At 41.0% G+C, this 144,179-nt stretch overlaps 5 protein-coding genes across 13 annotated transcripts; 2 read left to right on the plus strand and 3 right to left on the minus strand.

The window, feature by feature from the left end:
- Positions 1 to 26,930: 26,930 nt before the first annotated feature.
- Positions 26,931 to 39,432, minus strand: pierce1 (piercer of microtubule wall 1). 2 transcript variants are annotated; one of them, XR_004208059.1, is made up of 4 exons: positions 39,219 to 39,432; positions 35,933 to 37,836; positions 28,344 to 28,422; positions 26,931 to 28,232 (listed from the first exon to the last, which is right to left on the minus strand). XR_004208059.1 is itself a non-coding variant. In XM_020462286.2 (3 exons), the coding sequence occupies exons 1-3, from the start codon at positions 36,061 to 36,063 to the stop codon at positions 28,047 to 28,049; spliced, it is 396 nt and encodes a 131-aa protein (XP_020317875.1). In that variant the 5' UTR covers positions 36,064 to 36,372; the 3' UTR covers positions 26,931 to 28,046. The 2 variants fall into 2 exon arrangements, 1 of the variants encoding a protein (XP_020317875.1); XM_020462286.2 differs by lacking the exon at positions 39,219 to 39,432 and having other exon boundaries at positions 35,933 to 36,372.
- A 9,269-nt stretch (positions 39,433 to 48,701) lies between these two features.
- On the minus strand, positions 48,702 to 71,453 carry LOC109875987 (formin-binding protein 1). Of its 6 annotated transcripts, XM_020468457.2 has the most exons (17): positions 71,184 to 71,453; positions 69,627 to 69,742; positions 66,655 to 66,711; positions 65,613 to 65,760; positions 64,321 to 64,383; positions 64,140 to 64,244; positions 61,452 to 61,466; positions 57,550 to 57,678; positions 57,057 to 57,203; positions 56,064 to 56,252; positions 55,209 to 55,391; positions 54,578 to 54,592; positions 53,705 to 53,814; positions 53,472 to 53,604; positions 52,982 to 53,109; positions 52,460 to 52,596; positions 48,705 to 52,088 (listed from the first exon to the last, which is right to left on the minus strand). In XM_020468457.2, the coding sequence occupies exons 1-17, from the start codon at positions 71,211 to 71,213 to the stop codon at positions 51,910 to 51,912; spliced, it is 1,884 nt and encodes a 627-aa protein (XP_020324046.1). In that variant the 5' UTR covers positions 71,214 to 71,453; the 3' UTR covers positions 48,705 to 51,909. The 6 variants fall into 6 exon arrangements, with proteins under 6 accessions (XP_031673659.1, XP_031673664.1, XP_020324046.1 ...); XM_031817799.1 differs by lacking the exons at positions 54,578 to 54,592; positions 55,209 to 55,391 and having other exon boundaries at positions 48,702 to 50,494; positions 51,930 to 52,088; positions 71,184 to 71,451; XM_020468464.2 differs by lacking the exon at positions 55,209 to 55,391 and having other exon boundaries at positions 71,184 to 71,452.
- Positions 71,454 to 73,712: 2,259 nt separating this feature from the next.
- LOC109871425 (serine/threonine kinase-like domain-containing protein STKLD1) lies at positions 73,713 to 82,381 on the minus strand. 2 transcript variants are annotated; one of them, XM_031817812.1, is made up of 19 exons: positions 82,010 to 82,381; positions 81,730 to 81,816; positions 81,582 to 81,626; positions 81,294 to 81,368; positions 80,948 to 81,052; positions 80,765 to 80,835; positions 80,526 to 80,641; positions 80,313 to 80,428; positions 79,553 to 79,686; positions 78,582 to 78,712; positions 78,318 to 78,395; positions 76,628 to 76,744; positions 76,371 to 76,511; positions 75,928 to 76,056; positions 75,680 to 75,808; positions 75,057 to 75,185; positions 74,842 to 74,982; positions 74,677 to 74,756; positions 73,713 to 73,953 (listed from the first exon to the last, which is right to left on the minus strand). In XM_031817812.1, the coding sequence occupies exons 1-19, from the start codon at positions 82,022 to 82,024 to the stop codon at positions 73,876 to 73,878; spliced, it is 1,917 nt and encodes a 638-aa protein (XP_031673672.1). In that variant the 5' UTR covers positions 82,025 to 82,381; the 3' UTR covers positions 73,713 to 73,875. The 2 variants fall into 2 exon arrangements, with proteins under 2 accessions (XP_031673672.1, XP_031673681.1); XM_031817821.1 differs by lacking the exon at positions 81,294 to 81,368 and having other exon boundaries at positions 82,010 to 82,329.
- Positions 82,382 to 91,194: 8,813 nt separating this feature from the next.
- slc2a6 (solute carrier family 2 member 6) lies at positions 91,195 to 108,397 on the plus strand. Its single transcript, XM_020468484.2, has 11 exons — positions 91,195 to 91,346; positions 91,469 to 91,622; positions 91,927 to 92,036; positions 103,964 to 104,060; positions 104,828 to 104,927; positions 105,041 to 105,252; positions 105,343 to 105,492; positions 106,211 to 106,319; positions 106,555 to 106,731; positions 106,862 to 107,007; positions 107,895 to 108,397. Exons 1-11 carry the CDS (start codon positions 91,300 to 91,302, stop codon positions 108,054 to 108,056), a joined length of 1,464 nt encoding a protein of 487 aa, XP_020324073.1. The 5' UTR covers positions 91,195 to 91,299; the 3' UTR covers positions 108,057 to 108,397.
- A 7,811-nt stretch (positions 108,398 to 116,208) lies between these two features.
- On the plus strand, positions 116,209 to 122,850 carry LOC109871438 (uncharacterized). 2 transcript variants are annotated; one of them, XM_020462340.2, is made up of 6 exons: positions 116,209 to 116,507; positions 117,174 to 117,320; positions 118,104 to 118,169; positions 118,626 to 118,835; positions 118,997 to 119,143; positions 119,475 to 122,850. In XM_020462340.2, exons 1-6 carry the CDS (start codon positions 116,391 to 116,393, stop codon positions 119,625 to 119,627), a joined length of 840 nt encoding a protein of 279 aa, XP_020317929.1. In that variant the 5' UTR covers positions 116,209 to 116,390; the 3' UTR covers positions 119,628 to 122,850. The 2 variants fall into 2 exon arrangements, with proteins under 2 accessions (XP_020317929.1, XP_031673711.1); XM_031817851.1 differs by lacking the exon at positions 118,104 to 118,169 and having other exon boundaries at positions 116,253 to 116,507; positions 119,475 to 120,245.
- Positions 122,851 to 144,179: the final 21,329 nt, after the last annotated feature.

Here is a 144,179-nt window from a genome sequence, read left to right on the forward strand (position 1 = left end):
CGCTCCTGCTGTCCCTAGAGAGTTGAAAACAGCAGGTCTGGGACAGGTAGCACATCTGGTGAACAGGTCAGGGTTCCATAGCCGCAGGCAGAACAGTTGAAACTGGAGCAGCAGCACGACCAGGTGGACTGGGGACAGCAGGGAGTCATCAGGCCAGGTAGTCCTGAGGCATGGTCCTAGGGCTCAGGTCCTCCGAGAGAAAGAAAGAAAATTAGTTAGAGCATACTTAAATTCACACAAGACACTGGATAAGACAGGAGAAATACTCCAGATATAACAGACTGACCCTAGCCCCCGGACACAAACTATTGCAGTATAAATACTGGAGGCGGAGACAGGAGGGGTCAGGAGACACTGTAGCTCTGTCCGATGATACCCCCGGACAGGGCCAAACAGGCAGGATATAACCCCACCCACTTTGCCAAAGCACATCCCCCACACCACTAGAGGGATATCTTCAACCACCAAATTACCATCCTGAGACAAGGCCGTGTATAGCCCACGAAGATCTCCCCCACGGCACAACTCAAGGGGGGAGCCAACCCGCACAGGAAGATCACGTTAGTGACTCAACCCACTCAAGTGACGCACCCCTCCTAGGGACTTGGTAATCCACTTGAATTTGACGCCTCCCCACACGACAACATGCTCCTCCATCGATTTTTGCCTGATTGCCTTCCCTTTCATGCCTGTTACTGTGTTGTACACACGGTTTATTGCAATGAACCCATATTTAAGATGGAAACAAATCATCAATAAATAGTTATTTTAAAATATTTATTTAGGAGTATGGTACTCCACATCCCATACCACCCATGTGGATAGGCATATCCTTACACCTTGTTGGTGTCCTACTAACAATGTTCTAGTCATTCAGGTCTGAGTAATTACTGTACATCAGCACAGATGGTGTGTTTGTATTATGGATCCCCCATTAGCTTGCTGGGGTCCGGCAAACATTTTTTTTTACCTTTATTTAACTAGGCAAGTCACTTAAGAACGAATTCTTATTTACAATGACAGCCTACTGGGGAACAGTGGGTTAACTGCCTTGTTCTGGGGCATAACGACAGATGTTTACCTTGTCAGCGCAGGGATTTGATCCAGCAACCTTTCAGTAACTGGCCCAATGTGATAACAACTAGGCTACCTGTCTCGGCACAATTTCAAAAACATTACAATACATTCATTGATTTCACAACACTCTGTATGCCCTCAGGCCCGTACTCCATCACTACCACATATCTACAGTACAAAATCCATGTGTACGTGTGTGTATAGTGCGTATGTTATCGTGTGTGTGTATGCATGTGTCTCTGCCTATGTTTGTGTTGCTTCACAGTCCCCGCTGTTCCATAAGGTGTATTTCTGTTTTTTTAATCAAATTGTACTGCTGGCATCAGTTACTTGATGTGGAATAGAGTTCCATGTAGTCATGGCTCTATGTAGTACCGTACTAGTACTAGTCTGTCCTGGTCTTGGGGACTGTGAAGAGACCTCTTATGGCATGTCTTGTGGGGTATGCATGTGGGTATACTTGTGGGTGGGGTATGCTTGTGGGTATGCAAATAGACAGCTCGGTGTATTCAACATGTCAATACCTCTCATAAATACAAGTAGTGATGAAGTCAATCTCTCCTCCATTTTGAGCCAGGAGAGATTGACATGCATGTTATTCAAATTAGCTCTCTGTGTACATACAGTACAAGGACCAGCCGTGCTGCCCTGTTCTGAGCCAATTGCAATTTTCTTTTTGTGGCACCTGACCACACGACTGAACAGTATTCCAGGTGCGACAAAACTAGGGCCTCTAGGACCCTGCCTTGTTGATAGCGCTATTAAGAAGGTAGAGCAGCTCTTTATTGTGGACAGACTTCTCCCCATCTTAGCTACTGTTATATCAACATGTTTTGACCATGACAGGTTACAATCCAGGGTTACTCCAAGCTGTTTAGTCACCTCCACAAGCTCAATTTAAATTTTTTTAACAAAATGTAGTCGAGGTTTAGGGTTTAGTGAATGATTTGTCCCAAATACAATGCTTTTAGTTTTAGAAACATGTAGGACTAACTTATTCCTTGCCAACCACTCTGAAACTAACTGCAGCTCTTTGTTAAGTGTTGAAGTAATTTCAGTCACTGTACTAGCTGACATGTATAGTGTTGAGTCTTCTGCATACATACACACACTAGCTTTACTCAAAGGTATGTCATTAGTAAAGATTGAAAAAAGTAAGGGGCCTAGACAGCTGCCCTGGGGAATTCCTGATTCTACCTGGATAACGTTGGAGAGGCTTCCATTAAAGAACACCCTCTATGTTCTGTGAGACAGATAACTTTTTATTCACAATATAGCATTGGGGTGTAAAGCCATAACACATACGGTAAATGTTAAAAGCTGCACTGAAGTCTAACAAAAACACCCCCACAATCTTTTCATCATAAATTTCTCTCAGCCAATCATCAGTCATTTGTGTAAGTGCTGTGCTTGTTAAATGTCCTTCCCTATAAGCATGCTGAAAGTTTGCTGTCAATTTGTTTGCTGTAAAGCACTGTATCTTATCAAACACAATATTTTCCAAACGTTTACTAAGGGTTGGTAACAGGCTGATTGGTCGGCTATCTGAGCCAACCTCTTAGGGCGCGCAAACCGCTAGCAGGACACCTGTCGACAACATCCAGTGAAATTGGAGTGCGCCAAATTCAAATGACAAAATCGTATGAACATACAAGTGTCTTTTTTTAATTTGTAATTTTTATTTCACCTTTATTTAACCAGGTAGGCTAGTTGAGAACAAGTTCTCATTTGCAACTGCGACCTGGCCAAGATAAAGCATAGCAGTGTGAACAGACAACACAGAGTTACACATGGAGTAAACAATTAACAAGTCAATAACACAGTAGAAAAAAAAGGGGGAGTCTATATACATTGTGTGCAAAAGGCATGAGGAGGTAGGCGAATAATTACAATTTTGCAGATTAACACTGGAGTGATAAATTATCAGATGGTTATGTACAGGTAGAGATATTGGTGTGCAAAAGAGCAGAAAAGTAAATAAATAAAAACAGTATGGGGATGAGGTAGGTAAAAATGGGTGGGCTATTTACCGATAGACTATATACAGCTGCAGCGATCGGTTAGCTGCTCAGATAGCAGATGTTTGAAGTTGGTGAGGGAGATAAGTCTCCAACTTCAGCGATTTTTGCAATTCGTTCCAGTCACAGGCAGCAGAGAACTGGAACGAAAGGCGGCCAAATGAGGTGTTGGCTTTAGGGATGATCAGTGAGATACACCTGCTGGAGCTCGTGCTACGGATTGGTGTTGCCATCGTGACCAGTGAACTGAGATAAGGCGGAGCTTTACCTAGCATGGACTTGTAGATGACCTGGAGCCAGTGGGTCTGGCGACGAATATGTAGCGAGGGCCAGCCGACTAGAGCATACAAGTCGCAGTGGTGGGTGGTATAAGGTGCTTTAGTGACAAAACGGATGGCACTGTGATAAACTGCATCCAGTTTGCTGAGTAGAGTGTTGGAAGCAATTTTGTAGATGACATCGCCAAAGTCAAGGATAGAATAGTCAGTTTTACTAGGGTAAGTTTGGCGGCGTGAGTGAAGGAGGCTTTGTTGCGGAATAGAAAGCCTACTCTTGATTTGATTTTCGATTGGAGATGTTTGATATGAGTCTGGAAGGAGAGTTTACAGTCTAGCCAGACACCTAGGTACTTATATAGATGTCCACATATTCAAGGTTGGAACCATCCAGGGTGGTGATGCTGGTCAGGCGTGTGGGTGCAGGCAGCGAACGGTTGAAAAGCATGCATTTGGTTTTACTTTACTATTCTTAGGTAGCGGAATGACTTTTGCTTCTCTCCAAGCCTGGGGGCACACACTTTCTAGTAGGCCTAAATTGAAAATATGGCAAATAGGAATGGCAATATCATCCGGTATTATCCTCAGTATTCACAATAACAATGGCAGGCCTACAAAGGCATTTCCTTTCAGAGCCAGAAAAGTTCAATCCAATTAATTTAAAATATTTATCACCAGGATTGAGTCTTGCATCTGTTGAATTTCCAGATATCAATGTGAAATAGATTATGCTCTGGATATCAGCTTGTCAGAATGTCCACAGTGTACATAAGTACATTAAGCCTTCATAGAATCTGTACAGTTGTTTATGAAAAAAGACGACATCAAATATAAATACGGTATCAATGCCTAATGTATACCCCCTTCAAGTCTTAGTTGTCTGGAAATTATATATTTTATTATTAGAAGCTATGCTACAATATGTTATGTTAGAATGAGTTACAGTGCTTAGAAAAGGAGGTCAGCACTAACACATAAATCTCTGAAATACAGAGTGAATCTCTTCCCTGTGGAAATGCCTTAAATGTGCACTTTGTTTTTCCAATCCTCACAACATCAACTGTACTGAGTTTACATGCTCTTCATCCTCTTATATCCTGGGATGGCAATCACTCATTCATTCTGGATTTTCTACCATTTCAAAGTATCATCTCTAAATGTTCAATCCATAACAGTTTACGTAATTTATAAATGGATATGTACTGTCCGTGGAATGTAAAACATTACATTTTAAGTAATGCACACTAGTTCAGGCAAATGTTTTTTCTGCTTTTTCACCCATATTCAGCCTTAGTACTTTCTCTAACACTTCTGTCATCATCCAGCTATCACCTTGCGCTTTGTCAGTGTGGTAAAGTGTTAAAAGGACATCTCTGTGCCATTCTCCAGAGCCACACCTCAGACTACTGATAATGGCTTGGGGTAAAAAAAATAAAAATGTATTTTCTCTGTCTATTATTACCTCTTTCACACATCTCCCTGTGTTGGTTTTGACTAGGGGGGGGGGATGGAGAGGAGCTCAGAACCTTCAAGACATGCAAAGAAGCTAAAGGAGACACGCAAGGAAAAATAAGTACGTTCTCTTGCCACTAATAAAGAAGCTCCATGCAAATTTTCCCGGAGATTATGGTCAATGTCATGGCTTCCCTGAAAGATCACTGCGTATTACAGGAGGGGGGTTGTGATGCAAAACAGTAGTGTGTGTGTGTGATGCAAAACAGTAGGGTGTGTGTGATGCGAAACAGGAGGGTGTGTGTGATGCAAAACAGTAGGGTGTGTGTGTGATGCAAAACAGTAGTGTGTGTGTGATGCAACACAGGAGGGTGTGATGCAAAACAGGAGGGTGTGATGCGAAACAGGAGGGTGTGATGCAAAACAGGAGGGTGTGATGCAAAACAGGAGATGCAAAACAGGAGGGTGTGTGTGTGATGCAAAACAGGAGGTTGTGATGCAAAACAGGAGGGTGTGATGCAAAACAGGAGGGTGTGTGTGATGCAAAACAGGAGGGTGTGTGTGATGCAAAACAGGAGGGTGTGTGTGATGCAGATTTTTTTTGTGTCACGTTGATGTTAAAATATTATTTCCCACAAGGTGTGAGAAATAAAACTTCTATCCAATTCTCTGTTCAGCCTTATACATGTGAAAGGTCTGTACTTGTATGATATCTCTAAGGGCTTGAGTGAAAATCTAAAATCTAAAGGAATTTCAGATGATGATGTACAGTACAGAGCTGTGATGTTGATGTCTTGGGAGAGTCAAAGCACAGACTACAAAGGCATACCGACAGTCAGGATGCTAAAGATTCTCACAGAAGGAGAAGTACTGTAGGAGCTGCTGCTCTTAATCCTCTTGGAAATGTGTCAGAGAACTGGGCCATGTCTACTTAATAGCTGTGAAAGCTTCTGCAACAACATGTAAACTATTTAATAAGTGACAATAGTGAACATACACCTCTGTGTCAGCCACCAGATCTCTTGTGATTCTAAACATGGGGTTGGCATATTAAGTATGTTTCCCTGTTATGCAATAAGTCACATGGGGACTTCAGACATTGAAGTAACAAATCCTTATGAAATGCAAATGTTGGTATTTCGCTGCACTAAATGTTGGTATGAATCAGTAATTAGCAGTAACATACAAATAATTAATTTCCAAAACTAAGACAACCTAGTATACTGTATGAAATACGTTCTCCCATTCCTCAAGTCCACACTAAGAGAAAAAACAATGCCATGATTGCAGCCTCATTCACTGCCATCCATCAATACTACCTGCTTTTGTCATGCAGGTAAACCACAAAAGCGTGATAAAAGTCAAACATGTACGACAGTGGCTTTACAGTGACAAAGGGAAGCTCAATACAAGTGTTTATTTTATCAACATTTATTTTGACAGGGAAGAGACGTAGGTCTCTTTTCCAAATGTGCCCTAAATAATACAACATAAAAATACACATACTGTACACATTAATAAAAAACAGGCATGGGAAGCACAAATAAAACATCACAAATCACCCAAAACGGTTACATTCCTCCAGAAGTAAGTCTCCAATCAATACTTTAAATTGCTCGAACGGCACCAGAACATCAAGATGAAATGTATTTATAAGTTTGTTCCAGCAATACGATGCATTAAAACTAAAAGCAAATTTAACTAGCTCGTTGGAGACCCTCGGTACCTCAAGAGTTAACCAATCCTGTGAACGGGTTAGGCAATTCAGGTGTCTTTAGGTCAACAGCCAAATTTGATAAGAAGGAAGTTTATGAAGTAGGGCCTTGTAAACAAAACGGAAGTAATGTAGAGATCTATGGGTCTTTAGCGAAGTCCAGCCAACCTTTTGATACAGTGATGAGTATCAAAACTGTCGCCTGTAACAAAACGAAGAGCACTATGGTAGATGGCATCCAAAGATTGAAGAGTAGTAGCAGCTGCAAATAATAAATAATATCACTATAATCAAGAGCAGATAAAAAGGTTGACTGAATAATCTACTTCCTACTGCTTAGAGAAAGGCACGATCTGTTTGTAGAAATAGACAACTATAAACCTTAGCTTCTTAACCAGCTAATCTATATGTTTTTTAAAAGTCAAATCCATATCAAGTATTTATTGCGGGAACACATTCAATTGGATAACCATCTAATGAGTGAACATTTAATTAATCTGAAACATTCTTACGAGAGTTAAAAAACAACGTGAATTTAGTTTTGCCCGTATTAAGCACAAGTTTTAAATCAACAAGGGATTCCTGCATAGCTATACAATCTGACTGTAGTTTTGACACAGCCAGATCAAGTCGGGGCAATAGCATACATAACAGTATCATCCGCATATAGATTATTTTTCATTTTTTACAGATTGACCAATGGTGTTTATATAAATAGTGAAGAGAACAGGTCCCAAAATCAACCCCTGTGGTACACCTTTATGGACTTCAAGAAATTCAGACTTAAACCCATCAATCACAATGGCCGGAGTTCTGTCACTAAGATAATCATAAAACCATGAACAGGCGTTAGAGCTCAGGCCTATCGAGGACAACTTGTTCAATAAAATAGCCTGATCAACAGTATCAAAAGCTTATGACAGGTCCATAAACAAAGCAGCACATTTCATGAAAAATAAATAGTGCTATGTAATAGTAATAGTGTTATTGTCACGTGTGCTCCCTCTCAGGCTGCTCGTTATGGCACACACCTGTCACCATCGTTACACGCACCTGCGCGTCATCACTCACCTGGACTCCTTGATTACCAGCCCTAAATACAGTATGACACTCCCTTTGGATACTTCCCCAGGTGTCATTGTTTCTTGTCTGTGTCCTGTTCAAGTTTCTTGTTTTGTATTTAGTTGCGTTTATTTATTAAAACACTCAATCCCTGAACTTGCTCCCCGACTCTCAGCACACTCATTACAGCTATGCCCAGGTCTAAACCTACAAAGGTGTACATTTACCAAGAATATGAGAATCTTAGCTAGACAAGGAAGCCTTGAAATGGAGCGACAATAATTAAGATCACTACTATCCCCACCATTATGGAGTGGCAGCATCAGAGCTGATTTCCATATTTTTTGAATATTTCCTAATGACAATGTTAAATGAAAAAATGTGGGTTATTGAGCCAACAATGCACACTTAATGTCACGTTTGTGTGGAGAGACGAACCAAGGCGCAGCGGATGTTGAGTTCCACATAATTTATTAATAAAGTGAAACTTCAACGATAATCAGCTGCTTCTAATTGGGAACCATACTCAATCCCAAAACATAGAAACAAAATGACTAGAACACCCCCCTACTCATGCTCTGACCTAAACACCCCCCCACCCCCCACCCCCCAAGGTGCGGTGTCGGTGGCGGCTCCGGTGTCGTAGCCCCTGCCCAGACCCCGGATCCGGCCATGGCACCGGGCTGAACGCCGTGTCTGGACTGGGCATTGGCGCAGAGGAAGGCTCCGGCCTTGGAGGCACAGGACGTACCGGACTGGGGAGGTCCCACACAGGCTCTGGCACTCTCCGCTGCTCGACCTCGAGCTCCGCCGACCACCCCTCGTGCCCTCCCCCCCAAAATATCCTGGGGTTGTCCTTGGGCTTTCTGTGGGTGTGAACCTTGGCGTCGTAGCTGTCCTCCATTTTTCCCGTCCGTCTGCCGCCAAGGAAGGGTTTCACATCCTCTCATGTCCTCCCAAGTCCAAAACTTCCTCACCTCATGTTCACACTTCTTGGTCCTTTGTTGGTGGGATATTCTGTCACGTTCATGTGGAGAGACAGACCAAGGCGCAGCGGATGTTGAGTTCCACATAATTTATTAATAAAGTGAAACTTAGCAAAAAACAATAAATCAATAAACTTGACAACGAAACGTGACTAAGTGGTGCACATGTACAAAACACAAAATAATATCCCACAAAACAGGTGAGAACAGGGAACCCTTAAGTATGATCCCCAATTAGAGACAACTATAATCAACTGCCTCTAATTGAGAACCATACTCAATCCCAAAACATAGAAACAAAATGACTAGAACACCCCCCTAGTCACGCTCTGACCTAAACATCATAGAGAACCAAGGGCTCTCTATGGTTAGGGCGTAAGCAGACCAGGATCCAATTGGTCTGCTCCTGTGGATTTCTTGTTGTCGATTGCTAGCAAAGCATCCAGGACTTCTTTTTCTGTAAATAGCCGAAAAGAAATGCTTTGACTATAATTTCTCTGATCATTCAGCAAGTTTTCCTTATCAGCATCCACCCCAATATCATTGTGAATAGGCTTAGAAGTTATTTCAGAGATAGTCCTCTGAAATAAAATGGTGATTAAATGCATCAATGATGGAATTTTTTCCGTAATGAGGCCAGTGCCTGAATTAATTTGTTGTGGCAGAGAGGAGGAAGTAGAACCCTTCAGGGATTTGACAGTTTTCCAGAATTTTGCCCGGTTCTCATTACAATCTGAAAGAGCGGTTACATAATAATCAGATTTAGCCTTTCAGATTTTTTTTACACAATGATTAATCAGTTCAGTTTTCCAGTCCGGGCCTATGCCTGTGTTCCTGGCCTTAACCCAAGCATAATATATTTCATGAATGACTTCTGATAATTCCGGAGTATACCAGGCATTCGATCTACCTTTAACCCTTAATTTTTGGAAGGGAGAATGTTATCCACAATAGTACTGAAGACATCTGCAATAAGTCTCAAAATCAGGTTCAGGGACGGCTGAAATACAATCAAGGTCACAGAAATAAAGGTTGTGTAAAAAAGCCTGTTCACTGAAGTTTTTTAAGTTCCTCTTTGTGATGACACGAGGCTTAGATTTTTGTATTCTCACATCTCTAACACAAACAACTGGACAAGGATCACTAATGTCTTTTGTGAAGACACCAGTAGAAACATATTTATCTGGTGTATTCATTCAAATAAGATCAATCAGAGTTTAGAGTTGACTTGAAGGGTCTTTAGGGTTGGGCCGTGTAGGCTTAGTCACCATCCGGGTTAGGTTTAGATCATTACACATGTTTTTTTACTGTAGATTGTCTGAAGCCTGCATTTCCCAATCATAATTCAGGTCACCCAGAATAATAACTTCTGATATCGTGAAAGCAAGCAACCAACTAGTTAACCCCTATAACAGTTATAGATATGTTTTTCCCCAGATAAAGGCTTAAAGATAGAAGGTAAAAAAAAATGGGCAAGGGAAATGGATTTCAGTAAAGAGAGAAATTATTTTTTAAATAAAAATGGCCATTCCACCACCTCTACCTTCTACCCTGTAACCTTCAATATTAATATCCAACTCCAGAATGTCCCCAGAGATCCAAGTTTCAGTCAGTACCAGAATGTCCGGATTTGTCTGCATAGCCCAGATCTTAATGTAATCCAGTTTAGGAAGTAAGCTCCTAATGTCCAGATTCATCAAGTCCTTTACAATTTTTTAAGTCACATGCAAGCAAGCTACGTTCAATAGGAAGTTGCGGGCCCTGTCTGTTGATATTGATATACTGTAGTTGGTATGGCTATAAGATTGCATAGAACTACACCATTTGGTCTATCCCTATTAGTATTAGAGGAAGGACAAGACATTTGACTTTTCTAAAGTTAGCACCAAAGGGCCTGAGGCCCCAGCCAATGTCAATATGAGGATCTCTCAGAGTAACCAATGATAGAATGTTATATTTGGTTGCTATCGTGCAACAGCCCACGCCCTCTACGTGATTTGAAAACCGAGGTGGCATTCATGTTTTTGGAATTCACATTTGAACTAAAAGCACTGGGTGAGCAGACCCCAGTTGGCTTCTCTTTTGAGCTAACAATAGCAGATCTAAGAGTGTGGTTCAAAGAAATGGGTACAAGATTACTGCTGACAACACCCCTGGCAGTATAGATAACAGTACGACGATAACGCTTAGAGAGGATTATTGCCTGAGTGGGCTTTGGTCTGTCTCTGAAGTGACAGCTGAAGTTTTCTAACAGAGGTGTACATTCTCTTTGATCTTTAGCATTACAGACCATATCAACAGGGCATTGTGCATAATGCCTTACTATGCCAGGCCACATCTGCTTAGTGACAGCAAACAGCACAGCAGTAACTCATTAGACCTCTCAAGTGATTAGGATATTTAGAAACCCCCAAGAGCGACAGAGAACAAATTATATGATAACATGAATGGAAATTAACTGACTGAACTACTGTCTTTATCAAAGCTTTGTAAAAACTCACATAGGGGTGTTCTTTTCAGATAAATAGCCAGCTTAGCCTATAGCTCAAGGGCAATAATTGTGCTGCACCTTCTAAACATTATATTGTGAAACAAATTAAGGAGAATGAACAGTATTCAGTGAAAGCAATGAGCTTCTCTTGCTCTAAGGGGGGGGTTGAATGCATCACAGACAAAATCAAAGGGGTAATATGGAGATATACTTGGGGGAAATTAGAATGCTCAGATAATGTGAGGATGGTTACACGGAAGAGGATGGAATATAGGAAACTAGAAATGAGCTGTTTAACTCAGGGGCTCAACTCATCATCCACAATTATAGCCTGGACTGACAGTTGGACCACATGCAAAATGTGGTCCCTTCCAATATATAAAAACATGATGAATACCGATTATTATAAATAAATGATACATGTAGTATTTCTGTTTTGGCCGAAGTCTGCTCATAGTTTCTCATTTGGTTGACATTCTGGATGAGCTCCAGTATTTGCCTACTCAACTGAGGAGAGGAGCAGGGCAATGTGCCATAGAAGGGCTAAGGCCCAGATGGTCTCTGAACTTCAAATGCCATATGTCAGAGGCTCAAGTCCTGTGGTATGTGCAGGTTGGCACTCTGAATTTCTGGTGAGTAATAGGATGAAAAAGGAAAAACATTAACGATATAAAGGAATTGTGGAGGAGACCAACAATGTTCTGTCAGGAATCAAACATCACCTGCCGCCTATCTATCAAAGATTGATACAAAAACTGACAGCTGAGAAAACTTATTTTCACATTATTCCATTCAAGTGGGTTTTTGCATATTTTTATTAATAAGGTTTTCCATTCCACCAGGATTGACATTGAGCTAGTTAATCACAAAAATAGCAACAATGCTTCATATTTCCAAATGTAGAAAAGGGGTAGGTAGGCCTACAATATAACGGTCAAATCTGATCAGTCTTTTGGCCCTATGTTCACTCAGAATACATAACCAAAGAGAGGGCAACATTGGCAAACAATGCCTTGTGGAAGGGGACACAGTCATTAATATTTAAAAGGCTTCCAAGAGAAAGGAGACAAGTACTGGGGAGTGCTCTCTCATTTTGCTTTAGCTGAAGCCAAGACAATGAGAGCTAAGGACACTTTAGGCACATAGAGACTACCCTGGCATGGCATAGTCGTATGTGTATTCCACAGCTTCTATTCCTGTGTCAAGAGACTGAGTTCTCCTCAAACAACCTAGTTGACAAGCACAGCACAGTTCTCCGTGGGAGAAAGACTGTTGCGAAAATCTAAATTTGATGTTTGTAATATTCTGTACTACAGCATTTGCTGATGGGTTTTGTTCAAAGCTATGTTGCCTAAGGGTTGAGAACAAGGCATGTATTTTCCTTGGTAGCCTAGTCATTTGCAATCATATTATGCTGCCCAACATTGTAGACATACTCATCCAGCACCAGTACCACCAAACTCATGTTGTCAATACAACAACTAGTGTATCCACAAAGGCAACTGCAAGTGCATTTTTAAGGGTTACATGTAAATGCATTCAATAGGGCTGTGCCAAAAAATCTAATCAAAGGAGAGAAAAACCTGCTTTGAAGAAACTCTCTCTCTATAAATAATAGAAAGATTAATATAAATTAATTGATGTGACTCCAATCCCATTTCCAATTCATTAGGATCAAGATTTAATTGTCTGACTGAGGAAGTTCAGATGTTGTTTTTTTTTTGTCAACGCTACAGGGAGCTATAATACAGGACTAGTAAAGGGTCAGTGCACAACTTTTGTGAGAAAATCATTTTCTTGATTAATATATATATATATATTTTTAAATATGTATGTTTTTACATTCTGATTCTTCGGGCGGCTGGGGGGGGGGAAGCTGCAGCACCCTAAGCACCCCTACTTCCTGCGGCTATGTGACTGACTCACATTCCGCAGCCAAATCAAAGAGGTATTCCATCCACATATTGGCACAATGCAGCCTGCAAAGGGTCAGCTGTTTACTCACCCGCACCTGCCCACAATTGCTAATCACCCATCTGCAAACCCCTGCTATGTGTGATAAAGTGGAAATCTGAGGCCTGCACCCGATCCTAACCCGCTAACATAGAAAATGGGGCGGCAGGGTAGCCTAGTGTTTAGAGCATTGGACTAGTAACTGAGAGGTTGAAAGTTCAAATCCCCGAGCTGACAAGGTACAAAATCTGTCGTTCTGCCCCTGAACAGGCAGTTAACCCACTGTTCCTAGGCCGTCATTGAAAATAAGAATTTGTTCTTAACTGACTTGCCTAGTAAAATAAAAAAAATGCGCTGTAGGCTAGTCAAAGCAATTTAACAATATTTTGACAAGGGGTGCATGATTTTTTGTTGTTGCCTGATTTTTTTATTTCCGACATTTTGGTAGGGTATTTGTTAGTCAACTTGTCTATAATTGGGTACATGCCGCTTATACTGTATGTTGCCCTAGAAGACTAAATAAACCCTTGCTCACCAGATTATCATAAACCGATATAATGAATGCTTCAATCTACACTGAACAAAAATATAAATGCAACATGCAACAATTTCAAAGATTTTACTGAGTTACAGTTCATATAAGGAAATCAATTAATTTAAATATATTTATTTGACCCTAATCTATGGATTTCACATGACTGGGAATACAGATATGCATCTCTTGGTCACAGATACCTTTAAAAAAGTAGGGGCGTGAATCAGAAAACTAGACACATCTCCTTGCATAGAGTTGATCAGGTGCTAGATTGTGGCTGTCCCATTCCTCTTCAATGGCTGTGCGAAGTTGCTGGATATTAGTGCGAACTGGAACATGCTGTCATACACGTAAATACAGAGCATCCCAAACATGCTCAATGGGTGATATTTCTGGTGAGTATGTAGGTCATGGAAGAACTGGGACATTTTCAGCTTCCAGGAATGGTGTACAGATCCTCTTGTTACGGTATCTCTGTGCATTCAAATTACCATCAATAAAATGCAATTGTGTTTATTGTCCGTAGTTTATACCTGCCCATACCATAATCCCACCACCACCATAGGGCACGCTGTTCACAACATTGACATCAGCAAACCGCTCACCCACACGACGCCATAAACGCCATGTCTGCCATCTGCCCGGTACAGTTGAAACTAGGATTCATCCGTCAAAAGCACACTTCTCCAGGGTGCCAGTGGCCATCGAAGGTGAGCATTTGCCCACTGAAGTTACAATTCTAAACTGCAATCAAGTCAACACCCTGGTGAGGACAAAGAGCATGCAGATGAGCTTCCCTGAGACGGTTTCTGACATTTGGACGTACTGCCAAATTTTCTAAAATTACATTGTAGGTAGCTTATAGTAGAGAAATGAACATAAAATTCTCTGGCAACAGCTCTGGTGGATATTCCTGCAGTCAGCAGGTATTTTAGAGTGGCCTTTTATTGTCCCCAGCACAAGGTGTACCTGTGTAATGATCAATCCAAAATTAAATCTAGAATGGGCTTCCTATTTCTCAACAAAGCATCCTTCACTCATGCTGCCAAACATACCCTCGTAAAACTGACCATCCTACCAATCCTAGACTTTGGCGATGTCATTTAGAAAATAGCCTCCAACACTCTACTCAACAAACTGGATGCAGTCTATTACAGTGCCATCCGTTTTGTCACCAAAGCCCCATATACTACCCACCACTGTGACCTGTATGCTCTCGTTGGCTGGCCCTCGATTCATACTCGTCGCCAAACCCACTGGCTCCAGGTCATCTACATTTCTCTGCTAGGTAAAGCCCCGCCTTATCTCAGCTCACTGGTTACCATAGCAGCACCCACCCGTAGCACGCAATCCAGCAGGTATATCTCACTAGTCACCCCCAAAGCCAATTCCTTGTTTGGCGGCCTTTCCTTCCAGTTCTCTGCTGCCAATGACTGGAACGAACTGCAAGAATCACTGAAGCTGGAGACTCATATCTCCCTCACTAGCTTTAAGAAACAGCTGTCAGAGCAGCTCACAGATCACTGCACATAGCCCATCTGTAAATAGCCCACCCAACTACCTCATCCCCATACTGTATATATTTATTTATCTTACTCCTTTGCACCCCAGTATCTCTACTTGCACATTCATCTTCTGCACATCAATCACTCCAGTGTTTAATTGGTATATTGTAATTACTTCGCCACCATGGCCTATTTATTGCCTTACCTCCCTTATCTCACCTCATTTGCACACACTGTATATATACTTTTTCTACTGTATTATTGACTGTATGTTTGTTTATTCCATGTGTAACTCTGTGTTGTTGTATGTGTCGAACTGCTTTGCTTTATTCTTGGCCAGGTTGCGGTTGTAAGAACTTGTTCTCAACAACTAGCCTACCTGGTTAAATAAAGGTGGGGGGAAAAAAGTAAAATAAAAAAATATGGGACTTTTCTGGGATATTTGATTTCAGATCATGAAACATGGAATTAACACTTTACATGTTGCGTTCATATTTTTGTTCAGTATAGTTGACATATAGTTCTCTGTCATCTTCTTTCATAGAGCAAAGATACTTAGGGACCTTGGACAAAATTCTGTAACAAAAACAATATGGAAAGGTTTTCTATGCAAAATGTCCAGATTACATTAGTTTGACCGGTTGTATTGAAATAGAAAACTGTGAAAATGACCCAACATGTTTCTGATAAGATTTCAGTATGGCTTGGATGCATATTTTATGTGGTTGAAATACTATCATGAGTTTGCCCACATTTGATATCTCATTTCACTGCAGGAAATGCTCATTTTGCAGTATTAATATTAAGGCTATGTGAGAGGTTATAGACCTACAGTCAGCGTCCAGATTTTAGTTTCCACTAACCCATCTGAACAGTAGAATACAGTTCCATTAAATTTCATAATTTGAAGTCCCATCTTTTGACTGTCACGACCATCACACATAGGCTTAACATAGCTAGCTAGCACTGCTATCATCCTCTTTTACCACTTCACCAAACATGACTTTTCTGGCCCTCCCATCTCTTTATTTTCAACTCTCCATTTCACAGCTTTTCTCTTACTGAATTAAACCCTAACATTGTCCTTTTTGCCTCCATGGATTGACAACCTTTTCTGCCCGTTCTGAAAAGCATTTGGCGATTTGCATGTAGGCTACTTGGCACACATACAGTTTGTCCCTAAAGCTTAGGCTTATGCACTAATGTCAGATAGCCTCAATGTAGCCTATAAACAGAAATTGCACTAGAATGATTTTTTAAGGTATTGTTTTCTCTTTACTCAAACCGCCCACCATCCACCAGCCCTTCATCCACACAATATTTAATGAACCTAAACCTGTCTGTTGTGCTATGCGGGCTATGAGTCAAACAGTGCATCACTACAGTCTAACACAAAGGTGGCCATTTTGAAAGATACATAAATCCCCTTTGTCTACTTTCTGTAATACATGATTATGGCACTCTCCCAGATACGTTGGTAATAACAATGGGGCGGCAGCGTAGCCTAGTGGTTAGAGCGTTGGACTAGAAACCTAAAGGTTGCGAAATCAAATCCCCAAGCTGACAAGGTACAAATCTGTCATTCTGCCCCTGAACAAGGCAGTTACCTGGCTGTCACTGAAAATAAGAATTTGTTCTTAACTGACTTGACAAGTTAAATAAACAACAAAATGTGTATTTTTTAAGAAAATTTCCAGTGTCCTACCAAGAGTTACAATATCTTTCATCTTCAGTTTGCTCCATTGTTCTTGCATCTGCAGGCAAGCACTTTCTAACCATCCATAATGCTAGCCCACTGGGCACACCACATCATTTCAGCATGGACATTTGGGTAATATTTAGTGGAGGTATTGATCAATGAGATTTCAACCTTTATTCACCCACTCAAAAAGACGTTTGTTAAGTCCTCACTATGCTTTTAACCACCTAAAAGCACAACCAAATTCCAATGGAAAACCCCAATGTCAGATATTTGGCTTAGTTGTCATCTAAATGTGTAATTACTGCGCTTTCAACCATTTAAAAGCACAACAAAGTTTGAATGGAAATACAATGTCAGATATTTTGTATTTACAGTATACAACAACTTAATGTGTTATCACTGTGCTTCATCTAATGATCTGGATTGCATTTGAGATGACATTCAAAATGAAATATTACTGCATGTGATCAATGCTGTTCAAGATTCTGTGCAGATTTTTAAAGCAATTGTGAAGATTTCCACAGACCTGTGACCTGCATGCTATCTTGAACACGTTTGCTTTCTATGGTTACATAAGAAGACATTTATAGTTACAGTAGGCTAATCTCAAAATGTAGCCATGGATGTGTTACTCATTTTAAGGTTGAATAAATACTGTTACATTAGTTTGTAAGCCTTAACTTTAGGCTTTTTAATGTATTACAAAAACATATAATTGAATTTTGTTTAGTTGGCAACTTTTAAAGGATATCTAATGCTTGGATAGTTTAATTTTAGCCACTGGCGTAATCCTATTCTTAATCCTATCCTAACTGTTTCGTTTAGTTGGAGATGTGAATCCAACATATCATTTATTAACTTGTTCATGTGTTACTGTACTGCAAAAGTGTTATTGAATTGTGTTTTGTTGTCAACAAATTCCACTTTGTCTACAAATGTATGATTTACAGTGCCTTGCAAAAGTATTCGGCCCCCTTGAACTTTGCGACCTTTTGCCACATTTCAGGCTTCAAACATAAAGATATAAAACTGTATTTTTTTGTGAAGAATCAACAACAAGTGGGACACAATCATGAAGTGGAACGACATTTATTGGATATTTCAAACTTTTTTAACAAATCAAAAACTGAAAAATTGGGCGTGCAAAATTATTCACCCCCCTTAAGTTAATACTTTGTAGCGCCACCTTTTGCTGCGATTACAGCTGTAAGTCGCTTGGGGTCTCTATCAGTTTTGCACATCGAGAGACTGACATTTTTTCCCATTCCTCCTTGCAAAACAGCTCGAGTTCAGTGATGTTGGATGGAGAGCATTTGTGAACAGCAGTTTTCAGTTCTTCCACAGATACTCGATTGGATTCAGGTCTGGACTTTGACTTGGCCATTCTAACACCTGGATATGTTTATTTTTGAACCATTCCATTGTAGATTTTGCTTTATGTTTTGGATCATTGTCTTGTTGGAAGACAAATCTCCGTCCCAGTCTCAGGTCTTTTGCGGACTCCATCAGGTTTTCTTCCACAATGGTCCTGTATTTGGCTCCATCCATCTTCCCATAAATTTTAACCATCTTCCCTGTCCCTGCTGAAGAAAAGCAGGCCCAAACCATGATGCTGCCACCACCATGTTTGACAGTGGGGATGGTGTGTTCAGGGTGATGGGCTGTGTTGCTTTTACACCAAACATAATGTTTTGCATTGTTGCCAAAAAGTTCAATTTTGGTTTCATCTGACCAGAGCACCTTCTTCCACATGTTTGGTGTGTCTCCCAGGTGGCTTGTGGCAAACTTTAAACAACACTTTTTATGGATATCTTTAAGAAATGGCTTTCTTCTTGCCACTCTTCCATAAAGGCCAGATTTGTGCAATATACGACTGATTGTTGTCCTATGGACAGAGTCTCCCACCTCAGCTGTAGATCTCTGCAGTTCATCCAGAGTGATCATGGGCCTCTTGGCTGCATCTCTGATCAGTCTTCTCCTTGTATGAGCTGAAAGTTTAGAGGGATGGCCAGGTCTTGGTAGATTTGCAGTGGTCTGATACTCCTTCCATTTAAATATTATCGCTTGCACAGTGCTCCTTGGGATGTTTAAAGCTTGGGAAATCTTTTTGTATCCAAATCCGGCCTTAAACTTCTTCACAACAGTATCTCGGACCTGCCTGGTGTGTTCCTTGTTCTTCATGATGCTCTCTGCGCTTTTAACGGACCTCTGAGACTATCACAGTGCAGGTGCATTTATACGGAGACTTGATTACACACAGGTGGATTGTATTTATCATCATTAGTCATTTAGGTCAACATTGGATCATTCAGAGATCCTCACTGAACTTCTGGAGAGAGTTTGCTGCACTGAAAGTAAAGGGGCTGAATAATTTTGCACACACAATTTTTCAGTTTTTGATTTGTTAAAAAAGTTGGAAATATCCAATAAATGTCGTTCCACTTCATGATTGTGTCCCACTTGTTGTTGATTCTTCACAAAAAAATACAGTTTTATATCTTTATGTTTGAAGCCTGAAATGTGGCAAAAGGTCGCAAAGTTCAAGGGGGCCGAATACTTTCGCAAGGCACTGTATATATTGGATTCACATCTCAACCAAGAATCAAAATTGAAGAATAAGACTAAATTAAATCAAACTTTATTTAAAGTGCATTTAAAGTTTGAAATTATTTGATTTAGTCCTATTCTTTAATCCAACATATAAATTATTAATTAATTTGTGCAAACTGGAATTGAAGTCAGACTAAGTCAGTGGCACTGTCCAAGCGAAGATACATCTCCTTCAAATGTTGATATTTGGTTGTGTTAACAACTAAACACAATTCAATACCCAGTTTGTCTGCAAATTAATAATTGATATGTTGGATTCATGTCTCCATCTCAACCAAAATGCTAAGTTAAAGAATAGGACTAAATCTAATCACTTTAAATGCACTTCAAATAAAGTTTGATTTGATTTGTTTTTATTTTATTTTATATTTGGTTAAGATGGAGACGTGAATCCAACATATTAATGATACACTTGCAGATTAAATTTGAAATCAACCAAAGCTTGAAACACTAGGGCCTATATGTATTGTCTATTTTTATTTGTACCCTGGGTTGAATTGAAACTGTCACACCCTGATCTGTTTCACCTGTCTTTGTAATCAACCATCTTCCCTATTATCCCCTGTGTATTTATACCTGTGTTCTCTGTTTGTCTGTTGCCAGTTCATCTTGTTTGTCAAGCCAGAAAGCATTTTTGTGTCAGCTCCTGCTTTTCCCCAGTCTCTCTTTTCTTGTCCTCCTGGTTTTTGACCCTTGCCTGTCCTGACCCAGTACCCACCCACCTGACCACTCTGCCTGGCCCTGACTCTGAGGCTGCCTGCCGTCCTGTACCTTTGCTCCACCTCTGGATTACCGACTTCTGCCTGACCTGACCCTGAGCCTGCCTGCCGTCCTGTACCTTTGCTCCTGTTGCTGTAATAAACATTGTTACTTCGACACGGTCTGCATCTGGGTCATACCTTGATTCCTGATAGAAACAATAGCTGTTGATGACTTTGCTAATGCTATATCAATCTAAGCAGTTTCATTGATGATATATGACTTATAAAGTATGGTTACATTTAATTAGCTCATTTGCCCTTTTGAATGACTTCGATAGCAACAGTCAATATATTTAGATATTAAGAGGTCTCTCAATAATCTCTCTCACGATAGCACATTGGTAGTAGTCAGTGACAAAAATAAAAGTTGGGCTTGGTTAAAACACTGGATAGGAGGCCAAATCAAGAGCTGAAGATCAACTCTCCAGTAGGAGGTGCTGCCAAGGCTATTATTTGTATTTTATTTTATAGTGTATTTAATGTTGAAGATCTGATGTTGTTTCAAAAGGTACAAATTCAGCAAAATTTCAACTGAACTTTTTATGAATCAACAATATTGGATCAATATGCCTCAGCTTACAGAAGGAGACATCCAAAACAAATGTATCCATAATTAATAATAGTGGCCAGCCATACTGTGTTATTAAGTATCCTTATTTTCACAAAATCTGCTGGATTGGATCCAAAGCCTAAAAACATAGTTAGCACTGGTGTAGAGAGCAGCAATTGTGGGAATGGCAGGATTAGTTTTCAGGAGATCAACCGTGCAAGGACAAGCTGACAGCTCCATCTGCTTCCTTATCACACACAGACAAATAGTTGTAGGATATCAGAGGAGTCTCTAGTAAAGTGCATCTGTGTGTAGCCAGTGTGTGTGTAGGTACTCAGACAGATTTGACAGGAGGTCAGTTTAGAGGTTAACAAAATGCAAAAGTATGATCAAACCTGATGTGCTTAGATTCCTTGATGCATTCTTCCAGGGCACATTCTGTGCCTCTTCTTTAGTGTTTCAGTATTTAACTCACCTGTCGTATCTTTGGGAAACGAACCTTGCAAAATGACTTCCACTGATGTGTTTAGATGACGGCATAATCTGTAGTGCAAATGGTATGTCTTATCTATAGTATAATCAAGGTGGAAAGTTACACCAAGTCAAGGGATAACCACCGTTATAACTCCTGGAACCTTGAAGGGTTCTAGTCAGCAACCACAGTCCATTGATGTTGTAGCAGGATACCAAAGAGTATACGCAGCAGTATACGCTGGGAAGGTGACATCTATTTCCACCTCCACTTCCCTGTCCACTTTTTGGATTTTTGACTGAACTTGAAGTTAGCACTGTCATGGCACTGTCCAGGGTTCTGAATGACAAGTGATTTCCGCAGGCTAGTTAGATGTCTTAATTTTACCTGTGGCTTCCACAATGTAAGGGACTGTCTTAGTGGCTTGGCACTAGACCGTAACCAAGATGAACGTAGCTGGGGCTATTTTGGCTGCACAGACCTCCGTTGACCCACTTCATCAGCATTCAGTGTGAGAAGCTAGCAAGCCTCCCATCCAACCGCATCAACTCTTCATTATCAGCGTGGATTGAATCCAAAACCCTTTACAACTCTACACACAGCCTCACAACCAGTGTCGGTTAAAGAAATAATAGGCATTTCATGCAGTCTGACACTGACCAACTGAGATAAATATGGTCATGAATTCAGTAGGCTACTAAATAACATGTCCAGTGGCGTGTATTCATGGATGCCAAGGGAAGCCAGGCTTCCCCAAATATTTGACCAATTAAAAAAATATATAATAATAAAACAAATCTCTTTTGTCTCTCTGTTTTCATAATTTTCCCATCAAATCGTAAGTGTCTGAATCTCACCTGAGAAATCATCCAAGCGAGGGAAACAGCGCCCCTCTGTCTCAGTATGTGTAGCCCATGTACCTGATGCTGTCTGGACCAAAAGAGTGTGACATGTTGTTCTGTAGCATTTGATTGATTGATGCCAGCAAGTGCATGGCCTCCCTTTATAAAACAAATTACATAAGAATTAGCCAATCAGTGTTGAGCTGAGCAAAACCTCATTTTAATTTCTGGTCTGCTTGTGTTGATGTCCTGCAGTAGCTAGCTAAATCTGCAATTTCATAAGCCATGGATGGAGATGGGGATTTGAACTTGTGGTTTTGACTTAATTCCCTGTACAAGCCGATGGTTATGATGGCGATTCTGATTTAACCATAAATTCATATGTTGTGCCACTGTCCTGAGACGATTAAAGGTCAATATGTAGCCTAGATGTAGACTAGTAGTCTCATGTTAACTAGCTAGATAACTTAGCTGGTTCATTGTTGCCCCATGCAAGGAAGTTAGGATAGTAAGCATTTTAGCTAGGTAGTCTAAGACAACAAAAACTAAAAGCTTACTGTATGACAGAGGGTGAGTCAAAGTGTTTTTGTTTTTCTTACCTGCGTGTACCCGCACGCAAGCACGCACGCGCACACAAACACACATACAGAGGCAGAAATCAGTACCATAGACAGCCACATCATATTTAGCAACATTGATTGGACTAAATTGTTTTTGGTATCTTTAAGTTTGTTTTCAGTGTATTAAACTGAGTATATATAGCCTTGTTGTTTTGATGATGTTTAAATGTTTAAGATGAAATGGTGCTGAAATAGCAGCGGCAGTGCTCCGATTGACTTTGTGCTGATTTGCGGTAAGTCTGTACTTCTAAATCAATAGTTTAGTAACTTTCTTGACCGTGTTGCAGGTCAGATAACTGTTTGTTACATGTAATATTTGCTTTGCAGATTTCACCGGACAGATTTTGCTCTCCGGTTTGGGATGAAACAAATCTATGTGCACTTGAATTTATTCCACCACTGTATGACTGTCTTTTTTGCAGTCTCTGTCTTATTGTCGCGGTGGCGTATGAATGAATGGGTTACAGAACAAACAACGCAAATATCACAACATAGGTTGTAAAATGGATTTTTTTACTGGCTTGGCTTAGCTTCCTCAGTGATTTTACCCACGCACCTTTACTGACACTGATGATGAAGATGAAGCCATAGGCTACTACTCACGGTGATGGCTGATGTGCATGTCTTGGCAATAACCTATCTCAAGATGGGCTACTTTGAAAAGCAGTGCTGCTGTTCGCAAAACAAAACAAAATCCATCTATTGGTTCTACAGACAGATTAGTCTTCTCTATTCAGCAGTAGGCATTTGTTTTCCATGCTGTAGGGTTAGTTTCCCCAGCGATTGTATTTCCAAAAGGCAAACGTACAGCCGCAACCAACCATAGAAATATAATCCATAGATGGCAGTTCCCATTGAAGTCAGGACTGGCAGCCATGGCTAGTGTACCCATTAGTTCAATAGTCAAATTGTCAGGGTAAGAGGTTCCAAAACCCTTCTATGGATTATACACTCTTAGAAAAAAGGATTCCAAAAGTGTTCTTTGGTTTTCCCCAAAAGAGCAACCTTTTTGGTTCCAGGCAGAACCCTTTTTGGTTATAGGTACAACCTTTTTTGGGTTACATGAAGAACCCTCTGTGGAAACAGTTCTACCTGGAACCAAAAAGGGTTATTCAAAGGGATCTCCTATGGGGACAGCAGAAGCACCCTTTTAGGTTATGGATAAACATAAACTCTTAGAAAAAAAGGTAACCATACAGACAGCTCAAGAGCTATGACATGCATAACAAAATATATATATATATATATATATATACAGTGGGGCAAAAAAAGTATTTAGTCAGCCTCCAATTGTGCAAGTTCTCCCACTTAAAAAGATGAGAGAGGCCTGTAATTTTCATCATAGGTACACTTCCACTATGACAGACACAATGAGGGAAAAGAATCCAGAAAATCACATTGTAGGATTTTTTATGAATTTATTTGCAAATTATGGTGGAAAATAAGTATTTGGTCACCTACAAACAAGCAAGATTTCTGGCTCTCACAGACCTGTAACTTCTCTGTCCTCCACTCGTTACCAGTATTAATGGCACCGGTTTGAACTTGTGAAAACATTGTGTAGACTTACAGAAAACGTTTGACCTCTGTCATTGCCAACAAAGGGTATATAACAAAGTATTTAGATAACTTTTGTTATTGACCAAATACTTATTTTTCCACCATAATTTGCAAATACATTTATAAAAAAATCCTACAATGTGATTTTCTGGATTTTTTTTTCTCATTTTCTCTGTCATAGTTGAAGTGTACCTATAAATGACAATTACAGGCCTCTCATCTTTTTAAGTGGGAGAACTTGCACAATTGGTGGCTGACTAAATACTTTTTTGCCCCACTGTATGTATATATACACAATTAAGCATAATGACTATGTTTTAGGTATTTGAAAAAGGCTAAATTCTCTAACCACCCCAGAGCCCTCCTCACATTCTTTTTGTCCCCTCAGATTTTGGGGGTGCATGATGTCCCTGATAGCAGTAGCATTGCCAACCCAAGCCTGTCAGATTTCTGACAGTCATTACTGAGCTGAAAATGGGTCTAGTCTCTGTGGAGAGTGGGAGAGCTCTACACTCTAAAACAGAGGAAAATGTGTCTGTGACCGTGCTAGGGCTTTTGGGACAGTTTCCTCTCCGTGCTACACCTAATTATAATCTGTAGCAGACAAAGGAAGCGTTTCATTTGAGATGGTTCAAATGTGCCCAGAAATAAGCTTTTGGAGAACAGGAGTTGTAAGGAGAAATGGCAATTGTAAACTTAATCTTACACTGTAAGGGAAATTACTATTAGAAATTGCAGACAAAGACATGCAGTCTAGTTGTGCAATGTGATATATTGTATTGCATACTGAGTATACCAAACATTAGGAACCCCCCCCCCAAAACAAAAAAAATTGTGTTGGGGGATGGACTCTACAAGGTGTCGAAAGCATTCAACAGGGATGCTGGCCCATGTTGACTCCAATGTTTCCCACATTTGTGTCAAGTTGGCTGGAGGTCCTTTGGATGGTAGACCATTCTTGATACACACAGGAAACTGTTGAGCATGAAAAAACAGGCGTCTTTAATGTTTTCTATACTCGGTGTATATTGATATGTGTCTACAATTAATATTGAGCACACATTCTACTCTTAAATATGTGATCTATGATATAAGGGATCGATCCCCAGATTTACTCAGTGGGCCTCAGAAGGGAAACATTGCTTACATTATGCTAGATAATAATACTAGCATTTAAATCATGCTTAGAAAAAAGCTTTCCAAAAGGGTTCTGTTATCCCCATAGGATAACCCTTTTTTTAATATCAGGGAAAACCCTTTTTGGTTTCAGGTAGAACTATTTTGGGTTCCATGTAGAACCCTCTGTGGAAATGGTTGTGCATGTAACCCAAAACGCTTTTACCTGGAATCAAAAGGGTTCTACCTCCCACTGGGCGCATACTGGTTGGGACATTTTGGCCTTCCGATGTTACAGGAAGGCCATAAAGATCATCAAGGACAACAACCACCCGAGCCACTGCCTGTTCACCCCGCTATCATCCAGAAGGCGAGGTCAGTACAGGTGCATCAAAGCTGGGACCGAGAGACTGAAAAACAGCTTCTATCTCAAGGCCATCAGACTGTTAAACAGCCACCATTAACATTGAGTGGCTGCTGCCAACACACTGACTCAACTCCAGCCACTTTAATAATGGGAATTGATGGGAAATTATGTAAAATGTATCACTAGCCACTTTAAACAATGCTACCTAATATAATGTTTACATACCCTACATTATTCATCTCATATGTACACGTATATACTGTACTCTATATCATCTACTGCATCTTTATGTAATACATGTATCACTAGCCACTTTAACTATGCCACTTTGTTTACATACTCATCTCATATGTATATACTGTACTCGATACCATCTACTGTATCTTGCCTATGCCGCTCTGTACCATCACTCATTCATATATCTTTATTACATATTCTTTAGCCCCCTACACTTGTGTGTATAAGACAGTAGTTTTGGAATTGTTAGTTAGATTACTTGTTGGTTATTACTGCATTGTCGGAACTAGAAGCACAAGCATTTCGCTACACTCGCATTAACATCTGCTAACCATGTGTATGTGACAAATAAAATTTGATTTGAGACTTTGAATTGATGTCTGTGTGGGCTGGAACCAAACGGGGTTATTCTCCTATTGGGACAGCCGAATAACCCTTTCAGGTTCTAGATAGCAATTTGTTTTATAATTGTGTATGGCTTCACAGATACGAGATGGCTTCATTGAGTCAAAGTATAGGGTGTACAAGCATTTTTTGTATTTTGTATATTTTTTTTAGATCAGCTTTAATATTTCAGATTGTGGGTTCCATCAAATGTAATTGTCTACATCATTTCCAATCCCCCATATATATTTTTTGTAAATATATATATAAATATTTGTTATATATTCTCCCCTAACCCTACTACCCCTCCCCTAATTGGCGTAAACTAATAGACCACAAAACTTAGACCTCTATTTCCAGCTTATACAGTGCATACTATGTAGATTTTATGGACACAGCATATTTGACAATAGTTACCTTTTGTTTGTTTTTTAGTTCCATCCTCCAGCTACCCTCAACCACTCCAAGCTTACTTAAAAGGAGATAACGCACAGATATACCTACTCTATGCTGTTGTACACTTCCCTCAAAATAGCCCTGTGAGGAGGGCATTTCACTACTATTCTCTTATTTTAACATTTACACCATGTACATTAGTTAATTCATGTTCATCAAACAAAATGTCTTAATATCGCCTTAGATTATTTGCCAGTGATTTATTTTCCTTCTGATACTGTCTTGGGTTCACTAGTTTCCTAGCAACCACTTTAAGACACTATTTTGTGTTACTTGTGTTACCATGACCCAGTTTTCTGGAATAATTCAAGGTGGTTAAATATAATTTGCAGCATCAATTTAAACTTAGATAGAATATCTATTGAATTCCAAAAACTTGTACAAATCTTGTTTGAAAGGTACCAGGAGTTGGATCAATTCTTATCCTCGACACAATAATAGAGTAATAAAACAGACTAAATGTACAAAACATTATGAACACCTGCTCTTTCCATGGCATAGACTGACCAAGTGAATCCAGAGGAAAGCTATGATCCCTTGTTGATGTACTTGTTAAATCCACTTCAATCAGTATGGATGAAAGGGAGGAGACAGGTTAAAGAAGGATTTTTAAGCCTTGAGGCAATTGAGAGGTGGATTGTGTATGTGTGCCATTCCGAGGGTGAATGGGCACAAAAAGTGCCTTTGAACGGGGTATGGTAGTAGGTGCCAGGCGCACCAATTTTGTGTCAAGAACTGCAGCGCTGCTGGGTTTTTCATGCTCAGCAGTTTCCCGTGTATATCAAGAATGGTCCACATATTGAATACTATGTGGGAAGCATTGTATTCAACATGGGCCAGAATCCCGCTTGTACGCCTTCGACACCTTGTAGAGTCCATCCCCCGACAAATTGAGGCTGTTCTGAGGGCAAACTCAATATTAGGAAGGTGTTCTTAATGTCTTGAACACTCACCGTATATAAAAACCTTACCCCAACATCAGTCTTGGCCACAAGGTGGTGATCTAACAACTTGCTGACTATTTTGCTGTGCGTTAGCTCCTGCATGTGCCAGCAAAATAGCCAGCAAGTTGTTAGATGTCCACCTTGTGGCCAAGACTGATGTTGGGGTAGGAGAAGAAGAAGAAGAAGGTTTTTATTGAACCAATCACCAATGGTAGGTGGGGTCTAATAAAACAAGGTGAATGTTCTGTATGATGTTTAAATACTCATTACAGGAATTGATCCTTATAAAAGGCAAATAGAATGAATGGCATACAAATGTAGCAATGAAAATGAATTAAGGTAGGTGGAGTAATGTTTTCAATTCCTTGGACCATTCCCACTGTCGTATGCATAATTAAAGTTGATCCTGTCTTGAAACATGGGGATGGTGTCGTGTCCTGTGATTTTGCTCTTCTCAATGGACGTGTTGAAACCGTTATCTCTGAACATCCCACTTTTCAGCATGTGTTCTGAAAACTTCCGATAACTGCCATTAAAAGTTGTCTGATGGGATAGGAAAAATGAAACAAAATCAGGTTCAGACAGATCAGTGCAAATAGTCATGTTTTTTATTTTATTTTTAGATTTCCATACGGTTTATGGCATCTTTCTTACAGGCATTTCATGAACGGTTGGTCTCTTGCTTCCATATATTTGGCTTGATGTCTGGTAGAATGGGTGGTTTTTCTTCGTACTGAAATAGACAAATATTATCTCAGTGCATTGATCATCAAAAGCAAACAACCTTTTTGGTGCATAACATTTATTAGCAAAATGGTTAAATGCAACTTTTTATTTCTCAATCTGTTTGTAACATATTCTAGTTTTGGGAACATATAACTGTATTGAGATCAAATGTTTCATCGATGAGGACATGTGCAGAATGTTGGCCAAAAACCATCTTGCATCATCTTCTCCGACTACCGACCACTGGGTTTCCTCTCATCACCATATTTGGTGGTGAGTGGAAATGCCAACTGGAAACTTCAGATTTATACATCCGGTGAAACATCTGGCTCATTGTTCTATCTGTGACAGCGGTGATTGTCAGACCAGGAGACATTCAGAAAATCTTCTCACTAAAACATCTGTAGCGTCCGACCGGTTTGGGCTACACCAGGTATTCTGGTTTTCCATGTATGAAAATGTTGTTCGATGCATTTCTATGGGCTAATAGCAGTAAGACCAAATTCAATGTTCAATTAAATATATTTTTATTTTCTACCCACAGGGGTCCTTAAAATTCTAAATCAAATAGGAAAATGATCCTTGGTATGACCATCTAAAAACAATTCCATATGTTAACTTAGCAGAAAACCCTCCAATATTACTTTCTTTAGTAAAAAAAAATGTGCTGCTGATAATACTGCTATAGTCATCAAGGAAAAGGCAGAGGACATGTACAGTTGAAGACAGAAGTTTACATACACCTTAGCCAAATACATTTAAAATCAGTTATTGACAATTCCTGACATTTAATCCTAGTAAAAATGCCCTGTCTTAGATCAGTTAGGATCACCACTTTATTTTAAGAATGTGAAATGTCAGAATAATAGAGAACGATTTATTTCAGCTTGTATTTCATTCGTCACATTCCCAGTGGGTCAGAAGTTTACATACACTCAATTCGTATTTGCTAGCATTGCCTTTAAATGGGTTAACTTGGGTCAAACGTTTCAGGTAGCCTTCCACAAGCTTCCCACAAAAAGTTGGGTGAATTTTGACCCATTCCTCCTGACAGCTGGTGTAACTGAGTCAGGTTTGTAGGGCTCCTTGCTCGCACACGCTTTTTCAGTTCTGCCCACAAATTTTCTATGGGATTGTGTTCAGGGCTTTGTGATGGCCACTCCAATACCTTGACTGTGTTGTCCTTAAGCCATTTTGCAACAACTTTGGAAGTATGCTTGGGGTCATTGTCCATTTGGAAGACCCATTTGCGAACAAAAGCTTTAACTTCCTGACTGACGTCTTGAGATGTTGCTTCAATATATCCACATAATTTTTCTCCCTCATGATGCCATCTATTTTGTGAAGTGCACCAGTCCCTCCTGCACCAAAGCAACCCCACAACATGGTGCTGCCACCTCCGTGCTTCACGGTTGGGATGGTGTTCTTCGGCTTGCAAGCCGCCCCCTTTTTTCTCAAAACACAACGATGGTCATTATGGCCAAACGGTTCTATTTTTGTTTCATCAGACCAGAGGACATTTCTCGGAAACGTACGATCTTTGTCCCCATGTGCAGTTGCACACCGTAGTCTGGCTTTTTTTATGGTGGTTTTGGAGCTGTGGCTTCTTCCTTGCTGAGTGACCTTTCAGGTTATGTTGATATAGGACTCGTTTTACTGTGAATATAGATACTTTTGTACCAGTTTCCTCTAGCATCTTCACAAGGTCCTTTGCTGTTGTTCTGGGATTAATTTGCACTTTTCACACCAAAGTACGTTCATCTCTAGGAGACGGAACGTGTCTCCTTCCTGAGTGGTATGACAGCTGCGTGGTCCCATGGTGTTTATACTTGCGTACTATTGCTTGTACAGATGAACGTGGTACCTTCAGGCGTTTGGAAATTGCTCCCAAGGATGAACCAGACTGAGGTCTTGGCTGATTTATTTTGATTTTCCCATGATGTCAAGCAAAGAGGCACTGAGTTTGAAGGTAGGCCTTCAAATATATCCACTGGTACACCTCCAATTGACTCACATGATGTCAATTAGCATATCAGAAGCTTCTGAAGCAATGGCATAATTTTCTGGAATTTTCCAAGCTGTTTAAAGGCACAGTCAACTTAGTGTATGTAAACTTCTGACCCACTGGAATTGTGATACAGTGAATTATAAGTTAAATAATCTGTCTGTAAACAATTATTGGAAAGATTACTTGTATCATGCACAAAGTAGATGTCCTAACTGACTTGCCAAAACTACAGTTTGTTAACAAGAAATTTGTGGAGTGGTTGAAAAACTAATTTTAATGATTCCAACCAAACTGTATGGAAACTTCTAACTTAAACTGTAGGTGTTGCACATGTATCTGATGCTCTCTGGCCAAAAGGAGTATGGCATGTCATATTCATTTTGGCCAGACAGCATCAGATACGTGGGCTACATATAGTAAGCCAGAAGGGTGCTCTTTTGCTCACTTGGATGCTTTTTCTAATGAGATCGTTTCAACCACTTGCGAATTGAAGGAGAGTTGGCGGGTGCACAGTGCACTGTTAGAATTAGAATTATTTTGGATGAACGTGTGAAGGTAACCTACATTTTCAAGTGGTTTGTCATCAGATGAAAACATGACTGGTTGTGTTCATGGCACATGACTGGCCTCTGCCTGGGGCCTCCAAATCACTAAGTCCGCCCCTGCTAATGGGAGGGATATGTAACCTGAAAACTAGCTGTTATTGGCAGATATGTTTGAAACGCTCTTTGTTATTGGTCTATTAAAGAGTATCCTGTACTTTTCAATACTTTTTCGCCTGTAGTTCTGAAAGTAGCACTCATGAGCCGAAAGTGGTCCCCGACAATTGCACATCTCTGTCTGTCTGTCTGTGTGTGCATGGGAAACATATATTTACATTGCCAAAGCAAGTAAAATGGATCAACAAAAGTTAAGTAAATATTACACTCATCCAAGTTCCAAAATAATAGACTTCAAATGTCAAATTATGTCTATATACCGAGCTGTTACAACATGCAAATAGTTAAAGTATAAAAGGATAAATATGGGTTGTATTTACAATGGTGTTTGTTCTTCACTGGTTGCCCTTTTCTTGTGGCAACAAGTCACAAATATTGCTGCTGTGATTGCACAATGTGGTATTTTGCACAATAGATATGGGAGTTTATCAAAATTGGATTTGTTTTCTAAATCTTTGTGGGTCTGTGTAATCTGAGGGAAATATGTGTCTCTAATATGGTCATACATTTGGCAGGACGTTAGGAAGTGCAGCTCAGTTTCCACCTAATTTTGTGGTTTGTGTGCACATAGCCTGTCTTTTCTTGAGAGCCAGCTTTCTCAATAGCAAGGCTATGCTCCCTGAATGTGTACATGGTCAAAGCTTTCCTTAATTTGGGGTCAGTCACAGTGGTCAGGTATTCTGCCACTGTGTACTCTCTGTTAAGGGCCAAGACGAGAGGAGTGGCGCGGAAGGAGATGGCTGCCGTTTTACAATCCCGTAACCAATTGTGCTATTGTGTACGTTTTTTTGCATTATTTGTAACTTATTTTGTACATAATGTTTCTGCCACTGTGTCTTATGACCGAAAAGAGCTTCTAGATATCAGGACAGCGATTACTCACCCCGTACTGGAGGAATACTTTTTCTTCAATGAGACGGACAGAAAGGATTTACTTCAGACACCTGACAAGGCACGGGCAAAAGAGATGGGGGTATCGTGGATGAAGCTCCGGGTGCCTTGTAAGGATCCGTCGCCGAGAGGGTAATCTACCTTTACCATCGGTCCTATTAGCCAACGTACAATCAATCCATAATAAAATAGACAAACTACGATCACGTATATCCTACCAACGGGACATTAAAAACTGTAATATCATTTATTTCACCGAGTCGTGGCTGAACGACGACATTAATAACATACAGCTGGTGGGTTTTACGCTTTTTTGGCAGGATAGAACAGAGGCCTCTGGTAAGACTAGGGGTGGCAGTCTATGTATATTTGTAAACAACAGCTGGTGCACAAAATCTAAGGAAGTCTTGAGGTATTGCTCACCTGAGGTAGAGTATCTCATCATAAGCTGTAGACCACACTATTTACCAAGAGTTTTCATCTGTATTTTTCGTAGCTGTCTATATACCACTACAAGCTGATTCTGCCACTAAGACCACACCTCAATGAGCTGTATACGGCCATAAGCAAACAGGAAAACGCTCATTCAGAGGCGGCGCTCCTAGTGGCCGGGGACTTTAATGCAGGGAAACTCAAATCCGTTTTACCTCATTTCTATCAGCATGTTAAATGTGCAACCAGAGGGAAATTAAACTCTAGACCACCTTTACACCACACACAGAGACACATACAAAGCTCTCCCTCACCCCCCATTTGGTAAATATGACCATAATTCTATCCTCCTGATTCCTGCTTACAAGCAAAAACTAAAGCAGGAAGCACCAGTGACTCGGTCAATTAGAAAGTAACCAGATGAAGCAGATGCTAAGCTACAGGACTGTTTTGCTAGCACAGACTGGAATATGTTCCGGGATTCTTCCGATGGCATTGCAGAGTACACCACATCAGTCACTGGCATCATCAATCAGTGCAACAATGACGTCGTCCCCACAGTGACCGTATGTACATAACCCAATCAGAAGCCATGGATTACAGGCAACAACTGCACTGAGCTAAAGGGTAGAGCTGCCGCTTTCAAGGAGTGGGACTCGGAAGCTTATAAGAAATAGCGCTATGCCCTCCGACGATCCATCAAACAAGCAAAGTGTCAATACAGGACTAAGTACAGGACTAAGATTGAATCGTACTACACCGTCTCTGACGCTCGTCGGATGTGGCATGGCTTGCAAACTATTACCGACTACAAAGGGAAGCACAGCCGTGAGCTGCCCAGTGACACAAGCCTATCAGACGAGCTAAATTACTTCTATGCTCGCGTCGAGTAACACTGAAGCATGCATGAGAGCATCAGCTGTTCCGGACGACTGTGTGATCACACTCTCCGTAGCCGATGTGATTAACACCTTTAAACAAGTCAACATTCACAAGGCCGCAGGGTTACCAGGACGTGTACTCCGAACATGCGCTGACCAACTGGCAAGTGTCTTCACTGACATTTTCCAACTCTCCCTGTCTGAGTCTGTAATACCAATATGTTTCAAGCAGACCACCACAGTCCCTGTGCCCAAGAACACTAAGGTAACCTGCCTAATGACTACCAACCCGTAACACCCACGTCTGTAGCCATGAAATGCTTTGAAAGGCTGGTCATGGCTCACATCAACACCATTTTCCCAGAAACCCTAAACCCACTCCAATTTGAATACCGCCCCAACAGATCCACAGATGATGCAATCTCTATTGCACTCAACACTGCCCTGGACAAAAGGAACACCTATGTGAGAATGCTATTTATTGACTACAGCTCAGCGTTCAACACCATAGTGCCCTCAAAGCTCATTACTATGATAAGGAACATGGGACTAAACACCTCCCTCTGCAAATGGATCCAAAACTTCCTGACGGGCTGACCCCCAGGTGGTAAGGGTAGGTAACAACACATCCGCCACACTGATCCTCAACACTGGGCCCCCACAGGGGTGCGTGCTCAGTCCCCTCCTGTACTCCCTGTTCACTCATGACTGCATGGCCAGGCACGTCTCCAACACCATCATCAAGGTTGCCGATGACACAACAGTGGTAGGCCTGATCACCAACAATGATGAGACAGCCTATAGGGAGGAGGTCAGAGACCTGGCTGGGTGGTGCCAGAACAACAACCTCTCCCTCAATGTGATCAAGACAAAGGAGATGATTGTGGACTACAGGAAAAGGAGGACCGAGCACACCCCCATTCTCATCAACTAGTTGAAGTGGAGAATGTTGAGAGCTTCAAGTTCCTTGGTGTCCACATCACCAACAATCTAACATGGTCCAAACACACCAAGACAGTCGTGAAGAGGACACGACAAAGTTTATTCCCCCGCTTCTTCAATTAGAACAACAGTTTTCAGCTGTGCTAACATAATTACTAAAATGTTTTTCTAATGATCAGACTTGGATTGGCTAACACAACGTGCCATTGAAACGCAGGAGTGATGGTTGCTGATAATGGGCCTCTGTACGCCTATGTAGATATTCCATAAAATAATCTGCCGTTTCCAGCTACTGTAGTAATTTACAAAATGATCAATGTCTACACTTGTATTTCTGATCAATTTGGTGTTATTTTAATGGACGGAAAATGTGGTTTTCTTTCAAAAACAAGGACATTTCTAAGTGACCCCAAACTTTTGAACGTTAGTGTACATATTACCTCAACTAACCGGTGCCCCCGCACATTGACTCTGTACCGTTACCCCCTGTATATAGCCTCGCTATTGTTATTTTACTGTTACTTTAATTTTCTATTTTTTACTTAACACTTTTTCTTCTATTCTAAAAGCATTGTTGGTTAAGGGCTTGTATAGTAAGCATTTCACTGTAAGGTCTACTACACCTGTTGTATTCGGCGCAAGTGACAAATAAAAATTTATTTGAAATAGTATTCTAGTTCTGCTCAGTTTTTTTGTTCATTCGTACCAATGTGTCAAGTAATTATATTTTTGTTTTCTCATGATTTGGTTGAGTCTAATTGTGTTGCTGTACTGGGGCTCTGTGGGGTCTGTTTGTGTTTGTGAACAAAGCCCAAGGACCAGCTTGCTCTTCTCCAGATTAATCTCTCTGTTGGTAATGGCTTTGTTGTGGAAGGTTTGGGAATCACTTCCTGTTAGGTGGTTGTAGAATTTAACAGCTCTTTTCTGGATTTTGATAATTAGCAGGTATCGGCCTAATTCTGCTCTGCATGCATTATTGATCTCTCTCTCTAACACTCCCTCTCTCTGCTGTGTCCACTGAGCAGTTGGGCTAGCCCTGCAACCTCATTGGATAATACTTGGCCGGCCTCTTGCTAGCTGTCACTCAAATGCTAGGGGCTCATTGGCAAGAACTCGAATTGCTAGGGGGCTGGCCCACATTTGGGAAAATGGCACAGCAGTTTCAAGAAAACAGTTGCTTTCAAACTAGGGATTCCATGGCTAATTGAGGTAAAACAATAATTCTGCTCATAGATTATGCATGTATGAACTACACATTGACACATCTGGTACAAAGCGGTTGGTTTAAAAAACACTTTGTCACCAAAACATATTGACATTTCAGGCAGTCTTTTCCATACAGCAATTACACTAAAAGGGCATTATTATTTTCACAGTATTATTCCAACCTCATAGTGTATACACTAACCTATCAGGCGATATTATTTAAAATTAGGTTAGTCTTGTTATTGTGAACGTCTAGTTTCAGGCAACGGAATTGCTGTGAAATTTCAATGTTGCACACACACACAACTTTCCTGAAAATTGGAAACATCGAGGCTACCCTGTGAGTGGTGATATTGCAATGGGGGGGACACAGCATGCATAACCGCATTGCGGGTTCGATTTAAATGTGCACTTTATCATGCTGTAATTAGGATTTACCTGTAGCCTTGAAAGCAATCGGGGTTATTAAAACGCTTAGGAAGATTTTTGTCCACTTTGTAAACGTCACTGGTTTTCATAGCTTCATTGTAGTCTGATGGATGAGTTTCCACATAGTTTTCAGAATCCATGATTATGAGACGAGGGTTTCGGCCCCGGTGCACACGACAACAAGGAGTAGGGTACTGTTTAAATTAGTTGCTACCAACACAACTGTAACGAGGTGACGTCGGAGGGTTGGAACCATAGAGATCCTATTTCACGTGCCATAGAAGTAGGAATTAGAATACTAGAATGATCATGAACCTTATGATGGTATAAAAGTCAGGTAGTTGGTCAGCCATGGTTTGCCAGTGCTGTGATAAGATATTGTGTAAAACAATATATTTGAAGAATTTTCTGTACTGTATGTTAGCTAGCTAGCCAGTTTTAGCCGAATGATTCCGTAAATGTTTCCAATTAACTGCCAATATGACAACATTCCATAAAAAGAAATGCAGCCAATCCACAGCCATACAGTGGTTTAATAATTTGATGAAATGATTTAGACTAATTGTAAATGCAACAAGTAATGATATTGTATCATATAATAGCACTCACAGCTTTCCACAAAAATACAACATTTAGACATTTATGGTCTGTTTACATATGCTGTATTTTAGAGGCTATTTATACAGAACATTTGTATAAATTCCATATAAACTGTATTTATAATTAGATAACAATATTGTAGGTTGACAATAATTCTATTACACAATTTCAGATATATCCCATACCTTACTTTTATTTTCCTGTATAAGTAAAATCAGGTAATGCATCACCTCTGCCATTCATTCCAATTGGTTTGGATTTCTCCCTAACCACAATAGGTTTGGATTTCTCCCTAACCACAATAGGCTTGGATATCTCCCTAACCACAATAGGTTTGGATATCTCCCTAACCACAATAGGTTTGGATTTCTCCCTAACCACAATAGCTGCCATTTTCACCGCATTCTGGAACTTTGAGGGTTTATGACATAGCCTCTCTATTAAAAGCCGTGTCAATGGGTGCATCAGGGTCGCTTTGTTCAGAGACTGATTGTGTATTCAATTTCGTCTCTTAGTGTAGAATTGAGTTGTCAATTGTAATGATCATTTATTAAACAGACAATTACATTGAAGTGCCTATTTCAAAACATGTCCAACTAGGAGAGTTGGCTATAATGTTTCTGAACTTTATTCAATTACAGACCCATTTTTTTATATTTGAGAACAAAAAGCTTTTCCTACAAAAAATTAAGACATAATAATAGGCTGTAGCCTAATATGACTTTTTCATTGTACTAAAACAAGACATATGCAGTCAACATAAATATAACAGTCACAAGGAATTTATTTTGCAAGTATAAATAAGATTGACCTTTTAGAGTTAAAATGTTAAAATGTCAGTGTAACATTCAACAACACATTTAAAGTAAATAATTCAACAATAATATTTAAGTAAACTGGCTAGTCAATTTCTTCCCTGGATATGAAAGTATCCTAAATTATTATATTTAAATGCTGTCATTCTGACACAAGGGCTGAGTTTTCATCACATTTCCTGCTTCACATCTGTCTATACAACGATGAGATGCATAGGATTATGGAGAACTGTGGTGCTCTCCGTCTCTCGTTGGCAGTGACAGCCACAGTGCATTATTACTCACGGTACGAGTTTGAGACTGGCCGAGCGCGTACCAAAAGTAATAATGGACCGTGAAGCAGGCAGAAACTCTTATCTTCGGTTTATCTGTGGGGGGAAAAAATCCCAGGTTTGATTTGGCTATGAGAAGCCAACAATCCTCTATATCCCATTGTACAATATTGTAAAATTCCATTGGGCATTGAGGTTGGGGTGTGAGATTGTAGCTTCCATCTATCTGAAACAAGAGAAGAAAAAATGTAATATTAGCCAACACAACCCACTGGGCACATACTGGTTGAATCAACGTTGTTTCCAATTCACTTCAATGAAATGACGTTGAACCAATGTGGAATAGATGTTGAATTGACATCTGTGCCCAGTGGGAATTTGATGTCAAAGGTACATGAGCTTTACCAATATCTAGCCTATATTATTGGGCTGCATTTTGAATAGCAGAACAATAAATCAGGCCTAGAGGGCAGCATGCATAGCCTAATACAGTGGTCCCTAACCTTTTTCCGCTACTGTACCACCAACGGTATTTTGCTCTGCCCAGAGTATGTCTGTTGTACCCCCTCATGTGCATTTTACCATTAGGAATAAGTATTCTCAAGTACCCCCTGTGGATAGGCCAAGAACCCCCAGGGGTCCTTCTCCATGAAGCCTGCCCACTGTTCACGCCATGTTCATCTAGTTTTGAGTTACATTTGGATGAGTTTTCAACTAATGTGAATTCAACGTGAAAAAAAAAAAATCAACAAGTCATTGGGTTTAGGTTAAAAGTTGGCAGAAAAAAACACGAAATGCCCTTAAATTGATTACTTTTTGCGAATCCAATCAGTTTACCACGTTGATTTTGTTAAAATGACATGTTTGAGGGTAGGTCAACTGTAAAATCACAAACTTTTTTTGCATCAAGGTGGGTGTTTACATCACTGGCTTCAATTCAAAACAGGCCAATGTATGATCATTGTAATGTCTAATAATAGTGTATGACCTGAATTCGTTGATGCTTTTAAGCTTTAAATGTTCAATATATTGTGCTTATCAATAGTCTAACAAGTTCCTTGGTTTATTAGGCCAGTGGTTCCAAGCCTACCTTCAAACACAAATGTCCCACTAATGACTTCACACTATTGCAATAATACCTTGAAAATGCAAACATCATTCTCCCCCGGGCAAACACTGGTTGAATCAATGTTGTCAATTTAACAAAATCAACGTGGAAAACTGTTTGGATTCACAAAAAGTAATCAATTTAAGGGCATTTTGTCTTTTTTTCTGCCAACCTTGAACCTAAACCCAATGACTTGTTGATTATTATTATTTGAATTCACGTTGAATTAACTTTAGTTGAAAACTCATCCAAATGTAACTCGAAACTAGACGAAAATGACGTGAACAGTGGGCGGGCTTCATGGATAAACATTTCAGTGTTTCAGGTAATCAAAGGACAAATCACAAATTGAATTTTCTGAATTAAAAACTACAGAGTACTAGTTTTGAATATATGTTACCTTTGCATATCACAACTGCATCATGATAATACTGACTCTTATGTTTTCTCTGGGAAAAATAAAGTATAATCTATAATGGTGAAACGTCCTCCCTACTTACCATAGAATGGAGAACACAATGCCAAGCCTCTTGAGTCTACCTGGTTGCAGCTGCCACATCACCTCTATTCACTTGACTGACTTGTTGGGCTATTTTGCCATCGCGACCATCTCCCAATATTAGTTTCATCACAGTATAGGCTACAAATATGTATTTCCCTTCTGTTCCGTTGCTGCCGAATGGAGAGGAATGGTATAGCCTGCCCGTTTTGGAAGTGCTTTTTATGCATACCTTCCTGTTGAGGCCGGGAACTGGACGGTCATTCCCAAGCCGGAATTCCTGTGTGTGTTTCCAACTGATAAAATAAGTTGTAAAGCACAAACACCCTCCATCCTGCTGAAAATGCTTCACGAATGACATCTTCAAAGAAGTACGTGCTTTCTAGCATCCATGTGTAAAGCAGCTTGAGTTATAAAATCTATTGTTTGTGTTTGTAAAAAATCAATTAATTAGACCAGAATTACTGTAATTCATCCCATTGCATATTGCCATTAATTAGGCCTAAAGATATTCAGAATGAGGCTGATTATGAAGGCATATAAAGGCAACTTAATGTGTCAACTGAAATGACTTCCTCTACATTAAAATACATATATGGTCATACATGCCATAGCCTAATGCAGCATTGATCCAAACCCGATTTAATGACCCTAAATCTAATAAGACCCAACCGTGATTGTTATCACCAACGTGGACTATTTAGCTTTTTACCCACTAGCACAGTAGTATAATAGTGTAGTAAGTCGTCTACTTGTGTTGTATAGAACATTAAGTAGTTTTGAGTTTGCAAAAAAGGCATTTCACTGTACTTGGCATATGACATTAAAACTTTACATTTGAGACTAGTACACTATAAAGGCCTAGTTAACATATAGTTAGCTGCTAAGTCATTTTTTCTAAAGGACGTTTTTACTACAAGTCTGGGGTATAAGTGAGTGTGTGGATGAAAACAGTGATTTATCCTGCTTCCTTAGGGTATGTGCCATTGGTCTTTATAAAACTCTGTCAGGCCCCCTCTTTGACGCAGATCCGTTTCCTGTGTGAAGGAGACTTTGTATTGTTCTGAGGGCCCACGATGCAGTATCACCATCCTCCAGTCACTTCCTGCTTCCTCTCAACCAGGAAATGCTGCATTGCTATTTTCCCCCAATAATCCAGATTTAAATTCAACATTTTAAGGAGAGGATTTGTAAACCTATTGACCGTTAAATGGCGAAGGAGTCTCCCATTGTAAGCGTTGGTGTGTTAATACACCTAGGCCTGGGCCAGATTTACTAAGCATTCAGCAAGGAATAAACACCAAAATGAAGGCTAAACCATGACACTTCATGTACACTCTAGCTTGATACAGTGCATTCGGAAAATATTCAGACCCCTTGACTTAACACATTTTGTTACCTTATAGTCTTATTCTAAAATTAATTGAATAGTTTTTTTCTACTCATCAATCTACACACAATACCCCATAATGCATTTTTTCAAATGTATTTAAAAAAAAACTGAAATATTACATTTACATAAGTATTCAGACCCTTTACTCACTACTTTGTTGAAGCACCTTTGGCAGCGATTACAGCCTCAAGTCTTCTTGGGTATGACGCTAGAAGCTTGGTACACCTGTATTTGGGGGAGTTTCTCCTATTCTTCTCTGCATTACCTCTCAAGCTCTGTCAGGTTCGATGGGGTGCGTCGCTGCACAGCTATTTTCAAGTCTTTCCAGAGATGTTCGATCAGGTTTAAGTCTGGGCTCTGGCTGGGCCACTCAAGGACATTCAGAGACTCCTGCATTGTCTTGGCCGTGTGCTTAGGGTAGTTGTCCTGTCGGAAGGTGAACCTTCGCCCAGTCTGAGGTCCTGAGTGCTCTGGAGCAGGTTTTCATCAAAGAATCTCTCTCTGTACTTTGCTCCGTTCATCTTTCCCGCAATCCTGACTAGTCACCCAGTCCCTGCTACTGAAAATCATCCCCACAGCATGATGCTGCCACCACCATGCTTCACCGTAGGGATGGTGTCAGGTTTCCTCCAGGCGTGACGCTTGGCATTCAGACCAAAGACTTCAATCTTGGGTTCATCAGACCAGAGAATCTTTTTTCTCATAGTCAGAGACTTTAGGGGCCTTTTGGCAAACTCCAAGAGGACTGTCGTGTGCATTTTACTGAGGTGTGGCTTCCGTCTGGACACTCTACCATAAAGGCCTGATTGTTGGAGTGCTGCAGAGATGGTTGTCCTTCTGGAAGCTTCTTCCATCTCCACAGAGGATTTCTGGAGTTCTGTCAGAGTGCCCATCGGATTCTTGGTCACCTCCCTGACCAAGGCACTTCTCCCCCGATTTCTCAGTTTGGCCTGGCGGCCAGCTCTAGGAAGATTCTTGGTGGTTCCAAACTTCTTCCATTTAAGAATTATGGAGGCCACTGTGTTCTTGCAGACCTTCAATGCTGCAGAAATGTTTTGGTACCCTTCCCCAGAACTGTGCCTCGACATAATTTACAGTAGCTCTTACAGTGAAAGCAGACCATGCTATTGTTTGAGGAGAGTGCACAATTATGAACTTGAAAATGTATCAATAAACCAATTAGGCACATTTGGTCAGACTTGATACAACATTTTGAACAGAAATACAATGGTTCATTGAATCAGTCTAAAACACACCATGACAAACAAGATTCTCTGGTCTGACGAAATCGAGAATGAACTCGTGTCACACCCTGATCTGTTTCACCTGTCTGTGATTGTCTCCCTCCCCTCCACATGTTGACCATCTTCTCCATTATCCCTGTGTATTTATACCTGTGTTCTGTTTGTCTGTTGCCAGTTCATCTCGTTTGTCAAGTAAACCAGCGTTTTTGTGTCTCCGCTCCTGCTTTTCCCTGTCTCACTTTTTCTCGCCCTCTTGGTTTTGACCTTTGCTTGTCCTGACTCTGAGGCCGTCTCCATGACCACTCTGCCTGCCCCTGACCCTGCCTGCTGCCCTGACCTTTGCCCAACCTCTGTATTTTTGACCTCTGCCTACCCGGACCCTGAGCCTGCCTGCCATCCGGTACCGTTGCCCCACCTCTGGTTTACTGACCCCTGCCTCCCTTAACCTTTTTATTGCCTGCCCCTGTTGGATTATTAAACCATTGTTAATTCAATGTTGTCTGCATCTAGGTCTTACCTTCGTACCTGATACATTGGTCTGAATGCCAAGCGTCACGTCTGGAGGAAACCTGGCACCATCCCTACGGTGAAGCATGGTGGTGGAAGCATCATGCATTTTTTTACACTTGAGTAAAAGTAAAGATACCTTAAAACTTCTTTGGGACTGGGGCAGTATCGAGTAGCTTGGATGAATAAGGTGCCCAGAGTAAACTGCCTGCTACTCATGCCCAGTTGCTAATATATGCATATTATTAGTAGATTTGGATAGAAAACATTCTAAAGTCTCTAAAACTGTTTGAATGATGTCTGTGAGTATAACAGAACTCATATGACAGGCAAAAACCTGGGAAAAATCCAACCAGGAAGTGGGAAATCTGAGGTTTGAAGTTTTTCAAGTCATTGCCTATCGAATATACAGTGTCTATGGGGTCATATTGCACTTCCTAAGGCTTCCACTAGATGTTACCAGTCTGTAGGACCTTGTTTGATGCTTCTACTATGAAGGAGGGGGGAATGAGAGCTGAATGAGTCAGGGCTCTGCCAGAGGGGCATAAGCTAATCACGCGCGCTCACGTGAGAGTTAGCTTGCGTTCCATTGCATTTCTACAGACAAAGGAATTCTCCGGTTGGAACATTATTGAAGATTCATGATCAAAACATCCTAAAGGTTGATTCTATACTTCGTTTGACATGTTTCTACGAACTCTAATATGACTTTTCGTCTGAACCTTCACCTGGACCTGCCCCGTGTACTAAACGAGCGAACAAAAAGGAGGTATTTGGACATAAATGATGGACTTTATCGAACAAATCAAACATTTATTTTGGAACTGGGATTCCTGGGAGTGCATTCTGATGAAGATCATCAAAGGTAAGTGAATATTTATAATGCTATTTCTGACTTTGTTGACTCCACAACATGGCGGATATCTGTATGGCTTGTTTTGTTGTCTGAGCGCCATACTCAGATTATTGCATGGTGTGCTTTTTCGGTAAAGCTTTTTTGAAATCTGACACATCGGTTGCATTAAGGAGAAGTGGATCTAAAATTCCATGCATAACACTTGTATCTTTTAGCAATGTTTATTATGAGTATTTCTGTAAATTGATGTGGCTCTCTGCAAAATCACCGAATGTTTTGGAACTACTGAACGTAACGCGCCAATGTAAACTGAGATGTTTGGATATAAATATGAACTTTATCGAACAAAATATACATGTATTGTGTAACATGAAGTCCTATGAGTGTCATCTGATGAAGATCAAAGGTTAGTGATGAATTGTATCTCTATTTCTGCTTTTTGTGACTCCTCTCTTTGGCTGAAAAAATGGCTGTGTTTTTGTGACTAGGTACTGACCTAACATAATCGTTTGGTGTGCTTTCGTCGTAAAGCCTTTTTGAAATCGGACACTGAGGCTGGATTTACAACAAGTTTATCTTTAAAATGGTGTGAAATACTTGTATGTTTGAGGAATTTTAATTATGGGATTTCTGTTGTTTTGAATTTGGCGCCCTGAACTTTCACTGGCTGTTGTTGAGGTGGGACGCTACCGTCGCGAATATCTCAGAGGTTAATAGAAAATGGCTCAAGTAAAAGTGAGTCACCTAGGAAAATAATACTTCAGTAAAAGTCAAAGTATTTGGTTTTAAATATACTTTAGTATCAAAAGTAAATGGAATTGCTAAAATGTACTTAAGTATCAAAAGTAAAAGTATAAACCATTTCAAATTCCTTATTATGCAAACCAGACGGCACAATTTATTTTTTATTGACGGATAAACAGGGGCACACTCCAACACTCCAACATAATTTACAAACAAAGCCTTTGTGTTTAGTGAGTCCGCGAGATCAGAGGCAGTAGGAAGGGTCAGGGATGTTACAGTATCTTGATAAGTGTGTGAATTGGACTATTTTCCTGTCAAAATGTAATGAGTATTTTGGGTGTCAGGGAAAATGTATGGAGTAAAAAGTACATTGTTTTCTTTAGGAATATTGTGAAGTAAAAGTTGGCAAAAATATAAATAGTGAATTAAAGTACAGATATCCCCAAAAAATGACATAAGTAGTACTTTAAAGTATTTTTTACTTAAGTACTTTACACCACTGGTACTGAGTAAAGGGTCTGAATACCTATGTAAATGTGATATTTCAGTTTAAACATTTTTATAAATTAGCAAACATTTCTATAAACCAGTTTTTGCTTTGTCATTGTGTGTAGATTGAAGAAAAAAAAGCGATTTAATACATTTTAAAACAAGGCTGTAACTAACAAAGTGGGAAAAGTCAAGGGGTCTGAATACTCTCCGAAGGCACTGTATATTCAGCCTGTAATCTTAGTAACATGACAACTAGTCTCTGGGAGTGGTCTTGGTCTAAATGGAAGGCTCTTGGTCATTTTAACAGCACACAAGGAATGTAAAGACATTCCTCCAATGTACAGACACATCTCCAATGCATAAATCCATAGGAGTCTAAATATGTGTGCAAGCGTTAAGGGTACAGTATAACTAAAGTCCAAGTCCAGCATAAATGGTTCCCACATTTTAATGAACACCTACAGAATGTTTCAATACATTGTCTTGCATGGCCTTCATTTTGTGCCTAGATCAGCACAGTTGAAGACGTTTTAAAAAATGTAGACACAAAGATGTGTATGAGGGTGGTGTAAATCACCTCTTTCAAATAAAGGCAGGTGGGGTCTCAATCCAGAGCTGTGACATGATTTCCAGCGCTAGGAGCCAAACAGGAATTCCTGGCTCCCCATAGCAAGTCTCCGCTTCCTTTTCAGAGAACACAGTGCGACCTCGTAGGGGGGTGGCTGCACATTCCCCAGCTCATCTAAAGCAGCATTAACGGTATCATTGTGCAATTTGGGACTCATAATTAGGAACACAATGAGCCTAATCTGTCCATTTTGTTCCCCAAATCACCATCAACACACAGTTCAGTCTTCAGAAGGGGGATTCTTGCCCCAGGGCTGAAATCTGCTAGAGTATTTAGATTAGACAAGCTCAAATAGTACAGCTTGTGTTAGGATGGCTCATTCATGCTCCTAGATCGTACATTAGTAGAACAAGCAGCCATTCTAGAAGGGTCTGCTGTCTGTATGAATGATCCATGTAGCCAAGGGTCGAAAAAGACTGAGTTCACAATGGACAAGAGGGAAAGGCAGGAGCAGCACAGGATGTATGATGGGTGTGGTGCAGACACAACCTAATTCTCACACACAAACAAAACGCCAGGGCTTCTGGGTAAAGCATAGTTACTAAACTCATTTTGAATTCCTTTGATCGAGGTACTGAGGCCCATTGCATTCTACAACTTGAAGAACAAATGAAGGAAGTGATGTAAGAAGTTCCTAACTTTATCGTGGCCTAGCAGTCTTCACCTGCTAAACCAATTACCCCCTCAACGTTCAGCATTGAGGGCTCAAGGGCCTACCTCCTCTAACACCCTTTACACAGTACTGAGCCCAGTCAAATCAAGCCTAGCCATACTGCACAGGCCTGGTTACGCATCTCCCATAGTTGTTGAAACCATGCTGGAAAGAAAATATCCAAAATTTGAGGGTATTTGCATCCATATCGCTTAAACCATTTATAAATTACAGCACTTTTTGTACATAGCCCTCCCATTTTAGGGGACCAAAAGTATTCTGACGAATTCACTTGTGTATTAAAGTAGTCAAAAGTTTAGTATTTGGTCCCATGTTCATGGCACACAATGATTACATCAAGCTTGTAACTCTACAAACTTCTTGGATGCAATCGCTGTTTGTTTTGGTTGTTTCAGATTATTTTGTGCCCAATAGAAATGAATGGTAAATAATGTTTTGTGTCATTTTGTAAGAATAAGCATAGAATGTTTCTCAACACTTCTACATTAATGTGGATGCTACCATGATTACTGATAATCCTGAATGAATCGTGAATAATGAGTGAGAAAGTTAGAGGCCTAAATATCATACCACCACCAAAATTCGAACCTTCCATGGTATTGTAATGGTAAGAGGTTAACATGTCTCAGGGGCATGATATTTGTGTTTCTAACTTTCTCACTCATCATTATTCATGACGCATTCAGGACTATCTGTAGTCATAATAGCATCCACATTAATGTAGAAGTGTTTAGAAACACATTCTATTCTTATTTATAATAAAAGTGACTCCAAAATGTCACAATACATTATTTACCATTACTTTCTATTGGGCACAAAATAATCTGAAACACAAACTAGAGTCACAAGCTTGAAGTAATCAATGCATGCAAGGAATATTGGACCAAATACTAAACTTTGGACTACTTTAATACACAAGTGAATTTGTCCCAATACCTTTGGTTCCATAAAATGGGGGGGACTATGTACAAAAAGTGCTATCATTTCTGAATGGTTCACATGATATGGATGAAAATACCCTCAAATGAAGTATGACAGTCTGCACTTTAACCTCATAGACATTGTATCACTCCAAAGTGCTGGAGTACGTAGCCAAAAAAATAACATCATTGTCACTGTCCCAATAATATTGGAGCTCACTGTATGTGACGTGCATGTTGAGCAAATTATATTTTTGCGGTGAAATAATCCATCTAAAGATTAAAGTAAGCATTCAAGCTAGCACGCACGCATGCACACACACACACACACAATCTCTCTGGGAAAGAACCAGCAACCAGGATTTGCTGGGACAAATACGCCATCTAGTGGGTTGAATAAGTGTTAGGACAAGTTGTACCTACATAGATACAGTTGAAGTCGGACGTTTACATACACCTTAGCCAAATACATTAAACTCAGTTTTTCACAATTCCTGACATTTAATCCTAGTAAAAATTCACTCTTAGGTCAGTTAAGAATGTCAGAATAATAGTAGAGTGATTTATATCAGATTATTTTCATCACATTCTAAGTCGGTCAGAAGTTTACATACACTCAATTAGTATTTGGTAGCATTGCCTTTAAATTGTTTAACTTGGGTCAAATGTTTCGGGTAGCCTTCCACAAGCTTCCCACAATAAGTTGGGTGAATTTTGACCCATTCCTCCTGACAGAGCTGCTGTAACTAGGTCAGGTTTGTAGGCCTCCTTGCTCGCACACGCTTTTTCAGTTCTGCCAACAAATGTTCTATAGGATTGAGGTCAGGGCTTTGTGGATGGCCACTCCAATACCTTGACTTTGTTGTCCTTAAGCCATTTTGCCACAACTTTGGAAGTATGCTTGGGGTCATTGTCCATTTGGAAGACCCATTTGCGACCAAGCTTTGACTTCCTGATTGATGTCTTGAGATGTTGCTTCAATATATCCACATCATTTTCCTCCTTCATGATGCCATCTATTTTGTGAAGTGCACCGGTCTCTCCTGCAGCAAAGAACCCCCACAACATGATGCTGCCACCCCCATGCTTCGCGGTTGGGATGGTGTTCTTCGGCTTGCAAGCCTCCCCCTTTTTCCTTCAAACATAATGGTGGACATTATGGCCAAAAAGTAATATTTTTGTTTCACCAGACCAGAAGACATTTCTCCAAAAAGTACAATCTTTGTCCCCATGTGCAGTTGCAAACCATAGTTTGGCTTTTTTATGGCGGTTTTGGAGCAGTGGCTTCTTCCTTGCTGCGTGGCCTTTCAGGTTATGTTAATATAGGACTCGTTTTACTGTGGATATAGATACTTTTGTACCTGTTTCCTTCAGCTTCTTTACAAGGTCCTTTGCTGTTGTTCTGGGATTGATTTGCACTTTTTGCACCAAAGTACATTCGTCACTAGGAGACAGAGCGCGTTTCCTTCCTGAGCGGTATGACGGCTGCGTGGTCCCATGGTGTTTATACTTGCGTACTATTGTTTTTACAGATGAACGTGGTACCTTCAGGCGTTTGGAAATTGCTCCCAAGGATGAACTAGACTTGTGGAGGTCTACAATTTTTTTCCTGAGGTCTTGGCGGATTTCTTTTGATTTCCCCATGATGTCAAGCAAAGAGGCACTGATTTTGAAGTTAGGCCTTGAAATACATCCACAGGTACACCTCCAAATGACTCAAATGATGTCAATTAGCCTATCAGAAACTTCTAAAACCATGACATCATTTTCTGGAATCTTCCAAGCTGTTTAAAGGCACAGTCAACTTAGTGTATGTAAACTTCTTACCCACTGGAATTATAAGTGAAATAATCTGTCTGTAAACAATTGTTGGAAAAATTACTTGTTTCATGCACATTGTAGATGTCCTAACCGACTTGCCAAAACTATAGTTTGTTAAAAAGAAATTTGTGGAGTTTAATTACTCCAACCTAATGTAAATGGTATTTATTCATCAGGCTTATCTAAAGAATATAATACATCCCTTATTTCCATTTCAGTGTCATTTATTTCCAAACTCCAACATAGTATATTAGATTTCAGAAAACATTTCTAGGTGAAACAAATCCCAACGTGGAACAGAGGTATTATTCTTCTCAAAATAAATAAAACTGGCATTATTTGACTAAGAAAAAAAATAAACATGATTCCAAGCTTTAGCATATAGTTATCACATATCGCACACCAGAGTATATAATTACATCATTAATGTCAACAGTCAAGAAACAAACTTTGCTTTCACACCAGTTCTGTACAGTATAAGGAACAGTACACAGTGAATTCAAAGCACAAAATACTTCTAGAATACACTGAAACTTCATTTCGGTAATATGCATCTCTATCAGTAGACATACAAATACTGAAATTTGTCAGTTTGGGTTGGTAATCAGCTAATGCAAAGAGCTGCAGCTCCCAGATTAACTTCAGTGAAAATAAGCTTTTAAACAGAAGTGAGATATGAAACTGTCAGTGTCTCTCTGGAAGATGGCAAAACTGCATGGACATATCAATAATTCCTTGAGGAAGCAAAATGGTCATGCTTGCATTGACAAAATAAATCACAGAAACGTTTTGTTAAAATGACAAAACCACAGGCACAAACACAGGGTAAGAAAGGAACAAGGTAGGATCCCATAAGTGATGAGTTAACGTAATAGATAGTCAGACTCCCCATAGGACTGGCACAGGCATGACAGGGCGAGCATGCATGCGTAGAGAAACACAGCGCCAACTGAAGAGTAGCTTCCACCACCACAAGTAGCCAGAAAGAGAGAGAAAAGGAAAAACAAAGTGTGAGAGACGGACAAAGAGTTGTGAGACAATCACCATAGTTACTGCATGTATGGCGGTGTAGCCAGAGAGAGCAGCTGTCACTCATATTGAAAGGCAATAGGAGAAATCAAAATGAGAGATCCGTCATCTCCGCTCAGATTGTATGCTTACCAGTAGACCTGCACTGGGTGCTTGAGTTAGACTATAACACAATGCACTCATTTGTCAAAGCTTCCAACTAAAACTCAAAAGTAAAATTGGTGCCAGAACAAATTTGTGCAGATTTGTTGCAAGCCAACAATCGGTGTCATTTAAGTATGATCGGTATATAACCTATATACCCCAAAATAGAAACATGGGTATGTACAGTAATCGTGAGGCATTACTGTGTTGAATAAGAGCTGGAATTGAATTCCCCTGGAAAATCAGCAACATTGTTCCAGTGCTAAGAAAGACTTGGACTGTTTTATCTAATTGACATTACTGTCAACATGTTTTTTTGTGGCGCAGACACAGTGGCTTTGCCATGGGGATTAAGCAATTGAATTCCAGCCCAAGTGTAGTGGTGTTTTCCATGGGTATTTTCCTAAGTTGTAGTGTTTGTTGTGATGATAGCTTGAAGGCAGGTTTGGAATAGTCAATATGTAACAAGGCCGGCTCAGACTCCCCTCTCCCCTTAAACAGGTACCGCCCCTGGGCTCAAGGTACAGTAGAATAGCAAGCAGCCACAACATGAACATACTCATCTGCAGTTAGAAAAACAACAAGCAAGCTTGCAGAAACAATCAATAGGAAAATGACTAGAAATGGTGGTTGCCCCGCAATGTGTGTTGTTTTTGCTCCATTCAACAGAACCCCACAATGGATTCCTGTACTGGGTCGCAAACTGGACTGCCTTGCAACTTGTCCCTTTAGTCTGTCGTCTCTCTGACTACAGTTTTAAGAGGAGGGCGCTTTTTGAAGGACCTGTGCCCTGCCATCCCTGTACGAGCCAAAGACTTTTAGGAATCTGCAATAAGAAAAAAAGCAAAGAAAAAAAGCAAAGAAACAAAAATGACAGGACATGTTAGAGGTGATGCATCAAGACACGAGGAAAGTCATTCCATGACATTCCTTCACATTCTGAAAATGATTGTGGCAGATTACGTTTCCCTAGAGTTGAGTCTATGCTGCACGAGAGCAGGTTCCTGACCGTCAATGGCAAATCAACGTACAGAAAACTTGAGGCTACATGTGTTAATATCACCTGGTTGCCATACTATGTTCATTCATCTGATTTGACATATTTTGACTTATCAATTGGCTCAAGCATGCAGAACAACTCCGTATCAAATTAAAAAAGCCAAGCAGGGATTTATTATTCATTCTAAAAAAATAAATGAATCACATGCCAATGATAGAATGGTGGTGGGTGCGTTACCATGTGTCTCAGAATGAAATGAACGTTTGTCTGTCGAGAACACCACTGTACACTTGGCACAACATTCAGTAATTTAGGCGCTTCAATGAAGCCCCTTTGTCAGATTTTGGAGCAGAGTCAACAACAGTTTGTAGAAGAGAATATGTTACTAGTCTGTTGTACCATCCTAATCAAGATAACATGCAAGCCATGTTCTTTACCTTTACTGTGTAAACAGGCATGTCCTCTTTGAAACATGCCACATGCAAAAACTGATTTAATTTGTGAAGCAGAGAGGCAATCTTTCAGTAATCTCCTGCCAATGATGGTTGCTCAAGTGCAGATTTGCGATGTACTGTTAATGCAATGCAGTGGAGGCTGGCAGAGCATAACGAGCCTCCCTTTAGGCATGCAATAATAGCTATTCCAAATAGGAATTCATATGTTTAGATGCAATGTTCTCTAATATGGGAAACCGTATTTTGTTTGTCAAATAAATCAATAAATTGACATTGGTTATTATTATTAGTGCTAGAAGCAAGGCGTAGCTGATATGCAGTGCAGGCTGGCAGAGCATAACGAGCCTCCCTTTAGGCATGCAATAATAGCTATTCCAAATAGGAATTGATATGTTTAGATGCAAATGCTCTCTAATATGAGAAACTGTATTTTGTTGGTCAAATAAATCAATAAATTGACATTGGTTATTATTATTAGTGCTAGAAGCAAGGCGTAGCTGATATCGACAGTGGGGTCGAGACAACTTAACTTGGTTCTGACAACTTATCACATCCACACGTCTTCATACACACAAACAAACACTTTTCCAAAATCAGTTTCAACGGGTGCAAAATGGTAGAACGTAAAAAGCATCAAGTATAAATGTAAATACAGTCCGTTGTTCTGAGAGTTCCGTCTCAAATGATTCTGTGATATTTCTGAAACACCAGAGTTCAGGGGGTTTGAAATGTCAGGATATTTGTTTTTGCTGCTCCACCCATTTCCCCTCTCTCAAACAATGACAATTATATGTATGTCATAGCACCTTTGGCATTTGTGTCGAAAAAGACCTTGATGTAAGATGTGGGTACGTATCCCTCTTCATCCTCGTTCCTGCGCACCCGCGTCCACCCGTCACCCTTATCCTCCTCGATGACATACAGCAGCTCCCCCTCGGTCATGGAAATGGTGCCTTCGTTCTGACCTGAGAAGGGGAAACAGGAAAGAGAAAACAGCAAGTTACTGTTATTTTGCAGCTGACTGTGTTAAAATGTTACTCACATCCAAGATGCCTATGCTGCACCAACAGTAGATCGTTAATGTGACAAACTCTCGCAGGGTGATGCAAAGCACCAAGTTCATTTGCAATCATTTAACAATAACCTATGTAATGATATAAAGTTTACATTTCTGAATATGCCCCGATGATTTAAATCCTCTTTGCAGACCTTTTTTTTAACATGACGGAAGAAGCCGCTTCCCTGTTATTTGATCCAGGTGAGACATCTGTTCTGAAAAATACATCAAACCCCAATCTAACAACAACACACATTTCCAGAAGGGCCCTTGGCATACCTTCGAAAGGGTAGAGTGATTTGCAGGTTCCGATAGTGGGGAGTGTGTCCTCGTAATCAAAGTCGTCATCAAAGTCGGTGCTCCGAGATTTGAGGTGATGCTCTGTGCTATGATCCTCTGTGTAGCTTCCGTCCGGGCTAACCACATGAAGAGCAACAGTAAAGACCAACAACATGGATACTATATGTGTCATTCTTCAAGTCACCGGCCTCCAATGGTGCAAACCCAAATATATCATTCAAGGTTACACATATGGTCCTGGTGAGATTTGTCAAATCCATAAACTCATACATTTAAAGCAGTATTAATACGGATACATTGAGTCAATTGACAGTCCTTGTCAGTTATATTTAGAGCATAATAGATCATGTGCAACAAGCCCAGAAACAAGTTTTAGTCAAAACATATGGTAATCTCTTGTGACAGACATTGTTAGCTAGCTAGTGCGAGGTTTGGTTGTGTTTTTTCCCCGTCTTCTAGTCCACTGTTTCAGAGACATAGTAAGGGGCACATAGGTTCTACCTCTCTCGGTTGACATGTGCACAGTTGTTGTTCACTGTTGTAGTAGTCTGGGAGTTGTACAATCCACTTGGTGGTCTGTGTTTGTCACTCTTCTCTGCTAACCTGGTCTCCACCTCTACCAGCCAGGCCTGCAGACAGACATAAAAAGGTTTAGACTCAACAATACTTGATTTGTACTTGATGATACATTTCAAGGTTTATTCATCGTCCAACAAAATGCTCACCTTCTCAACAATGCAACAACCACAATAAAAGATAAGAATACGGACATACATGAACTAGCGTGTGGAACACCACTCCCTTCTTCTTTATTTTGGATCGGCGTGGGAAAATGAAGGGAAAGTCAGCAGCGAAAGACTCAGACACAGGATTCAAGCCCAGATCTTAGTGTGTGGTCTGGAGTCGTCAGCACCACCACTAGAACATACTCTGGCAAACATAAAATATCTAACATGCATCGACATGGATCCTTTGTAACATTTCAACTTACTTCATATTTCCTTGCATCCAGTTGTAACTTGTCAGTATTTTGGCAGATCTCCTCTAATCGTGGGTCCACACTGTTGGCGTCCCCCATGTGTGGGTTCTTTATGTACACGTCCTTCATTTTAGACAGAGCATCCCTACAACGCATTCATACATATTGAACAATTGTTCCCGTTTTTAGTTTGTTTAAATCTCCTTATCTAGATTCACAATTGGACTTTCACACATGTACTCTACCTCTGATCCATCTCTTTTTGTATTTCCTTGTTGATGTCATTGATTTTGGCCTGGAGCTTCTTCCTCCTCTGTTCAGGAGGCAGGTGACTACAATCTTCAGGGCCAGAACCCTATGAAAAAACAAACCACCAAATAAACACTCAGACATCCTCCTACTAAAAGAAGCCTAACGCCATGGAGCAGTGACTTTTATACATGTTTACTGTCTTTATCTACCTTGCTGTGAAAAGGCTTTTGCTCCTTTTCTAATTTTCTATACTGAATGTTATCAGATCTTCAACCAAAACCTAATATTAGTTCAAGGGAACCTGAGTGAAAAAAGAAGAACACAATAATTAACATACTTCAAAACCAATAAATGTCACTGAGTTACAGCAGTTCTGCATGGAAGAGTGGGCCACCATTTCTCCACAGGGACGTGAGAGACTGATCAACAACTACGGGAAGCATTTGGTGGCAGTCATTGCAGCTAAAGGTGGCACAACCAGTTAAGAGTGTAAGGGGGCAATAATGTTTTCACACAGGGGAATTTGGCATTGCATAAATTTAACTAAATAAATCAAATAAGTATACTTTTTTGTTGTTGTTATTTGTAAACTCAGGTGCCATTTATTTATTATTAGGTTTTGGTTGAAGATCTGATAACATTCAGTGTCAAGCATATGCAAACATAGAGAAAATTCTGAAAGGGGGCAAATAGTTTTTCGCTGCACTTTATTGTTGTCAGCAACAATGAGATCTGAGATGAGCATATTTAGTTGAAAGTACACCCTTTAGATTCATCTATAGTGATGTAGATTGCATTTGTAATGTGTGCATTACAAAATCACAATCATCAACCATCTGAAGAGTTATGAAAACAGTAGTGCTTACCAGCTTGAGAGAAAGCTTTCCAAGTGAGGGGAGACAATGGGACGAAAAAGACACAATGTCAACATACGCTTGAAACTTTGAGACGGAAGTATGACACTGTACAAGCAGCAATGAAGGGTTGTGGATATTAAGGTACATGGCATGTCAGTCTGAACAGTTAATTCGCCGTTTGCAGCATTTTGTCCACCTACAGTATAAAAAAAATCTTAAACCACATGACACACACACACCACACCAATAGTAAATTGGAAATTTGGACACAGTGCCAGAATAAACACAACTTCCATACGATTGTCTGCAGGTGATAGGCCAGGTCAGATGCCATTTAAAGGGAACGAGCAACAGTAGGAGCCACTATTATTTTTTTGGGGGACCTTTTTAACTAGGCAAGATCAGTTAAGAACAAATTCTTATTTTCAATGACGGCCTAGGAACAGTGGGTTAACTGCCTGTTCAGGGGCAGAACGAACCTTGTACCTTGTCAGCTCAGGGGTTTGAACTTGCAACCTTCCGGTTACTAGTCCAACGCTCTAACCACTAGACTACCCTGCCGCCCCAGTATCAGTAGCCCATAGGCACCACGTCAATGTCATAAGCACAGAGTCAATCTCCCTGTACACAATCAACTTACCCCACGCTTCAGACTCCTTAAGCATTGCATTTTATGTTTGGAGGTCATGAACTCGTTGAGGCGGTGGGAGAGGGGCTCACTGGGTTGCTGGGGAGACTGGGGGCCGTTGTGCACGGCAGCAGGTGATGGGGAGGTAGGTGGGGGAGGGGGTGGTTGGCGTGGGGAAGCTAACAAAGACATAAGCTATGGGTAAGGGTCATGGAGTGGTATGGAACAAAACAATAACAGAACAAAATCAGGAAAAGTAACACCAAAAATAATGAAATGATGGAAGAACAACAAAGAATATGGTTACCAACACTTAAGACGGCAGCGGTTCAGACACTGTGTCTAGTTCAAGTTAAACATTTAGATAAATAGTGTTTCCAACAAGCATTTATTTCATATTAGAAAAAAAAAATCCTTCTGCAGTCCAGTCGGACACCGGGTCGGGTTGAGTCAGACACCAGGGCCGCGTTGAGTCAGACACCAGGGCCGCGTTGAGTCAGACACCAGGGTCGGGTTGAGTCAGACACCAGGGCCGCGTTGAGTCAGACACCAGGGCCGCGTTGAGTCAGACACCGGGTCGGGTTGAGTCAGACACCAGGGCCGCGTTGAGTCAGACACCGGGTCGGGTTGAGTCAGACACCAGGGCCGCGTTGAGTCAGACACCAGGGCCGCGTTGAGTCAGACACCAGGGCCGCGTTCAATGGTGAGAGTAGACAGGATTCCTTATTCTTCATGTCAGAGATGTGCGTGTGTTCGTCAACATGTATTTGTGCCTGAACCTTCCACAGCGTGGTGCCCTGCCGAACGTGACCCTGGCTAGTACAGTAGGTTGAGGACAGTCTTGTGGACTGATGGTGTTATCCTTACCTTGTTTCTCTTGATGAAAGGCCACAGTTTTCCCCTGCTGTTGCTGCGGCTGGGCTTGCTCTCCCCTTGCGAGTTTAGATAGCTGGACTCTGACACTGTCCGCCTCATAGACAGACTATAGTCCTCAACCTCTACGTCGCCGGGTGGCTCGAAGCCAGACTTGTAGGATTCCACCACATGCTTGGTGTCCTGTTGGGGATTGTGAGTTCATTAATGTATAACAGACAGAATATTATGAATATTTACCAAATGCATTTCAGCTTGAGGCCACCAAAATGAACCAAATTGCAGAAACTCATTTGCACTTTGAAGTACAAGTATTCCTCACGGAAGCCGACTTCAAAACTACGGCATTTTAAACTCTTATCTGGCGCAGGGAGACACAATTACAGCAAAGCCATGGCTCTTCAAACACGCCACAGAAAGCATTTTAGAGTACAAGGGCTGATCTAGGATGAGTTTTATCTTCGCTATAATAAATTAATGAGGGTTGGGGGGCTGATCCTAGACCAACACTGATCTCAGATACATAGTAAAACTGAGTTCACACTACTGTATTTATTTGTGTATTTTTTTATCATAGGTAAATGTATATGTCAACAAATGCCCCAAAACTGGATTCTTTTGAGATATAGAATAAAACTGGTCACTATCGGTTACGACACCTGTGTTGACTTTAGCAACAATCACATTTCATTCATGTGAAAGTGGGACAGCCATTAAAGAAACACCAACGTCAGCGTTTTGATGGTGTAAATAATTGATCTTCTCCTCCTATATTTAGTGGGCTGCTAACCCTTTACCGCTTCAGCAAATAGAACCACGAACAACTGCAATAATATTCTCTCTGCTCCTTTATATAGAAATCCAGTCAAATGATGTCACTGAAATGTAGAACTGATTTTTCTATGCACTTTCCTGGCAGTTTGTCACTATGTAAAATGACTGTACATAACAAGAACCATGTTATAAACATGCAGTAGCCCTACTAACCATTTTTGGCTCTATGGATTCTGCTGCTTTGGTCATGCCATCTAAACATTTGCCAACAATAGGTAGCACTTTCCGATCGACCTCTGCGTAAGTCTTCATAGACTCTCCCACTCTCTCTATACGTTTTTCTTCCATCTCCTGTAGTTTCTGCAGTAAAGAAGACATTCTTAGATTAAAATAGAATTGTGAGTTGCAAAACACATACAAATCAGTTATATTGTGAACAGGGTGGATGTGAGTACTGGCAGTACTTTACTAGGACTGAAATAGGTGCCGGTACTCATTTTGGGTGCCTGTACTGTTGATGTATTGGTGCAGGAGCTCCATAATAGTTTTGAGCAAATCCTCTATGAGGTGCAGTTGCTCAAGCAGTAGAGATGTTGAGGAGCTCCAGTGAGCTCCTGCCCAAGTCAAGCACTGAGCACTGGTGAATGCAATGAGTTTCTCCCCGAAGCGCTTCCAATCAACCTGTACTGTGGGTGAGGTGAACTACCTGAAAGATGTGAGGTATGAGGGTATGATAATGTGCATTCTGCTCTTTGTTGAACTTCTGCAGGAAGGTGAGGTATTCATTCTTGCTGTCCTCTGCCACTTGGTGTTTCATCTGGGCCTGATGTCTGGCCTGTATACCGAGAGGGAGTTCAGAGAGGGTTTAAAGATTTGCACGTACGCCAACAAGTGGGACTGTAAAACCGTGCGTAGTTCCACAGAACATTGACACAGTACATTGTGTGTTAACACGCATAACACTGAACAAAGCAAAGTCAATATTTAAAAAATTATAAACAGAATGTGAATAATATTGAACTGAAATCCTCATACAGACATATAGTATGCTTGAGTTAAAACACAAAAACAACACAAATCTCAAAACCACACATATAAGTACCACTGTCGTTATGGTCCACAGCGTGTTGTAAAAAAAATAGCCAAGGGTGGCCTAGGACTGCATACAGTGTGGAGACTTTATTCACCCCCAAAATAAATATATTTCATCAAATCATCACGATAGAGTAGAACCAACCCACCCACCCTTATCCTCTTATTACAGTTACATTTATGCACCTGACATTCCAGGATCTTAACAGTGTCAATGAATATTTCATATGGCTCTGCCACTTTGAACAAGACAAGGAAACACGGCTAAGGGAAGCGCTTAGGCCATAGATACATTAGTGGCAGGAAACGAGAATTCTGTGGCTTTCCTTTCCTCTTGGAGGGAGAGAGGAGTGTTGATAGTGGATATAGTAAAGCATAGTAGAGTTATACAAATGATGACCTGAGGGTTAGTATGTGTTTCAAAGCTGAACTATGCGGTGTTACTTTGCTGGGAGTGGGCCTCCCCTATAGTGTCAAGAATGTGTATTTTACCATGCCAGGAAGTCAAGACCATTAGTTAATGTCATGTAATGCAGCTCCTCAATTCACATTTAATGTTTATGATGACCAGACAAAGGAAACATTGACCATAACAAACAACAATAACAAAAGAAAACAGGTTCATTTAGCATGCACATACTCCACAAAGATACAGTATGAACACAGACAAACTGTACACTGACAGGACAGGATCTGGATGTTGTTTCAGCAGACTGTTGAGGACTGTATCCATAGCATAACAGGACTCAGATTAGTCAAACAAAACATTTTGTATGCATGACATTATACCTTGCAATCTAAACAATTATGCATTTTATTTGTGCCTATATTTATTATGTGTTTCTATATGAATATGTTTATAGATGCGTCTATTCGCTGTAGTGTCATTCAATTACCATTTAGGAATAATGCACCCACTAACTAACCACAGCAGTTTCTTACTTTAAATACCCATTCCAATTCATAACTGTGTCCCTTCCAAGTCTTTGGAGATCTTATTTTGAAATGACGTTCTGAGTGAAACCAGCAATAGTACACTATATATACAAAAGTATGTGGACACCCTTCGGCTATTTCAGCCACAGCCATTGCTTACATGTGTATAAAATCGAGCACACAAACATGCAATCTCAAACATTGGCAGTAAAATGGCTATACCGAAGAGCTCAGTGACTTTCAACGTGGCAAGGTGATAGGATGCCACTTTCCAAAACGTCAGTCAGTCAAATGTGCTGCCTCGGCCAATTGGAAGAGCTGTTATTGTGAAGTGGAAACGTCTAGGAGCAACAACAGCTCAGCTGCGAAGTGACAAACCACACAAACTCACAGAACAGGACCGCCAAGTGCTGAAGCACATAGTGTGTAGAAATGGTCTGTCCTCAGTTGCAACACTCACTACTGAGTTCCAAACTGCCCCTGGAAGCAATAACTGTTTGTCGGGAGATTCGCGTAATGGGTTTACACGGCCGAGCAGCCGCACACAAGCCTAGGATCACCAAGCGCAATACCAAGCATCGGCTGGAGTGGTTTAAAGCTCGCCGCCATTGGACTTTGGAGCAGTGGAAACGCGTTCTCTGGTGTGATGAATCACACTTCACCTGGCAGTCTGAAGGACAAATCTGGTTGTGGTGATGCCAGAGGAACACTACCTGCCTGAATGCATAGTGCCAGCAGCATACCACCCTGCATCCCACTGCTGGCTTGCTTCTGAAGCTAAGCAGGGTTGGTCCTGGTCAGTTCCTGGATGGGAGACCAGATGCTGCTGGAAGTGGTGTTGGAGGGCCAGTAGGAGGCACTCTTTCCTCTGGTCTAAAAAAATATCCCAATGCCCCAGTGCAGGGATTGGGGACATTGCCCTGTGTAGGGTGCCTTCTTTCGGATGGGATGTTAAATGGGTGTCCTGACTCTCTGAGTTCATTAAAGATCCCATGGCACTTATCGTAAGAGTTTCTTACTTTAACCCTGGTGTCCTGGCTAAATTCCCAATCTGGCCCTCAAACCATCACGGACACCTAATAAACACCAGTTTACAATTGGCTCATTAATCCCCCTCCCCTGTAACTATTCCCCAGGTCGTTGCTGCAAATGTGTTATCAGTCAACTTACCTGGTAAAATAATGGATAAATAAAAACTGGAAAGTTTGGTGGAGAAGGAATAATGGCATACAATGACATTCTGTGCTTCCAACTTTGTGGAAAGCCCTTTCCTGTTTCAGCATGAGAATGCTCCTGTGCACAAAGGGAGGTCCATACAGAAATGGTTTGTTGAGATCGGTGTGGAAGAACTTGACTGGCCTGCCCTGACCACAAACACTTTTGGGATGAATTGGAGCGCCGACTGCGAGCCAGTACTAATTGACCAACATCAGTGCCCGACTTCATTAATGCTCGTGGCTGAATGGAAGCTAGTCACCACAGCAATGTTTCAACATCTAGAGGAAAGTTTTCCAAGAAGAGTGGAGGCTGTTATAGCAGCAAAGGGGGAACCAACTCCATATTAATTAGAGATCGACCGATTACGATTTTTCAACGCAATACCGATACCGATTATTGGAGGTCCAAAAAAGCCGATGCCGATTAATCGGCCAGTTCCCCCCCCCCCCTTATTTGTAATAATGACAATTACAGCCACCATCGAAGCATCGTTACCCATGCAGAGCAAGGCGAACAACTAAAAGAAAGCTCAGAGTGAGTGACGTTTGAAACGCTATTAGCGTGCGCTAACTAGCTAGCCATTTCACCTCAGTTACACCAGCCTCATCTCGGGAGTTGATAGGCTTGAAGTCAGAAACTGCGCAATGCTTGACGCACAACGAAGAGCTGCTGGCAAAACACACAAAAGTGCTGTTTGAATGAATGTTTACGCGCCTGCTTCTGCCTACCACCGCTCAGTCAGATACTTGTATGCTCAGGCAGATTATAGGCAGGACACGTTAGATAATATCTAGTAATATCATCAAACATGTGTAGTTAACTAGTGATTATGATTGATTGTTTTTTATAAGATACGTTTAATGTTAGCTAGCAACTTACCTTGGCTTACTGCATTCGCATAACAGGCAGTCTCCTTGTGGAGTGCAACCTTACAGTTACTAGTTAACTGTAAGGTCGCAAGATTGCATCTCCCGAGCTGACATGGTGAAAATCTGTCGTTCTGCCCCTGAACGAGGCAGTTAACCCACCGTTCCTAGGCCGTCATTGAAAATAAGAATGTGTTCTTAACTGACTTGCTTAGTTACATAAAGGTATAAAAAATATATATATATATATAAATTAAAAAACATTGGCGCCCAAAAATAACGATTTCCGATAGTTACGAAAAGTTGAAATCGGCCCCAATTAATCGGCCATTCCGACGAATCGGTCGACCTCTAATATTAATTCCCATGATTTTGGATTGAGATGCACAACAAGCAGGGGTCCCCACATACTTTTGGCCATGTAGTGTATGTCTACGGGTGTACATTGAACATAGAGACAGATCCTTAGAGACATACAGACGCCTGGTAAACCTACCTTGAGATAGCACCGCTATAAGACGTGATGGAAAACAAAAACAGAGTTAGTTTCAGAGCACTACAGACAGGTTTTAGATGTCCTAATTATGTGAAAGTTGTATTAATTTATTAGTAATGTCCTGAATGAACTACTAATGAACATCTAGACTGCAAAAAGGCTTGAACTACAGTAGCAGTCAACATTTTGGCCACACCTACTCATTCAAGGGTTTTTCTTTATATTTACTATTTTCTACATTGTAGAATAATAGTGAAGACATCAAAACAATGAAATAACACATCTGGAATCATGTAGTAACCAAAAAAGTGTTAAACAAATCAAACTATATTTTCTATTTGAGATTCTTCAAAGTAGCCACCCTTTGCCTTGATGACAGCTTTGCACACTCTTTGCATTCTCTCAACCAGCTTCATGAGGAATGCTTTTCCAAAAGTCTTGAATGAGTTCCCACACCTTGAGATGGTTTGGGATGAGTTGGACTGCATATTATGCTGATCACTGATGGTTGCTTTTCCTTCACCCTGAGGTCCAACTCATCCCAAACCATCTCAATTGGGTTGAGTTCGGGTGATTGTGGAGGCCAGTTCATCTGATGCAGCACTCCATCACTCTCCTTGGTCAAATAGCCCTTACACAGCCTGGAGGTGTATTTTGGGTCATTGTCCTGATGAAAAACAAATGACAGTCCCACTAAGCACAAACCAGATGGGATAGCGTATCGCTGCAGAGTGCTGTGGTAGCCATGCTGGTTAAGTGTGCCTTGAATTCTAAATAAATCACTGACAGTGTCACCAGCAAAGCACCCCCACACCATCACACTTCCTCCTCCATGCGCCACGGTGGGAACCACACATGCGGTGATCATTCGTTCACCTACTCTGCGTCTCACAAAGACACGGCGGTTGGAACCGAAAATCTCGAATTTGGACTCATCAGACCAAAGGACAGATTTCCACTGGTCTAATGTCCATTGCTCGTATGTCTTGGGACAAGCATGTCTCTTCTTATTATTGGTGTCCTTTAGTAGTGGTTTCTTTGCAGCAATTCCACCATGAAGGCTTGATTCACGCAGTCTCCTCTGAACAGCTGATGTTGAGATATGTCTGTTACTTAAACTCTGTGAAGCATATATTTGGGCTGCAATCTGAGGTGCAGTTAACTCTAATGAACTTATCCTCTGCAGCAGAGGTAAGTCTGGGTCTTCCTTTCCTGTGGTGTTCCACATGAGAGCCAGTTTCATCATAGCGCTTGATGGTTTTTGCGACTGCACTTGAAGGAACATTCAAAGTTCATGACATTTTCTGGATTGACTGACCTTCATGTCCTAAAGTAATGATGGACTGTCATTTGTCTTTGCTTATTTGAGCTGTTCTTGCCATAATATGGACTTGATCTTTTACCAAATAGGGCTTCTGTATACCACCCTACCTTGTCACAACATAACTGATTGGCTGAAAGGCATTAAGAAGGAAAGAAATTCTACAACTTTTAACAAGCCACACCTGTTAATTGAAATGCATTCCAGGTAACTACCTCATGAAGCTGGTTGATAGAATGCCAGGAGTGTGCAAAGCTGTCAAAGACAAAGGGTGGCCACTTTGAATAATCTAAAGTATATTTTGATTTGTTTAATATTTTTTTGGTTACTACATGATTCCATGTGTTATTTCATAGTTTTGATGTCTTCACTATTATTCTACAATGTAGAAAATAGTACAAATAAAGAAAAAACCTTGAATTAGTAGGTGTGTCCAAACCTTTGACTGGTACCTAATGTGGAATATAGTTTTTTATACTTTGACTATGGCATTTCTTGTATGGTTTTCAACTAATTTCATAGGGAAGGTGACTTTGTACAACAGTTAATGACACGAAAATGTATATTAACGTTTAATGATAACTTATTCTGTTTGGTTAGTCCATGTTAGCTTTCTGAGATTCTTGACTTTAGGTGGTACTTTTCACTGCGTGATGTCAATAGTGCCTGAGAAGGTTTGCAAACTGTTTGCATCTTTGTACAGTTGTAGGCAACAATGTCATGGCTAAATCAACTGAAATCAACTCTTTGACTTGGTTTAAAGTTACAGGTGATTTGGCTAAATGTTTTTAACACTGCACATTTGCCCCCATCCCTACCATTGATTTTTGGTTAGTGGTGGTTTATGTTAACTGGAATTAGCAGTGGCTGTTTAAACTCAATTCTGTTGCCACTACTGTACATTGAGCTAGCTTTGTTTCTACGTTGGACAGATCAGATACCTGATAGATATGGTAAACTGTTTTTTGCAATCAATAGTGAATTAGCACCGTTATCTAATCAGTACTGAAATAATAGCGATGTTTTTTGGAATCGGCATTGCACTGGTACAGTAACATGGCTTGGATAGCATCTGAGGAATAGAGTATAGAGTGAACAATGAGAAAAGCCCATTGCTGGAGCGCCATGAAGCACTATACCATTGTCTACCAGCAGTGATTCATATTTGGCTCCTACCCTACTTCCAAGAGGGCCACAACATTCTCTTGTCAGTGCAGCTGTTGCCACGCAAACCATGTTCACAGCTTTATGAGTAGGAGTGGTGTGGCGACTAAGAGTAGCTGCACATTCTCTCACACACACACACGTGATGAGCTCAAGTCAATTGTGTGTAGGAGTGAACATTTCTACGTCAGTCTATAACTTACCTTTTCGACATCTGCTTTAGTCACGTTGATGTCAGCATCTATCTTGTCGAAGTACTGCTGGGCTCTATCCGCCTCCTTACAGTCTCTCTCAAATCTCCGTTTACTCTGAAAAGAAGCAATTCACATGGAATGGTTCAGTCATGTATCTCTTCAATTACTCCTACCTCAGGAGGACACTTACGGATTCTAGTTGTTTCCAAGAATTCTCAATGTGTTGCTGAGCTCTGCGGCCATCATGGAAATGCTGCAAAAATAATTGTATATGTTAATCTGTTAAAAGGCGCATAAACAGCAGTAGAATCATTTGTGGTTTGAACCCTGAACAGTTTAGTATCTAGAACTAGACAGTCAAGAGACATCTCTTATGAAATATCTTATGACACTCCTTATGGTGAATGGAAGAGCTACGCACTGTAGACTACAAGCACATAACATCCCCACCAAAAAGACACATCTACTCCTTAGTCATTCCATGGAATCAAAACTACTGAGCCAAAACTAAACTGACTAAAGAGATTTGCTGATGTGTTTATTCTTGACTAATGTAATGCTCCTCACAGCATATACAACCACCTCCAAGGGCCCTTACGGAATCTCACTGAAGGCTCAAAAGGCACCTCTGCTTTTGTTGCGAGTTGAATTTAAATGATAGGAGACGTAAACCATTGGTGTGGCTTTCAAAGCTAATGTTCAATGCCTGGTATCAGGACCTCATTTAACTACGCCATGTTCTAGTTGGGAATTTTATAAATGACAAAAACATACGTCGGAGTGAGCTATCGATCAAATCTACCTTTACTACAGGTTAGAAAATCTAAATAATGCAACAGGAATGGCAGGCCTGAAATACGCTGGTTTCAAAACACTAAAAAGGACTAACTCTCTCGCTCTGATCTGAGCCATGGTCAAAGACATTCGGTCAGACAAGAGGCCAAAACCAAAGCTTTACAAAAGTGTGTGTGCTATACATTGCTTTCATCATACACACCCCTCCCCCCATGTAATATCAGTTCCAGCCACCCAGCTCCAGACAAAGGCCTGGTCCACTTATCAGCAGTGGAGGCTACTATGGATGGGTGGGGACACTAGGGTCAACCTGCTCCCAATCCCTTCATCTGGATACTTGACCCAGTTCTACCCCCAGGATTTACTGGATGGGCTGGTGTAAAATGATGATCAACACCATGACAGATTATCAGCCTGATCCCTGGCTGTGTCGGACACACCAATGACATAATAGCATTTTTGTATCAGCTCCAGCAATTAATTTTGCACATTTGTTGATCTGATTGTTATGTTGTCCAAAGCACCATGCAGTGGTTGACCCAGGATTGGCTGGTTTGGTTCAGATCATGTGACATCCATAATCTCTGGATAGCCTCACTACAAAATGGTTGAGCTGCCAATGATCACGATCTGGGAGAGTTCAAGTCATGTCTGAAGGAGCGATACACAGGAAAAGGGATGTTTTACCGATTTCCTCTCTGCTTTTAACTCCTGGATGTATCGCGTCAGCTCACAGATGATGTGAGTGGTGAGATCCTCAGCCATGACCTCGTGTTGTCCCGCATAGTCGTTCAGCTCGTTCAGGGTCATCAGGAAGGCCCGACAGGACGTGTACCTGGTAACAAGACGAGATGTGACCACGAAATGTGTTTAAAAACTTTTTTCACATTTAAATCACGACAGCTTTATTATTATACATCCTGAGAAATATTAATGTCATACTTCTACAGAAGGTTATCAGCACATTCCACTATCAGAGATATTTGGTCATATAATATGATAAGAAAAAATGTATAAGTACTGTAGATTATGGACTATATAATATTCAAAATTATAGAATTTACAGACCACTTTGACAGGGTCTTTGAGCGACAGGACATACTTAGAATTCGGTTTTTGTGATTTTGTGATTAAGGAGGGGAAATAAGACACGGATAACACCCTCATTTGGAAAAGGTTATATGGACACCCCTGATGCTTAAACCGATATTTCACTTCAGAATTGGTTAAAATGAGGTCACGGTTAGGGTAAGGATTAGGGTCAGGGTGGCTAGTCGGTTTAAGCGTCATGAGAGTCCGTATAGCCCTTCCCCCCTCATCTGGCACTACTTTCTTCAAAGGCTTCCTCCCTTGCCTTAAGAAATTACTCTAATTTTCTCTCAAACAGTCACTATGCACATGTGTCTTGGAATTGTCCAACTGTTTAGCACATACAACAAAGGATAACTTCTTGATGAAAAAAATGTATCCACCTGGAAATAACCTTGGCTTTAGCTACACAGTAACCTCCAGGGCAGATATGGAGTGTTTCACAGCAAGCCATGAAAGTCTAGCCATGTTAATCTGAAATAGCTATTTTTACCCACTAACAGCCGGTAACGAGTGGAGATGGGAAATCAGCTAATTACATGACTTCATGAATTCATCACAAAAAGAATAGTCACATTAATGTGCACGGTCAACCTGATATAGTGAACATTAATCCTTGATGCATTTACATTTCACTCACTTGTATTCATCTTCCTCTCTTGAGTTTTTCTTGGGCTGATATTTTTTCGATAGATTTCTGTTACGGAATGGAAACAAAATTCAGTACAGGTGTAGAAAACATTCAATACACTGTAAATGGGGTCACTGTGGAGAGATACAGAGGGACACATGTATACAAAAATATAGTATATTTGTGTACTCATGGGGAAGGGACGCCCAGTGGCAGGATGTCAAAATCTGCTGATGAATGGACGGGCCTTTAGCGGAGTGACAGCCACCTGCCTAAGCCTCAGGAGAAGGTCACTCACAGTGCTAAATCCTGCTTTATGGCGACCCCTAACAGAGAGGGGTAATCCAGAGGCCTACTAATATATTTAATGGGCAACTAGAATTTTGATCCTGACAAGTGACAGATTATCCTCTGTGTACCTCTGCATCTGGGTCTCATATGTACAGATCTCTATGAACAACAGCGTGATTGGACAAGAAAGAGCAGCATGAGAGGGGAAGTCATCCCTTAGCTTTAATGTGAAACTCAGGATTATTAATCCGACTGGGGATAGAGCCTTCCTGTGAAAGCACAACTGTGTGTGCAAGATTCATCTTGAAATATCATCATACTAGAGGTCGACCGATTATGATTTTTCAACGCCGATACCGATACCGATTATTGGAGGGCCAAAAAAAGCCGATACCGATTAATCTGACAATTTTTTAAATTTATTTGTAATAATGACAATTACAACAATACTGAATGAACACTTATTTTAACTTGATATAATACATCAATAAAATCAATTTAGCCTCAAGTAAATAATGAAACATGTTCAATTTGGTATAAATAATGCAAAAACAAAGTGTTGGAGAAGAAAGTAAAAGTGCAATATGTGCTATGTAAGAAAGCTAACATTTCAGTTCCTTGCTCAGAACATGAGAACATATGAAAGCTGGTGGTTCCTTTTAACATGAGTCTTCAATATTCCCAGGTAAGAAGTTTTAAGTTGTAGTTATTATAGGAATTATAGGACTATTTCCCTCTATACCAATGCAGGACACGCTAGATAATATCTAGTAATATCATCGACCATGTGTAGTTAACTAGTGATTATGATTGATAGTTTTTTACAAGATAAGTTTAATGCTAGCTAGCAACTTACCTTGGCTTACTGCATTCGCGTAACAGGCAGTCTCCTTGTGGAGTGGGCAGGTCGTTATTGAGTTGGACTAGTTAACTGTAAGGTTGCAAGATTGGATCCCCCGAGCTCACAAGGTGAAAATCTGTCGTTCTGCCCCTGAACGAGGCAGTTAACCCACCGTTCCTAGACCGTCATTGAAAATAATAATGTGTTCTTAACTGACTTGCCTAGTTAAATAAAGGTATAAAAAAATATATATATATATTTTTAAATCGGCGCCCAAAAATACTGATTTCCGATTGTTATGAAAATTTGAAATCGGCCCTAATTAATAGGCCATTCTGATTAATCGGTCGACCTCTAATCTGTACAATGACACTTATGGTTCAAAAGAAAAATGTAAGATATTTCACATCATGTAATATAATATGCATCTTCTGAGTGGACTATCGGAAGCAGATACAGAGGCTACCATGAAATGACACAGGGGCAAGAATTCCAGAATACATTTCTCCCCATGAATCACTGGTAGCCTCCACTCACTGTGCTCTGCTCCAGACCATCTATTCTTATGTGTTGCTAAGCAGATTGCCAGACGTGCCAGCCACCTTTTTGTCTGCTTGCAGCCACATGACAAATCTGGATCCTGACACAACAGCACATGGTGCAAATTCCATACGCCCAGATTCCCGTTAACCCTTTGGAAATAAAATGACTCATAAGACCCTAGTCTGTCTTCTCAGGCCAGTTTAAACCCCTGCTTTTCTTTTGGGGCTTTTTGCCTAATTTATAAAGGCTTAATTCCTCCATTCAGTGTTCAATCCATGCTGTCCATATTCTGATGTGTTTAGTCTATGGTTTCCTAAATCAATATACTACCAACTGTACAATCAACATATGTAAAGAATTCAAATCTATTATGGTTGGTGTTGAAAAGTCACAATTTAACAAGACACCTCATATGCAATCTAAAATGGTGCCATTAGTGATACTGGCTAGAGAACAAAACACACCCATAGGACAATCCAGTTCAGAGCTGATTGCAGCACTATTGCTGAGGCACAGAAAACACCTTATAATGTTCTCCAGATACAAGGTTAATGTTGGTTGATTATACATGCAGGAATATGCTGGTGTGTATTCCTTGGTGAGTGAACGGCAGACAGCGATGCAACTCATCCACTGTCCCCGGGGACGACTCTGTCAGAGACTATCACTGTCTGGCAAGTACTCCCATATTATACAGTGGGAAGCTCCCAAGACCATTGCCGGATAACAAATGTGGGTCATTGCTATGGATAACCTAGTAACCATGGTATTGTGTTACCTATGCAACCTACACTTCTGGTTGCATCGAGTAAAAGACCTGTATCTGTTTCTAATCCATCTCACTTTGTTGTTACATAAACTACCACCATTATGTGTTCTAAATTCATCTCTGAATTTAGAACATCACTTTGAAGTGGGCTGATATTTATACCTTTATTTGTGCCCTTTATTGAAAAGGCATTCTCTTTCAACTACAACATTGTAATGTGCAGTGATGGACTAGCGCAACATAATATTACTGTACCACTGGGCCCTGTTGGCCTTGTGTATGCATGTCAGAAAAGTTTATCAAAAAATGGTGTCACTCTTTGTGAGCAATACCTCGTGACATTGCACTTGATTGTAACATGACATAGATGACATTGGTGATACAGGCTCTGTAGTGTTTTATCAAAGTTACTCAAATCAACGACACATACCAAAACATGTTTTAGTAGTCCTGTACTCAAGCGGTCACGCCTCCGCCATGAGAGACAGACAGTATCAAAATGGGGAGTGATGAGGATAATGTTTTCCCAGCCCTTACCTGATTTGCTTTGCATAGCTGATTTCAATTTCAGATCTCTCTTTGACAAATTTTGTATACTTCTCCACAAACTCAATGCCCCAGTGGGTGTGTTTTTCCAAGTTGTCAAACTGGTCCTGTAAGAAAAGTAAGATAAATTAAAATGAGAATAAATTATAAAACAAAGCAATAAGTTAATTCTAAAACTCACAAAAAATAGCTAGCCCTGGCAAGACTGGCTCTGAAGCGGCATGTAGCCTAGTAGTTAAGAGCGTTGGTCCAGTATTCGAAAGGCTGCCGGTTCGAATCCCCTAGGTGACAATCCTGCCGATGTGAGCATGGCACTTAACTCTAATTGCTCCTGTAAATCGCTCCAGAGTGTCTGATAAATTACGTAAATTATCTCAGTGGCTTTTCTTCCTAAAGAACATTATTTTATTTTGCAGGATTGAGACAATGTTTATGAAAAATGAATAGCAATGAGTTATTATGGTTAAATTAGAGAGGGATAGTGTACAGCAGTCTTTGTTGCAACACTAGGTCTGTAATTCTGCTGCTACTTTACTTTCTGCTGTTGTACAGCTACAACTGTATGTAGGCCTACAACATAAGATACAGGAGGCAAATTGTGAACATAATAGGACTATTTTCGTTCAGTCAGTGCGGTGGGATATGTATTATATGTTATGCACTCAAATGAACAATGTGGTGGCGGGTTACTTTTGCATCTATGCAATGCATTCAATAGCCTATTTGTGCACACGCGTAGGCTGCCACATCTAAACAACTCAGTAAAATAAAAGAGCAATCCTATTGAACAATAGGCTAGATTTCATTTTCCAAAAGAAAACAATCGTTGCAAATATTGAATATGTTATGTTGGACTTCACCCTCTCCGAGATTTGCCTTTTGTGAGCACAAAAACGTCGTGTTCGCTGTTCTAGAGTGCCAATAGCCATTTGATTTATTCTTCTTCTTATTATTATCATAATTATTATAATAAGGTGAAATGAGACAGACAACTGGGAAGAAACACATTCCCAAATGCGTTGCCTACAATACCGCGCTCGCTACAAGGTTACAAATGAAACATGTTGCCAGAGTCGCTACTATGTAGCTGTAGCTACTGTATCTCAATGCAGATGTAGCGTAGCTACTGTATCTGCAGAGTATAGACCAGTGGTATGAACCCCATTTGCAATGGCTTCTTAGTGATTATAATAGGTTAATAGGGAATTATAGTGTAAGCAACTCTAGCTTTACACGTGGACAACATGGGGGATAGATATTGAGGTTCATAAGAAATAAGTATATCCAATCACCGTGACTAAAACCCGATTCTGTAGCCAACAGCGCAACAGTCGACCAGTATAGAATCCGCCACTGTTACTAGCCTATACCTCAGATAATGAAGCCTGCATGCACGCGCAGAGAAGCATCGTGAGCGTTATGCTCCCTCGCTACTTTGTTGTAAAGACATACACAAATACTTAGTACCTCAACTGATCATAAGGTTGACCATCAGATAAAAGCAAGAACGAGCTTCATTAACGGAAATATTTACGCAGTTCTACGTACCCACAGCTCCGTCCCCCATCTGCAACTCATGGTCTCAGAGCAATTTCTACCAAATTATCCACGATTTCTAAGCATGCGCCCAATGGTATTGTTCAGAACTATATCTGAGTACAAAGGTTTGTGTAGCTTTTCACCGACACATCCAGTCATTAAAAATGGTGATTTGCCGTCAGATATCGGGTTGATTTTTGCTCCTACATGTGGGGCACCCATCCGTGTAGCCCGATAACAGCACGCGGCCGCGCGCTTCACTGGGGAATCTCTCCTAGCTGCTGCTCACCGGTAGTATAGAGCGCTTGTTGTGATGTATAATGAATGGATAGACGTTGTGATACTCAAAACGGTGAATATTTGTTATTTAAACTGTGAATATTATTTAAACGTGAAACTATTCAACCCATAGCCTACCACAGTGCATTCGGGAAATGACCCCTTCCCTTTTCCACATTTTGTTATGTTACATCCTTATTCTTAAAATGATTAAATTACATTTTTACTCAATCTACACACATTACCCCATAATGACAGACCGAAAACAGGTTTTTAGAATGTTTAGCAAATTAATAAAAAACACATACATACGTTTTTAGACCCTTTGCTATGAGACTCGAAATTGAGCTCAGGTGCATCCTATTTCCATTGATCATCATTGAGATGTTTCTACTACTTGATTGGAGTCCACCTGTGGTAAATTCAGTTGATTGGACATGATTTGGAAAGGCACAGATCTGTCTATATAAGGTCTCACAGTTGACAGTGCATGTCAAAGCAAAGACCAAGCCACAAGGTCAAAGGAATTGTCCATGGAGCTCAGAGACAGGATTGTGTTGAGGCACAGATCCGGGGTAGGGTGCCAAAATATTTCTGCAGCATTGAAGGTCCCCAAGAACACAGTGGCCTCCATCATTCTTAAATGGAAGAAGTTTGGAACCAAGACTCTTCTTAGAGCTGGCTACCCGGCCAAACTGAGCAATCGGGGGAGAAGGGCCCTGGTCAGGGAGCTGACCAAGAACCCGATGATCACTCTGACAGAGCTCCAGAGTTCCTCTGTGGAGATGGGAGAACCTTCCAGAAGGACAATCATCTTTGCAACACTCAACCAATCAGGCCTTTATGGTAGAGTGGCTAGACGGAAGCCACTCCTCTGTAAAATGCACATGACAGTCCGCTTGGAGTTTGCCAAAAGGCACCTAAAGGACTCTCAGACCATGAGAAACAAGATTCTCTGGTCTGATGAAACAAAGATTGAACTCTTTGGCCTGAATGCCAAGTCTGGAGGAAACCTGGCACCACCCCTACAGTGAAGCATGGTGGTGGCAGCATCATGCTGTGGGGATGTTTTTAGAGGCAGTGACTGGGAGACTTGTCAGGATCGAGGGAATGAACAGAGCAAAGTACAGAGAGATCCTTGATGAAAACCTGGTCCAGAGCTCTCCGGACCTCAGACTGGGGCGAAGGTTCACATTCCAACAGGACAATGACCTTAAGCACACAGGCAAAACAATGCAGGAGAGGCTTCAAGACAAGTCTCTGAATGTCCTTAAGTGGCCCAGCCAGAGCCCGGACTTGAACCCAATCTAACATCTCTGGAGAAACCTGAAAATAGCTGTGCAGCGACACTCCCATTCCAACCTTTCAGTTTGCGAGGATCTGCAGAGATGAAATGGGAGAAACTCCCCAAATACAGACTTGAGGCTATCGCTGCCAAAGGTGCTTCAACAAAGTACTGAGTAAAAGGTCTGAATACTTATGTAAATGTAATATCAGTTTTTATTTATAAATTTGCAAACATGGCTAAAAAACTTTTTTCTTTGTCATTATGGGGTATTGTGTATAGATTGAGGGAGAAAAACTATAATCAAGTTTAGAATAAGGCTGTAACGTAATAATGTGGAAAAATTTAAGGGGTCTGAATACTTTCCGATTGCACTGTACAGAAGTTGTAGCTGTAGACCACAAATACAGTAGGACATAAATACAAAATAAACATGATACATACAGGCCTATGCAATGGTATTTTGACAACTTTTACATCACTACATTCCTAAAGAAAATAATGCACTTTTTACTCAATACATTTTCCGTTACACCCAAAAATACATTTTAATGCTTAGCAGGACAGGAAATGGTCCAATTCACACTTATCAAGAGAACATTTCTGGTCATCTGTACCACCTCTGATCTGGTGGACTCACTAAACAAATGCTTTGTTCGTACATTTTGTATATTAAGTATATTTAAAACCAAATACATTTAGACTTAGTATTTTACTGGGTGACTTTTACTTGAGTTATTTTCTATTTAAGGTATCCTTACTTTTACTCAAGTTTGACAATTGATTACTTTTTCCCACCACTTGGCCTATGTGTCTCTATACTGTAAGATCTTCAACTGGTACAGTATGTAATAACACTGGCTAATGTAATAAGTTTTAATCATTTTAATAATGTAATGTTTTTCATTTTCTAGGATAATGTGACAGCTAAATCACCTAGATAAGGCAATAAAACTGTTGAACAGATAAGGTGATATGTTTTTCTGGATAAGTTTAATAACCAACAGCTTACTCTTTAGACATGTAGGCCTATACAGTATAGCAACTAGTACAGCTGAAAATAAAAACAACAACTGAAATAACCACCATTTTGACTGTCACTATAGCAATCCATGAAGCACAACGTGACACTTTGAATTATGTTGAGCTTGTCATGTTGACTCTTCCAAAGCTTGTTGTGCTGTGGAGGGCATGTTTTGCCAATTGAGCTATCTCCTGTGGGATCAGAGAGGTTGTTTAGAGGTTTAGCTGGTCAATTACTTGGAGAGCGCTGACCTATACAATAAAGCAATAAGAATCAGACGTGTAGTAGACTTACATCTGAGCCCCCCCCAAAAATGTAACTTTTGTTATTTTTAATCAATAAGGCACGAGAGGGTGTGGTATACGGCCTATATACCACAGCTAAGGGCTGTTCTTATACACAACGGAACGCGAAGTGGCCATATACCACAAACCCACGAGGTGCCTTATTGCTATTACAAACTGGTTACAAATGTAATTAAAGCAGTAAAAAGTTATATTTTGTCATACCTGTGGTATACGGTCTGATATACCACGGCTGTCAGCCAATCAGCATTCAGGGCTTGAACCATCCAGTTTATAACTAAGCAATAAAGCCCGAGGGGGTGTGGTATATGGCCAATATACCACGGCTAAGGGCTGTTCTTAAGCATGACGCAACGCAGGGTGCCTGGATATAGCCATTAGTTGTGGTATATTGGCCATATACCACAAACCCCCGAGGTGCCGGATTGCTATTATAAACTGGTTACCAACGTAATTAAAAACAGTAAAAAGTTATATTTTGTCATACCCGTTGTATAAGGTCTTACATACCACCATCACCATTCAGGACTCGAACCACCCAGTTTATAAATACCTTAAAATCAATCTTAGTCTACATTAACTGCATTTTAGGCACAGTCAATGACTTACCTTATTTGATGAAAACTGCCTCTCAATCTGCTCCAAGACATCTGGTATCTTCTCAGCAACTAACTCGGGTATGACATCACCTGGGAAAACAGTCACATACAGGGGCTATGGTTTTCTGAAGGGAAAATTATAGCACCACATTCAAGGTGAGGAGTGTACACTAACCATAACGGGCCATAGCACTGAGGAGGCTACAAAAGCTCCCTACGATCTCTGGGTTGTCATGGTGTTGGAGTTCTGCTTCCTTGACAATAGCTAATCCACTTCCTCCATTGGGGGCGAGGAGAAGCCTGAAAGCAGCCAACTCTAAAAGGAATAGAGGAATAGGGACAGTTCTCATATGTTCTGATATAAAAGTCTCAATGTTTATGTTGACTCACCTGAGCTTTTGACAAGACTGTCCAGAGCAAGGAAAGCATACTTCACCACATAGCTATGCTTTAAATGTGCTTGGAGTGCGTGCATCAACAGAAGGGTGGAATCCTCAATGTCCTGGTCTTCAGATAAACCTATCAGTGGAGAATCCGCCAATCAGTTAGTCAATCAATCGATCAATCTGGTGATTAATCAATAATTTGGGTGTGCTGATGTGCAAAGAAAGACAAGCTGTGGAAACTAAATTTCTGACTAATTTGTATAATTTGACTTAGGGCGTTTTCACATATAAAATGTAGTACCCTGGTTCGGTTTCCTGGAGCGTTTGTGAGAATTCTACAGAACATATTTTGCTTTCACAATACCTGAAAATAACAGTTTGAGGGTGCAATCAGCAACAAGCACATTCTACATGATGCTACCGAGCTAGCTTATTTACAACAGGCAAAAAAAAATAATGCAACTCACGCTGCCATGTCACAATACCTGGATCTTGGACCCGCTACTCAGCAGGTCCAGGATTTGTTTAAGCGTTTGCGTTTCACACATGCTTTATAGCATGGATCTGGGTCTGGGCCATAAGGGGATATGTGAAAGCGCCCTTAATATTCTGAAGGTCTTAGCCTACCTTGTAGGGTCAGGGACGACAGGGCTGCACACACAGACTCCATCACTGTGCTGTCCTGCATGTGTGCCTCTGCTGCCACACACACAGCCTCCACAGCATCTTTCAAAGGTACAGCTCCAAGGCAAAGTCCTGAAAAATCACAATATGCTGTTCACACATACAACACTTTGGCTGGTGGTAGAGCTCATCGTGTGTGCAAATTATCAAGAAATTGCAGATAATTTAATTTACACAATGACAGCTCTCACTTTGTGTCAGTACGCTCCATAAGCATTTGCAACAGGGCACGACAATGTCACAATCCTCTGGAAACTTCCTCAGTGTGTTCAGCACCTCTCTGATACCGTCCAGGTCCAGCACATCTCTGGCTGCCTGCTCTGATGAAAGGGAGGTATGTCAGTAATAATATAGGGAGGGGCTTGCCAGTGCTGAAGTACCCTCAACAATAGGCTTAGCACCCCCATTTGCACTAACCTGAGTACCAGACTGATAGCTAATATTTCACTCATAGTACTCCGTGACATATGCCAAATTCATGTTTAGCATGAAAAGGAGTGGGAAGGAGTGGAATGATAGCTAAACAGACTGTGCACCCCCAAGTAAAGAATGTATTAGCACACTGTGCATTTGGGAAAATCCAGGTAACCTGAATCTAAAATGGTAGATGACCTATTATTAAAGTATTACTGACCATCCCCGGTGATACAGAAGAGAAGCTGAAAGGCATGAGAGAGCAGTGGTGCTTTCTCAGGGTGACTGTGCACGGCGTTCAGGACACAGGTGATCACTTCCTTGGTAAGCAGACAGGAGCCATCCCCAGCTTGGCCCAGCACTTCAAGGGTATTGCAGAGAGATGACAACCTTGTCGTCTATACAACCAAACCTAATACCAACATGGCAGAGGAATCTAACCCATATTAGTGCCACCCACCCCAAGTGTTCACCTACCTGCAATTAAACGCTGGTGTAGGACCTGGCAACCATTTTGCTGAACACCTGCACAGTCCATGTGACTTTGCATGGCAGTGGTGACGGCTATAACAACGTCAGTTACCCTGTAGAATACTACCATAACAATTTAAAGTTAAAGTAGAGGCCATGTTTTTCTAGAGGAACATTTGTAATATCCTGGTCCCAGATCTGATTGTTTGGCATGACAAGGACCATGAGTTACCTATTTTTTTATTTTATTTAACCTTTTATTTAACTAGGCAAGTCAGTGAAGAACAAATTCTTATTTACAATGACGGCCCACCCAGGCCAAACACGGACAATGTTGGGCCAATTGTGCCCTCCCTATGAGACACCCAATCATGGCCGGATGTGATACAGCCTGGAATCAAACCAGGGACTGTGGTGACGCCTTTTGCACTGAGATGCAGTGCCTTAGACCACTGCGCCACTCGGGAGCCCAACCTATATAGCACAAACAGATCTGGGACCAGGCTAGATTTATACCAAATGCATGCTTTTCAACCGATCGCTGCCTGCACCCGCATGCCCGACTAGCATCACCACCCTGGATGGTTCCGACCTTGAATATGTGGACATCTATAAGTACCTAGGTGTCTGGCTAGACTGTAAACTCTCCTTCCAGACTCATATCAAACATCTCCAATCGAAAATCAAATCAAGAGTCGGCTTTCTATTCCGCAACAAAGCCTCCTTCACTCATGCCGCCAAACTTACCCTAGTAAAACTGACTATCTTACCGATCCTCGACTTCGGCGATGTCATCTACAAAATTGCTTCCAACACTCTACTCAGCAAACTGGATGCAGTTTATCACAGTGCCATCCGTTTTGTCACTAAAGCACCTTATACCACCCACCACTGCGACTTGTATGCTCTAGTCGGCTGGCCCTCGCTACATATTCGTCACCAGACCCACTGGCTCCAGGTCATCTACAAGTCCATGCTAGGTAAAGCTCCGCCTTATCTCAGTACACTGGTCACGATGGCAACACCCATCCGTAGCACGCGCTCCAGCAGGTGTATCTCACTGATCATCCCTAAAGCCAACACCTCATTTGGCCGCCTTTCGTTCCAGTACTCTGCTGCCTGTGACTGGAACGAATTGCAAAAATCGCTGAAGTTGGAGACTTTTATCTCCCTCACCAACTTCAAACATCAACTATCTGAGCAGCTAACCGATTGCTGCAGCTGTCTATCGGTAAATAGCCCACCCATTTTCACCTACCTCATCCCCATACTGTTTTTATTTATTTACTTTTCTGCACACCATTATCTCTACCTGTACATGACCATCTGATCATTTATCACTCCAGTGTTAATCTGCAAAATTGTAATTTATTCGCCTACCTCCTCATGCCTTTTTGCACACAATGTATATAGACTCTTTTTTTTTTCTTCTTTTTTTTCCTACTGTGTTATTGACTTGTTAATTGTTTACTCCATGTGGTACTCTGTGTTGTCTGTTCACACTGCTATGCTTTATCTTGGCCAGGTCGCAGTTGCAAATGAGAACTTGTTCTCAACTAGCCTACCTGGTTAAATAAAGGTGTTCTCAACTAGCCTACCTGGTTAAATAAAGGTGAAATATATATATATATTTTTTAAACATGATAAGAATTTTAAAGATCATATCACCCATAATGAGCAAAGTAAACAGCCTTACCATTCCCTTCCTCAGACAGCAGGTATGACAGAGCTGACATCTGGACAGATTCCACATCTCTGTAGGTCTGCATGAACTCTGCAAATTACAACGGACCACTATTCGTCAGAACACAACTGCAAACTCTTGAGGACAAGTAGGCTATAGGGATTAACCACTGCAGTAATTTAGACAGGTACATTCATTCGCACAGTATTGTACAAAAACATACACAATTTTAATAAAACTAGTAGGGAACGGAGGACAGTAAAAGGAAGTACCGACCGAGCACACTGTCAAAGCCTTGGTGGAATGGCAGTCCATGGACACCAGGGGGCAGTGTTTTCTTCATGGCGTGTAGAGGGGAGCCACACAACAGCAGACAATGCTTCACCAGATCCTCATTCACCAGTTCCCTTTATTGGAGAGATAATCTCAGTTGACCCAGAACTAAAATCTTGTGTCATTTTGTCAGATGGTACCATTTATGTTTACATAGTCTGTTCACAAGACATTAGTGAAGGGATAGTATAACACTAGTTCATCCTATCCCCCCTGTATCTATAACTAAAGTTCAAGTTTAATTTATATTGCCATTAATAAGTACAATACATACATTGAAATGTCTCTGATGAGAGCTCAACCAGACCTCAACCTTTTGAATGTCTCTGTGATGAGAGCTCAACCAGACCTCAACCTTTGAATGTCTCTGTGATGAGCTCAACCAGACCTCAACCTTGGAATGTCTCTGTGATGAGCTCAACCAGACCTCAACCTTGGAATGTCTCTGTGATGAGCTCAACCAGACTTCAACCTTGGAATGTCTCTGTGATGAGCTCAACCAGACTTCAACCTTGGAATGTCTCTGTGATGAGCTCAACCAGACCTCAACCTTGGAATGTCTCTGTGATGAGAGCTCAACCAGACTTCAACCTTGGAATGTCTCTGTGATGAGAGCTCAACCAGACTTCAACCTTGGAATGTCTCTGTGATGAGCTCAACCAGACTTCAACCAAACTGTGACAGCTGACAGTCTAGGGCACATGTCCCAAACTCATTGCATGAAGGACCGAGTATCTGCGGGTTTTCGCTCCACCCTTGTACTTGATTGATTAATTAAGGTCACTAATTATTAAGGAACTCCCCTCGGGTGGTTATAGAAGTCTTAATTGAAAGGGAAAAAACAAACCCGCAGACACTCAGCTCTCAGTGGAATGAGTTTGACACCCCGGGTCAAGGGCGACTACACTACTCACCACACGCTGGTCCTGGTCTTTGGGTTGCGGTCCAACATCATAGTGAGGACTTGGTGGAGGCCCTTGAGGACAATGACATTCAGTGATGTCTGGTCCTCTCTGATCCTCAGCAGCTGAGAGATAGATCCCTCCACCTGTGGATGGGAGATCAGGGTCTTATTCATTAGTCCACACTGTAGCAAAATGTTTTGCAACGGAAAATACGTTTTTTTGGGGGGGGGGGGGGGGGGGGGACAAGTTCCCTGTTTCAGTCCGCTTTCTTCTGTTTGGTGCCAACCGTCAGTAGTGTTTCTGAAACCTCTCTTCCAGTACCATCAGCCTTCCCACTTCTTTGATTCATTTCAGCACACCTTATTCAACTAGTCAAACCAGGTGTACTAGTTGGGAACGTTGCAGAACTGAATGCATTCAACCGAAATGTGTCTTCTGCATTTAACCCAACCCCCAACTCAGAGGTTTGGGGGGCTGCCTAAATTGACGTCACCGGCGCCCGGGGAGCAGTTGTTGTGTCGGGTAACTGCCTTGCTCAAAGGCGGAAAGGCCCATTTTTCCACCTTGCCAGCTCGGGGATCCGAACAAGCAACTTTATGGTTACTGTCCCAATGCTCTAACCGCTAGGCTACTTACCGTCCCCGATAGTACTGGACTAGATTAAATGATTTACAGTACATAGGTGGGATACTCGAGAGCGTTTTGGTGATCTACAAATCAATCCCACCTCTATGGTAAATGAAGAGTAACTAGTCAGTGATAGACGTACATCAAGCATGTGACAGGTCAGCATGTCGAGAAGGACACACCCCAGGGACCAAATGTCGGACTTCTCAGGCATCTGATGATGGGTCAGGCTCTCTGGAGCCATCCATCGTTTGGCACCTATAGAGATACAGTAAATAGCAAACAAAGTCAACTGTACTGTTATTAATTACTACATAATTCCATTTAATAAAATAAAGAAATATTCTATACATACAATCCTTTACTCTTTTGTGTAACTTTACTCTATCTCCTGTGATGGAGGCAGTTCCAAAATCACATATGACAAACTTGGCCTCTTTTGTGATCAGAATATTTGATGGCTTCAAATTCCTACAAAAAAAAAGAAGAGAAACTGTACTCTGAAATGATCATTTTTAGAAACCATAGGCTATTCATTCACACAAACTATACAGGCTTGCCTGGCAGTACATTTCAATGTGAGGGGCAGGTTACCTGTGAGCAATACTCCGTTTGTGCAAGTAGGCCAAAGCATCCACCATTTGTCCCAAAAATGTCTTGATGACCTGGTTGGAAAACAACACTCATTGCCCTCGATGCTTAAGGGGTTGATAACATACAGTATGTGTTAATACTTGTTCAACTAGTGATGGGAAAATCTACTGAGTTGTTGATGACCTTTTTTTTTATCTTCTTTTCCTCCTGTCTGTGATAAGTGACCGCAGTGGACAGGGTTGTCATGTATGGGCAGTCCATTACCATTGAAAGAAAGACAGAAGATACCTGAGAAGGTAAAATGATTTAATGAGACTGACATTCATGTTTTAACATTTGTAAATGTCAATTTTAGTCATTTAGCAGACACTCTTTTCCAGAGCAACTTACAGATTTTTCAACTAGTCGGCTCTGGGATTCAAACCAGCAACCTTTCAGTTACTGGCCCAACACTCTTAACCGCTAGTCTACCTGCTGCCCTATGTGTCATATACAGGACATATACTTCATCTGTAAATAACAAACTTACACTTTCATCCCAAAAAATGAATAACTTCTTATACGTGACAATGTTGGGATGTCTCACATTCAGCAGACAATGAGCCTGATGGAAAGAACACATGACTTTGATGGACACAGAGACAGTGTGTACCAAAATGTCAACAGATAGGCCTATCAGATGGAATAGCCAGATGGTGACATGTGGATCAAGTAGCTGACATATACTAGGCTTACTACTGTACTATTGCAACGTAGATTATTAAGTAACTTTGCATAGTATCAATACTAGTTTTATGAGAGGCCTACAGGATCTCACCTCCTGGTATGCTTGGTTGGCTCTGCCTTCATCCAAACACTCAACCTGTGGGGGGCAGAATTATATCAGCATGTCAACATCTATTCAAAAAAAAAACTATGCAAATCCTTATCAAATGTGTGCCCACTACACTACTGTATAACGTTACCTTCTTTAGTGTAAACTCCAGATCAGACGTTCTTTCCTTCACAAATAGAACTGTCCCAAAGCATCCGGGGCACATTGCATCCAAAATCTTAAAAACAATGTTTACTTTACATGTTACAGTAATGCAAATAAACAAAAACATAAGCTAATAATTATGCTGTAACAAATGGGTACGTTTTAATGTAACCATTGCAAACCCCTTGATATCACGTCTGTCAGAAAACTACATTGAGGTTAACTGTTGAGGCAGAAACTTGAACCATGAAAATATACATATTTACCATATAATCGTCCATGGTGCAGTGTGTTCAAGGTGTAGAAATCTGTGCGCTGCTTTGGCAGCAGTGTTCAGTGTTGTGTTTCGAATAAGTGCATAGAAACAAGACTGTGACGGTTATGAGGGGATTCAATATGCGCATGCTCAATTGCGCACACGCGTATTCAGATATTAATCAATATAACGTCTCAGCCTGGGACACAACAACTCCACAATTATGTTTAACCGTTCAGGATACATCACATTCAGTTTAGCCTTTGCCACAGACTTTCAGTTCATCTTCAGTAATGTTAATGTTGCCATTATGTTGGTAACACATTTTTTTTTCAACGTGAGCGAAGGTTGGGAGCCGAGGCTATACTTTAAGATAAAATTAACTGAACAGTGGTAGTCATGTGATTGTGACCTACCGGCTGCGAGCGTGTGATTGGTTGCAGGTGGCTGGCTGTGTGTACTTGAAGACTGAAGAAGGCAATGTAATGCCCGAAACGTTGGTGGTTTACCCAGTACATTTCTGGAATATATCAAGTTAGCGACTCTCTTTATTGTATAGCCTTTTACAGGTAGTCAGCACCGCTATTATCTTTTTTTGTGGTGTACACCATGTCTTTTACTGGACTTGGAGACTGCCAATAAAGGTCATTCTTATGTATGATATATTGGCTATTATTATTATTTTTTTTTTATCTAAGGGCTGGCCATGCATGGCACACCTTAGTTCCACCTTTTTAATATTTATTCCTGTATGTGTGTGTTAGACTTGCTGCCGCCAGGTGGCGCCAGATGACGGCAGGTAGCCTAGGCGTTAAGAGCGTTGAGCAAGTCACTGAAAGCCAGACTACTTACCCGGACTGCGAGCCCTATACTTTTTCTGGAGGGGCGGTGGGTGGGATTCTTTTAGGTTAGAAAAACACTTCAGGCCACTCTTGAACATCTTAAAGGGACCTTGAATGAACCTTGTTACATTTTCACATGTAGTTCTACATCGCTTGGAAAAAATGAAGAGACCACTGCAAAATTATCAGTTTCTCTGAATTTACTATTACGATCCTCCACCAAATTTCACAGTAGGTGCGAGACGCTGTGGCTTATAGGCCTCTCGAGGTCTCGCACTCACTGTGAAATTTGGTAGAGGATCAGTGATGATCTGGGGGTACTTCAGCAAGGCTGGAATCGGGCAGATTTGTCTTTGTGAAGGACGCATGAATCAAGCCAGTACAAGGTTGTCCTGGAAGAAAACCTGCTTCCTTCTGCTCTGACAACATCCCCAACTCCGAGGATTGTTTTTTTCCAGCAGGACAATGCCACACAGCCAGTCAAGCAAGGTGTGGATGGAGGACCACCAGATCAAGACCCTGTCATGGCCAGCCCAATCTCCAGACCTGAACCCCATTGAAAAGCTCTGGAATGTGATTAAGAGGAAGATGGATGGTCACAAGCCATCAAACAAAGCCGAGCTGCTTGATTTTTTTTGCGCCAGGAGTTGCATAAAGTCACCCAACATAAATGTGAAAGACTGGTGGAGAGCATGCCAAGACGCATTAAAGCTGTGATTGAAAATCAGGGTTATTCCACCAAATATTGATTTCTGAAGTTAAAACATTAGCATTGTGTTGTTTAAAAATGAATATGAACTTATTTTCTTAGCATTTTTCGAGGTCTCACAACACTGCATATTTTTGTTATTTTGACCAGTTGTCATTTTCTGCAAATAAATGCTCTAAATGACAATATTTTTATTTGGAATTTGGGAGAAATGTTGTCAGTAGTTTATAGGATAAAGCAACATTTTTAAACACATACCTATAAAGAGTAAAACCAGAGAAACTGATAATTTTGCAGCGGTCTCTTCATTTCTTCCAGAGCCGTATATCTAAATTATGGGTTCAACAATGGGTTATTCTAAAATCATATGGGTTCTTGCAATAAAGAATGCCTCTAATGGTCTTTCTTATTGAACAGACCCCAATAGTTGGTGGGGTTCTTAGAGGAACCCAACTGAAAATGTTGAAAAAGAACTAGGCAAGTCAGTTAAGAACAAATTCTTATTTACAATGACCACCTACTGGGGAACAGTGGGTTAACTGCCTTGTTCAGGGGAAGAACAACAGATTTTGACCTTGTCAGGTCAGGTATTTGATCTGGCAAACTTTTGGTTACTGGCCCAACACTCTAACCACTAGGCTACCTGCCACCCCAAATCTACAGTGCCTTCAGAAAGTATTCGTACCCCTTGACTTATTCCACATTTTGTGTTACAGCCTGAATTCCAAATATATTAATATACTTATTTTCTACAAACAATACCCCATAATAACAAAGTGAAAACATGTTTTTATCAATTGTAGCCAATTTATTGAAAATTAGAAACTTAAATATATAATTTACATAAGTATTCACACCCCTGAGTCAATACATATTAGAATCATTAGAATCATTTTAGGCAGCAATTACAGCTGTGTCTTTCTGGGTAAGTCTCTAAGAGCATTGTACACCTGAATTGTACAATATTGCACATTAGTCTTAGAAAAAGTATGCATGCTCTCTCAAGTTGGTTGTTGATCATTGCTAAACAGCCATTTCCAAGTCTTGCCATAGATTTTCAAGCATATTAAAGTCAAAACTGTAACTAGGCCACTCAGGAACATTCAAAGTCATCCTGGTAAACTAGGGATTTGATTAATTTGTCACTAAAATTATAACATCATTATACAAAGTGTACTCGGCAAGTATTCAGACCCCTTGACTTTTTCCACATTTTATTCTAAAATGGATGACCGTTTTTTCCCCATAATGACAAGCCAAAAACAGGTTTTTCAACATTTTTGCAAACGTATTACAAATAAAAAAGTGAAATATGTCATTTACAGCACCCTATTCAGACCCTTTATTAGTCAGTTAAGATCAAATTCAAATCTTTGCATCTTTCTTGACGGCCTACCCCAGCCAAAGACAGACGACACTGGGCCAACCCTATGGGACTCCCAATCACGGCCAGATGTGATTCAGCCTGGATTCAAGGTGTCTTGCACTGAGATAGCTGTGCTCCTTGGGAGCCCAAACAACACAACATTTTCAGTCACCTCTTTGTCTGAAGGACAAGTGGATAAACCAGTAAATGTTTTATTTTACCTTTATTTATCTAGGCAAGTCAGTTAAGAACAAATTCTTATTTACAATGACAGCCTAGGAACAGTGGGTTAACTGCCTGTTCAGATTTGTACCTTGTCAGCTCTGGGGTTTGAACTTGCAACCTTCCGGTTACTAGTCCAACACGCTAACCACTAGGCTACCCTGCCACCCCAAAAGCTTGTAGTTGGATCTCGGGATCGAGCTGGCGGTCCGCCGCAAGGCGAGCTACCACCTGTCCCAGCCCATGCCTCTCCGCGCCCCCTCGATGCTCTTAACTGAGTGTCCCGCGGGGTCCGAAGCGTTTACTTTGGAAAAATTAGAGTGTTCAAAGCAGGCCCGGTCGCCTGAATACCGCAGCTAGGAATAACGGAATAGGACTCTGGTTCTATTTTGTGGGTTTTTCTATCATTCTCTGCAGATCCTCGCAAACTCTGTCAGGTTGGATGGGGAACATCGATGCACAGCTATTTTCAGGTCTCTCCAGAGATGTTTGATGAGGTTCAAGTCCGGGCTCTGGCTGGACCACTCAAGGACATTCAGAGACTTGTCCCGAACCCTCTCCTGCGTTGTCTTGGCTGTGTGCTTAGGGTTGTTGTCCTGTTGCAAGGTGAACCTTCACACCAGTCTGAGGTCCTGAGCACTCTGGCGCAAGTTTTCATCAAGGATCTCTGTACTTTGCTCTGTTCATCTTTCCCTCGATCCTGACTAGTCTCCCAGTCCCTACCGCTGAAAAACATCCCCACGGCATGATGCTGCCACTACAATGCTTCACCGTAGGGATGGTGTCAGGTGTCAGGTCAGATGCGACAATTGGCATTCAATTGGCATTCAGGCCAAAGAGCGCAATCTTGGTTTCATCAGACCAGAGAATCTTCTTTCTCATGGTCTGAGTCCTTTAGGTGCCTTTTGGCAAACTCCAAGCGGACTGTCATGTGCCTTTTACTGAGGGTTGGCTTCCGTCTGGCATAAAGGCCTGATTGGTGGAGTGTTGTCCTTCTGGAAGGTCCTCCCATCCTCACAGAGGAACTCTGGAGCTCTGTCAGCATCATGTTCTTGGTCAGCTCCCTGACCAAGGGCCTTCTCCCCCGATTGCTCAGTTTGGCGGGGCCTGCCAGCTCTAGGAAGAGTCTTGGTGATTCCAAACTTCTTCCATTTAAGAATGATGGAGGCCACTGTGTTCTTCGGGATCTTCAATGCTGCAGAAATGTTTTGGTACCCTTCCCCAGGTCTGTGCCTCGACACAATCCTGTCTCGGAGCTCAACGGACAATTCCTTCAACCTCATGGTTTGGTTTTTGCGCTGACAGGCACTGTCAACTATGGGACCTTATATAGACAGGTGTGTGCCTTTTTTAATAGATTTTTTATTAAACCTTTATTTAACTAGGCAAGTCAGTTAAGAACAAATTCTTATTTACAATGACGGTATACCCCGGCCAAACGGCCTACCCCGGCCTACCCCTTTCCAAATCATGTCCAATCAATTGAATTTACCACAGGTGGACTCCAATCAAGTTGTAGAAACATCTCAAGAATGATCAATATAAACAGGATACACCTGATCCCAATTTCTAGTCTCATAGCAAAGGGTCTAAATACTTATGTAAATTAGGTATTTCTGTTTTATTTGTTATGAATTTGCAAACATTTCAAAAAAACTGTTTATGCTTTGTCATTATGGGGTATTATGTGTAGATTGATGAGGGGGGGAAAGTAATTTCATCCATTTTAGAATAAGGCTGTAACATAACAAAATGTGGAAAGGGGGAAGGAGTCTGAATACATTTTGAATGCACTGTATATCAAATCAAATGTATTTATAAAGCCCTTCTTACAACAGCTGATATCTCAAAGTGCTGTACAGAAACCCAGCCTAAAACCCCAAACCGCAAGCAATGCAGGTGTAGAAGCATGGGGGGGAAAGTAATTTCATCCATTTTAGAATAAGGCTGTAACATAACAAAATGTGGAAAAAGGGAAGGGGTCTGAATACTTTCCAAATGCACTGTATGTATATTTTGTATATATATATATATATATATATATATATATATATATATATATATATATATATATATATATATATATATATATATATATTGTGTATTATTATTTATTTATTTTTATACATATTTTATTTTGATTTTTCGGTTTTACAAACATATAGATAATGACAGAAAACAATACATTGAGAATGCATAGAGGTGGATCAGAGAATCACCAGCAGCAAGAGCGACATCATTGATGCATACAGAGAAAAGAGTCGGCCCGAGAATTGAATCCTTTGGCACCCCCATAGAGACTTCCAGAGGTCCGGACAACAGGCCCTCCGATTTGACACACTGAACTCTGTCTGAGAAGTAGTTGGTGAACCAGGTGAGGCAGTCATTTGGGAAATCAAGGCTGTTGAGTCTGCCGATAAGAATGTGGTGATTGACGGAGTCGAAAGGCCTTGGCCAGGTCGATGAATACAGCTGCACAGTATTGTCTCTTATCGATGGCGGTTATGATATCGTTTAGGACCTTGAGCATGGCTGAGGTGCACCCATGACCAGCTCGGAAACCAGATTGTATAGCGGAGAAGGTACGGTGGGATTCGAAAGTCGGTGATCTGTTTGTTAACTTGGCTTTCAAAGACATTAGAAAGGCAGGGTAGGATAGATATAGGTCTGTAGCAGTTTGGGTCTAGAGTGTCTCCCCCTTTGAAGAGGGGGATGACCGCAGCAGCTTTCCAATCTTTGGGGATCTCAGACGATAGGAAAGAGAGTTTGAACAGGCTAGTAATAGGGGTTGCAACCATTTCCGGGGATCATTTTAGAAAGAGAGGGTCCAGATTGTCTAGCCCGTCTGATTTGTAGGGGTGCAGATTTTGCAGCTCTTTCAGAACATCATCTACATACTGCAGAAACAACCTCTTCTAAAGTTATCTCTGCATTTAGCTCCATTTGAGCAGCACCGCATAAATTAGGTAGGGAAAGGGAATGGAGGAAATCAGACATTTTCGCGGTATCTGCAGTGCGGTATCTGCAGGTGTAGAGGTCTTGATAACACTTTGTGAAACATGCATTAATTTATTTTGGGTCTGTAGTAACAGCTCCTGTACTAGATGTAATTATATGAATAGCTCTATTGGCCTGTATACCTCTCAGCTGGCGTGCCAGTAGTTTATCCGGTTTGTCAGCCAACTCTAAGTGTTTTTGTTTAATCTTTAATAGCATTGTGTTTACTTGGTTAGAGAGAATAGTATTGTATTCATATTTGAGTTTTATTATGTCATTCAACTTGGAAGATAAGGGCGGTTCCATATAGACTCTCTCAAGCACCGGGAGCTGGGCCTCAATTTCTAATAATCTTCTCTGCCTACATTTTTTCATGGTAGCCTCATATATTATATGCCCACACATAACAGCCTTAAATGCCTCCCACAAAGTCGAGTCGGATACATCAGCAGTATCATTTTGAGACCTATAGTCCGTAATTAAATTGGCTGTTTGTTGGTGAAATTGTTCATCATTGAGTAATGTTGGATTAAATCGCCAACTGAATTGAGGCCTTGTTCTGCCGAAATCCATTTGTAATAAAATGGGACTGTGATCGGAAGTTATTATATTATAGATGTGACGTTAGATGTCAATTTAGAGCCTGTTTAAAAAGTAGTACATTTTTGTGTATGATTTATGCACGTGAGAAGAAAGAATCATCCTTATCCGTAGAGTGTTGTAATCTCCACATATCAACAAGGTTCATTGTTCCAATTAAATTATTCAAGACAGTAGTGGAATTCAGTGAAGTGGTAGGGCGACTAGGAAGCCTATCCATATAATGATCGAAAATGCAGTTAAAATCTCTGCCTGTAATTAAATGTGTGGTTGATAAATCTGGTAAGAGACTGAAGACATTCCAAAATAACCCTGGTTCATCGAGGTTCGGTGCATAAAGATTTATAAATGTTACATGTCGTGATAGAATGTGGCCTATTACTTTAATAAAGCGGCCATTGTGGTCGCTTATAGTTGAAATATGTTTGAATGGGACAGTTTTTCGAAATAATATGGCTACACCTCTAGTCTTGGATGAAAAGGTTGATTGATAAATCTGTGATACCCAACTACATTTTAATCTCCATTGCTCTGTATGCTTCATGTGAGTTTTTCGTAGAAACACAATATCTCCAGATAAAGATTTCAAATGTGAGAAAACTTTTCCTCTTTTCAAATTCGTTCTCAAACCTTGTACATTCCACGAAAGAAGGGTAATGTAAAGAAGTAATTATCAGTAGTCATAAGGAATAATTATTTGGTCCTCAAATACATTATAATTGTAACAGTAGGGTTGGTGCAACATGTAAAGAGCAAAGGACACATTTTTTAAAAATGAAAAAACATTCTCCACCTCCCTCCCCTGTCCACTTCCCCAAACGAAGTGGAATATACATTCCCACATAAACATTGTGGAACTGCTGGACACTACAGGGAGACATAGGTTTGCTAACCAATGTATAGTGAAACTAAATTAGTGTACCTTCAGGTGGTCCGACTGGGCCCCCTCACTCTTATGTCTATAACAATTGGTCTTATAAAATAACTGAATTGAGCCAAACAATGTTGTCAATATGTCCCTACTGAAACAGGGAAATCGGTCAGGTGCAGTTTTACCCACCTGTGGGACTATGACAGCACTGTCATATCTGAAAATGGCGGGATAAACCGGCCTACCGATCACTGTGAACAGCTGCACTGGCCCGGCCCTAATGGTCCTAGGCGTTGGTGGCTATAGAAGTAATCCTGTCAATGAAAGACGCGGCATCCTGTGGTTTTTAAAACACCTTCTCTACCGTACCATGGGTAAGTATCCGCCAAGCAGGGAAGAGGAGGCCATGTCTGATTCCTGCATCTCTGAGCTTCTTCCGAGCTCCATCAAAGGCCTAGCGCTACTTGGTTACCTCAGCAGTGTAGTCTGGGTATATGTTAACCCGAGCTCCGTTGAAGGATATGGGGAATAGCCGGCGGGACAGGCGCAGAATCTTTTCCCTCTCGGGGCCGTGGTGTATTTTGGCAATCATGATGCGGCAGCGCAGCGGAGAGACACTTTCGGCCTTGGGGGAAATGGTCAAACCCTAACAGTTTTGGTATAAACTGTGTTGGTCTGCCCTTCTCCATTTGTTCTTCCAAGCCTGTGATTTTCATATTTGAACACATTGAACGTCCCTCAAGGTCAATTAGCTTGAGTTTCATAGCTTTGTTTGCTGTTAGTAGCTCTTCATACTGTCCCTCGAAGGTGGCGATGCGTGTCTCGTGGTCACCTGCGTTTCCTTCCAGATCAATAACGCGGGTTGTATGTTCAGCCAGGGAGGCTTGCACTGACTGTAAGGATGAGTCGAGATGATTAAATCGAGTGTTCATGTCCTCTTCCATTTTCTTGATAGCTGCTAATATAATAGTCGGGGAGGGCTCCGAGTCAGGGTTAGCCATGCTAGCAATTACGGCCAGGCTAACGCAAGCATCGCCATCCTCGTCTTGTGCTGTGGTGGGGACTTTGCCGTCTTTCATTTCTGTTTTTTGATTCATTAGTTTTCCCTTGGCCTTGTTTCTCGTGGAGTTGCTCATTGTAACATTTTGGTCGGGCAAAAGTAGAATTTAAATCAAATTTAGGCAGGGGTGATGAGAAGGTAGTCGTCTACTCCATGTGGTGCTCACTAGCGCCCCATATTATTATTATTTATAAAGAGAAAAATAAATAAATATATATATATATATATATATATATATATATATATTTACAAAGAAAATATATGATGCAGACAATTACATTGATGGAAGCTATAATCTATCTGCTATATTAAAGCTGATCTACCCCCTAAAACAAAAACTAAAATAATTTGTTGGTAAATGACAAGTCTGTAATGACTCAACAATGTGTGTGCTATATGAGATAAGACAACCTTTCACATGTTTAGGTCTGTTGCTCAACCAAGGAATTATGATCATATGACACACAAGTGTACACTTTCCCACAGACTGGGGATTTATGTTCCCCTTCCTTCCTATGATGACACAATGGAATTGGTTGTGATGGCAAAACTCTAGTTTCACTTTCAGCTTGTTAAATGACAATAGCATTAGAACTAGTTTAAGACTTATTCGTACAGGTTGCTACAAGGAAAATGGACGAGAAAACACCGCTAATAATCAAGCCCACATCGCGCACAAGGTAGGCTACAATCAAATCATTTATGTGCTGCTTTCTATCAAAGCCATCAGAGATTCTGACCAAATGCTATTTCAAATAAAATAAGTTGTTCATTCATATTACTTCCTTTTTTTCATTCACAGCAATGCCAGGCTATACCTCGCAGTTTTTTCTGCTGTTTTGGGGAATTTCAATTTCGGCTATGCCTTGGTGTACCCCTCCCCAGTGATCCCTCAACTCAAAAACAGTGATAACCCCCAATTGAGAATGGACACAGAACAGATAGCCTGGTTTGGGGTGAGTGAGACAGAGCGGGAAAAACAACAGATGTCTTCTCATTCATTCAGTGTCTCCTTCATTAAGAGAATGTTGTCCGATGACAGCCAATAAGATAATGCCTTAACTCAATGATAATGTATATATAAAAAAAATATTTAAAAAAGTACAGCTATATTGTCAAGTCAATCAGACAATCCATATACTTGACCCATTCAGTATAAAGTGTGAGATGTAAGTGTAAGTAGCACTATGTCCTGAAACATTCCTCTTTAGTTTTAAGCATGTCCCTATTTGACTGTGCAGTGACTGTTTCTTTTATTAGTCTATTTTCACACTGGGGGCAGCAGCAGGAGGACTTGGTGCCATGCTTCTGAATGACCTGATTGGCCGGAAGTTGAGCATCATGGTGTCAGCAGTCCCCTCAACAGTAGGGTACGTAAGCTATGTACACATGTTCTGGATGGAAATATACATTTTCTGGTTATTTACTGAAAGAACAAGGAACAAATACATTACTTTGTCATTAAGTGTAGATTGATGAGGGGAAAGAAAATAATTTAATCCAATTTAGAATAAGGCTGTAATGTAACAAAATGTGGAAAAGGGGAAAGGGTCTGAATACTTCTAATCCTTAAGAAAATGTGCAGTATTGTTTTTTTAATGTATTATTTCTTACATTGTTAGCTCAGAAAACCTTACATGTTATTACATACAGCCGGGAAGAACTATTGAATAAAATTAACTGAAATTAAGCAGGAATTCGTTGACAAAATGGAGGAAAATGCAGAGATGCAGTTGGAAGAGCTACAAATTCAGGTTAGCTAGCTGAGAGAGGAGCTGAAAACTTCCACTGAACAGGCTAGATCCAACCAGGGGCGGCAGGGTAGCCTAGTGGTTAGAGCGTTGGACTAGTAACCGAAAGGTTGCAATTTCAAACCCCCGAGCTGACAAGGTACAAATCTGTCGTTTTGCCCCTGAACAAGGCAGTTAACCAACTGTTCCTAGGCCGTCATTGAAAATAAGAATTTGTTCTTAACTGACTTGCCTAGTTAAATAAAGGTCAAATAAAAAAAAACAGAGAGACGTCAACTTACCATCACAACCAGCACTACGACCAGGAATACCACTTTCCCAAAGCGGACCCATTTGAACTGATTCCAGAGGCTGACCCAAAACAACGCTGCCGGAGTTGAGGGTGCCGGAGCAGTCTTCTAGTGAGGCTTCGGATGCGTGCCCACCACCCACCGCATCCTAGTACTGTATACTACTCATTAATGTTCAATCCCTAAGTTAAAAAAGTCAAAATCAGGGCAATATTTGCTTTCCAAAGGCTCAAGTGTGGAGCGGTGCCATGTGAGACATACTTTTCTGAGTTCCTCACTAGAACATTTAAATATTGTTCCAAAACATGGGCATTTTGTAATTTTGATTAAAATACCTTACTTTCACGTCTTTGTCGACGATGCCATGCACCAACCGCAAGAATCAGAGTCACCTGCTCTGGTTTACAAACAAATGCTTATTTGTGTAAAATTTTGCCCGGAATTGGCCTTAGCTAGAGTGAGTTTGGTAGTTAGCTTCAGTGTTGTTAGCACCGGTTAGACATGGCAGCGAACATTCCCCCTCCCGCCATTATGAAGCTCAGCGGGGATTGGAGCACGAACTGGGATACGTTTAGAAGTGAATGGGAGGACTATGCGCTAGCAACGGGACTTCTGGAAAAGGACGATGAGGTAGTGGCTGCCACTTTGAGGACTATAATGGGAACTGAATGCCGCCACGTATACAAACACAACCTGAACCTAACAGCAGCTCAGCAAGGTAACGCTATAGCTATTCTTGATGCTCTTGAACATTACTTTACACCAGCAAAGAACGTCATCTACGAGCGTTATGTTTTCGGTCGTTGCAAACAGGAGGACGGGGAGTCCATTGACAGCTTTGTCAGTAGGTTAAGGGAAAAGGCAGCTACATGTGACTATGGTGCTTTAAGAGATGAACTGATCAGAGATACGATTGTGCTTGGCATAACTGATGAGGGCACCTGCAGACGTTTGCTGAGAGAACGTGACCTGACGCTGGCCTTGGCAGTGGAGACATGCCGTGCAGCAGAGCTTACTGATATACGGATAAGGTCCATGGAGCTAGAAAGGCAACATACGGACAATGTCAATGCTACATTCAGGCAGCCAGTAAAGAAATTCCCCTTTGCCACAGCTAATGATAATACTACAGCCAACTCTGCAGTAGACAACCCCAATACATGCCGATATTGTGGAATTTCTCGTGGAAGAGGAAAAGAACACTGCCCAGCCTATGGAAAAATATGAAAATCCTGAGGTACAGCTAATCACTTCGCAATGGTCTGCATGAAAAGCAAGAGAAAGGAGGGTAAAGTACACTCCATGGAAACAAACACAGATGAAGGGAACGGCAGCACAGAGGATGTATATGCTAGCGAGTGCATAGGGTCAGTGAGGGCAAAAGGACAAAAGTGGTTTGTCACTCTGCTACTTAATAATAAACCACAGCAATGCCAGCTAGATTCAGGGGCCACATGCAACGTTATGAGCCTTAAAGACAAAAGGAGGCTCGCGCCCAGAGACAAACTCACACAGAGTAGCACCAAGCTGAAACTGTATTCAGGCCAGTTCATGACCTCTTTTGGCCTGTTTGTGACAGAGTGTGTTTTACGTGACCAGAAATACACCCTTGAGTTTGAAATAGTTGAGGCTAGTCAACAGCCATTGCTGTCAGGTTCTACATGCGAGCGCCTTGGACTTATTAACTTCACCATCCCAGCTGATCTTAACATTATAGACAAAGTCCAGGCTGGGCCCCTGAGCAAGGAGACACTCCTAAGCAAGTACCATGATGTTTTCAACGCACCTGTTGAGTCAGTTCCCGGGGAAGTCCACTTTGAGTTGGACGCAGCAATCCAGCCTGTCCAGTGTGCACCCCGCAATGTACCAGTGGCCATGAAAGCAGCTACGAAGGCTCAGCTTGACAAATACGAATTAGATGGCCATCACCGAGCCTACGGACTGGATAAGTAATATGGTTATCGTCAAGAAACCAGACAAGCTACAGATATGCATTGATCCTAAACACCTCAACCGGGCTCTGCGACGTTCACATTACATTATGCCCACGTTGGAGGATGTTCTTTACAAGCTCCCAAAGGCCAGAGTCTTCACGCTCGTGGATGCCAGAGATGCCTTCCTGCAGTGCAAGCTCGACGAGCCCAGCAGCTACATGACCACGTTTTGGACACCCTGGAGCAGGAAGAGGTGGTTGAAGCTTCCGTTTGGTGTCTCCGTGGCTCCAGAGGTGTATCAGCGGAAACAGCATGAGCTGTTGATGGGACTCATTGGCTTGGAACCCATAGCAGATGACATCCTCGTAGTGGGCTGTGGGGACTGTGATGAGGAGGCAGAATGTGACCATGACGCCAAGCTGCTGGCCCTGATGGTCAGATGCAGACAGGTCAAGCTAAGGCTAAGCATAAAAAAGCTTCAGTTTAAAGTGCCAGAGGTCTGCTTTCATGGGCACATCTTGTCCTCCACCGGATTGAAGGCGGATCCTGAAAAAGTGAATGCTGTCTTGGAAATTCCCCACCTATCTGACGTGAAGGGAGTGCAGCGCTTCGTCGGATTCGTCACCTACCTGGCCAAATTCCTACCGCGGCTCTCTGAAGTGTGTGAGCCACTGAGGAGGCTCATGGACAAGGACACCATCTGGCATTGGCTCCCAAAACATGACGCAGCGGTGAGGGAAATAAAACAACTGGTCACCCAGACACCTGTACTGCGATACTACAATGTGTCAAAACCTATCACGATTCAGAGTGACTCAAACCAGTATGGACTTGGCTGTTGCCTCATGCAGGAGGGCCAGCCTGTGGCATTCGCCTCTAGGGCACTCACCCCAACAGAGCAGAACTATGCCCAGATAGAGAAGGAGTGCCTCAGCATTGTGTTTGCATGCCAACGCTTCCACCACTACCTGTACCGGCGCGACAATATTACCGCAGAGACAGATCACAAGCCCCTTATTGCTATATTCAGCAAGCCTCTCCTGAATGCCCCAAAACGACTGCAGAGCATGCTACTGCATGTTTTGCCCTACAAAACTACAACCTTAAGGTGGTGTATAAGCCAGGGCCAGAGATGTATGTGAGTGACACGCTCAGCAGGGCTACTGCATCAGGCACTCACACATGCTCCATGCATGAACAACACGCAGTGTGCAGCTTACAAACAGAGCAAGTGGATGATGAACACATCAACCAGGCTGACTACCTCAATGTTACGGACCAGCGCCTTGTACAAATCAGACAGCACACAGACAGGGACGGGCAACTCCAGGCATTGAGGTCTGTGATTCTGATGGGCTGGCCCGACTGCAGGGAAGAAACTGCTTTAGCCGTCAGAGACTATTGGCCAGTCAAAGAGGAGCTCAGTGTTCAAAATGGAGTAATATTCAACAGTCAGAGAGTCATCATTCCCCGGTCTCTGCGCCCTGAGATGTTGGCACGCCTGCACTCAAGTCACATAGGAGGTGAGGCCTGTTACAGACAAGCACGTGACACACTGTATTGGCCAGGAATGCAGAGTGAAAACAAAGACTATGTCAGTAAATGCACAATCTGCAATGACTATGCCATTGAGCAACAGAGAGAGACGATGATGTCCCACGAGCTACCGATGCGCCCCTGGCAGATAGTAAGTCTAGATCTCTTCCAGCACAGTGGCAAAGACTTTCTGCTGGTAGTCGATCATTACTCAGACTTTTGGGAGATCGACCTCCTCCCCAACGTCTCAGCAGAGAAAACGATCAAACGCTGCAAGGCTCAGTTTGCCCGCTATGGCCAGCCAGATAAGGTAATTTCAGACAATGGACCCCAATTCTCCGGAGTTGAGTTTCAAAAATTTGCTGCAGGATGGGAATTCGAGCACGTCACTTCATCACCACGACACCCAAAAGCTAATGGGAAGGCGGAGTCCGCAGTAAAAATCGCAAAGAACCTCTGCAAAAAGGCTCTGCGACAGGGCAAGATGCCTGGAAAGCAATACTGCAGTGGCGCAATACCCTGACAGAAGGCATGGATAGCAGCCCCGGCACAGCGCCTCATGGCACGGCGCTTAAAAGCAGCTCTGCCAGTAGCCAGCACTCTCCTGGAGCCATGTGTGGTGACAGACGTGCTGGTGAAGCTACGTCACAGAAGACAGGTCTCCAAGTTCATCTACGACAAATCAGCAAAAGACTTACCTGAGTTCAGGGTGGGTGAAACGGTGCGAATTAAGCCACTACCAGGGGACCGGACAGGCCTCTGGAGACTCGGATCCTGTGTACAGAAAGTGGCACCACGCTCCTACTTGGTCGAAGTGAATGGATCACTGTACCGTCGTAACAGGGTTGACCTTCGGATTGCTGAGCCAGCACCTACTCAGAACCCTGATGGCCAAAGGGGTCGCAAGACAAAAGACAGAACCCCAGCAAGTCACATGGGGCCTGAAGCACTGGGCGAAGAGCCAGGGGATCACAGGTTGGCCGCTCCCTCGCCCATCAATTCTCCCCTTAGACATTCAGGTGACACACCTGTGCAGGAACCTGCAGTCCTCGCAGACAAGCCCCCTGTCTTTTCACGCTGCGTGCGTCTGTCCCAGCCACCAAAAATACTTAATCTTTAGGTTTCCCATCATGGATTGTTGACAGAGATAAAAGTGAAGAGAATATCAAAATCTGTTGTTGTTACCTGAGAGAAAAAAAAATACTAATACTAATACTACTCATGTTGGAAATTGTTACTAGGTTTGTTTTGTTAGTGAATTGACACCTGTCCTATTTTATTAAATGGAATATGTTATGGGCGTAAGATGTTCACAGGGATGCCATCTGTTGGTAAATGTTCATTACTGCAACTCTTGTGTTTTACCGGGGTGCTTGAGATACCCGGATGTGTTGTGATGTACTGAACAAGACTGGTTACTCGCATCAATGCCTCTGTCTCGTCATTTAACATTCAAACAATATCCACATTTGGATTCGAATCTACCCTGACTACACTCAAGCGGTTACCAAGCAGAGGGCTATGATCAGGGGCTGTGAGGGAATCTGTTATGCCCTGTGGTACCCTGTGGATTTGAGGATAACAACCCCAGATGGCATTCGGAAAAGCATCTCAGATCCAGCGCTAGCTAAGGGTTTCATTCTGAAAAATTTGACACACAAGTGAAGATCGAACACAACAGTAATTCAGTTCTCTTTCTAATGTTGGGTGAAATTTTTGCCTAACAAACCAAGCTAGGAAGCAACGGGCTATTTGGCAATCAGGAGGTAAACTATGCTAGCCAGTTTAAGGACTGAACTGGGCCATCCAGCTGCATTGGCGTTACTGTTGTTGATCTGTTAAAACCTGTTAAGGCTAGGCAGAATACTGCCCCCTTTGGAGGAATTGCGTGCCCATAGTAAACAGAAAATAAATCTGTCCAAAATTGCTAATATATGCATATAATAATAATTATTGAATAGAAAACACTCTAAAGCTTCTAAAACCGTTCAAATTATGTCTGTATGTAAAGCAGAACTCACAGGGCAGCCATTCTCCCAAACTCTCTCTGTCATCAGAAAAGTTGGGCCAACTTTGACGTCATCGCCCCCACCCTTCCCAACCAGCTACGGATCTGGGAACAGTTTCTATCTCTTCAGCGAGATGTCTTCTTTCAATAGGGCGTTTCATTGTGAGAATCGCGCATGCTTTGACCCGTTGGCGGGCAAAAGCATTGGTGTCACGTGAAAACACATGCACTTTCATGCGCGTTTTTGCGCCTGGAGTTCCCTTTGTTCCAGGAATCACTACACGATACCGGTTTGTCTGTTCGAGTTGAGAATTGTTTTGCACGTTTAGAACATCCTAAAGCTTGATTCTGCACTTAGTTTGACCAGTTTAGTCGACATATAATATGTCATTTTGAAGTTTTGATGCGCAACCCCTTGAATTTTGGCTGCATTTCAGCCGGCATTTGTCGCGTTTGAGAACACAAAGACACAGACTTGAAAACCAAACGCAGTTTTTGGTAAGTATGACTCCTTCCACGACTTATGATCGAAGACCATCAAAGGTAAGGGAATATTTATGTGGTAATTTTGTGTTTCTGTTGACTTCAACATAGCGGAGAAATATTGCTAATGTCTGAGCGCCGTCTCAGATTATTGAAAAATGAACGATTTCTGTAACGTTAAAAATAAATGTGACAAAGCGATTGCATTAAGAAGGAGTGTATCTTTCTAACTATATGTAGAACATGTATATTTAGTCAAAGTTATTGATGTGTATTGCTGTTATCCTGCGTTATCTGGCGGAGTTATCAGACATTTGAGTAGCATTTTTTGAACATGGCCGTCAATGTAAACAGTGATTTATGGATATAAATAGCATATTATTGAAAAAAACATAAATGTACTGTATAACATGTCCTATTACTGTCATCTGATGAAGATTTTCAAAAGGTTAGCGAATAATTTCTTTTAATCCTGCTTTTGTGATTGCATCTTTTGTTCGACAAATATGGCTATTTAAATTAGCCGTATCTTTGGTGGTGGTTTGACATAAATATGTGCTATGTTTTCGCCGTAAAACATTTTAGAAATCTGACTTGCTGGGTAGATGAACAAGGTGTTTATCTTTCATTTGAGCTATTGAACTTGTTAATGTGTGGAGGTTAAATATTTCTAAGAATATTTTTGCATTCTGTGCGCCACTGTTTCAGTTGAGCAGGGGGGGGTGGTACCCCTTGGGGAACGTGGTAGCGTTAACAAGATTAACAGACTGGTTACTTGTGCTGCAAGGGACTGTAACTCCACCTGGATAAGATGGCTATGACATTATGTGAATTTTCCCAGTAATCATCATTTTTGATTATGATGGCCCATGTTAATGCCAGATTAGTTAGTTAGCTAACATTTATGTTACAGATCTGACCTTTTTAGCTAACTTTAGCTGACATCACTTGTACTCAATCTCAGATAATTCGGACAAGAGCACATCAGCATTAATATTCATGATGCTTAGACCAAAAGTGAAATAATACTTTAGTAATCTTGTTCTTTTGCTTAGATGGCTACATAGTAGAGCATATATTGCAAATTGTGTACATCTAACGATCTCACTAGTTTGTTTAGCTGTCATTTTTTGAGGCAACCATTATTTACGTATAATTTACAGCAAAGCGTTTCCCTTTTTTGGTTTAATGCTGGTCTTTTGCTTCTGTATCGTTAATCCATGGTGCAACGCAGCCATAGCTGTTATCTTTCCCCTGCATAGTTTGGAGTTATACATCTAAATTATCGTTGTAGATCATGGGCTCTCTACTTTCATTGGTTTAGTTCGAGTTCTTAGTTCCCCTCCGTTAGTATGTAGCTCAGTGTAGCCCGTAGCCATGAGGCATTTCTACAAATCTTCGCGTTACATGTCATACCAACTAAATTCACTAGAGGGCATACAAGTTAATGGTATAATTATTGACCTGCACAGCCGTGCTATTTTAGCAATAAGAGCTGGTTGAACTGGGTGTTTTGAAAGGGGCTATTGTGAATTGCGGCACGTTACAGTATACTCAAATCTGTTTGTAATTGTTCTATTTTTAAGGGAGTTTTGTTTCCTCTCCTTTTAATAGCCTGTTGACTGTGTAATGTGAGGTTATCTTAAATTAACAAAACATAATTGAAGTGTTACAGAACAAAAAAGTAACAGGGTAACCACACTGAGATATTTACTATCAGACACTATAAATTACATAAAAATGTACATTGAAAGTTTGTATGTTATGCCATATGGCAAGGAATTCACTAATCTGTGTGTGTGTGTGTATTTGGATACGTTCGGGTGAGGCTCAGTCTCTCTAGGTAAGCTGTTATCGGTATGTGGTGTACGTGTGTACGAGGGGTTAGTGCAGCATCTCATTTGTGGAGAGGCCAGTACTGGGGTGTTACTGTTCATACTAGTTCTCCTCAATGTGAATGTATGTTTTTAATTAAATGTTTTATTATAATTTATTTATTTTTATTCCTCTCCCCACTTCCCTGTCCTCCTTGCAGAGGTTTTCACAGGTTTTAAAGGTCCTTATTCTTAACTATGGCATTGCCAAATAGGCTATGCAGCGCAGTAGCTAAATTTGTCAGTTGGAACATGTGCATTTGAACCCCCCAGTCAAATGTAGTAAGGTATTTTCCCATTTACAGAAATTAAAGGCAGATATAGAGTATCTCCAGGAAACACATTTTCGCATTACGGATCATTCTAGAATCTAGACTAAAACTGGGACGATTCTCACATATTCCATTCCAAGTTTCATGCTAAATGCCGTGGCTCTGCTATTTTGATTCATAGAGATGTTCTGTTCGTAGAGCCGAAGGTGATATCGGACAAAAATGCATATATAAACTCAGCAAAAAAAGAAATGTCCTTTTTTCAGGACCCTGTCTTTCAAAGATAATTCATAAAAATCCAAATAACTTCATAGATCTTCATTGTAAAGGGTTTAAACACTGTTTCCCATGCTTGCTCAATGAACCATAAACAATTAATGAACATGCACCTGTGGAACGGTCGTTAAGACACTAACAGCTTACAGACGGTAGGCAATTAAGGTCCCACTTATGAAAACTTAGGACACTAAAGAGGCCTTTCTACTGACTGAAAAACACCAAAAGAAAGATGTCCAGGGTCTCTGCTCATCTGCGTGAACGTGCCTTAGGCATGCTGCATGGAGGCATGAGGACTGCAGATGTGGCCAGGGCAATAAATTGCAATGTCCGTACTGTGAGACGCCTAAGACAGCGCCCCAGGGAGACAGGACGGACAGCTGATCGATCGTCCTTGCAGTGGCAGACCACGTGTAACAACACCTGCACAGGATTGGTACATCCGAACATCACACCTGCGGGACTGGTACAGGATGGCAACAACAACTGCCCGAGTTACACCAGGAATGCACAATCCCTCCATCAGTGCTCAGACTGTCCGCAATAGGCTGAGAGAGGCTGGATTGAGGGCTTGTAGGCCTGATGAAAGGCAGGTCCTCACCAGACATCACCGGCAACAACGTCGCCTATGGGCACAAACCCACCGTCGCTGGACCAGACAGGACTGGAAAAAAGTGCTCTTCACTGACGAGTCACGGTTTTATCTCACCAGGGGTGATGGTCGGATTCACATTTATCGTTGAAGGAATGAGTGTTACACCGAGGCCTGTACTCTGGAGTGGGATCGATTTGGAGGTGGAGGGTCCGCCATGGTCTGGGGCGGTGTGTCACCGAATCATCGGACTGAGCTTGTTGTTATTGCAGGCAATCTCAATTCTGTGCTTACTGGGAAGACATCCTCCTCCCTCATGTGGTACCCTTCCTGCAAGCTCATCCTGACATGACCCTCCAGCATGACAGTGCCACCAGCCATACTGCTCATTCTGTGTGTGATTTCCTGCAAGACAGGAATGCAAGTGTTCTGCCATGGCCAGTGAAGAGCCCGGATCTCAATCCCATTAAGCACATCTGGGACCTGTTGGATCGGAGGGTGAGGGCTAGGGACAGGGCCATTCCCCCCCAGAAATGTCCGGGAACATGCAGGTGCCTTTGTGGAAGAGTGGGGTAACATCTCACAGCAAGAACTGACAAATCTGGTGCAGTCCATGAGTAGATGCACTGCACTACTTGATGAAGCTGGTGGCCACACCAGATACTGACTGTTAATTTTGATTTTGACCCCCCCTTTGTTCAGGGACACATTATTCCATTTCTGTTAGTCACATGTCTGTGGAACTTGTTCAGTTTATGTCTCAGTTGCTGAATCTTATTATGTTCATACAAATATTTGCACATGTTATGTTTCCTTAAAATAAACGCAGTTGACAGTGCGTTTATATATATATATATATATATATATATATATATATATATATATATATATATATATATATATATATATATATATATTATTATGTAATTTTGATTATTTAAAAATATATATATTTTGTCTTACAGCTGTTGCATAGGATGGTATCAATGTAGCTTGTTTCTGTATTTATGTTGTTGCTGTACATTATGTACTGTCTTAATATCTACTTTTAAAAACCAATAAAAAACTATTGCAAAAAAAGAGTTGCTTTCCAAAGAGATATCCAGGATTGTAAACATACTCTGTTTCATGTAAACATGGCTAGCTGGGGACAACGATGAGACAGCCTACAGGGAGGAGGTGAGGGCCCTCGGAGTGTGGTGTCAGGAAAATAACCTCTCACTCAATGTCAGCAAAACAAAAGAGATGATCGTAGACTTCAGGAAACAGCAAAGGGAGCACCTCCCTATCCACATTGATGGGACAGCAGTGGAGAAGGTGGAAAGTTTTAAGTTCCTCGGTGTACATATCACCAACAAACTGAAATGGTCCACCCACACAGACAGTACCCCTTTAACCTCAGGAGGCTGAAAAAATGTGGCTTGTCACCAAAAACCCTCACTAACTTTTACAGGTGCACAATTGAGAGCATCCTGTCGGGCTGTATCACCGCCTGGTACACCAAATGCACCGCTCGCAACCGCAGGGCTCTCCAGAGGGTGGTGCGGTCTGCACAACGCATCACTGGGGGCAAACTACATGCCCTCCAGGACACCTACAACACCCGATGTCACAGGAAGACCAAAAAGATTATCAAGGACAATAACCACCCGAGCCACTGCCTGTTCACCCCGCTTCCATCCATAACGCGAGATCAGAACAGGTGCATCAAAGCTGGGACAGAGATTGAAAACAGCTTCTATCTCAACGTTATCAGATTGTTAAACAGCCATCACTAACACAGAGAAGTGGCTGCCTACCTACAGACTTGATATCATTGGCCACTTTAATAAATGGAACACTAGTCACTTTAATAATGCCACTTTAAGAATGTTTACATATCTCACACTACTCATCTCATATGTGTATAATGTATACTGTATCCTCCAGTATCTATTGCATCTTAGCCACTCTGTCACTGCTCATCCATATATTTTATACTTATATATTCTTATCCCATTCCTTTACTAGATTGTGTGTATTAGGTTTTGTTGTGCAATTGTTAGATATTACCTCGGGTCTAGGACCATAAGCATTTCACTACACTCACAATAACATCTGCTAACCATGTGTATGTGACCAATAACATCTGCTAACCATGTGTATGTGAACAATAACATTTGATTGTATTTACGAAAAGCCCCAATGCATTAGGCCACATTACATCATAAGGTAATTATTAACAAAGTGGTTTGGATAAAAATAAAAATATTTGTTGTATACCTCCTTCCAACCCTTACAGGTACATTGTGATGGGAGGGGCACAAGCTACTTGGATGCTACACCTAGGCAGGTTCCTGACTGGTATCGCTGGTGGCATGACTGCTGCTTCCATACCTGTAAGTCTGATAATGTTGTGTGCTCTCAGTGGTGGAAAAAGTACCCAATTGTCATACTTTAATAGAAAATGACTCAAATAAAAGTCACCCAGTAAAATACTAGAGTAAATGTCTAAAGGTATTTGGTTTTAAATATACTATACTATCAAAAGTAAAAGTATAAATCATTTCAAATTCCTTATATTACCCATTTTTATGTTTTTTAAATTTATTTATGTATAGCCAGGGGCACAATCCAAAACTTAGACATAATTTACAAGTGAAGCATTTGTGTTTAGTGAGTCCGCCAGATCCGCGGCAGTAGGGATGACCAGGGGTGTTCTCTTGATAAGTGTGTGAACTGGAACATTTTCCCGTACTGCTAAGCATTCAAAATTTAACAAGTATTTTTGGGTGTCAGAGAAAATGTATTGATTAAAAATGACGTTATATTCTTTAGTAATGTGGTAAAGTAAATGTTGTCAAAAATATAAACAGTTAAGTCATTTTTGGGGGTATCTGTACTTAAGTAGTTTTTCCATAAGTACTTTATACCACTGTGTGCTCTTCTGATGCTTTATCCAATAACAAAGAGTTGGACCATTTAGATACTGCTGTGGACTTAAGAATATGTCCTTAGTAAACTGGTTAACCTGATCTATTGATGTGTCCTGAAATCCCCTCTCCAGGAAATATAAACCCATCTTAGACAACAGTCTTATGGGCTTACTGTCACACCTTACATTAGTGATGATGTTGTTGTGTTCTCTTCTCTTGCACTGCTCCAGGTGTATATATCGGAGATCTCCCACCCCAAAGTTAGGGGGGCTTTGGGATCGTGCCCTCAAATCACTGCTGTGTTTGGAGCCCTGTCACTCTATGCCCTTGGTAAGAACCAATCTCCCTCTGACACATCTCGTACATGGGTAGATACTATAGGTGGCCATCCAGGAGGTCTATGTTGCTGTTAAGATCTTTCAATTTGTATGCGTTTGGTGAAGGGCTGGTGGTTCCATGGCAGTGGCTGGCTGTGGTGGGGGAGATCCCAGCTCTGCTCATGCTGCTGCTGCTGTGCTTCATGCCCAACTCTCCCCGCTACCTCATCATCTGTGGCAAACAGGAGCAGGCCTGCAAGGCCCTGGAGTTTCTGAGGGGGCCCGACTCAGACTTCATGACAGAGTTCAACAGGATTGAACTCAGTATCTCGTCTCAGGTACACAGACAGTACTTTGGTTTGACTGCCTCCAAAGACTTACTGTAGATGTTCGGATTGAATACATTTGGTGTTTCTCCTTTCCTCCAGGGGAGAATCAGGTGGTCCGATTTGACAACGCCATTTTACTACAAGCCCATCCTGATCTCCATAGTGATGAGGTTCCTTCAGCAGATGACTGGCATAACTCCCATCCTGGTGTATCTGGAGCCCATCTTCCACAAGACTGATGTCTTCCTGGTACATGTCTTTTGTCTCCCTGCTATGGGGCTTTTCACACTACTGAGCCAAAATCTGTTCAAGCTGTGGAGTGAGTTTACGACACAATCTGTTCAAGCTGTGGGGTGAGTTTACGACACAATCTGTTCAAGCTGTGGGGTGAGTTTACGACACAATCTGTTCAAGCTGTGGGGTGAGCTTACGACACAATCTGTTCAAGCTGTGGGGTGAGTTTACGACAATCTGTTCAAGCTGTGGGGTGAGCTTACGACACAATCTGTTCAAGCTGTGGGGTGAGTTTACGACAATCTGTTCAAGCTGTGGGGTGAGCTTACGACACAATCTGTTCAAGCTGTGGGGTGAGCTTACGACACAATCTGTTCAAGCTGTGGGGTGAGCTTACGACACAATCTGTTCAAGCTGTGGGGTGAGCTTACGACACAATCTGTTCAAGCTCTGGGGTGAGTTTACGACACAATCTGTTCAAGCTGTGGGGTGAGCTTACAACACAATCTGTTCAAGCTGTGGGGTGAGTTTACGACACAATCTGTTCAAGCTGTGGGGTGAGCTTACGACACAATCTGTTCAAGCTGTGGAGTGAGCTTACGACACAATCTGTTAGGTCAGGAAATGGCTCCTTTACCTCAGTACCTTGATGTTACAGAACATGTCATTTATAACCCAGGACATTTTATATTACCTTTGCCAGTTGAAAAAAATTGCATCCACTTCGATCTAGGAACCTAAGTATGATGCTGCGCTGGTGGGAGCAATTCGACTGCTGTCTGTGGTGATTGCTGCCAGTTTGATGGACAAGGCCGGAAGGAAGGCCCTCCTCTATACCTCAGGTGGGTGCGTTCGTAGGCCAAGTGACACTAACATGTTCCGTACGCTGACAGGGACCAGAGTCATGATTTTCAAATGAGTAAAGCCATAAAATCATCACTGAGCTCTGTGAATAGGCCCTTCAGAAGTGACCCACAGATTTAACCAGTGTACCATAAGTGTAACTGTGTTATCGTGAATTTTTTAAATAACATTTTTATTTGACTTCATTTCTGTTCACTTGTTCTTCCTCTGCAGGGTTCCTGATGTTTCTCGCTACCCTTACAATGAACATGTACTCCCACACCACACCCTGCCCCTCCGGTAACGTGACTGGTACTGTGCTCCCCACAGACCTCATAGCACAGCAGGGGGAAGCTGCCTTCAACACCATCACCCTCATCCCATTAATAAGCACCATGGTCTTTATATTTGGTAAGATTCTGTCTTGATTGAGGAAATACACATGTAATGCGTAATTTCCCAAACACACTCAACACACTTGGGTGGTTTCACATATTTCACGTGGTTTCTTTTTTGCCTGTGCTGCTCCTTTCTCATCAAGGTTATGCTCTGGGATGGGGCCCAATCACTTGGCTTCTGATGTCTGAGATCTTGCCTCTGGGAGCACGGGGGGTCGCGTCAGGCCTGTGTGTGGGGGTTAGCTGGTTGACTGCCTTTGTCTTGAGTCATGTCTTTATTCATGTGGTGGTGAGTTCATTGCTCCATTACTCTGACTACTAATCCAATGTGTGGGTACATTTTAATGACAAACATTTAACATACTACAATTAACATAAATCCTCGTACTATGACATTCAAAGACTGTAATTTCCCTACCCATCTCTTTAACTGAACTTGAGGGGATCTGGGTTAGCATTTATTGCATTCAATTTGGAACCGGGCCTCCTGGGCTTGAGCTGGGTGCCTGTGCTGGCCAACTGCGAAGTTGGCTAAGTATGATTCAGTATGATTCAGTATGATTCAGTGTGATTCAGTGTGATTCAGTGTGATTCAGTATGATTCAGTATGATTCAGTATGATTCAGTATGATTCAGTATGATTCAGTATGATTCAGTGTGATTCTGTGTGATTCAGTGTGATTCAGTGTGATTCAGTGTGATTCAGTGTGATTCAGTGTGATTCAGTGTGATTCAGTGTGATTCAGTGTGATTCAGTGTGATTCAGTGTGATTCTGTATGATTCAGTATGATTCTGTATGATTCTGTGTTTTCACATGAAAAAGTGATTGCTTTATCTGCCTTCCCAATGAAAATCTAGTTTTAAAATTAGAGCATGTCTTTTATGGAAAAGAGATGTATGTATCTGAATGATGCACTGTTGCATTGTTGACATTATGATAGAGCAGCTGCAGATTACCGGTCACGTAACGGGCCATAGCCCGGCTCAGCCTGGGACAGCTTAATCTAATCCCATCCGTGTATGTTGTTAATGTGAAATATTCATCCTTGTCCCTTATACATTATTACCCACCACCAAACAACATCCCAAATTACAATCCTACATTCAACGACTATTAGAAAATGGTTTTGTGTTACAAAGTTCTTGTAATGAGATGTTGTCCATGTTTTCTACAGGAGACCTATGGACTGTTTGTTCCGTTCCTGTTCTTCTCGGTGGTGTGTGTGGTGAACATAATTTTCACCGCCGTGTGTGTCCCTGAGACCAGGAACAGATCACTGGAGGAGATTGAGAACTATTTCCGGACTGGACGCAGTTTCACCATCATTGACACATAGCACCTCTTTGCTGTTGCTTACTGGAGCATTGTGGACTTCATCAACATGATGCAGTCATTTGTATGAATTGATTTTATTCAGGTGTTCAATTCCGGGATTTAAATGTTTTTTAAAGGACAAAGGCACTGTTCTTGGATCTTACTGATATAGTTGTATTAATCACTCATACATATATTTAATTGTAAAAGGACTTTACATACATACACATGTGAAAATACCATTGTCTGCCTGTCAACTTCATGTACCTCTAACAAAAGGTTATAGATTTGAACATTGGGAATAGAGGTTAGACTGTCAAAGTAACACACAGACAAATGAACCATAAACCAGTTTCAGAATTAGACGGCTCAATTCCCTTTAGGTATTCAAACTCACCCTTACCCTTTTGCCTTCTTCTACAAACAGCAATGAGACGTTTCCTTTTACAAAAAAAAGTGAAGATGATCATACACAATTACAGTGGCAAGAAAAAGTATGTGAACCCTTCGGATTTACCTGGATTTGGTCATCAAATTTGATCTGATCTTCATCTAAGTCACAACAATATACAAACATATTGTGCTTAAACTAATAACACACACATTATTGTATTTTTCTTGTCTATATTGAATACATAATTTAAACATTCTTAGTGTAGGTTGGAAAAAGCATGTGATCCCCTAGGCTAATGACTTTTCCAAAAGCTAATTGGAGTCAGGAGCTAACCTGGAGTCCAATCAATGAGAAGAGATTGGAGATGTTGTTTAGAGCTGCCTTGCCCTATAAAAAAACACTCACAAAATTTCAGTTTGCTATTCACAAGAAGCATTGCCTGATGTGAACCATGCCTCGAACAAAAGATCTCAGAAGACCTAAGATTAAGAATTGTTGACTTGCATTAAGCTGGAAAGGGTTACAAAAGTATCTATAAAAGCCTTGATGTTCATTAGTTCACAGTAAGACAAATTGTCTATAAATAGAGAAAGTTCAGCACTGTTGGTACTCTCATTAGGAGTGGCCGTCCTGCAAAGTTGACTGCAAGAGCACAACGCAGAATGCTCAATGAGGTTAAGAAGAATCCTAGAGAGTCAGCTAAAGACTTACAGAAATCTCTGGAACATGCTAACATTTCTGTTGACGAGTCTACGATACATTAAACACTAAACAAGAATGGTATTCATGGGAGGACACCACAGAAGAAGCCACTGCTGTCCAAAAAAAACATTGCTGCACGTAAGAAGTTTGCAAAAGTGCACCTGGATGTTCCACAGCGCTACTGGCAAAATATTCTGTGGACAGATGAAACTTCAGTTGATTTGTTTGGAAGGAACACACAACACTATGTGTGGAGAAACAAAGGCACAGCACACTAACATCAAAACCTCATCCCGACTGTAAAGTATGGTGGAGGGATCATCAGTTTGGGGCTGCTTTGCTGCTTCAGGGCCTGGACAGCTTGCTATTATCATCGACGGGAAAATGAATTCTGAAGTTTATCAAGACATTTTGCAGGAGAATGTTAGGCTATCTGCCGCCAATTGAAGCTGGTGTATGTAAATTTCCGACATCAACTGTCCACATGGGCAGCAGGTAGCCTAGTGGTATATATAGACTACTAACCGGAAGGTTGCAAGATCGAATTGCTGAGTTGACAAGGTAAAAAATATGTTGTTCTGACCATGAACAAGGCAGTTAACCCACTGTTCCTAGGCTGACTTGCCTAGTTAAATGAAGGTAACATTTTAAAAAAATAGGGTCACTGTGGGAATGATGTCATTGCACTTATTGACGAAGCCAATGACTGATGTGTACTCAATGCCATTGGAAGAATCCTGGAACATATTCCAGTCTGCTGCTTCATCTGACTACTTATCTGACTACTTTTTTATTGACATTGTCACTGGTGCTTGCTGCTTGAATTTATTCTTGTAAACAGGAATCGGGAGGATAGAGTTATGGTCAGATTTGTCAAATGGAGTGCAAGGGATAGCTTTGTACGCATCTCAGTGTGTGGAGTAAAGGTGGTCTAGAGTTTTCTTTCCCCTCTGGTTGCACATTTAACACGCTGATAGAAATTTGGTGAAACAGATTTAAGTTTCCCTGCATTAAAGTCCCCGGCCACTAGGAGCGCCACCTCTGGATGAGCATTTTCCTGTTTGCTCATGGCGGAATACAGCTCATTGAGTTCGGTCTTAGTGCCAGCATCGGTCTGTGGTGGTATGTAGACAGCTACGAAAAATAAAGATGAAAACTCTCTAGGTAGTGTCACAATGTGGCCCTTTTGGGGTGTATATTGTGGCTCCCCACCTCTCACTCTCTCTCCCACATCAGGTTTTACAATGGTCATAAATTCCTCTCTCTCATTGCTGCCATGGAGTATGGAGGGAGAGAGCCTATGGAGAACAAAGACATTATTCTTCCCAAAACGTCTAATCCACAAAATTGATGAATTAAACAATATTTATATTTTTGAGAATAAGGGAATAGTCCATGGACACTTAAGGGACAGTCATGTCAAGTGTGTTTCATTTGGTGATCTCATGAAGGACAGGAAACACACATAACTATATCTCTTAAAGTGTACATTTTCCAGCTGTCAGGTTTACTTCTGAATGTAAGGAATGTAAGGAATAAGAATACTTTTGAAAAGGTAACAATGTGATTTAGACTTCTAAATGAGAATTGGTTGTTTTATGGTAACTTATGCACAGTCAGAGGTCCACGCCCAGTTGGGCACAAATTTGATGAGACGGCCCCTTTGCTACCCAAGTATAAAAGCCACCGTGACGCAATTTACATTAGACCATGCAAACCACGGTGTAAGCTAAGGTTGCAAATGGTTGAATTTCTAAGACCAGAAAATATGAAGCGGGAGCTACAGTGAGGGAAAAAAGTATTTGATCTCCTGCTGATTTTGTACTTTTGCCAACTGACAAAGAAATGATCAGTCAAAAAATGTAATGGTAGGTTTATTTGAACAGTGAGAGATAGAATAAGAACAAAAAAATCCAGAAAAACGCATGTAAAAAATTTTATATATTGATTTGCATTTTAATGAGGGAAGTATTTGACCCCTCTGCAAAACATGACTTAGTACTTGTTGGCAAAACCCTTTTTGGCAATCAGAGGTCAGACGTTTCTTGTAGTTGGCCACCAGGTTTGCACACATCTCAGGAGGGATTTTGTCCCACTCCTCTTTGCAGATCTTCTCCAAGTCATCAAGGTTTCGAGGCTGACGTTTGGCAACTCGAACCTTCAGCTCCCTCCACAGATTTTCTATGGGATTAATAAAGGTCTGGAGACTGGCTAGGCCACTCCAGGACCTTAATGTGCTTCTTCTTGAGCCACTGTTTTGTTGCCTTGGCCGTGTGTTTTGGGTCATTGTCATGCTGGAATACCCATCCACGACCGATTTTCAATGCCCTGGCTGAGGGAAGGAGGTTCTCACCCAAGATTTGACAGTACATGGCCCCGTCCATCGTCCCTTTGATGCTGTGAAGTTGTCCTGTCCCCTTAGCAGAAAAACACCCCCAAAGCATAATGTTTCCACCTCCATGTTTGACGGTGGGGATGGTATTCTTGGGGTCATAGGCAGCATTCCTCCTCCTCCAAACACGAGATGAGTTGATGCCAAAGAGCTCCATTTTGGTCTCATCTGATCACAACACTTTCACCCAGTTGTCCTCTGAATAATTCAGATGTTCATTGGCAAACGTCAGATGGGCATGTATATGTGCTTTCTTGAGCAGGGGGACCTTGCGGGCGCTGCAGGATTTCAGTCCTTCACGGCGTAGTGTGTTATCAATTGTTTTCTTGGTAACTATGGTCCCAGCTGCCTAGAGATCATTGACAAGATTCTCACGTGTTTTTCTGGGCTGATTCCTCACCGTTCTCATGATCATTGCAACTCCACGAGGTGAGATCTTGCATGGAGCCCCAGGCCGAGGGAGATGGACAGTTCTTTTGTGTTTCTTCCATTTGCGAATAATCACACCAACTGTTGTCACCTTCTCACCAAGCTGCTTGGCGATGGTCTTGTAGCCCATTCCAGCCTTGTGTAGGTCTACAATCTTGTCCCTGACATCCTTAGAGAGCTCTTTGGTCTTGGCCATGGTGGAGAGTTTGGAACCTGATTGATTGATAGCTTCTGTAGACAGGTGTCTTTTATACAGGTAACAAACTGAGATTAGGAGCACTCCCTTTAAGAGTGTGCTCCTAATCTCAGCTTGTTACCTGTATAAAAGACTCATGGGAGCCAGAAATCTTTCTGATTGAGAGGGGGTCAAATACTTATTTCCCTCATTAAAATGCAAATCAATTTATAACATTTTTGACATGCGTTTTCTGGATTTATCTGTTGTTATTCTGTCTCTGTTCAAATAAACCTACCATTAAAATTATAGACTGATAGTGCACTAAGGAAGTCTCAAGGTTTTGCTCGCCTGAGGTAGAGTATCTCATGATAAGCTGTAGACCACACTATCTACTGTCGTATCTGTGACTATCAACTCTCTATGTGTAATTATTATTACGTGATTAAACTAATCATGTAAACTTTAATTAACTAGGAAGTGTGGTCTACAGCTTATCATAAGATACTCTACCTCAGGCGAGCAAAACCTTGAGACTTCCTTAGTGCACTAGTTGTTGTTTACAAATATACATAGTCTGGCTCGTCGGACTCGTTAAAGGAAAAAAAAGCTTCTGCCAGTTTGTGGTGAGTAATCACTGTTTTGATGTCCAGAAGCTATTTTGGTCACAAGAGACAGTAAAGGCAACATTATGTACAGAATAAGTAAAGAAGTAAGTTATAAACAATGCAAAAAAACAAACATAGTTGGTTAGGAGCACGTAAAACGTCTGCAATCTTCTCAGGCGCCATGATACATGGCCAGTACATGATCAAATGTCCTGGTAGTTGGTCAACTTCATGATGCCGTTGACCTTAACTTAACAAGGGCCCCAGGACCAGTGGAATCACAATAACACCGCCTGGAGAGTGTAAAACGGCATTGGCACTTGGATTGGAACCGGTGCTATGGTCAAAAGACATGAAAATAGAAGTCTTTGTCCATCCAAACCTGCGGTGGATTTGGTCTTTGCAAAAATATGCATAAATATCCTAGTCCTTACTGTAAAAAACTGGGGAAACAGAGGATCCAATAACCTATATTCTATTTTCCTTTTGTATTACTTGTTAAACAAAATCTCTTTCTCTGAGCAATTGTATTAGTATAAAATTGGAGCATACAAATACTGAGCTATATTGTATGTATTTATTAGTCTTTTTTTCTCATCTTTATCAATGGATCCAATAATTCCCGGACCCCACTGTATATCTGTTTCAGTGAAGACAATTTAAAGGTGATGTCACAGTGGGATGTAACCTACAGTAACTTACATGCTGTTTAGCTGGAAGGTCTTGTAACTGTACCTGCTTTGCCTTCCCTTGATGACACAGGATTTGTTGATGTTGATTGGCAATATTCTTCCTCGCTTGTCTTTTGAAATTCATTCAGGAAAATCTCCTCATCACTTGACCACTGGCTGATGAAGCAATAAAGCATCAGTAACAGGGTTCAGATCAGATGTTATAGCTGGCTTTAAGGGACAAAAATGCATAGTTAGAAGTACACAGGTACTGCCTTGGAAAAATTCCAATGCAGGCGCTTTTATCTCAATATCAAATAATATCTGGTTAAGTACCTTGCTTATATTATTATGTATTGTGTATTCATTGGAGTTTTTTGTCAACAGAGGGCAGACTGTCGTCCTCTCCCATTTATAATCTGGGTTCGTTTGCTCATTTCTATCACCTGAGACCTGAACTACTAGCAGTCATAGAGCTGGAAAGAGGGCACACCTCCTACCTGCACTCTTACAGAAAAAGGTTTCAAAAGGACTCAATTGCTTCATATATGACACCTCTAAAGGTTCTATACAAAGCCCAATTAACCCTTTCCTCAAGAAAGCAATAGTGTGCTTCATATATGACACCTCTAAAGGTTCTATACAAAGCCCAATTAACCCTTTCCTCAAGAAAGCAATAGTGTGCTTCATATATGACACCCCTAAAGGTTCTATACAAAGCCCAATTAACCCTTTCCTCAAGAAAGCAATCGTGTGCTTCATATATGACACCCCTAAAGGTTCTATACAAAGCCCAATTAACCCTTTCCTCAAGAAAGCAATAGTGTGCTTCATATATGACACCCCTAAAGGTTCTATACAAAGCCCAATTAACCCTTTCCTCAAGAAAGCAATAGTGTGCTTCATATATGACACCTCTAAAGGTTCTATACAAAGCCCAATTAACCCTTTCCTCAAGAAAGCAATAGTGTGCTTCATATATGACACCTCTAAAGGTTCTATACAAAGCCCAATTAACCCTTTCCTCAAGAAAGCAATAGTGTGCTTCATATATGACACCTCTAAAGGTTCTATACAAAGCCCAATTAACCCTTTCCTCAAGAAAGCAATAGTGTGCTTCATATATGACACCTCTAAAGGTTCTATACAAAGCCCAATTAACCCTTTCCTCAAGAAAGCAATAGTGTGCTTCATATATGACACCCCTAAAGGTTCTATACAAAACTCAAAATAAAACTTATTTCAAGAAATAGACTATATAGAACCTTTAGAAGTGTCAGATATGAAGTACACGATAGAAACCTTTTGGGTTCTATATAGAACCTTTAGAAGTGTCAGATATGAAGTACACGATAGAAACCTTTTGGGTTCTATATAGAACCTTTAGAAGTGTCAGATATGAAGTACACGATAGAAACCTTTTGGGTTCTATATAGAACCTTTAGAAGTGTCAGATATGAAGTACACGATAGAAACCTTTTGGGTTCTATATAGAACCTTTAGAAGTGTCAGATATGAAGTACACGATAGAAACCTTTTGGGTTCTATATAGAACCTTTTTTTCTATGTAGAACCTTTCTGAAAAAGGCGTTGTTGCAAGTGCGCCCGCTGTCCATCTCTATGGGTGGATTCAAGGTCTAGCAACAGAGCCAATAAGATATAAGAACAGCGCACCCTGCTGTTGTGTTGAACATATATATCAAATCACATTTTTAGTTGTCATATGCACAGGATACAGCAGGGTGTATATGGTACAATAACATAATTTCTTGTGAGCTATCCTCTCAAACAGTGCAGCATCAATATAAAAAAAATATATTCAATAAAGGCAATAGATTGGGAAGAGGTACTGTATGCACAGATGACCACTATTTCCATATTTGCTTGTTTCAACACTTTGGTTCATGGATATTTTCCAGTCTTTATTCCAGACCTCCCACTCCCAGAACTTTGTCACAAATATCAAATGTGTCATAACAAAAACAGAAATGATTCCACTCAGAAGCCAACTCGGAAGGAACTCAGAAGCCAACTCTATACACATATTCTGCTTATGTTAGTAGGCCACATTTCCTCTTTCCCCTCACAGAGTTCCTAAATTAATGACTTTAGCTCATTCTATGGGCAATTGTAACGCTGTTAGGTCACAAAACACAAATGGCAAATCATGTGATAATCAGTGTGCCGTGGATTTAAGAGGATTGTCCAGTCTTGTCCAGTCTTTTACCCTGTGTAAACACATTACAGTGTTTACACAGGGTAAAAGACTGGACAATCCTCTTAAATCCACGGCACACTGATTATCACATGATTTGCCATTTGTGTTTTGTACAGGTCAGAGGTAAACATTCTAAATTATAGGCCTAGTCCTAGTATACCTGTGCAATATGCATGTATAATCACACACCCCATTCTAATGATTAACCAAGTGACTAAGAAGATTATATGATAAGTTTGAATTGTGACACTGCATTTTAGTTTAGTGGTGTTACTGGTGGAAAAATAATTGCTGGTCATTAAAGTGAAATAGACCAGATTTGTTTTGGTTGGGGGGGTTACCCTAATTGTTCTGGAATTATTGATCAATAACTGACATGTTTGAAATATATACCAAATATTATCTTATCACTCTGCTAAGATAACAAAAAATTGCAGCAAGTTTAGCAGGCATTATTTCGTTCAAAGAGTTCATCTTCTTGTTCGTTCATTGGGTTACACTAAAGTCATGATTTATATAATTATGCAAGTAGCCTACACTCGAGTCCTCAAAAGCGATTGGTCGACCAGAAACAGAAGGATTGTCCCCTGTAGAGCGAATCCCCCACCGCCTGCCATCGACATAGCTTCCACTCGTGAGTTTCGTAAGGATCTTGTGTAAGGCTGTTGTTACATAGTCTTCAATGGCTATTACATATATATGTAGTAGCTATCTACAGTGTTTCCAGAAGTCCGGAAAATTGTCAGTCGCTCACGTCGCATGTGAAGATGTATCCGAAAAGAAAAAGTGCAATGGATAGTAAAATTATTTCGGCAGAAATTGCTTTAGGTCTTGTTCTGTGTACAGCATATCGGATAATTTCGAAAAACATTTTCAGTCAACAGGTAGGCTATGTTTACATTACTTTTGATACAAGCTGAATTTATAATGGTAAGGTAGTAGGTAGGGGTTAGGAGAAAGATCAAATGAAAATGTAAGATGTTAATGCATGAGTAAGAAATCAATAGGCCTAGTTTTTGTCTTTTGACATATGCATTTTGAAAGTGTTATTTTCCCTTTTGTTCATGATCATTTCAAATTATAGCCCACTGTTTCTTGTCTATTGATTCTTGAAGAAGCTTTTCTCTTATAACATCAGTAACCCCCATACGGTTGATTTAGATCTATTGCTGCGTTCATGTGCTAATCGGAACTAGGAAACTTACATTTTCTACTTGCAAATACAGTATGTTTGAACGCGGCACGTATAACAACAACCAGTAATTCGAAGATGTCCAAGAGTCCTAGTTCCCGACTAGCATATGAACGCGGCATATGTGAGTCTTTGTAAACCTTGTAAACCAACAGTGTATACAATAGCTTCAAAATATATATTTAAAAAAACTATAATGTAAGTGCTTCTGGCATCCATCATCTATGAATTTGACATTGTTTCCATTTCTTCAGACACATCCCTCATCTTAATAGCAAACCAAGTGGCAGGGCTGCCATTTGTTTGCTTGAATTCAGGATTGTGACTTTAATCTGTGCATTTATTTTCTATTTCTTAGGAGGAGAGTCAACCTGTTGACAGTGAACAGTTTGAGCTAACAAGGTCACTAGTGTGTGTATGGCTTGCAAGCAACATAAAGTTCCTACTCATTAAATGCAACAGCAATCCAGTTTCACTGTCTGCACATTCAACATCCAGGCTGATTGTGAGTACTCCAAATCTCTCCTGAATTCATTAATTCATTGATTGTTTGTTTTTGACCAGGTAAGTTCACTGAGAACACATTCTCATTTACAGCAACAACCTGGGGAATAGTTACAGGGGAGAGGAGGGGGATGAATGAGCCAATTGGAAGTTGGGAATGATTAGCACCACAAACATAGGCACGGACACATGCATACAAAAACACAATATTGTGTTGTAGATATGTGGTAGTAGAGTAGGGGCCTGAGGGCACACACTTAATATGTTGCGAAATCTGTTGTGAATTTATTAGAATGATTTTAACATTGTAGAACTGCCTTAATTTTGCTGGGCCACAGGAAGAGTAGCTGCTGCCTTGGCAGCAGATAATGGGGATCCATCATAAATACAAATTAGGTGGCCATGATGGTATGAGGGACAGACTGTAAATTTGCAAGGACACCGGGGTTAACACCCCTACAATTACGATAAGTGCCATGGGGTCTTTAGTGACCACAGAGAGTCAGGTCTCCCGTTTAACGTCCCATCCGAAAGACGGATTGATTGGTTCAACCTTTTATGTTATCACTCTGCTAAGAAAAAACGAATTGCAGCAAGTTTAGCAGGTATTATTTCGTTCGAAGAGGTCATCTTCTGGTTCGTTCATTGGGTTACAATAAAGTCATGACTTGTATAAATATGCAGGTAGCCTACACTGAAATCCTCAAAAGCGATTGATCGACAAAAAACAGGGGGATTGTCTTCAAAAGATTGATTGATTTATTGAGTAATTGTCTATTTACAGGCATTTCTGGCACTTCTACTGGATAGCTGCTACGGAATTAATTATCAGAGACTATATACTAACGAAGTAAGTCACCCACTATTATTTGGTTGATATAGTATTGAAAGCTTAGAAATGCTTTTATCATAGGCTACTTGCTACTGCAAATGTTATTTCAAGTTGGTAATAGATTATTATTCTCAGCAGTGCCATATAACTATGAATAGAATAAGCCAGGGGTTCTTAAATGTTTTGAGCACGAGTCCAAAATGAGAAATTGACCATACCATGACCAAAATCGTCCTCCAACGACCCAATTTAAGAAGAAATTGTGTGTATTATAGATGTATTCTCGTAACTCGCAACCCACCATGCCCAGGGCCCACTTTGGCTCCCGACCCATAGTTTAATAAGAAACCCTGGGTTAGGTTATATGTGTATGTCAGGTTTTAAGTGCATAAATATTTTTTTCTCTAATGTTTTAATGATTAGATGTTGGATTGCGATTGTTTTCACTGACAGTCATTTTTTTCTCCTTCCTAGCGGCCTACAGTGGACATGGCCGTGTGTTCTTTCTTCATAGTGAGCAGTGTTGTCCTCTTCTTTTTGGACCACAGCCAGCTGCAGAGCAGAGTGGACTTGCGCATGATCTTCAGTGACTCTCAGAAGTTCTTCCTTCAGATGGACTTTTTTGCCACCTTTGTCTTTGGCCTCCTCTGGCTGGCCTTCCCCGATTGGCTCCTAGGATTCCAGGTAGGCTCTTAGTACCATAAAAATCTATGAAGCAAGATTTCACATTGTGGAGATGCGGGATGACTAAGAAAAGTCAGTAGCTTCCAGGTTCCAGTTTGAGAATGTGCTGTTACAAGAGGTGAAGAATGTTTCTGGAATAAATGTTTGCTTCACTCTTTCAGCCCATTACAGGTTCTGAGGACATCTTCCATCTTCACCTCAGTAGAGCCTTTGGCGCCATGATGGTGGGTGACAGTTTTGTCTCTTTTACAACACAGAATTTCCAACCCAACAAAGAAAAGCCATCCGTGTTCATAAGCCGAGCAGTGGTATGTGATATTTCAGCAACCTCTTATTTTTTTGTCTTTAAAATTATTTATTTTTTACAATAGAGAGTTCTGATACTTCCATATAAATACATATAATGTATTGAGAATAACACCCCATCATACACACCCCTCCCCACCCACACAAAAAGTTAATGTCAGGCAAGGCTGTGACTAGGTGGCAGTTTCACACAATGAAGGCCTACATGCCATGCTCCTCCCTATTCTGACTTGAGACCTGCATGCTTAACTGGAATTATCATGCAAGTCTGCCATTGATGTTACTGAATAATTTAGTGAAAGGTGACTGCAGTGTTTTCTCTTGGTTTTTCAGGGCAGCTTGGTGCTGCTGGTGTTCCTGGTCCACTCTCAGCTGACCACCTCTGCCTGGGCCCCTGCCCAGATCTGGTTTGGCCTGGTGGGAGCCAGCCTCTGGACAGGAAACTCCATCTTAGGTTACCTCAGCTCTAAACAACAAAATATGTAAGAAGTCCATTCACACAGACACAACAGTCACAACATAACGGGCAGAAGTTACATTGAACCCTCTTCTGTGTCCCACAAGACTGTTAGCCCGCTTAAGTGAAGTTGATCACGTGAGCATGGTTATTCAAACCACAGCTGTTGCATAGAAAGCAGAGGCAGATTCTCTGGGAACCTGGAGTGACTTCAAATGAGTGATTATTTATTGTTAAAAATGTCCATCCTATGTTGTTCAGTCTTATGATTTTCATACTTCACCATGAATGAGATGGTGATGGTCATTGCTGACAGAGGTGGAAAGAGACTCTTTGGAAATCTAAATGTCTAAATATACTGTACTGTACATTTGTAAATGTGTAACTCCTCTGAGAGGAGGTTAGAAGCCATCGGAGATTGTAAAAGACACTTGACCCTACCATTCCACTGTACAGAAGTGAATAGTAAGTATGCAGGCTCAGCCTTAGAAACATAATTATGAAATAACTTTTTAGGAACTATTGATGGGAAGCGTGGAGGTGTTGTAGCTGCACCCATATGACTAAATAGATGTAACTGACGTTGAAATTCTGTCAAGGAATAAAAGTGAAGGGAAATGTTACTCAGAAACATTGTGATATTCTAATCTAGTGCTTCCTTTTTATTTATCCTGCTCCAAGGCTAGAACTCTCTGTAACCACTAGATGGTGCTATGCACATGGCGATGGAGTGCCTCTGAATTGATTTGAATCATAGGGAATCTAGGTTTTAATAGCCCATCGTTCCTATCATTATATTTCCATGACATAGTCTGACCAGTTGAATCCAGGTGAAAGCTATCATCCCTTACTGATGTAACTTGTAAAATCCACTTCAATCAGTTTAAATTAAGGGGAGGAGACGGATTTTTAAGCCTTGAGACATGGCTTGTGTACAGGGTGAATGGGTGTAACGGATGTGAAACAGCTAGCTTAGTTAGCGGTGGTGCGCGCTAAATAGCGTTTCAATCGGTGACGTCACTTCCTCTGAGACCTTGAAGTAGTAGTTCCCCTTGCCCTGCAAGGGCTGCGGCTTTTGTGAAGCGATGGGTAACGATGCTTCGTGGGTGACTGTTGTTGATGTGTGCAGAGGGTCCTTGGTTCGCGCCCGGGTATGGGCGAGGGGACGGTCTAAAGTTATACTGTTACATGGGCAAGACAAAATATTTGAGTGCCTTTGAGCGGGGTATGGTAGTAGTAGGTGAGTGTGTCAAGAACTGCAACACTGCTGGATTTTCCACTCTCAACAGTTTCCTGTGGTCCACCACTCAAAGGACATCCAGCCAACTTGACACAACTGTAGTAAGCATTGGAGTCAACATGGGTCAGCATCACTGTGGAATGCTTTTGATACCTTGATACCTTGGCAAATTGAAGCTGTTCTGAGGGCAATAGGGGGTGCAACTCAATTCTAGGAAGGAGTTCCTGTTTTGTACACTCAGTGTATATGTTAGCTGTTGTGAATACTTCAAATTATATAGCACAATGAGTATATATTTTGATGATTGTGCATTGACAGTAATAGGTACACTCACTTCATAGGACAATTTTGGTTGTGAGCTAAAAACACTGACAGGTGCCCTGTCTTTCTATAAAACATCCTCACAACTGTTAGTCAATACTGACACCTTGACCTCGACCATGATCATGCTTATAAGAATTCACAACAACACAACATCAGAGAACTATAGAGGTTATTTAAATCAGTACAACTGCCAGTTGAGTACAGCAGAGAAGATTGAGGTTGAGGAAAAGGTTACTTGCCTCCACTGGTCCTGACTGCTGATGTGGTTGGATTACCAAACTTCCATTGCTCTTCATGTGCACTTCTCTCAGCTGGCCACATCCTTTGTAGTCACCCTAAGAAAAGGTGACTGAACCCTGAAAAACGGATACCAAATGACCGACTGTGCTCCGGTGTCTAATGAGCACACAAATGAAGCAGGTAAGCAGTTTACAGAGGAGAGGACAAACCTGGGACAATGAGCAAAACTGGTTGGAAAGATGTCTTTTGACTTTGAAAATACGTATTTTTAATAAGTTTTGCTTACTGTGGGGTGGAAATGGGTGCATCTGCAATGGCACTTTATTCCCTATGTCGTGCACAACTTTTGAAGTTGAGCACTACAAAAGGAAATGGGGTGCCATTTCAGACAACGTCTAAGTCACAACATGTCCTTACAGATTTCAAATAAATCAGTGTGGGTTAGAATGATCCATCCTCATGAAAGATGCAGATATTCTGTGAATAATAACAACACAAGTGTACTTGGTTATAACAGATATTTAAAAAATGTAATAAAGCTGCTTTCCTCTCATCAAGAGGTCAAGCAGGAAGTAGTACTCTATATGTTTGGAGTTTGGAGTGTTGCGCTCGCAAGTCAATAAGAGCCAGTGAGGTTGTTAGAGCCAGTGTGATCACACTTAGTGATTCACAATCACATGGCAAAGGCATTGGCAGCAAAGTATCCCCAGAGCCCAGCAATTCAAAAGTTGTCTATCTGGATTAACGCCTATAGGATAAGATTAAATGCATAGAAATATAATGAATAGAACTCGAGTCCCTATTCTAGTCAATTATTTGTCCATTCTATTCATTTCAATCCTATCCAATAGGCAAAATCCTGATAGATAACTTAAATCCCTAACAAAGGGATAGTTGATATACAATATATAATTAAACATGTCCCCATTAATGCAAATCCACTAGGCACAGATGTCAATTCAATGTTTAGTTTTGATTTAAATTTGGTTAATTTGTCAACTACCGTGAAATCAACAACAACAAAATCATCATGTCATTGGATTTAGATTCAAATGCAAAATTCCCTTGAATTTGATTCAACCAGTTTTTGCCCAGTGGGAAGGCTTTTGCACACCAATCATTTCCTGGTGTGGGAGGATTAGACTGTGCTGATAGCACACAAACACAAATCTGAAAGGCAAAGGCAATCAGTTGCTTCAAACTGCACTCCCGTGACATAATGTTTCAGTGTGGGTATCTTCTTCTCAATGGCATCTGTTCGCTCTTCCACTCATTTATATGTAACAATTCACAAATCACAACTTTATATATAAAATGATCCTGTGAACCCTGTCAATGTTTGTTTCCCCAACAGTTCTAATAAGAATCTGGCAATAAATGATCCTATGTCAATAATATTAAACTCTGAGTTCTGAAAAACATTTTTAAAATAAAAAATGTTAACATCATTGTACAGCACTTTGCTCCTTGTGACTCACTCTTCCTGTCTGCCAAAATTTCTAGATAGATAGAAAACCCACATTTTCCCAAAGTATCATCACCCTGCTGCTACAGACAGGATTCAATTAGTATTTGCTCGCCAAATACTTTAGCTGCACTTGATTGAGCTTGGCTGGCGCAAAGTAGTCAATGGAGTAGTCCCGAAAGTGGAAAATCCATCTAAGCCTTCCAGGTAGGCTCAATCAAACACAAAACATTTAAAAAAGAAAACAAATGATATTCAAACCCCGGTCTTTTATGCTAATGAGTAGGGACTCATCATGAACATTCGGTAGCCTGTGACCAAGTCTGGTCTGCCTCAGCGATCAACACATGCACGCATTCGCCTCTAATCTGTCTGCCCTCTCATTCCTATCTGTATAATAAAAATACAATAGGAGACAAGAGTTGGAACCTATATCGTATGTTGATCATAGGCCTTTGCCTTCAAAGGTATTATTTTCCACTAACAATGTGAATTTGCCAGCTGAAAAACGCATGTTGTTGCTGTCGGATGAAAACGGATGAAGAATTTAGAAAAAACATTGCTATATTTACCATTAACAACAAAGAATTTCAAAACTTCAGAAGCTATTTTAAATTAATTGTATTGGTCCTAGAGTCATGAAATGTCCAGAGCACATTGAGGAGAGTTACTCATTTGAATACATGTAAAACAAAAAGAAAATTGTCAAAGATTGAGTTTCAAGGTTTTCATCAGACAACGACGATGTACATTGAGTGTACAAATAAGGTGAATCCAGGTGAAAGCTATGATGATCTCCTATTGATGTTACTTGTTAAAACCACTTCAATCAGCTTAGATGAAGTGGAGGAGACAGGTTAAAGAAGGATTTTTAAGCATTGAGGCAACTGATACATGGATTTTGTATGTGTGCCATTCAGAGGGTGAATGGGCAAGACCAAATATTATATTGCCTTTGAATGGGGTATGATGGGTGCCAGGTGCACCAGTTTGAGTGTGTCAAGAAATGCAACACTGCTGGGTTTTTCACACTCAACAGTTTCCTGTGTGTATCTAGAATGGTCCACGCCCCAAAGGACATCCTGCCAACTTGACACAACTGTGGGAAGCATTGGAGTCAACATGGGCCAGCATCCCTGTGGAACGCTTTCGACACCTTGTAGAGTCCATGCCCCGACGAATTGAGGCTGTTCTGAGAGCAAAAAGGGGGTGTTCCTAAATGTTTGTACACTCAGTGTATATGTATACCTGTGTTGTATGAAAGTGTCCTCAAGATTCTTGTGTTTGGGGTTGAGTGAAATTATGAATGAACAACAACTTCAGGTAGAGTAACCTACAGAGCATTACCACCCCCAATCACCAGCTGACCACCTTACTGCTGTAGGTTTCCATGTATTCAACCTGTGATTTCTGTCCCAGGGCCTTCCAACCCCATGGCCCAAACATACATACAGTAAATATACTAATTTCCCATCTTTTAAACAAATGACTGCTCTAGCCTTCCAAGGTCAGAAGAGACAAGAGTGGTTGTGATGGAGTTAAGATTATTGTCTGAGCTGTTCTAGCAATGCCCTTCTGTTAAACACTCCTGTATGAATTATAATGACAAATGAATTCTGCACAGCTGAAGGAGGTATCATTGGTCTCTAGTACTAGCACATTGTGAGAACCATAATCATCCTTACAGCTCTGGTGGTCTGAAGCTAACCAGTCATTTTTCCAATTGCAATTCAAAGATGTATGGCCGGGGTTGCCTGGTTCCGGGCAGGAGAGCTCAGAGGACCAGGTTCAGTTTTGTAATTCATTTGTAGCAATTTCTCTGTGCGTTTGGCAGCTGTTTAAAAAGGCAAACTCGGGGAAATTCACATAGTCTTTTCCAAATGTTTTATTGAGATTTGTGAGCTGCTCATTTAATCTACTGTAAGTGTATCTCTCAAAATGACTAGAGATCTGCTGCCAAATCTCAAGATTAATAGAAATGAAACACATTTAAGGGGTTGTAGAAAGATTTCTGGCATTGAAAGTTACAATTATAGCAAAATTATAATGTACTTTTGGGCCAGTGTCAATTTTTTCACCTTCACTAATGATCCAGAGGTCAGGAAAACATAATTTGAATATAGTGATCTTCCTTGACATATCCCTTTAGGTATTATCACCTCTCACTGCATTTGCATAATACTCTATAATATTACATTCACCTGTCATTTAGTTCCATTTGATTTGATTTGCCATAGGGGAAAAAAAGAAGGCAATCAAAACTTTCATACAGTTTGTTGTCCCAATCTGTACAATGAGATAGGTATACAGTTACTGCCAGTACCAAGGGATTATACTGTAAATATGAATCTATGAAATATACAGAATGCTGCTGAATGTGTGTGAGAGATGAGCAGAGGTCATCTACACCCTGCTAACACTGTTTGAGCTATATGAACAGTGATACCTGTCATACCAGATCCTGGGATGTTGCTGCATTCTGTGTTTTTTGCTGCTGTGTTCTATGCTGTTGTATTCTGTGCTGCTGTGTTTTGTGTTTCTGTGTTGTGTTCTGTGTTGCTGTGTTCTGTGTTGTTGTGTTCTATGTTGCTGTGTTCTGTGTTGTTGTGTTCTGTGTTCTGTGCTGCTGTGTTCTGTTCTGTGTTTCTGCGTTCTGTGTTGTTATAGTCTTTGTTGCTATGTTCTGTGTTATTGTGTTCTATGTTGTTGTGTTCTGTGTTACTCTGTTTGTGTTATTGTGTTCTATGTTGTTGTGTTCTGTGTTACTCTGTTTGTGTTGCTGCGTTCTGTGTTGCTGTGTTCTGTGTTGTTGTGTTCTGTGTTGTGTGTTCTGTGTTGTGTGTTCTGTTTTGCTGTGTTCTGTGTTGTTGTGTTCTGTGTTCCTTTTTTCTGTGTTGTTGTGTTCTGTGTTGTGTTTTTTGTTGTTGTGTTCTGTGTTGTTGTGTTCGGTGTTGTTGTGTTCGGTGTTGCTGTGTTGTGTTCGGTGTTGCTGTGTTGTGTTCGGTGTTCTATTTGTTGAATTCTTTGTTCCGTGTTGTTGTGTTATGTTTTGTTGTGTTCTGTGTTACTTTGTTCTGTGTTTCTGTGTTGCTGTGTTCTGTGTTGCTTTGTTGCTGTGTTCTGTATTGTCATATCTATCCTGTGAGGATCAGAATGGGTCAGATCAGACCGGCGAGATTGTGGCAGTAACCAGTTCTCTCTCTCTCCCACAGAGGGGAGAGGGGGAACTGCTGGGTGGGCGACAGTTCACACTCAGTCATAAATTACAAGAGAGGGAGGTTCTCTCTCTTGCTCTTTAGTATCAACCATAGGAATGTCTTTGTTCACAAACATTTTTGCCAGCCCAAAATCTAATGTTCAAAAAGTGATAATGGAACGATATTGTTAACATACCAATATGGGAAGTGGTCAGTGGGGAACTATGGAAAATGAATTTCATATTGTTTGTCATTTTGTGATGTTCTAAAATCTGTACGGACCAAATACTGTAACTTGTAAAGCATACACCCTTTATCTGTTAAGTTTTCATTCAATATGTTGTGAAAACAATATTAAAAATGATGAAGGAATTTGTGTTAAGATATGAATGTGATTTTAGTTTTCTAATTAGATAATAGTTTTGATATCCTTTGCACATTAAGTAGCCACGCCCCAAATGAGGTCACAGAGCTTGTCAGCATGACGGAACACACCTTTTGACCAAGATTGCATAAAGGCTTGGAAGAGGAATCAACCTTTAGACCAGGAAACGTGCAGCGGAGAGCTTCACATTTCAAAAAGTTGAAACTTTCAACCTTAGCAAGAGGTGAAGAAAATTAACTCAACTAACAGACCAGGACACTGCCAGTCTGCACCTGCACGTGTAAAGTGATTTGGAACTTTGTCTAGCTACCACTGGTACAGCTAAGTAGCTGTTTTGAGGAATGAACACCGATGGATACCGGACAACTAAGAAGAAGGACATTGCGACCTCAGATGGACAATCAGAGCATGTACAAGTGGCTCACAGGAAAGGCCCACCAAACCCTTTCCAAGAAGGCTTGGTTCTGACAGAGATAAACGACGATTGAAGGCATTCGGCAGGGTAGCCTAGTGGTTAGAGCATTGGACTAATAACTGCGAGGTTGCAAGTTCAAATCCCTGAGCTGACAAGGTACGAATCTGTCGTTCTGCCCCTGAACAGGCAGTTAAACCACTGTTCCTAGGCCGTCATTGAAAATAAGAATTTGTTCTTAACTGACTTGCCTAGTTAAATAAAGGTAAAAATTCAAAAAATCCCACATAAATGCATTAATGATTTCTTACTCCATAACAGGTGATGGTTCGTGTGGAAACTAAATGATTTTATTTTGATCTTATTTTATTAGGATCTCTTTTGGTCCCTTTTTGGACTAATCTTCCAAGAGTCCTTAAACATTAAAATACAACTTATAATAGGATCACATTTTCACATATAACAACACACTGTTACAAACAGACATAATACGCTAACATATTGACCAGATAAATACTCTAACAGTCTAAAAATATAGATTGATTCTTCATCTACCATTGTCCAGCACAACTGTCCTATGTATTATATTTAAATGGTTTTAAAGTATTGTTGGAATTTATATATTGAAAGGTTTCTGATTTGCTCAGATAAATTATTCAATTTCTTTATTGATCTAAATTAAAATGTTATTTTTCACTTTTCTGTCTGGATAACACATGGACAATTGATTCCTAGTATTTACTGAATGTCTGTCTCTTACCAACTTAATACTGTTGTGACTAGAGTTTGGCCGTTTTAAATGGTGTATATTATGAAATAAAAAAGCATGTTTTTCGATTATCTTGTTGATTGATGACCAACCATGAGAATTGAGCATGACTACAACAGAATAACCATATCTCCACCTTAAAACAATCCTTACTGCTTTGTTCCATTCAATTTGCAGCCTCCTAATTTCATGTTCATTTTCCCAGACCACAGAACAGTAGTTCACCTGACTCCCAATTAATGCTTGGGTTATTTGCTTAGACTTTCCTGGTAAATATTTAGCTATCCTTCTGATCATGCATGCAGTTTTAATATTTTTTTTACATAGATTAGTTATTTGAGACGACCATGATAAGCAGTTGTCTAGCTGCACTCCTAGTATTTTGGTTTCTGCCACTTCCTCAATTTCTACTCCCCCGATACTTAATTGTATCCCATTCTGTGTTGGCCTTTTCCTGCTGGAACAGACCATCATAACTTTCTTGATACAAATCTACTTGTATCAAATCGAATCAAATTGTATTGGTCACATACACATGGTTAGCAGATGTTAATGTGAGTGTAGAGAAATGTTTGTGCTTCTAGTTCTGACCATGCAGTAATATCTAACAAGTAATCTAACAATTTCACAAAAAATACCTTATACACACACACAAGTGTAAAGGAATGAATAAGAATATGTACAAATAAATATATGGATGAGCGATGGCCGTGCGACATAGGCAAGATGCAGTAGATGGTATAGAGTACTGTATATACATATGAGATGAGTAATGTAGGGTATGTAAACATTATATAAAGTGGCATTGTTTAAAGTGACTAGTGATACATTTATTACATCCCATTTTTAATTATTAAAGTGGCTAGAGCTTGATGTACGTGTTGATCCGATTGTCTTGCTGTATAAATTGTAGTATCATCTGCAAATATACTAGCTTGAGTTTCAGATAAGGCATAAGGAAGGTGGTTGGTATATATTAAGTAAAGAAGTGGCCCAAGGCAGCTGCCCTGCGGTATTCCACAGTTTAAAGCACGAGGGGAAGAAAATTAACCATTGATATAGGTGGACTGTTCTTGTCAGTTAGATATGGCTGTAGCCAATTAAATGTTACCTCCTTAAAACCATAATGCATTCATTTGGTCAAAATTGATCCACTATATCAAATGCTGCATTAAAATCTAAAAATAGTACACCCAAAAGCCTGCCCTTATCTATAGCATTGGGCCACTGACTGATGTTACTGTGAGAATAATTCTGAAATGTCTCAACAATAAGTGTGCATTTCTCCCCCTCTCTCTCTCTCTGTCTCTCTCTCTCGCTCTCTCTCTCTCTATCGTCGGAGTGCATGCTGGGAGTGAGTTGGGAAGCAGGAACTATTGTGAGAGCGACTGAAATGTTTTCACTTTATTGGGTTTCGGTGTTTTCAGTGTGTATATATCTATATATTGATTTGTTTATTTGTTTTATGGTTATATTTGTCTCATTGTCACTAAGCACTAATAGGGGAGGTGTGATAGTTCAGGTTGTTTTTCTCAAGGGCGCAACCAGCATATGGGGCTGGTTGCAATGGCCCCTCGCGGAGGGTTGGGGTTTGAAAAGCTTAGTCAGCGGCATGGAGTAAAGATTCCTGCTGCAGCAGGGTGTTCGGTGGAAGAATGCAGCTTAGCAGCTAGCGCTATTATTGGGTATGATAAAATCTGCCTCAAGGATGAATAGCACTGTAGTGATATTCTTAGATTCCATTGAAAAGGTGAATATGATAGTTGAGAGTGGTGTTTTATTACGCAGACGTTGATATTTGATATTGATATTTCCTGTTATGAATCCGGCAAAGAAAGTTATACTTTATAATGTGCCACCATTCATTAGAGATGAAGTGCTGGAGCGAGAGTTATCTCCTCATGGTCAAATTGTATCTACAATAAAAAATGTTATTTTTGGATGCAAATCTCCTTTGCTGAAACATGTCATGTCTCATAGGAGACAAGTGACATGATTTTAAAGAAGGATACTGACGAACTGTATTTAGCATTCAGTTTTAAGATTGACGGATTTGATTATGTGTTATACACTTCTACTGAATCAATTAAATGCTTTCGCTGTGGAAGAGAGGGGCATTTGGTACTTTATTGTTCTGAGAACGAGCTCGCAGAGCCCGGTAGCAGCTCTAGCGCTGGTGCAGCTAATGCACCACCGCGAAGGGATGAATGTGCCAAGAATGCAGGGGAAGGAAGAAGTTGGGCAGATGTGGTTAGAAAAGTAGGAAAGGAGAGCGGGGTGACTACGGGGGAAATTGTGGTGGACCAGAGCAAAGATAGAGGGCAAATAGCCAGTGAGACGGCGACTGGGGTCGCTGACCAGTCGCTGAGTCTGTGTTGGAAAATGAAAGTGGAGTTCAAGACGAGATTGAAACAATGGAAAATGAAGCAGCTGTATTTAAAAAACAGAGGATTAAGAGGAAGAATTCAAAGGGTGATGAATGTTATAATTCTAAGAGAAAGGTAGAGATTGATAAACCAGTTGAGAATAAACAGGTTGTAGAGATGGTGGAGTTTCCTCAGGGGAGGATAGCGAGAGTGAGTCATCTGCTGTATCATAATAAAATTGTGAGAGAAATGGAGTGGAAGGGAGCTATGGGATTGAGAACGTATGTCAATTTCTGAAATTGACAAAATAAATATAAGCAGGCTAATCATTTAACAGATTTGTTTCCTGAAAGTAATTTGTTTATTGAATCAGCAAAGGTTTTGATATAAAAAATAACGGGGGGAAGTTTGACAAGCCCTGAAATAGCTAGACTCAAGAAAGTTGTTATGACAAGTTATTTAAATTATAAAGGAAATGAAAGAGTTCAGTCACAGTCTTAACTCTGTAAAGAGATGTGTTTTCTGTCTCTTCCTCTGTATTTTTTCCAGCCATGAGCAGTTTTAAGATTTCTTCTTTAAATGTAAATGGGGCGAGAGACGTTAAAAAAAGAGCTATGGTGTTTGAGTTAATGAAGGGAAAGGGAAGTGACATACGTTTTCTACAGGAAACGCATAGTAATATTGAAAATGAAGTCATGTGGCAACAGGAGTGGGGGGACAGTGGTGTGTAGTCATAAAAGCTCAAACAGTGGGGGTGTGGATATCCTGTCCTCAAAGGGTTTTTTGCCTTTGTCATATGAGGTTGAAGAGGTAGTTGAGGGGAGTTTATTAAAAGTTAGAGCGAGATATGAAAACATCACTATGTGTTTAATAAATGTATATGCCCTAGTAGTGGCAGTTGAGAGGGTATGTTTTTGGAGACATTATGAAATACCATTGAGAAATGTTACATTGAGGATGATTTATTTCTTGCTGGGGATTTTAACTGTGCAGTCTGTGATTTATATAGAAACCACAAAGAACCTCATATAGCCTCAAGGACTTTTTAAAAACGCCTTATGTGGGGAAAAAAGCCTGAAATGTGGCAAAAGGTCGCAAAGTTCAAGGGGGCCGAATACTTTCGCAAGGCACTGTAAAAGAGGTGGTGTACATTAACGCTGTAAAACCCCAAAGTGCATACTGGCATTTAATATAACTTTATTGAGTGATGCTCACTTCAGGAAATGTTTTAGTTTTTTGTGGGAGAGGTGGAGGTCTCAAAAGGATAGTTTTCTATCCCTTCAACAGTGGTGGGATATAGGGAAAATCCAGATTCAACAATTCTGTAATCAATACACAATGAGTGTCACCAGAGATATCACCAGATCAATGAACGCTTTAGAGTCTGAAATAGTGGAACTCCTGACGTTGGTTGAGACCACAGGAGATCGAGGCCATATTCAGGCCGTCAAGAGAAAAAAAGCTGCATTGGCAGACCTGCTGGGTATCAGAGCACAGGGGGCATTTGTGAGAAGTAAGTTTCAGGGAATCTCTGAAATGGATGCCTCATCCACATTTTTCTTTGGTTTAGAGAAGAAGAATGGACAAAGAAGAATTATTAATTCCCTCAAATCAGTTGTTGGACAGGAGCTCACTAGCCCAAGTGAAATTAGAAAGAGGGCAGTAGAGTTCTATGCTGAGCTCTGCAAGTGTGAGTACGAAGAGGATATAACAGTGACACAACAGTTCCTTGATGGGCTCCCACAGGTGGCAGCAGAAGCTCAGGTTGAGCTAGATCAACCATGGTCTTTGCAGAAGCTCAGGTTGAGCTAGATCAACCATGGTCTTTGCAGGAGCTATACACTGCATTAAAAGGCATGGAAAATGGAAGGGCACCGAGCATTGATGGGCTTCCCGTCTTTTTGGGCTATGTTGGGAGAGGATTGGCAAGCAGTAGTTAACAATAGTTTGACCGGAGGGTTACTATCGATAAACTGCAGAAGGGCTGTACTCACCCTATGCCAAAAAAAGGTGATCCTAGGGCGGTGAAGAACTGGAGGCCGGTGGCCTTGTTGTGCACTGATTTTAAGATATTGTCCAAGGCTTTGTCCAACAGGCTGAGGAAGGTGATGGGGCAAATCATACACACATACCAGTCCTACTGGGTTCCCGGCAGGCATATAGGGGATAACGTTTCCCTGATTCTGAATTTTTTGGGACGTATCTAGGGATATTGGGTTGGATTCTGGTCTTATTTTAAATGATCAGGAAAAGGCATTTGACTGAGTTGAACATCAATACTTATGACACACCTTCTGAGGAATTTAGTTTCAACTCTGGTTTTATTGCCATGATCAGGGTGATATATGGTGACATTGATAGTGTATTGAAATTTAACGGTGGCTTGAGTGCTCATTTTAAAGTGTGTACAGGTATTAGGCAGGGGTGTTTGTTGTCGGGAATGTTATATACCATCGCTATAGGGCCACTACTAAATAGCGTTAAAGTCACATTGAAGGGCTGAACCTTTCAGAGGATATTCTTCCTATTCGTCTCTCAGCCTATACTGATGTAGTTATTTTAGTGAAAAATCAAGCGGGGGTAGATAGTTTGAGTCTCATGGTTGATCGGTTTAGGGGAATATCCTCTGCAAAGGTAAATTGGGAAAAAAGTTTGTGCTTTACAGATTGGGAAATGGTTAGTAGGGATCATGGCTTTGCCAGGGGGTCTGGAATGGTGTAAAGGGGGTTTTAAGTATCTTGGAGTGTACCTAGGGGATGACGGGACTATTGAAAACATTTGGAATGGGGTGGTTGAAATTGTGGAAGGGGGGGATGAGGAGATGGTGTTGTTATCTCGCTTGTCATATAGGGGGCGCACTATTCTGGTTAACAATGTGATCTACACTGTGGCATCGGTTGTCATGTTAAGAGACACAATCTGGCCTTCTGGTTAATTAAGATACAGGCAATTATTGTAGATTTATTTTGGGATAAATATCATTGGGTTTCACAAAGTGTTTTGTATTTGTTAAAAAGGGGGGGGGGCAAGGTCTTGTACATCTTGCAAGTAGGGCTGTTGTTTTCCGGTTCCAGCTTATTCAAATGTTGCTTTATGGACTGGAAAATGTGGTTTGGAGAGGTTTGGCAGGTCTTCTATTATAGCAGGAAGGGGGATTAGGTTTAAAGAAGGCTTTTTTTGGTTGATAGTAGCCAGATTTCTAGGGAGGGAGTACCTCCATTTTATAGAGGCCTTCTTAGGGTTTGTAGTATAATGAAGGTGTCCAGAAGTACTACAGCGGAGTCAGTGCATTGGCTGCTGGAGGACCCTCTGGTGTATGGGGCAAGACTGGATTGTAGAATTGTTCCAAGGCAAAAACCTTAATGGATGGAGAAAGGGTGGCTGAACATTTGGGGGTGAGCTCGGAAAGGATTGTCGGATAACTTCTAGGAAGCTGCAGGAAGGATCTGTCAGCAGAAGAGTGTATTATGCTTAACAGTCACAAAAAAAAGAAAACGTCCCATTTCCAAGATTAGGGATTACACCCAATATCTCAGAGTCAGAAATAAAGGCGTTATTACTGGATTTGAGAGGGTTGGAAGAGGTGGGTTTGGATGAGGTGAATGGGAAGGATTTATATAGGTGGTGTGTCTATCACGAGTCAAGGTAAGACCCAAGTGCAGTCTGTGTGAAGTAACAATGTTTATTGTAACCACAGGTGCATGCAAATGACAGTTCGAGGCAGGCAGGGATCGGTAATCCAGAGCAGGAGAAAAGTTACAGCACGGCAGGCAGGCTCAGAGACAGGCAGTGGTCAGACGGGCGGGTACAGGGTCAGGACGGGCAAAAACCAGGAGGACGAGAAAAGGAGAGACTAGGGGGCAGACAGGAGCTGAGACAAAATGCTGGTAGGCTTGAACAAACAAGACGAACTGGCAACAGACAGACAGAAAACACAGGTATAAATACACAGGGGATAATAGGAAAGATAGGCGACACCTGGAGGGGGGTAGAGACAAGCACAAAGACGGGTGAATCAGATCAGGGTCTGACAGTGTCAAGGTTTTGAATAAAGATACATTGAAAAATAGAAAAGACACTCCTTGGAGGGTAAAACTGGGCCTTGATGACAAGGTAAAGCCAGCTTGGAGAGCACTGTACAAGTCACCGTTACAAAAGGGTACAGGTGATATGCAATGCAGGGTTTGATTGCAGTTAACGCATTTGTTTCTTTCATTAACTCAGATGTTGGAGATGGATGTCCTTTTTGTAATATAAGAGAGACAATGTTTCACTGTTTTATGAAGTGTGAGAGGATAAAGCCTCTCTTTGAAATAGAGTCTTTGTTTACAGCTGAAGGGGAGATTTTCAGTAACACTGTTTTAATTTGGGGGTTTCAATATAGTAAGCAATAGAAAATAAAATATTTCAACTGTAAAATGTTATTTTGGGACAAGCTAAGATTTTTCTGAGTAGGAAATACAGTATAAGATAGACACGGAATATGTGCAGGATGTAAGATGTGTTTTGAAGGGATTAGTCAAAGCAAGAATAAAAGGGGATTTTGAGTTCTTCTCGGGTGTAAAATATTTCCCATTGTTTGAGTAGAAGTGGGCTTAAGAAGGAGTTTTGTGGAGGAGGGGGAACTTACATGTATTTTTTGTTGATGAAATTAGTTGAATGCTTTTCTTATTTTTATTTATTTAAGAATTACACATGTGTTGTTTAATTTCTGAAAAGGCACAGTGTGCCATTATTTGTGTTAATACTTGAGTATAAAATAAAGGTTTATTAATTTTTTTTTAAACTCTCTCTATCTTTCTGTTCCCTCCTCTCCATCTATGTTGTAACAAGCCGTCATATTTTGTCAGTCCACTAGGGACCTTTGTCTCATGTAAAGGGTGTATGTGTATTCTGTGTTACTATTTAGTTAGCTAGTAAATACATAATTAAACCTATTTGTATGGTACTGAAAAATGAGCAAGGCTTGGGTTTTTGCAGATCCAAGAAGGTTACGATCGTTCAGAATGATGATATGATAAAGAGGTAATGATTAATAAGATAACTGTTTATCAATGAAATAGGGAAAGACGTTATAGAGTTTAATTTGGGAGATGGTAACTCTCTAAACAACTTCTTCTGTGGTGCCCCAAATACTAATGAGTAAATTGTCACGTGATTATTTTCATTGGGTAACAATTCAACATAGGTAGTGGATTAAATAAAAAGCAGTCATCAGTTTAATGAAAGTAAAGTCATGACAGTGTTCTCTGTTGTTGTATTGTGTGTTTCTGCGTTTGGTGTTCTGTGTTGTGCTCTGGGTTGTGGTGTTCTGTGTTCTGTATTGTGTATTCTGTGTTGCTATGTTCTGTGTTGCTGTGTTCTGTGTTGTTGTGTGCTCTGTTCTGTGTTCTGTGTTGTTGTATTCTGTGTTGCTGTGTTCAGTGTTACTGTGTTCTGTGTTTCCATGTATTGTGTTATTGTGTTCTGTGTTGTTGTGTTCTGTGTTGTTTTGTTCTGTGTTGTTGTGTTCTGTGTTGCTGTGTTCTTTGTTCTGTGTTTGTGTGTTGTTGTATTCTGTGTTGTTATATTCTGTGTTGTTGTGTTCTGTGTTGCTGTGTTCTGTGTTGCTATGTTCTGTGTTCTTGTATTCTGGGTTTCCATGTTCTGTGTTGTTGTTCTCTGTGTTGCTGTGTTCTTTGTTCTGTGTTGTTGTATTATGCGTTGATGTGTTCTGTGTTCTGTGTTGTTTAGTTCTGTGTTGTTGTGGTCTTTATTTCTGTGTTGTTGTATACTGTGTTTCCGTGTTCTGTGTTGTTGTGTTCTGTGTTGTTGTGCTCTGTGTTGTTGTGCTCTGTGTTGCTGTGTTCTTTGTTCTGTGTTGTTGTATTATGCGTTGATGTGTTCTGTGTTCTGTGTTGTTGTATTATGTGTTGCTGTGTTTTGTGTTGTTGTGTTCTGGGTTTCCATGTTCTGTGTTGCTGAGTTCTGTGTTCTCTCTTGAAGTGTTTTCTGTTGTTGTGTTCTGTGTTCTCAGCACTTTGACACTATCAGCCAGCCCACTGCAGCTGCAACATATATGGTTGCTTTCTGTTAAGTGTTTGATGGAATAGGTGTTACTGGCTGCAGATGTTTAGCAATCCACCATTGGAATGTATGTTATTGGGCCATCAATGCAACATTTAACATAATAGATTATTGTTTTCAATTCAACTGCTCAAATATAGAACATGTAAGAATGAACTTTTGCCATTGAATTCTACCGTGCAAATATACCTTGCATTACAGGTAAATAACGCACACTCTAGAATGCCATTAAGCCAACCACAAATGAGTATTCAACAATGCCATGGTATAAACTGCAGCTAAACTCAGTTCAGGATGAAAGGCTCATGTCCTGTAAGTATATAAAGGATGGGTTGGTACCATATTCTTGGCCATGGCTATGTTGTAGGGGAACGACCTAGTGACAGTGTTCTGACCTGTTGTCACTATAAAAACAGTGTGGTCATCTGTCTGCATTAGAAAGTCTGTGGAGAGAAAAGGCTGGCGGCGGTCTCACTGAGCCAATATTCGGGGCTCATTGTAGTCATAGACATTGTAGATCAACACCATTTAGTAATCCCCCCAGCATCCTCAGTTAACCTCTAGTGGAGATTTTTTATGGCTAATATGGAAGTAATTTCCTCGTATTCTCTTCCTCTGCCCTCGCTGCCACTTTCAGTAGAGGGATGTATGTAGTCTCTCTGTGCACGGCTAAAATCACAACCACAGCATGCATGCAGGAACAAAAACAAAACTGCCAGAATGATCAAATCTCCTCCCCCTTCACATACTTAACTGGGCCACACTTTACTTCTGAGTGAGACGGAATCTGTTTCCAAACTTATGCATTTTTTAATCTTTATTTAAATAGGCAAGTCAGTTAAGAACAAATACTTATTTACAATGACGGCCTACAGCAGCCAAACCCAGACGACGCTGGGCCAATTGTGTACTGCCCTATGGGACTCCCAATCACAGCTGGTTGTGATACAGCCTGGAATTGAACCACGGTGTCTGTAGTGACACCTCAAGCACTGAGATGCAGTGCCTTAGACCGCTGTACCACTCAGAGGCATATCACTTGGAGCATCCTACGACTCCCATTGTTTTGCACCCAACAATGCTACACCTTGGATCTACTCTGGATTCATAGACTGCTTTCTTGGTACCCATAAGATGAGGTAAATTACTCCTTTAACTGACCACTTGTAGCAGCTAGAGGTAGCTATACGGTCAATACTCTTTATCATGCTGAATAAGTCAGTGGTTGGATAGTTAAATGTTCCCTTTATTTTGGACTGTAATCTGCATTTTAAATGAGTTTCCACAATTAATTATGCATGAGCTTGAAAGTGTTATTGGCTCTGTTAAGTGCATTTTAGAGCTTTGTTTCTTTATTGAAAGTTCTGTTGTATTTGACAGTAGAAAAAAAGTGGTAGTTCATAATAGTAATTTATTACATCAATGGTTGGGTGATGTTTACTATGAGGAGATACTCTCTCCCTCTTCCTCTCTCTCTCTCTATTTCTTTCTTGATTAATTATTTCCCTCTAATGCGTTCAGAACATGGGGCTTGTTCAACGACATCTGCCTGTAGAAAAGGAGCAGTGAAAGTCCTTGAGAGACGCTGCTTAGCCCCTTCCTTATGTCGCTGGGAAATGTGATCCTCTTCATCACAGCTAGAGGGCTGTTATCACAGTCTGCATTTGCTCAAGGCTTTATTTATTATTTAAACTCACAGGGTGACATTTTGACAGTACAACAATGCAAGATGTGGCCACAATGCTTGTGTAGCCTTCCAGCAACAAAGGTGACGCATACTATAACCTCGAGAGACGCTCTCCCTCAGTCGCTGGTAGCAAACCAGATATTGCAATGACATAATTTCATCCAGATATCAATATGGTTGCAATTATGTAATTTCAACCAGATATCAAATCAAATCAAAGTTATTTATAAAGCCCTTCTTACATCAGCTGATGTCTCAAAGTGCTGTACAGAAACCCAGCCTAAAACCCCAAACAGCAAGCAATGCAGGTGTAAAAGCACGGTGAAATGTATGTTTTAGACCTCTATCCTACCAGGTTTTCCTTTGTCCCTTAAAACAAGACACTCATCCTTTGTGATCGTCAGACATTGTGGAGACCCAAGCACAGTGGACTATGCAAAATCCTCATTATTTCCTTCGCTGGGACATTTTAAAAGGAGGTACTGTGGGATCGACCGACCTGCATGTGGGTAGTCAACACTTCTCTTATTGGGGTTAAATCACCGAACCACCAGCATGCTTTTTCATTATGCGTTGCTGTGTTGATTGTGTTCAGCATACATCAAGAGAGAGGGAAAGATGGGTATAAACACTTATCCAAGAGCCTTTTGGAGAAGGACGTGTGATTTGCAAAGAGAGCTATGGAGGACAATGGAGTGCATAGCCTTTTTCTGGAGAGAGAGAGAGAGTTATTTGATTTATTCGAACAAACTCAGCCTCTCCTTGTCCACTGCCTCAGCAGCAACCTGCTGAATGTATTCATGTCAATCTCCAGGCAGTGTATTCAGACGGTCCAAAGCTAAATCAATCTGCTCATATCTGGCCAAACAGCACATAAGCAAGAAAATACAGACAGCTTTATTATCTATGCTTTAGTCTGTTGCATGAATAGATTCACATTGGGATTTTATGTTGAGTTTTATCCCCTCAATTCCACCCCATACAAGCACACAATATTAATATTAATGTTGTTCTTGTTCAGTGTGTAATTTCCAACCCATTTGGCAAATCTGACCCTAATTCTATCCTCCTGATTCCTGCTTACAAGCGAAAACTAAAGCTAGCAAAGACTGGAATATGTTCCGAGATTCATCCAATGGCATTAAGGAGTATATCATCTCAGTCACCGGCTTCATCAATAAGTGCATTGACGAAGTCATCCATACGTACATATGCCAACCAGAAGGCTAGAGCTGCCGCTTTCAAGGAGCGTGAAACTAATTCGGACGCCTTTAAGAAATCCCGCTATGCCCTTAGATGAACCATCAAACAGGTGAAGCGTCAATTCAGGACTAAGATTGAATCCTACTACACCGGCTCTGACACTTGTCGGATGTGGCAGGGCTTGCAAATTATTACGGACTACAAATGGAAACCTAGCCACGAGCTGCCCAGTGACGCAAGCCTACCAGATGGGATAAATGCCTTTTATGCTCACTTCAAGGCAAGCAACACTGAAGCATACATGAGAGCAGCAGCTGTTCTGGATGACTAAGTGTTCACTCTCTCCGTAGCCGATGTAAGCAAGACCTTTAACCCTTTCATGCATGAGTTCCAAATATCTCTAACGGTCGCCCCAGCGTGAGTTTTTTTATGCACGTGATGTTAGAACGTTCTCTCCATTCCAGAATGTGATTGTTCGGTAACAGTACATTTAATCGGCGCTGCCCTCAAACCAAAGCACGCAGCCTGTTTTTATTTGTCAATTTTTAATTATTTTCTAATAACAGTTTGAACTGAGGTGTGTTCCGCCTCATTCATTCACATACAGGTAGTCATTTTTACTTTTGCGGACCAATTAATTTTTTGGACATTTCTGACCCAGACAAAATTCCCCAAACACTTCTCAATTGTTTGTGCAGTTCAAGTCTGCAGACATTTGCTCATCTGCCGTCCTGCACACACATGTTCATATTTTCCAACTGTCGCCTGCATCGCAATCAAAGTTGTTTTCGTTACCAATAATAACTTTGGAAATGTGTGCGTTTCTATCAAAGTGCCTTATTACGTTATAATAGTTTCTGCATGTCGTTTCTACTGTAGCATAAGGTTTTTGTGTATATTCCTTATAACCGCGGACATGCGATGTAACGTTAATCATTTCATAACATTTATGGTGTTATACTCAATGACTAGGTAGCTAGCTACATTATTCTATTAGCTCTGGAAAACAATGCTAATTGCGTCAGGGAAGTATTCAAATCAAATCAAATGTATTTATATAGCCCTTCGTACATCAGCTGATATCTCAAAGTGCTGTACAGAAACCCAGCCTAAAACCCCAAACAGCAAGCAATGCAGGTGTAGAAGCACGTGTTGTATTTTGAAGCTACCCTGGCCTTATGACTCCCAAGTGGCACAGCGTCTCTGTGCTAGAGGCATCACTACAGACACCCATCTTCAAATCCAGACTGCGTTTCTATCAAAGTAAGTGCCTTATTACGTTATAATAGTTTCTGTGTGTCGTGTTATACCGGTTCTACTGTACTGCTACTGCTCACTGTGTGTATGGAGCATAATATATTTGTGTATATTCCTTATAACCGCGGACACGCTAGGTAATGTCACTCACCTTTTATGGTGTTATATTCAATCGTGCTTATGTAGCTAGTTACATTCTTCTATTAGCTCTGTAAAACAATGCTAAACGCGTCAGAAGAAGATGTTGTATTTTGACGCTACCCTGGAAAAATAAAAATATATCTTATACCACTTGGTCGTTTTCTGAGTGCATTCCACAAAGCTGTTTATCATGTCAGCCTTATCCACTGCCCCCATTTTGAGATTATAGTCAAGCACACAGTCTGGTTTGATGTTTCTCTGTCTGGTTCATTTCTCTCTCCCATCAAGTGGTCCACCTTCCCTGTGGCCGACATGGTTGCTGTATGGACAGAGGAGAGGCCATGGATGTCTCGTTTGTCATGGAACTTTACTGCCAGCTGTTAACATTTTTTATAACGGGTCATTTCGAATGGCAGTAGCGTTGTTGATGAAATGCAGTCATAGCAGCAGAACTAGAAAGCAGTCTTGGGAAAAGAGGGTAGCAAAGAAGGGAGTTGCAAACATAGGATCTCTGCTCCAGTATTCTCTTAGGGAGTTCTTCTTTACTGTCACCAGGAATGTATACATTTCACTAATTGTGGCTGTCCCCCCACTCCTGGCTCTCTCTTCTCCTGTAGCTCCAAGGCATAGCGATTGGTCTCTACTATGTCTCCCACCAGCTCCTCTGTCAGAAACATCTTGAAGCACTCTGTCTCAGATGGAAATTGCAAGGGGCGTTGCACTCCAGACTGGGACTCATCAACACAAACAGCAGGGCCAGGAGGGGTGAAATGGCTGGCAACCTTCCAGCTACCACAGAACTCCTGTATTATCGGTCTGCCTCCATCACCACCAGCATCTTCAAAGGGAACTGGGACTTTGTCAGTGGACAAGGGGTCGGTCCTCTGTCACTGTCAGAATCTGATTCCGGACTTTCAGACTCATTGGCAGATTTTTTTTTAAATCTCAATTTCTGCATTTCTGAGTTGTCTCCTTTTGAAAGACATTGCTAATGCTACAGCTTAGCTCATTAGCTACGTACATAACAACACTGAATAGCTCAGAGTGGGAGTGAGAGGTTACATGATTGACTGCCTACATGTGCCATTTGTATCAATAAATCACTTTCAGAAAATGTTTTGTGTGGTGTTGATATATTTACTATTTTATTCACGTTTTTCAATTACCGGTGATAAATCATGCATTCTGATTTTTGCATAGATTGTAAAGGGCACATAGTATGTGTGTAAAATAATGTTTTGAAGGTTGTACTGATTATGAGCTAAGCTAATTCCAGCTATGCGTGTGGAGCCATGTTTGTTGACATACAATGCATTCTGGGTTTCACTTGATCCTCTGTCGGACCAAAGATGCTATAGCAAAATGAGGTGAGTAAGAGTTCACAAATTTTTTGAGGACTTCCGGAAATTAATGGTGGGATGTGAACGATGGTAGATGACACACCCCTTCAACCTGCATACTATAAACAGACCAAACTCATCTCGTCTTCTCTTATTATCTTCGGTTTCTGTGAGGAAAAAATGCATGGCTGCACGCTGAAACTAATCGTCGGATTACTTTCGATTTCTATAAAGTGTTTTACCTAGTTATTTCGATCAATGGTGAGCTCACCCGTGATGTGATTAATTATACATAGTAATTGCTATTAGCTAATTCATATTGTAGTTTATGTCAGCCGAGAGTTAGAAAATATGACTGCTTGTGTTGGGTCAATTTTTCCTCAGTTAGCGCAAGGACAAATGTAGCCTACATTTTTTCGGTTAGGATGATTGTGTTATGCTACATATACTTTTGTGAATATCTGAACATTGCATCCAAAAATAAACTGCTCACATTCTGGACATAACTTTGTAAGGACTGTGTTTGTGTAAATAGTTTCTGAAAAAAGTGTGGCCAGCTCAAACGCTGATTGTTGCGTAATTCGAAACTGGCCGTTCTAAACGAGCATTCTAAATGAGTGTTCTAATCACACGGGGTGTGATCATATGCTTCAGGGACCACTGTAGAACGATCACACCCGTGTGATGGTACGTGTGAAAGGGTTAACTTCTTATGGCTGGGGGACAGTATTGAGTAGCTTGGATGAATAAGGTGCCCAGATGTGCCCAGCATAAACTGCCTGCTCCTCAGTCCCAGTTGCTAATGTATGCATATTATATATTTGGATAGAAAGCACTCAGAAGTTTCTAAAACTGTTTGAATGATGTCTATGAGTATAACATAACTCATATGGCAGGCAAAAACCTGAGAAAAAATCCAACCAGGAAGTGGGAAATCTGAGGTTGGTCGATTTTCAACTCAGCCCCTATTGAAGTTACAGTGGGATATCGGTCATGTTGCACTTCCTACGGCTTCCACTAGATGTCAACCGTCTTTAGAAACTTGTTTGAGGCTTCTACTATGAAGGGGGGCTGAATGAGAGGGGAATGAGTCAGAGGTCTGGCAGCAGTCACGCGCTGGTCATGCGCATTTCACATGAGAGGTATCTCCCATATTATTGAAGTTTTATGTTAAAAACATCCTAAAGATTGATTCAATACGTCGTTTGACAAGTTTCTTCGGACTGTAACAGAACTTTTTTAGATTTCGTCTGCTACTAGTGAACGTGCTTCATGAGTTTTGATTTGTTTACCAAACGCGCTAACAAAAGTAGCTATTTGGACATAAATGATGGACATTATCGAACAAATCAAACATTTATTGTGGAACTGGGATTCCTGGGAGTGCATTCTGTTGAAGATCATCAAAGGTAAGTGAATATTTATAATGTTATTTCTGACTTCTGTCGACTCCAACATGGCGGATATATGTATTTGTTCTCTGAGCGCCGTTCTCAGATTATTGCATGGTTTGCTTTTTCCGTAAAGCTTTTTTGAAATCTGACACAGCGGTTGCATTAAGGAGAAGTATATCTTGAATTCCATGCATATTTTCATCAACATTTATAATGAGTATTTCTGTAAATTGATGTGGCTCTCTGCAAAATCACCAGATGTTTTTGGAACTACTGAACAAAACGCGCCCAATGTATACTGAGATTTTTTTATATAAATATGAACTTTATCAAACAAAACATACATGTATTGTGTAACATGAAGACTTATGAGTGTCATCTGATGAAGATCATCAAAGGTTAAGGGATTAATTCTATCTCTAGTTCTGATTTTTGTGACTTCACTCTTTGGCTGGAAAAATGGCTGTGTGTGTTTTTGTGACTTGGCTCTGACCTAACATAATCATTTGTGGTGCTTTCACTGTAAAGCCTATTTTAAATCGGACACTGTGGTGGGATGATTAACAACAAGATTACCTTTAAAATGGTATAAGATACTTGTATGTTTGAGGAATTTTAATTATAAGATTTCTGTTGTTTTGAATTTGGTGCCCTGTACTTTCACTGGCTGTTGTCATATCAATCCCGTTAACGGGATTTCAGCCCTAAATTAAATGGGTAAACATTTACAAGGCCGCGGGGTCAGATGGATTACCAGGAAGTGTACTCAGAGCATTTGCAGACCAACTGGCAAGTGTCTTCAGTGACATTTTCAACCTTTCTCTGGCCGCGTCTGTAATGCTTAGATGTTTCAAGCAGACCACTACAGTCCCTGTGTCCAAGAGATCGAAGATAAACTGCCTAAATGACTACCATCTTGTAACACTCACATCGGTAGCCATGAAGTGCTTTAAAAGGCTGGTCATGGCTCACATCAACACCATTGTCCCGGAAACCCTAGACCCACTCCAATCGCATACCGCTCCAACAGATACACAGATAACGTAATCTCAATTGTACTCCACACTGCCCTTTCCCACCTGGACAAGGAACATC

Source organism: Oncorhynchus kisutch, linkage group LG3, assembly GCF_002021735.2.
Source record: "Oncorhynchus kisutch isolate 150728-3 linkage group LG3, Okis_V2, whole genome shotgun sequence".
Taxonomy (NCBI): Eukaryota; Metazoa; Chordata; class Actinopteri; order Salmoniformes; family Salmonidae; genus Oncorhynchus; species Oncorhynchus kisutch.

Coding starts and splice junctions, on each gene's coding strand:
- LOC109871438 (XM_020462340.2), top strand. CDS start 116,391: ATGTATCCGAAAAGAAAAAGTGCAATGGATAGTAAAATTATTTCGGCA. Junction 116,508..117,173: donor AAAACATTTTCAGTCAACAG/GTAGGCTATGTT, acceptor TCTATTTCTTAG/GAGGAGAGTCAACCTGTTGA. Junction 117,321..118,103: donor ATTCAACATCCAGGCTGATT/GTGAGTACTCCA, acceptor GTCTATTTACAG/GCATTTCTGGCACTTCTACT.
- LOC109875987 (XM_020468457.2), bottom strand. CDS start 71,213: ATGAGTTGCAGATGGGGGACGGAGCTGTGG. Junction 56,253..57,056: donor AATCCATAGAGCCAAAAATG/GTTAGTAGGGCT, acceptor AATCCCCAACAG/GACACCAAGCATGTGGTGGA. Junction 55,392..56,063: donor CTTTCATCAAGAGAAACAAG/GTAAGGATAACA, acceptor CCTTACCCATAG/CTTATGTCTTTGTTAGCTTC.
- LOC109871425 (XM_031817812.1), bottom strand. Junction 75,809..75,927: donor ATGGAGCGTACTGACACAAA/GTGAGAGCTGTC, acceptor GTGATTTTTCAG/GACTTTGCCTTGGAGCTGTA. Junction 74,757..74,841: donor CAGTGCTATGGCCCGTTATG/GTTAGTGTACAC, acceptor CTGTTTTCCCAG/GTGATGTCATACCCGAGTTA.
- slc2a6 (XM_020468484.2), top strand. CDS start 91,300: ATGGACGAGAAAACACCGCTAATAATCAAGCCCACATCGCGCACAAG. Junction 91,623..91,926: donor AACAGATAGCCTGGTTTGGG/GTGAGTGAGACA, acceptor TTCTTTTATTAG/TCTATTTTCACACTGGGGGC. Junction 104,928..105,040: donor CCTGTCACTCTATGCCCTTG/GTAAGAACCAAT, acceptor CGTTTGGTGAAG/GGCTGGTGGTTCCATGGCAG.
- pierce1 (XM_020462286.2), bottom strand. CDS start 36,063: ATGGATTCTGAAAACTATGTGGAAACTCATCCATCAGACTACAATGAA. Junction 28,423..35,932: donor GATTGCTTTCAAGGCTACAG/GTAAATCCTAAT, acceptor TGTCTATTTCAG/TACGAAGAAAAACCACCCAT. Junction 28,233..28,343: donor CAACCGTTCATGAAATGCCT/GTAAGAAAGATG, acceptor CTATCCCATCAG/ACAACTTTTAATGGCAGTTA.